Source organism: Hyperoodon ampullatus (assembly GCF_949752795.1).
Source record: "Hyperoodon ampullatus genome assembly, chromosome: 3".
Taxonomy (NCBI): Eukaryota; Metazoa; Chordata; class Mammalia; order Artiodactyla; family Ziphiidae; genus Hyperoodon; species Hyperoodon ampullatus.
Genome location: NC_136916.1, coordinates 179,385,227 through 179,492,531, shown reverse-complemented (window position 1 = coordinate 179,492,531; position 107,305 = coordinate 179,385,227). Strand labels below are relative to the sequence as shown.

The 107,305-nt window shown below is 56.3% G+C and overlaps 2 protein-coding genes across 4 annotated transcripts; one reads left to right on the top strand and one right to left on the bottom strand.

Moving 5' to 3' along the window:
* Nucleotides 1-10,509: 10,509 nt before the first annotated feature.
* Nucleotides 10,510-81,333, top strand: BRF1 (BRF1 general transcription factor IIIB subunit; the record flags this gene model as incomplete). 3 transcript variants are annotated; one of them, XM_079700202.1, is made up of 18 exons in its annotated part: nucleotides 10,510-10,693; nucleotides 19,130-19,210; nucleotides 37,501-37,674; nucleotides 52,436-52,467; nucleotides 55,641-55,713; nucleotides 65,200-65,349; nucleotides 66,414-66,507; nucleotides 67,712-67,838; nucleotides 68,219-68,258; nucleotides 68,543-68,635; nucleotides 72,589-72,858; nucleotides 74,385-74,446; nucleotides 75,008-75,089; nucleotides 75,193-75,248; nucleotides 75,597-75,853; nucleotides 79,009-79,060; nucleotides 79,582-79,753; nucleotides 80,192-81,333. In XM_079700202.1, 18 exons carry the CDS (start codon nucleotides 10,510-10,512, stop codon nucleotides 80,227-80,229), a joined length of 2,037 nt encoding a protein of 678 aa, XP_079556328.1. In that variant the 3' UTR covers nucleotides 80,230-81,333. The 3 variants fall into 3 exon arrangements, with proteins under 3 accessions (XP_079556328.1, XP_079556329.1, XP_079556327.1); XM_079700203.1 differs by lacking the exon at nucleotides 19,130-19,210; XM_079700201.1 differs by lacking the exon at nucleotides 52,436-52,467 and having other exon boundaries at nucleotides 37,501-37,748.
* Nucleotides 56,716-59,149, bottom strand: BTBD6 (BTB domain containing 6; the record flags this gene model as incomplete). The annotated part of the gene is made up of 4 exons (XM_079699328.1): nucleotides 56,716-58,173; nucleotides 58,343-58,461; nucleotides 58,601-58,691; nucleotides 58,779-59,149. The coding sequence occupies 4 exons, from the start codon at nucleotides 59,147-59,149 to the stop codon at nucleotides 57,141-57,143; spliced, it is 1,614 nt and encodes a 537-aa protein (XP_079555454.1). The 3' UTR covers nucleotides 56,716-57,140.
* Nucleotides 81,334-107,305: the final 25,972 nt, after the last annotated feature.

The following is a 107,305-nucleotide window of genomic DNA, read 5'->3' as shown; positions in this document are numbered from 1 at the left end:
TACAAATATTGTTTTTTTTTTTTTCACCTAACAGCAAACTATGAGCATTTTGCTGTATCCTTAAATGTTTTTCCAGAGTGTGCTTTTCAACGACCTTTTAGTATTCTGTGATGTGGATATGGTACAATCTGTTTACCCAGATGTCCATTTGTGGGCATTTAGACCAACATCATATATGTGGTAAAGCGTTATTGGCATCCCATTAAAATGGTCAGTTAGTCCTTAAAACGTTAGTAAGTGCTAATGTTTTAGTGGGAGGAAGGGAGAGGTTATACTGTCATTATGAACAGAATTTGGTTATATCCTGAGAAAATGCAAGGGAAGAACCTGGAAGAATGCTGGAACTAAGCAGAAGTAAGACTGTTACAGGTTGTAAGATACAAAGGGACGGTCCACCCCTGAAACAGCAAACAATAAAACAAAATACCTCTCGTGGCAGAGAGCGCTCGTTGGCCCCAACATCTGTTCTCTCTCTTCCAGAGGGACAGAGCTCGTGACTTGGGGCTGGACGGAGGGGGAGGGACCCCCTTTTCCAGCTTCGGGAGCATACAGCTGGGTGGTAAAGGAATATTGGCCTGTGTGGACAGCAATGCCATGTGAGGAGTCTTCTCTGGGAGGGGACTCATCAAGTGCTCCCCACAAACGGACGGGCCCAAAATGGTCAGTGCAGGGGGTTCATAGGGAATTTTGTGTTGACCCCATGGCCACAGGTGCCCAGATTAAGCACTGTTTCTGGGTGTGTGTGAGGGTGTTACTGGATGAGATCAGCACTTGGACGGGTGGACCAGTAACACAGGTGACCCTCCCCAGTGCAGGTGAGCCACCCCCAGTACAGGTGGGCCTCATCCACCCGCTGAGGGTCTGAATAGAACAGAAGGTGGAGGAAGGAGGGATTTGCCCTTTTGCACCTGCCTCACCGTTGAGCTGGTCTCGTCTCATCTCCTGTCCTCGGATGGGGGTGATGCCATCGGCTCCCCAGGTTCTCAGGCCCTCGGACTTGGGGTGAGTCACACCACCCGCTCCCTGGGTCCCCAGCCTGCGGACGGCAGCTCGTGGGACTTCTCAGCCTCCGTGACCGCATGAGCCGACCCCTCATAACAAACCTCCCTGTCAGTGTACGTCCTATTCGTCCGTGTCTCTGCAGAACCCTGACTAGTACAGGGAGCTTGAAAAGCTGATGCTAAAGTTCAACTGGAAGAATAGACAAGTGGTCGTGCCTGTGAGACGGGGTGACTACAGTACCCCGTCTTCTCACTTGTGAGACGGGGTGACTGCAGTGCCCACGCTGCCTTGTCTTGGGATCAGCCACAGGGGTGGGTGTGAACACGTGAAGCTGCTGCCCAGAAGGCACAGGAGAAATGGTTAGTGTCGTTACCATCGCCACTACCAGGCTTTGGAAGGGGAGGCATCCTAACCGACTGTTTCATTAGGTGACAGTGACCGAAGCCATGCCTGTCACTGCAAGAATCCAAGGGGTGATCAGTAGCACAGAACAGGTAAGAGGAAGGCTCTTCTCAAGGCTGCTTGCCAGAAAATCTGGTGTGAGCCTCTCTCGTGCAAAACACCTATGCGAAACCCAGGTGGACGACACAGTTAAGTGTCAAATATGGCAAAGCCACCTCTGGACTTGAGGGGGGTACTTTCTGAGCATAGAAACACTCTAGGAAGTCACTGGCTGATAGCCGGCAGTGACTGTGTACCTGGAGATGTCCACTGTCTCCGAAGCCAAAAATCTACTGTCAGCAAAGTTAAAAGGGAGAAGAATGTCTGGAATGTATGTCGTAGGCCAGGGGTGGTAACCTGGTTACCTAACGACCACCTGCAAATGGATAGGAGCAATGCAGACAGGGAAAGGCATTCCAGAAGACCGGTAGACGGAGGTGGGTTGGCCGGCAGTCATGGGAATCGAATTCCCGCGTACAGAGACACCCGTTTTGCCCTGAGAGTTTGAGGATCTAACACTGGGATCCCTGCGTTGGCGCTGGCAGGAGACGGGTGCCGGTGCACCGGAGGGGCTGCATCAGGCCCCTTCTGGGGGAACCAGAGGAGGAGGGGTCAGGAGCACAGGACCCCGCAGGTGGCACTGCCCTGCAGCCACACTGCAGGAGGTTCCTGAGGTCACCTCTGACCTGTGGGAGCCTCGTAGGCCCGGGGCCGGGCCAGCGGGGCTTCTCAGAGTGAAGCCTGGAATCACATCCAGGGTCACAGAGCCAGGGGAGGTCAGGCCGGCCACCGCACAGCCACCCCCTGGAGCATACAGCTGTGTGAAATGGTAAGTTAGGACATGGCTAAAAAGACGATCCTTTCTGGTTAACAAAATGTGTGTGTAAATGCATGTACATGTAAAATATATATTTACATGTAAGTGATTATACGTGTAAAAGACCTATTTTCAAAGTACAAGGAAAATACGGAAGGTTAAAAATGAATCCAAAGTGTTAAGAAATTATCTCTTTGGCAGGAATTCAGTTGATCGAGCTTTTCTTTTTGCTTCTCTTTATCTCACATTTTCTCTATGATGAATATGTATTAATTGTACCACGAAAATAAAGGAAAGAATAGCAGCTTCTGTGGTCAGATGGCGCGGGCGGCCTGTGGAGCATAAAGGTGCCAGTAAAATGGGTGATTGTGCAGCTTTAACAGCATGGAGAAAGCCCACTGCACATGCCTGTGTGAGAAAATCAGGGCGTGTAGCTGAACAGACAGCACACCTGGGGTCAGGATAAAGCGTACGAGCCCTCCTGCCTCTTACTGGGGGTTGTTCTGGGCCCTGAGTGTAAGGGGCGGGCCACCTTTGTAGTTACATTCTTTTGTGGGGGGGTACGCGGGCCTCTCACTGTTGTGGCCTCTCCCATTGCGGAGCACAGGCTCCGGACGTGCAGGCTCAGCGGCCATGGCTCACGGGCCCAGCCGCTCCGCGGCATGTAGGATCTTCCCGGACCAGGGCACGAACCCGTGTCCCCTGCATCGGCAGGCGGACTCCCAACCACTGCGCCACCAGCGAAGCCCTGTAGTTACATTTTAACACTTTTCTGAATTCCCCACAATGGAAATTGTGTCACAATAAGTCAGTACAAGAGTTAAATGTTGGAAAAAAAACAGCAAGGCCCTAATACAGAAATCAACAGAGGACATTCCCGGATAATTCACAAAAGGTGCAACACCATGGTGGCAGCGCCCATGAATCAATGTTCGACCTCAGTGCTGTTCAGATTAACATGGGAATGATTTCTGGTTTTCCTTAGAATTTTCTTTGTTTTCCTAATGTTTTACAATTAGCAAACATGCTTTTGATACTTGAAAGCAACACTATTTCTCAAGTAGAAGAAATAAAGTCGGACCAGTGGAGGGTGGGCCCAGAATGCCGGGCTTTGTGCAGTTTTAAGCAAAAAAAGACCTGAGTGACACAGCATTTTTCAAATATTGGTGTTGGTCGCGTGGCACACGGGACAGGGACATCTGGGGCACCAGGGGTGCACTGCCACTGCCAGAGGTGGGCCTAGCTGGCTGCTGAGAGCCACGGGTAGGTGGGCCTGGGAACGACCTGGTGACCACTTGGGTTTGCGGCAGAGGGGAAGAGAGGAGTAAAAACCAGCTCAGGCTTGGAAACTGACAGTCTCCCAGGAGAACGGCCAAAATTCCTGAGGGGGAGATGCAGTACAGAAAGCAAAACAAACACACAAAGAAAAAACGGGAGAGTATCTGGGATGCGGAACCGTCGGGTGGGGAGCCTGGCCCTGTGTCGTATGCTGCAAAGGGACACTGAATCACACAGACACAGCACATCTCCCAGGAAACTTCAGGCACTGCAAACTAGTGAGAGTCCCCTGACAGGTCTGTCAAGGGGTAACTTTAGCTGGGACGGGGAGGAATTCACTGGAGGCACAGAGAGTGGCACATTCACCCCAAAGGCCACCTGCATGACGTGGAGGGCGGGCATGAGCTTTGCGTGGCCAAGCCAGCCCAGAGGAGAGCGGGTGCAGGGTGGTCCTCGTCCAAGGAGGAAAACTTACCCATCCAGCGAATAACTAGTAGGCATCTTCCCCTTTGGGGAAGATCATGTGTTTGTACATAATATTGAATTTTGCAGTAGGCTGGGGGTTTGCAAAAACAGGTTCAGCTAAAAAAAAAAAAAAATCCAGCTATTCTACTAACATTGCATGCTGATTTCTCTCGTCCAGTATGACCCTGGTGCAGGGGCTGTGTCACCGCTGTGCTGTCCCCTCCCCAGGTCCTTTCCTTCTTGGGACATGTATTGGAGTCACGGGGGTCAGCCAGGGCTTGGAGACATGAGGACATCCAGGGAACCCTGGGCTTTGACCTTGGGGTACACTCCCCAAGGAGGCCTGGTGTGGCATTCCTCTCTCAGATCCTCTGGACCCGGAGCATGCACCTGATGGGGGCCCTCAGTGTGGCCCCAGGAACAGCCAGGGGAGGCGACACCTTGGCTGTAGGTGGCCTCAGAGCCGGAGAGTGTAGCACCCACGCTTCCTTAGATTCTTCGTTTGTGCCAAGTCCAGTCCTTATTAGCTTGGTCTTGATGACCGTCTTGCACTGGTGAGGATGGGGTGATTCCAGCCTTGCTAAAATGTACGCTGCTGGCCGTTGCTCTCCCTGGCCCATCTCGGCACGTCCCCAGGTGAAGGTCCTCCCGACAATCGAGGAGGCACCTTCTCTGAGCAGATGGAACCAGGAAAGTCTCTGTCCCCAAAAGGCAGCAGCCACAGCCATGCTCCTCCTCCCAGGGAGGCTCACTGTATCTGAGGACATTCCAGATGTCTGGAGTTCAGGAGCCGTCCGGCGGCCGCAGAATTCAGGCGTGGAAGGAGCTGTAGAAAGGGGTCAGGCCCCCGTCACCCCGTCCACGGGAGGAACCAGAGAGATGCAGGTGGGGCAGGTGGCCCGCTACACCAGGGACCCCTCCCGCCCCTGGTGGAGGTGGGAGCCTATGACCCACTGTGCGTCAGCCCAGGAGGTGGGACACGAGGGCGCCAGCCCATGGCTTCTGTGGCGGAAGATGGACTGCCTGCCCCCTCAGTGGCACATGATGAGGGTGGGCAGAACAGACAGAGACAGGGGTCTGCGTTCTGGGTGGTCTGCGATCGTCACTGCAGTCTGTAGCACATGCGCCATTTCCCCTGCTCTGCCCCCGCCAATGCTGGGATGGAGGTGCCATCACCTCTGCTGTGCAGAAGAGGAGATAGAAGCTTGGAGACCTCGCCCACGGGCACTGAGCTGCTGATTTTCAGTTGCGGTGATGGAAGCTTGCGTTCCCAGCCTGGTCCTCTCACCTGTGCTGACTGCCACACGTGGTTCTGCCACACCAGGGTTCTTGTCCTCCTTAATCAATAGAAATTGACCAGAGGCCAGACAAGAAATTCACGCAAGGCTTTACTGGGGCTCCTGCTGCAGCAGCGGGACTGAGAAGTATCAGGCTCCCTTGCTTGCTCCCCGAGGTAGGGCAAGCTGGTTCCTTATAAGGGGTAAGGATAGGGGCGTGTCCAGGGGTCAGGCTGCAGGGGTGGCTGAGGTAGTTTGCCTACCCCTTAGGCGGTGCTGTGTGCAGCGGGCATGCGCAGTACCCTGCTTTTGCTCTGGGCTCTTCAGAAGCATCAGCTGGGCTTTTTGGTCTTTTTGTATCTTGTTGTCCATAAGCTTGTTGGCCCCAGCTCTTTGCATGCACACATTTATTTTCAGTCCCTTATAGTTTCTTTGTATTTTGTTGCTGGAGGAGAGGTGTGTCCAGGTGCAAGCCCTGCAGCAAAGGGTCCCAGGTCCCAGCCCGTCTCAAATGTACCTGAGATGTGTTTTAATCAGGTGTGGTAAGGTGACAGACACAGAGACAACTGCCTTTGAAAGAAGGTGCCCGAAAAGCAGGAAGACAGAGAACCCTGCAAAGCCTGGAGTAAAGCTTGGAATCCTATCAGCGCCTGATTGCATCAAGATATGGGTTGCCCCCACCTGTGTGACAGACAGAAGGAAAATAAATTCTCTCTGAATAACAAAAACATCTCCCGAGCCTCACAGTTTTTCTTTACAATGATCATTTATTCCAAAATTACCAGGTGTGCCAGGAAACGATTTCACATAAGCCAAGAAAAACGATAGACATAAATCCATAGGTCACCAATATTGGAATGATTAGAATGAAACTTAAAATGTGATTAATATATTCAAGAAAATAAATTTTTAAAAATGGAGAATTTCATCAGAGAATTGAAATCTAAAGAAAAATAATCATGAAAATTCTAGAACTGAAATATAAAATAGCTGAAATGAACAACAGAATAGATGGTTTCAAAAGCAGATTACACACAGCAGAAGAGAGGATTAGTGAAATGGAAATTACGTAAGTAGAAAATACCCAGATGGAAACAAGGAGGGGAAAAAAGAAGTAAAATAGAGTATAGTATGAGGAACGTGAGCAATGGAATAGATGGTTTTAAAAGCAGGTTACACACAGCAGAAGAGAGGATTAGTGAAATGGAAATTATGTAAGTAGAAAATACCCAGATGGAAACAAGGAGGGGAAAAAAAATGTGTAAAAATACAGAGGCATATAGGACATAGCAAAAATCTAACATGGGTGTAATTGGAATCCTAGAAAGAGATTTAAAAATTTTTAAAGTATCCAGGAAAAAAATTGTAGCTTAACTTCAAAGTGCAACAAAACAGATAAAAAACAGACTTTTTCAACAGAAATGATGCAAAGAAGACCATGGAATGGGCCTTGAAATCACTGAAGGGAAATGACTGACAGCTTCCAATTCTATCTTGGTTGCCGGCAGCGTGGCCACTCCCGCGGGGCCCTGCCCCCTCTCCAGCCGCCCAGCTGGTCCCACCTGCGCCCCACAACCAAGGGCAGCAGCCAGGCTGCAGGGTCCCTCGTGCACTCTACACTCGTCAAGCCCCCCACACCCTCTCACGTCCCCACCTCGGGCGTCCACACCGAGGATTCCTGCAGCTGGGCAGGCCCCCAGCCAGGGCGAGGGGCAGGCTCCCTCCTCCAGGCGCCCCCATCTCTCCTCACAAGACCCCGGGGTCGACCCCCACTCCTCTCCCCGAGGGATGGGGAGGAGAAAAGCCACCTGCCCCCAGGACTCCCTGCAAGGAAGGCAGGTGTCTCTGCAGCCCCCGCCCCCCAGGCCTGCAGCCTGCACCTCGGCCTCGGGAGGGAGGCGCCCTCCGGTCTGGTGCTCCAGGTGGGGCCTGGGAGCCCACTGCTCTGACGCGGGGGCCCAGCTGGGTGGGGAGCCCCACCCCACGCCCGGGCAGCCTCTCCTCCTTCCCTCTATCGGGTGACAGGTGCGGGAGGGAGACAGCCATCCAGCGTCCTCCACATCTGCTCGTCTGGGGCTGGCCTGGCTCTCTGCTCTGGACACTTCCCTCCTCTTTGTGGGTCGTGAGGCACTCTCGGGGCTCCCAGACCCCAGGTCTCTCCCACGCCAGCTGCAGTGGGGTCCCCGCGCTGGTCCCCCTCCCTTGGGAGCCTGCAGGGGTCTGGGCGCCCGGGGTGGCGCTGGACGTCTGGTGCCCCGTGCGCGTGTCAGGTCGGGTCAGGGGGCGGCCGGTGGCCCTTTTAAATATGTTCCGAGTCCTCCTCCCTCGGGTGTGGGCAGGACGCCCAGGTGGAGCTGGTGCAGGGACGGCACTGGCAGGTCAGTCAGCCAAGCCTCGCAGCTTCTGTCCTGCGGGTCCCGGCCCCCGGCCCCCCTGTGAGGACGCTGTGGGGGCCGCCGGGTGAGGCGCTCAGGCCCCACCATGATTCTCGTGAGGGAGCCTGGAGGCAGAGCCCCTGGTTCCGGCCAAGTCTTCAGAGGACGCGGCCCTGGCCGACACTTTGGCCGTGAGCTCGGGAGACCCTGGGCCAGAACTGTCCCGCGAAGACTCTCCCAGACCCTTGACCCACAGAAACTGTGAGATGATAAAGGTTTGTCTTTTTTTTTTTTTTTTTTTTTTTGCTGTACGCGGGCCTCTCACTGCTGTGGCCTCTCCCGTTGCGGAGCACAGGCTCCGGACGCGCAGGCTCAGTGGCCATGGCTCACGGGCCCAGCCGCTCCGTGGCATGTGGGATCCTCCCGGACCGGGGCACGAACCCGTGTCCCCTGCATCGGCAGGCGGACTCTCAACCACTGCGCCACCAGGGAAGCCCGGGTTTGTCATTTTAAGCTGCTAACTTTTGTGGTTATTTGTTAGGCAGCAGTTGATAATTAGCATACAAAAAGTTGGCCAAAATGTGGAACAGTATTGAACTATGAGACAGTAATTTCATGGGACAATTTTGGGGATCAGTTTGCCCATGTGTAGTGTGTTGAGTGTAGAAATACTCTGCGCTCCAGTGATGCCCCTTGGGTCTTCCTTGGGGAACATCCATGTGTGCATGGGGGCACGAAGACAAGGGTCATCACTGCAGCAACCTCTGTTTCCTCAGCATGAGACCAGTGACCAAAATTCTGCTCTGTCCTTCCAACAAAAGACTATGTTGTCCTGACCATACGTGCACTGTCTTCTAGCTTAACCGGCTCGACTGCCCACGCCCTGCAGTGAGGGCGGCCACCTGCAGGGAGAGGCGATGATGAGCCACACATCGATGGGGCTCAGAGGCCAGCCAGGCACCCTCCCGTCATGACAGAGATCCACTGCAGATTTACAATACCCTCTTGTATCTCATTCCAGGAGTCTTGCAGTTCTGTTTCTACGTTCAGCATTTAATGCCATTTGGGATTTATTTTTAGAACAGGGTGAGGTTGGGGCTCAATTTACCCTTTTCCTCCTCTAAATGGAAACCCCAGCCCCACTGAAAAGTCTGTCTTTTCCACAATGATTGAGGCCTCTAAATTTCAGTGCGTAGTTGGGTTTGTTTCTGGACTTCTGGTTTTATTCCACTTGTCCACTTGTCCCTGTACAAATACCACGTGGTTTAATGGATGTAATTTGATATAATACTTTGATATACAGAAGGGCAATTTTCCTCTTCTTTTAGAATTTTTTTAAAATAAATTTACTTATTTTTGGCTGCGTTGGGTCTTCATTGCTGCACATGGGCTTCCTCTAGTTGCGGCGAGCGGTGGCTTCTCTTGTTGCGGAGCACAGGCTCTAGGCGCACAGGCTTCAGTAGTCGTGGAACACGGGCTCAGTAGTTGTGGCTCGCGGGCTCTAGAGCGCAGGCTCAGTAGTTGTGGTGCACGAGCTTAGTTGCTCCACGGCATGTGGGATCTTCCCGGACCAGGGCTCAAACCCGTGTCCCCTGCATTCGCAGGCGGATTCTTAACCACTGCGCCACCATGGAAGTCCTTTTTAGGATTTTCTTGACTATTCTTGTGCAGTACCTCTTCCAGATGACTTTAGGGTCAGCCTATCACGTCACCTGAAAATCCTGTTGACATTTTGGTGGGGATTAAATCGACTTTACAAATTGACTCGTGAAGATTTTAAGTATTTACAACGTTGTATTCAGGTGGGAATAGGGCATTTTCTGATTCAGTTAGAGCTCCTGTCAGTCCTACAGTCAAGGTTTAAGGGTTTTTGAAAAACGTGGTCTCGGGAATTCTCTGTTGGTCTAGCGGTTAGGATTCCGGACTTTCACTCCTCTGGCCTGGGTTCGGTCCCTGTAACTGAGATCCCGCAAGCCGCGCGGCCAAAAACAAACAAAAAAATGTGGTCTCGCACATTTCTTTTCAGGCTTATTCCCGGGGACCGCATGGGTGTTTCGGCGACCGTGAATGGCATCTGAAGATAACTGAGGGCGCGGGTGAGAGGGACACAGAAACGTGATGACACCGGTAACCACAGGTGGCACAAGTGACCGTCAGGGGGTGGGGAGACACGGAGGGGGGGGGCCACACAACAGGGAGCGGGGTTGCATGGGGGCGTAAGGGCACCGCCACACGGAGGCCGCGGAGCCTGCCCCCAAGCCCGAAGGGAGGGGCGAGCGGTCCCGGGCGAGGGTCTCCACTCTCAACCTGCGCCGATTCGTCGCTGAGCTCTGCTTCTCAGACCCCGCCTGAGGCTCCGCCCACAACAAGGTAAGCCCACAGTCCCTCGTCCCGCCCACAAGGCCCTCAGGTCCCGCCCGCCAATCCCTGCTCTCGCTCCTCAGGCCCCGCCCACAAACCGCGATCCCGCCCATCTGGCCCCGCCCCCGCAGGCCGCTCAGCCTTTCCTCCTGCTGCTGGCGCGTTGGTGTTGTGGCCTGTAGGTCCCAAGTTCCGAGGCCTGGTGGCTGCGTCCCGGCCCGGAGGTCGCGTGTTCGAGTAGTCGCGTCTTTGCCGCGGCCCCGGAGCCCGTGCCCGTTCCGCAGGGCGCAACCGTGGCGGGCAGCGCCGTCCTGGCCCGCGCGGCGAATCTGCCGCTGGGAATCGGCGGGCTCAGCGGCGGCGGCCTCGCGAGAGTCTGGGCGGCGCGGACGCGGCTGCGGACGGGCCCGCGGACGGGCCCGGCGGACGCGCGGGCCGGCGGGCTGACTGGGACCGGGGCCGGCGGGCGGGGGCCCGGCCTCGAGCCGCCGGCATGACTGGCCGCGTGTGCCGCGGCTGCGGCGGCACCGACATCGAGCTGGATGCGGCGCGCGGCGACGCCGTGTGCACCGGCTGCGGCTCGGTGCTCGAGGACAACATCATCGTGTCCGAGGTGCAGTTCGTGGAGAACAGCGGCGGAGGCTCGTCGGCCGTGGGCCAGTTCGTGTCGCTGGACGGTGGGTCCCGGCGGGGCTGGCGGGGCGGAGGACCGGGTGGCCAGTGGCCTCCGTGCGTGTGCGGTTCTGGCTTTAGTAATGGAACTTACCGAAACAGGGGACAGGATGCGGCCTGGGGTCGGGGTCGTGGCCCATTCCCCTCAGTCGGCGCAGTCCCTTCGCTCCTTGGGGGGACAGTTGTTTGAATCTGGGGGTCGGGGACGTCAGCGCGTCCCCCTTCTCAGTCATCATGGTCGATTCAGCTCCTTTCGGGTTACAGTTGTATGAATTTAAACACATTTGGATTCGAGTAACACCACAGCGAGGATAGAGTTCCACAGCCCCACGCCTCCCCGCAGCGGCAGCTGCCCTCCGTCCCTGCAGTCTTGTTTTTCAGGAATGCCGCGTAAAGGGAACCAGCCCGTGGGCCACCTTCGGAGACTGGCATCTGTCCCTCAGCCCTGTGCCTTTGGGATTCGCCCAGGCTGTTGCGAGGATCTGGGCTCCTTCCTGTGCACGGCCCACGATTTGCTGAAGGACCTTTGGTTTGTTTCCAGTTGGGGGTGATTATGAATAGAGCTGCTAAAAACTTCGTGGGTGGCTTCTTCCGTGGACATAGGTTTTCATTTCTCTAGGGTGGTTACCCAGGAGTGGATGGTAGCTGTATGTTTAACTTTATAACAAACCACCAAGCGGATTTTCAATGTGGCCGCACCGTTTTGTATTCTCACTAATTGCTTCACCAGAACTTGGTGTTGTCTCTGTATTTATATATCTTTTGGGTGTGTTTTTAGTGTGTTGTGGTGCCTCATCTCCGTGTTAATGCATTTTCCTAATGCATAGTGATGTTAGACAGCATTTGAAGTGCTTATTTGCCATCCCTTAATCCCCCTTGCTGAAATGTCTGTTCAAGTAGTTTTTTGCTCATTTTATATTCAGGTTGTTTGTTTCCTTACTGTTGAGTTTTGAGCATTCTTTAAATATTGTAGTTACAAGTCCTTTGTTAAATATGTGATTTGCAGAGCAGTTGAAAATTTTGATTAAAAGTTTTAAAATTTGATGCAGTCCACTTTATTGATTTTTTTCCTTTCATAGATTGTACTTTTCTCTTGTTGCAGAGCCCATTGGGCTCTAGGCACGCAGGCTCAGTAGTTGTGGATCACGGGCTCTAGAGAACAGGCTCAGTAGTTGTGGCACATGGGCTTAGTTGCTTTACGGCATGTGGGATCTTCTCGGACCAGGGCTCGAACCCGTGTCCCCTGCATTGGCAGGCAGATTCTTAACCACTGTGCCACCAGGGAAGCCCCCTATAATAAGTCTTGAAATCAGATGTTGTGATTCCTCCAGCTTTGCTCTTCCTTTTCAGAATTTAGTTATTGTAGTTCCCTTCCCTTTTCATTCAATTTTAGAATAAGTTTGTATATATTTACAAAAAAACCTTGCTGGGGCTTTGACTGGAATTGCATTAAATCTCTTGATAAATTTGGAGAGATTTGACATTTTTACTGTATTGTGTTTTCCAACCCATGAGCACAGATGTCTCTCCATTCATTAGGTTTCCTTTGATCTTCCATCATGATTTGTAGTTTTCAGCATATAGCTCCTGTACATATTTTAGACGTTTACCTAAGACCCAAATAGAGCTATTGTAAATAGTATTTTTCAAAAATTCAGTTTTCAGTTGTTCATGGCTGGCATATAGAAATATGGTTGATTTCTGTCATTGGCCTGTTTCCTGAGACCTTGCTAAACTTTAAACTTATTAGTTCTAGGAGTATTTTTTAAAATAGATTCCTTGGGATTCTTGATGTAGACAATCATATTATCTATAAATAGGGGCTGTTTTCTTTCTTTTGTTTCTGTTTCTTGCTTTTGAGCAGACATGCTTGCCTTCTTCCCAGTCTTAGAGGGAAGCATTCACTCTCCTCCCACGCAATGTGATGTTAGCTATAGGTTTTTAGTTGTTTTTTTTTTTTTTTGCGATATGCGGGCCTCTCACTGCTGTGGCCTCCCCCGTTGGCGGAGCACAGGCTCTGGACGCGCAGGCCCAGCGGCCATGGCTCATGGGCCCAGCCGCTCTGTGGCATGTGGGCTCTTCCGGGACCGGGGGACGAACCTGTATCCCCTGCATCGGCGGGCGGACTCCCAACCACTGTGCCACCAGGGTTGCCCAGCTATAGGTTTTTGATATTCTTCATCAATAAAGTTGAGGAAGTTCTCTTTCCAATCCTAGTTCGCTGAAAGTTTTTATCGTGAGTGGATGATGAGTTTTGTTTTTCTTCTTTGGTCTGTCAGTGTGGCTGGTTTTTGAATGTTCAGCGTGCTTTGCATTCCTGGGGTAAACCCACTTGATCATGGGGTATTCTTTGTATGTGTTGCTAAATTAGATTTGTTAATATTTTGTTGGGGATTCTTACATTTATGTTTATGTGGTATATTAGTGTGCAGTTTTCTTGTAATGTCTTTGTCTGGTTTTGATATCAAGGTAATGCGCCTCCTGGAATGAGTTGGGAAATGTTCCCTTCTCTTCCGTTTTGTGGAAGGGATTGTGTAGAAATGGTGTTATTTCTCCCTTGACTGTTTGGTGGAATCTACTAATGTAGCTATCTGGGCCTGGAGGTTTCTTTTTCAGAAGTTTTTAATTACAGGTTCAGTTTCTTTAATAGTTGTAGGTTTTATTTATATTTTAGAATATCTCTTTTGTGTCGGGTGAGTTTGTCGTTTTGAGGATTTGGTCCATTTGATCTAAGTTGCTGAATTTATGCACGTAGAGTTGTTGGTACTATCCCCTTATTCTTTGGAGGTCCGCAGGATCTGTAGTGGTGTCTCATTTTCCTTTCAGATATTGGTGTTTTGTATCTTCTCTCTTTTTCCCTTTGTTTCTCCTGCTGGAAGTTTATCAATTTTTTTGATCTTTCCAAAGAACCAGTTTTGGGTTTCATTGCTTTTTTTCTCTTGTTTTCTGCATGGCACACGTCTTTGTGTTCTTTTTGTTGTTGTTGTTCTTTATTTTTTTCGTCCTTGTGTTCTTCCTGAGCAACTTCCTGGGACTGCTGTGGCAGAGTCTCCCTGGCGCTGTGTTTGCAGCTTTGTCACGTGTTGCCAAACTGCCCCCTCAGTCATCCAAGACTTTGATGCCTGTTGGGAAGAGAGTAACAACGACAGTAAGAAGGAATAATCATAGTAGCTGACACTTAGGGTTTCCCATGGGAGGCACTGTGCTGAGTGCATCCCTTGTACCTGATGACAGCCTGTCCTCACTGCAGACGACACAGCTGGGTGCAGAGGTGTCCTGGACGTGAGAGATGTGCTGCCACCTGTGGGCAGTGACGTTGGTCCCACGGCCTGTGAGCAAGGCTCAGAGCTGGGTGCCCTTTGGTGGTGTGATTGAAAGGTGGTATGAACCTGGGCTCACTCTCTGGAGGGCCCCCAGGGAAGCGCTGCAGGGGTTGTGGGTTCTCAGCTCCTGTATAGAGGGCGGAGAGGGAGGGGCGCCGCTGCCTGCCGCAGCCCCTCCCTCCCCTGGGTGGGTCCCTCCCAGACTCCTGGCCTCCTCCCTTCCCCATCACAAGAGCAGCCACCCTGCTTGTCGACTCTGGCTGCTGTCAGCCTCCCTGGTGCAGAGTGTGTGCCCAGCTGGCCCCCCAGCTCTTCCTTTGCTCCAGCCTCATCCTGGAAGCTGGGCCTTCTCTCTGGGGTGCCCTTGTGCAGGGCCCAAGGCCGCTGTCTTTCCTAAGCGTTCTTGCTTACTCTTTGAGAAGGAGTGGTGGATGGTTAGCTCCGCAGTTTACTTGAGAATATGTAAATTAGACGTCAGGGCCCTGTGGCCAGCGGCCCTGTCACCAGCTGGGCTTCTGACTGTGACCCAGGCCCAGGGTCCAGAGGCGAAGGAGCCCAGTCCCCCTGGGTCCCCTGGTAGATGTTTGAGGACCGGCAAAGTGTGAGTCCAGCGTCCCAGGCTGGACTCGCAGAGTGGTGGCAGCTAGGGTGGTGCTGGGGACGTCTGGGCTGTGTCTTTCTGTTGAAGGGCAGCTGGGGAGGGGATGGGCGTGGCTGAGAGAAGGGATGGATGTGAGGACTGCAGAATGGCAAGGTGGTGGGCGGGGCTGGGGCAGCTGGGCCTTTGCAGGCCTGAGGAGGGTCCCGCTGGGTCATGGGGGAGGGGCTCACCAGAGCGTCAAGGAGCTCAGGGGCAGAGTAGGGCTTCCTGGCACAGGCCCACACCAGCATCCTGTCCCTGGTGTCAGTGCTGAAGGTCTCGAGGACAGCAGGTCGTTCCCCTGGGTGTCCCCTGCAGTTGATGGTGCGCGGTGAGCCCACGGCCCCTCCCGGGAGCTGTACCTGCCGCTCCCCCAGGAGGAAGCCCAGAGGCAGAGGACCTGCTTTCCTGGGTCCTCCCCTTCCTCTTCCAGGGTGCACCCCCATGGGTTCCGTGACCACAGCTTTTAATCGCTGCAAGCTTTGTCCCTGAAGTCAAGGTGTATGTAAGTGCTCGTGCTCTCGTGGTCATGAGTAATGAGGTGCTTTCCATGTGTAACACGATGAGGAAGGTTTGGTGCCCAGCTCTGGCGGGGGTGGAGCCTCTCTTGCTCACTGGGGCAGCTCCCTGGGTCCTAAAGAACAGCACACCCACCTGCCCTCTGCCTGGCTTGTGCCCTGCCTGGAGAGGGTTCTCTCAGGCACAGCCTACCAGGTGTCCTGGCCAAGCTCTGGTCCTGGAGTTTCGGAGGTTCTGCATCTCTGTTTCTATCTTGTGGCCCCTCAGAGCCCCACTGAGTTTCTGCTGGAAGGGACCTGCTCTCAGGAAATGGCTGAGTTTTGTCCTGGAGGCACTTGGGTGAGACAGGACTGTTGTTCCTAAAATGTCATTTGCTGCTTTTATCACCTGCCATGCTGCATGCTGTGTGGTTTCCATAATCAGACTTTTAATCGTGACAAAACAGGCTCTTCAGTAGCTGTGTCTGGTTGAGAGAAGTTTCGGCTGCTGCCACTGTTTAGTTATTGATTCACCAACGGCAAGAGGTCTGTGTCCAGCCACGTCCTCATGCCCGGGGCTCAGTGTGGACTTGCTGAGTGTCTTTCGGGTGCCTTAGGGGAGTTATGCCCACGTCCGAGCTCAGGTCGAGGGGCCACTGGATTTCCCTTCCGTCCTGGAACCGCCCAGCTGGACCTCGTGCAGTTGTCCCCGCTTAAAAGGAGTTTCACAGCAGTGACGGAAACCCCTCGCTTTAAATAAAATGAATGCAGACTTGGGAAAGGTTTTGCTTCCCCGTGTGGGAGGGATCCCTGAGTGAAATGGAGGGCGGTGCTGTGTGCTGCTTTTCTGTTTGTGGTCGTGGGTGTTGGTGTTGCTGGCTTTGTCCTCAGTGCTCAGAGTGGCCGAGAAGCCCCCCCCGCCCCCCCACCAAGTTGCAGGGGTCAGGCCTTTGCACCTTCTTGCTTTTGCAGCCACAACTGGGAGGGGCACAGGTGCATCTGGGTGGAGTTTCCGGCCCCTCCCCTGCTGTCCACAAGGGGGCAGTCTTGGCCCGGCTGTGCTGACAAAAAACTGCAACTTCTACTTGTTAGATGCAGCTGGTTATATCTTGTTTGTTACAGGATCTTGTTATAGAAAACATCCAATGCTTTTAGAAGTAGAGGGAATAATATGAAGGGCGTCTGGAAGCCAAGCACACCGAGCATTGATGGTTTGGGTCAGCGGTGGTAACACCGAGCGTTGATGGTTTGGGTCAGCGGTGGTGGTGCTCAAGCCTTCTTTCACGCTTCAGGGGACCCTGGCCCCGTGGTGGTAGCTGTTTGAGATTTGCTGAATAAGCACTTTTCGTAGGCTCCACCACTGCTTTCCAGATGTTATCTACTGTACCCAAATCCCCAGCGGGTCGTCTTTGTTGAGTAAAGAATGTGCGTCCATTGGGCAAAGCAGGTTTTGACCTCCGCCCCCTCCCTTCCCCCAGCTGGCTGGACCCAGGAAGGCACCTTCCTTGCCAGGACTTAGTCCCTGTTGCTCCTGGGAGCACATAAGGGACTGAGGCTACGTACAGGGACCTTGGGGAGCACCAGGGTGGTGTGTGTGTGTATATGTGAGTGTGTGTGAGTGTGCATGGGGACAGCAAGCATCAGCTCCCAGAGCAGGTGGGGCCGGAGCAGCCCCAGGAGGGGTGACTGGGGCGTTGGGGAGAGACAGGGAAGGACAGCACAGCAGCAGGAGATAGAGGTCCTGGAAGTGCACGGGGGGGGTGGGGGCGTGCAGAGAGTGTGGTGGGGGGGTGTGAGGGGAGAGGGGCAGGGGAGGGTGTGACCCCTCAAGGTCCTGCAGTGCATTTGACGCTCACCCAGAACGAGTCTCCACGCGTACTTAGCAGCATCTTTGTGTGACCTGTCCTGGTCGCTTCCCATCTGGGTCTAAGCAGGGAGAGGTGGCTGGGAGGAAGGCCACCCAGGGTCCTTGTGCCTGCAAGGTGGGGTTTCAGGGGATTTATACCTTCACATTGTCCTTCTTCTAATGCAACATTATTGTAACTGCTTAAAACACGTGCTGATTTCCGTTAAAACAATATGGTGATTTTTTTTCCTTTTTCTCAAATAAAAGTTGGGCAGCACTGGACACAGGTCAAAATGTGGCTGTCCTCGTCGGGTGACTGAGGGATTGTGGCCTTCTTCAGTGGGTCCTGTGTCTAAAAGATCACAAATATAAAAATTCTAAAGTTTATAAAAGCTGCTCGTTTATAAAAGCTGCCACAAAATAAGGGGGTACAAGATGCAGACCCCCAGGCTCAGGCCGGTGAGCTCGTGTCAGGCTTCTGCAGAGTCAGAGGTAACACTGGAGTGTTGGAAGCTCCTCATTTCTGGGCCGGGTGGACAGGTCTCCCCTGGGCCCTGCACTGCTCCTGGCTCCTCTCCAGGCCCCCAGTGTGCCCTGCCTGGCCCTCTCTCTCCCCGCCCTCTATAGCCAGCTTCTTGAAGACACTAAGTTTGTGGTAACTTGTCAGGGCAGTGATAGAAAACCAACACACCCCGGGTGACAGCAAAACCTTCCCCAGGCACTGCCACCTCTCCCCAGGCTCCACATCCTCCTGTGAGAGAGCCCTGGGCTCCCTGCCAGTCCCCACTGGGGCCGGCGCTTAGACCCCACTGTCGGACCACAGGAGTTGGTGGGGGTCACTGCCCAGCCCTGGGCCTCAGCCCCAAGGAAGCTGCTGAGGCGGGGACGCTGGGTGCTGGGGCCACCGGCCAGCCAGCCCCCTGCTGTGCTCCCGGCTACTTCCACCTGCTCGTAGCCCACTAACTGCCCAGCCAGGCCTACTTGTTGCTCGTTTCAAAGTCTTCTTAGCCAATCTTATTTCTTTTTTTCCCAGCTGAACTTTAGAATCATTTTGCTGAGATCTTTAAAGAATCTCGTTAGTACTCGTTTGGGATTTGGTTGCAGTCCCAGAGAAGCTGAAGGCCGACTTGTTCTCCGCTGTCTGTGCTGGTAGCTGGCTTTTGGATGACCCAGAGGTCCCTACTGGCCCCAGGAGGTGGGCCGTGTGTTTTCCTCAGGGGCCTATTCTCGGACTTCAGTGATCTGGCTTCCCAGATCCCTGTCACTTCTGAGTTTCCATTTCATCCTCCAGCAGGCCCTGCACCCTTACCTCCCCCACGAGGCTAACAGTGTGAGGTCGTGTTCTCTAACTTCAGGAGCCTCTAATCCTTTGCACTGTACTTTGTAACAGACACACTGGCCTGTGGGATGCGCAGCGCTTCCCGCCCCCCGGCCTGTGCTTGGCCGCCTGCGCCCCTCACTTTAGCGCGGTGCTCGTTTGAAGATCGTGCTTCAACGCTGGGGTTTGTAAGTCTGGTGAACAATCCGGGTGTCCACCTGACTGTCTTCACAGGGTATCAGGGCAGAAGTCCCCGCCCTGAAGCCCTGCAGAGTGGAGTACGTGAGACGTCCTGGGGAGGCTTGGAGCTGGTGGGAGGTTCAAAACAGAGCGCCTGTAGGTGCAGCTATGGCTACGCTTTGGGTCCAGAGCTTCCTAGGTTGCTGCTCTGTGAGCGGGCAGCACACAGATGGGTGCAGGTGCAAGCGTCTCTTGCAGACCGGCTCCTGCCCTCCGGGAGCCCACCTCCGCCCCCGCACCGCCCCCGGGAGATGGATGCGATAATAAATGTGAATTGGCTGGCCCAGGGCCCGCAGAGGGCCAAGGTTAGGGGCCGGGCCGGGCCGGGCTGGGCCTGGGCTGTAGTTTGGAGAGCTGTGTGACAGTCTATTCTGGGACATGGTTAGAGAATGCAGATGGGCATGGTCCACGCCCTCGGCTCCAGGTCAAGGCCACGACCCTGTTAGCAGGGCAGAGGTGTGAGTGGTGCTGTGGGATGCTCGCTGCTGCCTCCTGCCCCGATCTTGCTCCAGAGACTGATGCAACGAAACGGCTGTTAACATAGATCTCTGCTCATGAGTCTCATTTGTGTCTCTAGGTGCCGGCAAAACCCCGACCCTGGGCGGCGGCTTCCACGTGAACCTGGGAAAGGAGTCAAGAGCACAGACCCTGCAGAACGGTACTTCCCGCCGTGGGTGCTGCTGGAAGAGGGTGGGCTCCTGAGGCGGGACGGGGATGTGGGACGAAGGATAGGAGTGACAGCCTGCCGTGACCCCCCCGTCCTTGTCACCAAGCCAGTGCAGGCCCCACTTCTGGGAGGACTTGTTGGCGGAGTCCCCTCCCCGGGTCATCAGGACCCTGCCTGTGTGCCCTCCAGTGCCCTGGGCCTCCTGCAGGGGCTCTCTGCCAGGGCTACTCTGAGGTCTCTGGACCCTAACGGGCCCACACCTGTTTGTTACAGTTTCAGTCGCGATAAGCACAGGAAAAACAAATTTATAGCAGTTTGATGTGTGGTGCCATTTTTGTTGTATTTTGTAACCATCCCAGTCCACAACAGATTGGAGAAATGTCTGTTCAAACCTTGGCCTGTTTTTAATTGGGTTTATTTGTCTTCTTATTGAATTGTAAAAATTCTTTATGTGTTTTAGATACAAGTCTCTCTTAATCAGTTATATGATTTGCAGAAAATTTTCACCCATTCTGCGGGTTTTTTCACTCTTGATGGTATGCTTTGAAGCACAAAGGTTTTTAATTTTGATGATGTGCGGTTTATTTACTCCTTTGTTGCCTGTGCTTTTTGTGTCATAAGAAAGATTGCCTGATTCAATCCAAATCGCAAAGATTTATGCTTATGTTTCCTTCTGAGTGTTATGGATTTAGCTCTTAGGTTGAGGTTTTGATCCACTCTGAGTTAGTTTTTGTGTCTAGTGTAAGGTAAGGGCCCTACTTCACTCTTTTGCATGTGGATATCCAGCTTTCTCAGCATCATTTGCTGAACAGACTGTATTCAGTTGGCACCCTTCTCAAAAGTCAGTTGACCATAAACGTGAGGGTTTGGATTCTCCCCTCTGTTCCATTGGTCTGTGTCTGCCCTTTTGCTAGTATCACACTGTTTTGGTTACTGCATCTTTGTAGCAAGTTCTGAAATCAGGAGGTGTGAGTCCTCCCAATTTGTTCTTCATTTTGAACATTGTTTTGTTGACTATTCTGAGTCCCTTGAATTTATATATGAATTTTAGGTTCAGTGTGTCAGTTTCTGCAAAGCAGCCAACTGGGATTTTAATAGGGATTACATTGACTCTGTAGATCCATTCGGGGAGTATTGCCGTCTTAACAAGACGAAGTCTTCTGAAACCTGAATGTGGAATGTCTTTCCATTGATTTAGGTCTTCCATAATTTGTTTCAACGATTTTTATGGTTTTCAGAGTATAAGTTGTACACTTCTGTGCTAAATTTATTCCTAAATATTTTATTCTTTTTGACTATTGTAAATTGAATTGCTTTTTTCATTTCATTTTTTGGTTGTTTGTTGCCAGTGTATAGAATAAATATGAGAGGTATTTGTATATTGATCTTGTATCCTGCAGCCCTTGAAAAACCCACATATTATAATAGTTTTTTTAGTGGATTCCTGAGAATTTTCTATATATAAGATCACGACATCTGAAAATAGATAGAGCTTTGCTATACTTTCCAATCTAGACACATTTTTTTTTTTTTTTTTTTGCGGTACGCGGGCCTCTCACTGCTGCAGCCTCTCCCGTTGCAGAGCACAGGCTCCGGACGCGCAGGCTCAGCGGCCATGGCTCATGGGCCCAGCCGCTCCGCGGCATGTGGGATCCTCCTGGACTGGGGCACGAACCCATGTCCCCTGCATCGGCAGGTGGACTCTCAACCACTGCCCCACCAGGGCAGCGCTAGACACCTTTTAATTTTCTTCCCTGACAGCCCTGGCTAGAACCTCCAGCACCACGGTGAATCCAGGTGTCTTATTCCTGATTTCAGGGGAAGCGTCCAGTCTCTCACCATTAAGTGTGATGTTGGCTGTGGTCAGCTCAGGCAGGGACACCCTCTGCTGGGACCTCTCAGACACTCTGTGAGGACGCTGTCAGGAATGTTATGGCACATAAGAGTGCCTCCGTATTGGGTGTGTCCCTAAGCCCCGCGATCTTCACTTGCACGCTGGGAAGATGGGCTTGGTGAGGTCCAGCATCCTTACCTATATGCTGGTCACCTTCTCCTTGGCTCCCGAGGACCCACCTCCTGTTGCTGCTGTGGATGGGAGTGGCCAGCACAGACTCGGCCAGCAGCTCCCCAGTCCAGTAGGGCTGACATCCACGTCGGCTGACTACCGTGAGGGCAGGTGGTGGGCTTCTAATTATGACTCGCATCAAAATGTTTTAAATTTTCCATTGAGCTTTTTCCTTTGACCCCGTGGGTTTATTAGTGTTGTTGGCTCTTCCAGCTTGATTCTTCTGTGTTTACAGCTCATACTCTGTTGGATTTCAGTCTTTTGAAATGATTTGATGCTTGCGTTATGGCCCAACATATGGTCAAATACAGTCAGTTTGGGCACTTGAAAATATTTTTCTGCAAAAAGTGGGGTGTTCTGTACATGTCACTTGGGTCAGATTTTCTCCCAGTGCTCACTGGTTTTGGTTCTGCTTGTCTGTCTGTCACTGAAAGGGCATATTAAGATCTCCATGATGATTGTGGATTTGTCCATTTCTCCCCATAGTTTTGTTGGTCTTTTGTTTTGCCTGTTTTAAGACTATGTGTATACAAGTTTGGCGCATACAAACTTATTTATTTATTTAGGCCGTGCTGTGCAGCTTGCAGGATCTCAGTTCCCCAACCAGCGATTGAACCCAGGCCACGGTGGTGAAAGCCCAGAATCCTAACCATTAGACCACCAGGGAACTCCTTAGTGAACACAAATTCACAATTATTCCTGGCTGGTAGCCTGAGCCTCCATTGCTAAAGTAGTGCTCTGGCCTTCAATCCTGCTTGTATTGGCCTAGTTCCACCTGCTTTCTTCTAGCTGGTACTATCACATAATCTTTCTTTTTCTCTGTGGCTGACTTTAAGATCTTCTGCACATGAAGAAGTTTATTCCCTATAGAGAATGTATCTATTTCCGGACTTCCCTGGTGGCGCAGTGGTTGAGAGTCCGCCTGCCGATGCAGGGGACACGGGTTCGTGCCCCGGTCCGGGAAAATCCCACATGCCGTGGAGCGGCTGGGCCCGTGAGCCATGGCCGCTGAGCCTGCGCGTCCAGAGCCTGTGCTCCGCAACGGGAGAGGCCACAACAGTTAGAGGCCCGCGTACAGCAAAAAAAAAAAAAAAAAAAAAAGAATCCGCCTGCCAATGCAGGGGACACGGGTTCGAGCCCTGGTCTGGGAATATCCCACATGCTGCGGAACAGCTAAGCCCATGCACCACAGCTGCTGAGCCTGACCTCTAGAGCCTGCAAGCCACAACTGCTGAGCCCATGTGCCATAACTACTGAGCACATGTGCCACAACTACTGAAACCCTCACACCTAGAGCCTGTGCTCAGCAACAAGAGATGCCACCGCAATGAGAAGCCTGCGCACCACAACGAAGAGCAGCCCCCACTTTGCCGCAACTAGAGACAGCCTGCACACAGCAACGAAGACCCAACACAGCCATAAATGAATGAATGAATGAATGAATGAATGAATGAATGAATGAATAAATAAATAAATAAATAAAAATAAAATAAATGGAAAAAAAACAAAAAGAACGTATATATTTCCAAAAACCTAGAATAGGTGGTACATCAGACTCAAATCAGTTGTAGTTGTAAACAGCAGCATTCATGCAGACATATTCATGGCAGTAAAACTGGAAACTAGCAATAAAGAAAGAGAAATAACCCACCTAATTTTAAAAAAAACTTTAAATAGCCCTTGGTTTAAGTACAAAATCAAAGCAGAACTCACGGACTCCTCGGAACGGGCTCGGTGAGGTCTGAGGCCGAGGTGGAGCCCACTCAGCTGTTCGGGGAAGCCCAGAGCCCTGGGGAGCAGCCTAGTCTGTCTTCCTCCTCACACCTTTCCTGGGGGCTCCTGCCTGGGGTCAGCGGTCAGTGGCCTGGCCCCTGAGGAGGGTCTGGCCCTCCCTCCGCCCACCGTGGCAGGTGTCCTCTCCTGTCTTCGGCTGCCTCCCCCTGTGTTATCGTCCTGTCTCTGTGTGGGTGGGGGCTGCAGGGACCGAGGGGGGCCATCTCTCCACAAGGCACCTCTTTTCTCTGGACCGGACCGGAGCTGGCCTGTTGTCCTCCCCTGGGGAAGACTCCTGTCTTTTCACTTCCCACCACCCGCCCCCAGTCTGTTGGGTTGGGTTGAAATCTATAGATTTAACTTCAGCTGTTACTATTTGTGTTAGGTTTTGGGTGCCTTTCTTAGAAAACAAGAGAGTTGGGAGAGGAACAGACGGCTTGGATTGTGATTCTGTTCACGCGGGGGTCTGCGCCTCCTGGCCCCCCTCCCTCCCTGGAGGTGTGGTGCCCGCGCAGGTCCCTCTCTTGGGCCGTCTCTGGTTTATGGGGAACGTGCTCAGGTCCCAACTGAGGTGCAGCTCAGGTCCCAACTGAGGTGCAGCTCAGTGAGAGAGAAGCCCTGGACTCTGTCTTCCGTCTGGGTGCCTGGGAGGGGCTGGAGCGGGTGCCCCGCTTAGCGTGGAAAGGGCATCCTGGGCGCCAGGGAGGGGACTTGGTCCAATCTGAGTTTCCGTCTCACTCTCTTTTTCTTTCTTAACTTGGACCTTTTGGGGTTTTCTCTCTATCTTTGAAGTTCTGAAATGCCTCTAGGCTGGAGCATTGGTCACTGACTTGATGAGCCCTTTCACATGGGAGACATTTCTCAGGGAAACTTCTTATTCTGTTCTTTTGGTTTGTCTGTTTTTCTTGGTATAACGTATGTATAGTAAAGTGCGTAAAATATACCAGCCTTAAGTGAATTGCTTGATTAACGTGTATGACTTAAGGCCTGGGCTCAGATCATGGTTGAGCATGTTTCTTTTACCCCAGGAAGCTCCCCACTGTCGATTAGTTTTACTTGGTTTTCTACTTCAGACAATGACAATCACAGAGAATGTCCTTTTGGTGTGTGTATATCAGCAGTTTGTTTACTGCCATGTAGGATTTCATTTGTGAATATACCACAACTTATTTATCTGCTTTTCCTATCCATGGACGTTTGGCATCTCCAATTTTGGCTGCCTTGTGTGTTCTTTTTTTTTAAAATACTTTTTTACATTCTTTATTTTTAACATTTATTTTATTTTTTGGGGCTGCATTGGGTCTTAGTTGTGGCACGCGGGATCTTTGTTGAGGTGTGCAGGATCTTTCTTTGTGGTGCTTGGGCTCTTTGTTGCGGCGCTGGACTTCTCTCTAGTTGTGGCACGTGGGATCTGTAGTTTGCAGCACATGGGCTCTGTAGTTTGCGGCACATGGGCTCTCTCGTTGAGGTGCATGAGTTCAGTAGTTGTGCCGTGAGGGCTTAGTTGCCCCGCGGCACGTGGGATGTTAATTCTCTGACCAGGGATCTACCCGAGTCCCCTGCATTGGAAGGCAGATTCTTTACCACTGGTTTCCTTTGCTGTGCAAAAGCTTGTAAGTTTGATTAGGTCCCATTTGTTTATTTTTGTTTTTATTTCTATTGCCTTGGGAGACTGACCTAAGAAAACAATGGTACAATTTACGTCAGAGAATGTTTTGACTATGATCTCTTCTAGGAGTTTTATGGTGTCATGTCCTTTATTTATTTATTTATTTATTTGGTTGTGCCGGGTCTTAGTTGTGGCAGGCGGGCTCCTTAGTTGCAGCTCTCGGGCTCCTTAGTTGCGGCTCGCCAGCTCCTTGGTTGCAGCATGCAGGCTCCTTAGCTGTGGCATGCAAACTCTTAGTTGTGGCATGCATGTGGCATCTAGTTCCCTAACTAGGAATCAAACCCAGGCCCCCTGCATTGGGAGCATGGAGTCTTAACCACTGCACCACCAGGAAAGTCCCTGTGGTGTCATGTATTATGTTTAAGTCTTTAAGCCATTTTGAGTTTATTTTTGTGTATGGTGTGAGTGTGTGTTCTAACTTCATTGATTTACATGCATCTGTCCAACTTTCCCAGCACCACTTGCTGAAGAGACTGTCTTTTTCCCATTTTATATTCTTGCCTCCTTTGTCGAAGATTAATTGACTGTAGGTGTATGGGTTTATTTCTGGGCTCTCTATTGTGTTCCACTGATCTGTAAGTCTGTTTGTACCAATACCACACCTTTTTTTTTTTTTTTTTTTTTTTTTTGCGGTACGCAGGCCTCTCACTGCTGTGGCCTCTCCCATTGCGGAGCACAGGCCCCGGACGCACAGGCCCAGCGGCCATGGCTCACGGGCCCAGCCGCTCCGCGGCATGCGGGATTCTCCCAGACCGGGGCACGAACCCGTGTCCCCTGCATTGGCAGGCGGACTCTCAACCACTGCGCCACCAGGGAAGCCCTACCACACCATTTTGATTACCGTAGCTTTGCCGTATTGTCTGAAGTCTGGGAGAGTTATGCCTCCTGCTGTGTTTTTTTCCTCAGGATTGCTTTGGCAATTCTGGGTCTTTTATGGTTTCATAAAAATTTTGGGGTTATTTGTTCCTGTTCTGTGAAAAATGTCATGGGTATTTTGATAGGGTTCACATTAAATCTGTAGATTGCTTTGGATAGTATTGCCATTTTAACAATATTAATTCTTCCAATCCAAGAGCATGGGATATCTTTCCATTTCTTTGAATCCTCTTTAATTTCCTTTATTAATGCTTTATAGTTCTCAGCATATAAGTCTGTTACCTCCTTGATCAGGTTTATTCCTAGGTGTATATATATATATATATATATATATATATATATATATATAGGGTTTTTTTGGTGTTATTTCAAAAGGTATTGTTTTTTTACATTCCTTTTCTGATATTTCATTGTTGGTGTAAAGAAATGCAGCCAATTTTTGAATGTTGGTCTTGTATTGTGCTACTTTGCTGAATTCATTTATTAGGTCTAGTAGTTTTTGTGTGGAGTCCTTAGGGTTTTCTATATATAGTATCCTGTCATCTGCATGTATTGACAGTTTTACCTCTTCCCTTCCAGTTTGGATACGTTTTATTTCTTTTTCTTGTCTGATTGCTGTGGCTAGGACTTCCAATACTACATTGAATAGAAGTGGTGAGAGTGGGCATCCTTGTCTTGTTTGAGATTTTAGCAGGAAGGCTTTTAGCTTTTCACTGTTGAGTATTATATTGGCTGTGGGTTTGTCATAAATGGCTTTTATTATGTTGAGATATGTTCCCTCTATTCCCACTTTGGTAAGAGTTTTTATCATGAATGGATGTTGAATCATGTCAGATGCTTTTTCTGCATCATTTGAGATGACCATGTGGTTTTGGACTTTTCTTTTGTTAATGTGGTGTATTACATTGATTGATTTGTGAATGTTGAACCATCCTTGTGAACTTGGGATAAATCCCACTTGGTCATGGTGTATGATCTTTTTTATGTGTTATTGGATTCGGTTTGATAATATTTTGTTGAGAATTTTTGCATCTGTGTTCATCAAAGATATTGGCTTGTCATTTTCTTTTTTGGTGGTGTCTTTGTCTGGTTTTGGTATCAGGGTGATGGTGGCTTCATAGAATGTCTTTGGGAGTGTTCCCTCCTCTTTATTCTTTTGGAAGAGTTTGAGAAGGATTGGTATAAATTCATCTTTGTATGTTTGGTAGAATTTGCTTGTGAAGCCATCTGGTCCTGGACTTTTGTTTGTAGGGAGGTTTTTGTTTTGTTTTTTTAACAGATTCTATTTCACTTCTAGTGATTGGTCTGTTCAAATCATCTATTTCTTCTTGATTCAGTTTTGGTGGGCAGTATGTTTCTAGAAAGTTGTTCATTTCTTCTAGGTTGTCAAATTTGTTGGTGTATAATTGTTCATAGTATTCTCTTATTTTTTTTTTGTATTTCTGCAGTGTCAGTTGAGATTTCTCCTTTTTCATTTCTTATTATGTTTATCTGGGTTCTCTTTTCTTCTTGGTGAGCCTGGCCAGAGGTTTGCCAATTGTGTTTACCCTTTTAAAGAAGCAGCTCTTGGTTTTACTGATTTTTTTTCCTATTTTTTTAAATCTCTATCTCATTTATTTCCTCCATGATCTTTATTATTTCCTTCCTTCTGCTGACTTTAGGTTTTGTTTGTTCTTCTTTTTCTAATTCTTTTAGGTGGTAGGTTAGGTTGTTTACTTGAGACTTTTCTTATTTTTTGATGAAGGCCTGTATTGCTATGAACTTCCCTCTAAGAATTGCTTATGCTGTATCCCATAGATTTTGTATGGTTGTGCTTTCATTGTTGTCTGTCTTAAGGTATTTGTAGCACGTTATTTAGTCTTCTGTAGTCTTTTTTTTCCTCATTTCTTTCCTGTGGTTGATGTCTAGTTTCATTGGCATGTTGGTCAGAGAAGACGCTTGAAATAATTCCTGTAGTTCTAAATTTGTTGAGGTTAGTTTTGTGCCCTAGTATGTGGTCAGTCCTAGAGAGTGTTCCATGTACGTTTGAAAAGAATGTGTATTCTGGTGGGTTTTTTTTGGATGTAATGTCCTGAAAGTATCAATTAAGTCTAACTGTTGTATTATTTAGGACCTCTGTTGCCTTATTGATTCTCTGTCTGGAAGATCTGTCCATTGGGTGAGTGGGATGTTAAAGTCTTCTACTATTATTGTCCTATCCTGTCTGCCTTTATCTCTGTTAGTATTTGTTTTATGTATTTGGGTGCTCCTATATTAGGTGCATATATGTTGATGAGTGTAAAATCCTTTTCTTGTATTGATCCTTTTATCATTATATGGTGTCCTTTATCTTTCCTTATGGCCTTTGTTTTAAAGTCTATTTTGTCTGATATGAATAGTGTGACTCCCGCTTTCTTGTCATTTCAGTTTGCACGAAATATCTTTTTCCATCCCCTCACTTCCATCCCCTCACTTTCAATCTGTGTGTGTCCTTTGCCCTAAAGTGGGTCTCTTGTAGGCAGTGTGTTATAGGCTCATGTTTTTTTAAAAAATAAATAAATTTATTTATTTATTTATTTTTGGCTGTGTTGGGTCTTTGTTGCTGCGCATGGGCTTTCTCTAGTTGTGGTGAGCGGGGGCTACTCTTTGTTGTGGTGTGTGAGTTTCTTATTTTGGTGGCTTCTCTTGCTGCAGAGCACAGGCTCTAGGTTCATGGGCTTCAGTAGTTGTGGCACATGGGCTTAGTAGTTGTGGCTTGCGGGCTCTAGAGCACAGGCTCAGTAGCTGTGGCTCACGGGCTTAGTTGCTTCGCGGCATGTGGGATCTTCCCGGACCAGGGCTCGAACCCGTGTCCCCTGCATTGGCAGGCGGATTCCTAACCACTGCGCCACCAGGGAAGCCTGGCTCTTGTTTTTTTCTCCAGTCTGCCACTCTGTGTCTTTTGATTGGAGCATTCAGTCTATTGACATTTAAGGTAATTATTGATACATATGTATTTATTGCCATTTCAGACCTTGTTTTGCAGTTGATTCTTTGTTTCTTCTTTGTTCCTTTCTTTTTGTTTTTCTTTTTGTGGTTTGATGATTTCCTTTCATGCTTGTGTTCTTTTTGGTTTTCGTGAATCTGTTGTATATTTTTGATTTGTGGTTGCCCTGTTTTTCAAGTGTGTCAGCGCCTTCTTATATCTGCTTGCTTTAGACTGATAGTCATATAGGCTTAAACACATTCCCAAAAAAAAGATAAAGAAAAAGAATCTGCATTTTCTTACTGTCCTTCCCCACATTTTATGATTTTGATGTCCCTTTTTACATCTTCATGTTTATCCTTTTGCTGTTCCTTGTGTCTATCATTGCTTTCACAAATAGGTTTTTTTTTCTTTTTGATCTGTTTACTGGATTATTTAAGTGATTTACTGTCCAACTGTGATTTCCTCTTTCCTATATCTTCTTGCTTCTTTTCTATTTAGAGATGACCTTTCAATATTTCTTTCAGGATAGGTTTAGTAATTGCTGTATTCTTTTCATTTTTGCTTGTCTGAGAAATTCTTTATTTTTCCTATTCTAAATGATAATCTTGCTGGGTAGAGTATTCTACAGTAGGTTGCAGAGTTTTTTCTTTCAAGACTTTGAATGTATTTTACCACTCCCTTCTGGCCTGCAGTGTTTCTGCAGAGAAATTAGCTGATAGCCTTACGGGAGTTCCCTTGTAATTAACTCTTTGTTTTTCTCTTGCTGCCTTTAGAATCCTCTCTTTATCTTTACATTTGTCATTTTAATTATAATATTTCTTAGTATAGGTCTGTTTGGGTTCATCTTGTTTGGGACCCTCTATACTTCCTGAATCTGGATATCTGTTTCCTGCTCTAGGTTTGTGAATTTCTCAGCCATAATTTCATCAAACACATTCTCAATCCCCCTTTCTCTTCTCCTTCTGGAATCCCTAGTATGTGTAGATTGGCCTGCTTTATATTATCCCATATGTCTCTTATATTGCTTTCATTTTTTTTGTTTGGCTTTCTGTCTGCTGATTTGATTGGGTAATTTCCACTATTCTGTCTTCCAGGTCACTTATTCTTTCTTCTGCATTATTCATTCTGCTTTTCTGCCTTTAGCTCAGCTTTTGTCTCAGCAAATGAATTTTCTAATTTTTCTTTGCTCCTCTTTATAGTTCTAGTTCCTTTTTACAGTAATCTGCATTTCTGTCAATAGCCTTTCTTAATTCTTTCAGTATTTTCATTACTGACTTTTTGAACCTGGTGTCTGTTAGACTGAAGAGGTTTCCCTGTTTGTTCTTTCAGGGGAATTCTCTTGGTCTTTTAAATGAGAGTGCTTCCTCTGCCAATTCATTTTGTTTATGTTTCTCTTACTCTGTGAGTTTAGGAGAAACAAATATCTACTGTAGTCTCAGAGGGCTATTTATATGCCGGAGCGTCTCTGTGTAGCTTGTGTGGGTTTAATATTTTTTTGGCATGAGGGCTGTTCTTGGTTTGGATGCTTGCTGTCTCCTTCTTCAGCATGTGCTGGCCTTTATCCCCTTGATAGGGGCGTGCAGGTGCATGGCCCATGTGCATGCTCCCAAGGGGGCGGGGCAGCAGTTGGCTTCTGGTCATGGGTCCCTGGTGGAGGCAGCTGGCTGCAAGTACTCTGGGGAGATGGGGCAGTGGTTGGCACCGGGTTGAGGGACCCTTGGCAGTGGTGGGCTGCCAACGCTCTGGGAAGGTGGGGGCAGTGACCTGCACCTGCTCACAGGACCCTCGGCAGCGCTGGCCCGCACTGCCTCTGAAGTCTGAGATGGCAGCAGCGACTAGCGCCCGCCCCTGGAGCTCTTGCAGGCGGTGCCCTGCTGCGTGAGAGCATGGAGAAAGAAGCTCCTATGGTGGGCCTGTTCCTCTCCTTGTGTGCCCCCCAACAGCGGCGCCCTGCCTCTCTGGCGGGCCCAGGCTTCTTCCTGGACTCCCTCATTTGTGGCGCACCACACCCCAGCCCCCTCAGGCTGTCTTCGTGCAGCCAAGCCCGGTCCTCTCCCCAGGGTCTGACCTCCAAAGCCCAAGCCTCAGCACCCAGCCCCTGCCGGCCCCAGTGGACGGGTGTCTCAGACTGTGGAGAGCCTGTCGGCACCGATCCTCTGTGCAGGTCTCTCTCTGCTCTGCGCTCCCCTCTGTCCTGACAGATCTCCCCACCAGTGAGGGGACTTCCCATGTGTGGAAAGCTTTCCTCTTTCACAGCTCCCTCCCAGGGCAAGGTCCTGTCCTGATTCCTTTCTCTCTTTTTTTTTTTCCCTTTTTTTTTGTCCTACCCAGTTACGTGGAGATTTTCTTGCCCTTTTGGAGGTCTGCGGTCTTCTGCCAGCATTCAGTAGATGTTCTGTGAGAGTTTCACAGGTAGATGTATTTTTTATTTTTTATTTAAAAAAATTTTTTGCCGCACCTCGCAGCATGTGGGATCTCAGTTCCCTGACCAGGGATCGAACCTGCGCCCCCTGCCGTGGAAGCGCAGAGTCTTAACCACTGGACCGCCAGGGAAGCTCCTGTAGATGTATTTTTGATGTATCTGTGGGGGGTGCGCTCCGTGTCCTACTTCTCCACCATCTTGATCTGCTGCCTCGAGGTTTGCATTTTTCACTGTGGAGATCCAGTTGTTACAACACCATTTATCAAGGGGACCATTCTTTCCTAGTCAATTGCATTGGTCCATTTTCCATAAATAAAGTGACCATAGACAGAGGAGTCAATTCCAGACTCTGGTAAGGCACCACAGACACACTCTTTAACTGCTGTCAGTTGGTCTGTCTGTCCTGAGCTAGTGCTACATTGTCCTGATTACTGGGCATTGCAGTGAAAACGTGGTAGTGTAAGTTCTCCAGCTTTGTTGTTGTTCTTCGAGATCGTCTTGGCTATTCTAGCTCCTTTGCGTTTCAAAATAAATGTTAGAATCAGCTTGTTGGTTTCCAAGAGGAAACTTGCCGGTTTTTTGATTGGGATTGCATCGAATCTATAGATCAATTTGCAGAGAATTGTTTCATTTACTTATGAAATCTAATAGTTTATAAAGTCTCTCCTTCATTAACACTCATGTGGTCTGGGACTAGACATTATTGCTTCTTTCTTTCCCGTCTTTATGGTCATCATTTATTTTCAGGGCTTTGTTACATTTTTATTGCTGTGTGTTGCTACGCTCTCCAGTGAGGTGCTGAGTAGAATGGTGGGATTGGGTGTTCTTGTCTGATTCCTGACAGTGATGGGAAGTGGTCAGTATTTCTCTGTTACTGAGAATGATGTTAGCATTTTGTCACATGCTTCTTTGTATTATTGAAATGGTTATATATTTTTTGTGTTTATTTTGTTATTGTAATTAATTACACTGATTGCTTTTGTGAATGTGAAGCTCACCCCACATTTCTGGAATAAATCTCATTGGGTCTCGATGCATTGTTCTTTTTTTGTTCTCTGTAAGAGCTATGTGTGATTTACCTGTTTCTTTAAATGTGTGGAATAATTTACTAGTGAAGCCATCTGGGCTTTGAGTTTTCCTTGTAAGGAGATTTTAATTACAGATACATTTCTTTAACAGGACAATTTTAAATAGGATTTTACTGGGACCACTTAGATTTTCTATTTCTTCTTGTCAGTTTTGGTAAGATGTGCTTTTCAATTTAATATCTGTTTCAGTAATTCAAATTCAGATTTTTTGTCATAGTCTTTCATAATATTCTCTTATGCTTTTAATGTGTTTCCTAGATTTTTAGTGATGTTCTCCTTTTATTCCTGACATCAGTAATTTATGCTTTATCCCTTTTTTTCTTGATTTATCTTGCTAGGAATTCATTAATTTAGCAATTGTGTTAATCTTTTCAAAGAGTGAATTTGGCTTTGTTGATCTGCTGTCTGTTTGCTATTTGATTGGGCTCTGTTCTTTATTATTCCCTTTCTTCCACATCTTCTGTGTAGTTCATTATTTTTTGGCTTCTTAAGTTGGAAACTTCATCAGTTTTTCAGGCTTTCTTTTTCTAATATTTGCATTTAAGCTGTACATTTCTCTAAGCTTTGGTCTAGCTGTAACCTCCAAGTTTTGAGATAGCTATTTCTTTGTTTTTTGTTGTTGTTGTTGTTGAAGTATAGTTGATTTACCATGTTGTGTTAGAGATAGCTATTTCTCCTTTTAGTTCTGTGGGGGTTTTTTTAAGTTTTTATTTAAAATAGTGTCAGACTTGCAGACTTACAGCAGAGTTGCATATATAGCACCCTGAGCATTCCGGTCCCCAGTTTTCCCATTAACGCAGACATGGTCCATAACCTTGGCACAGTGATCCATGCTGAGAAGGTGTGGCACGTGGCACAGGGCTGCTGACGACACTGCACACCTGGCTCCCCGTCCCCGTCTGCCCACTCATGCCCTCTTTGCTTCAGGGTCCAGTCAGGGCTCCTGGGCTGCGTGTAGCCTCGCCTTCCATAGTCTCCTCCCATCTGTGACAGTTTCTCCCAACCTGGACACATTGGAAGAGTCCTGGGTGGGTGTTTTATAGAAGGTTCCTCAGTTTGAGTTTGCTGTGGATTCTGGGAGGAGATCCCACAGAGACGTGGCGCCTTTCTCTTTGCCCCATAGCAGGGCTACCTCAGGTCATGTGACTTGTCACTGGTGATGTTGGCCTAGATCACTGCCAGGGTCCTCCACAAAATGTCTCATGTGTTCCCTTTTTTATTTTTTTGTGGTACGCGGGCCTCTCACTGTTGTGGCCTCTCCCGTTGCGGAGCACAGGCTCCGGATGTGCAGGCTCAGCGGCCATGGTGCACGGGCCCAGCTGCTCCGCAGCATGTGGGATCTTCCCGGGCTGGGGCACGAACCTGTGTCCCCTGCATCGACAGGCGGACTCTCAACCACTGCGCCACCAGGGAAGCCCTCACGTGTTTCTTTTCCATCCTCTGTCCCTTAGAAGCAAGTCACTGAGTCCAGCCGCACTCAGACAGGGGAGGGAAACTGAGTCCACCTCCCTGGGGAGGGGGGATGTTAACGTGCACGTTACTGGAAGATTGCAGGGAGGAACTTGTGGCTGTGCAATACCCGCTTCTCCTTGAAGTCTCGCCTGCTGCTCCCAGTGGCCCTCAGCAGTTCTTTCCTGCAGCAGCGCCTTTTGTGCTAAGGCCCTCATCTCTGCACCATTTGAGTCTTCGGAATTCTGTCAGGTAGCTTTGTCCCTTTCTTGTTAGTTCTGTCAAGTTTTACTTTGTATGTTTTGAAGGTAAGTTATTAAGTCCATACTGTTGCCCACCTTCAAATACAACAGCCAGTTATGTTACCAGCAACATGAGCTTACTCAGGAGAGGCAGGGGAATTGCAGTTCGGGACCCGCAAGCTATGGCAAACCACAGGCAAGTCCTGCAACGATGGAGAGGAGCCTTCCTTTATGGGGGGGGGCGCGGGGGGAGGAGGAAGTTGGGCGGGGCTGCTTTGAAGGTTTTCCAGTCTCCATTGGAGGAAATTGAGAGTTGAGGGTACGGCAGTTTCTCATTGGCTGGGCTGTTGCTGGGCCGGGAGAAAATCTTCCTTCCGCTTCCCGGGGCAGCACCAGCTTCTTCCTGCCCAGAAGCGCAAAGCAAGCTGGGAAGGAGGGCCTGGTGTGGGAGCGCCCCCTTCAGGGCTTCCTGCCTCCGTTTTAAGCGAGGTTGCCTTTATTAATTTCCACACTGTAGGACTGTTATTTCTTCCGGTGGTGTTCATATGTCCTTATCCCATGCCCTCTTTATTTCTAATAATCCTTCTTGCCTAGAAGTCTGCTCCCTGTCTGCAGGGAGAGGCCTGCCCATGTCAGCTGTGAGCCTCCCTCTGTGGTTTGTCACCTGACAGCTGCCCTTCTCCTTTGGGGCTGCATTCTGGGAGGGTCCCTTCCTCCAACTCCTAGCTCTCTTTTTATTTTTATTTAATTAATTAATTAATTTATTTATTTATAACTATTTTATTTACTTATTTTTGGCTGTGTTGGGTCTTCGTTGCTGCACTTGGGCTTTCTCCATTTGTGGTGAGCGGGGGCTCCTCTTCGTCACCGTGGGTGGGCTTCTCGCTGCGGTAGCTTCTCTTGTTGCAGAGCACGGGCTCTAGGCGCACGGGCTTCAGTAGTTGTGGCTCGTGGGCTCTAGAGCACAGGCTCAGTGGTTGTGGCACATGGGCTTAGTTGCTCCGCTGCATGTGGGATCTTCCCAGACCAGGGCTCGAACCCGTGTCCCCTGCATTGGCAGGCGGATTCTTAACTGCTGTGCCACCAAGGAAGCCCCGGACTGTGTCTTTTTAATTACAGCCTATTCATACATTTCTATGAATTGACATCTTTCTAATATTTTGAGGTTATGATGGGGCTTGCAAAGCTCTCTTCTGTTAGCAGTCTGCTTGTGGAGCTTGGTGTTTCTCTCTCTTCATGTTGGCGTTTTCTACAGATTCTCAGTTGTTAGTTCATGTTTATACGAATGTGGGTCTTAAATTGAACTCTTTACATCTGTAGCCCACCTGGGGCACCCATTGGCTTCTGAGTGCCCCTGGATGTGATCATGGGAGTGGCTTCTAGTGTGTCGCTGCATGGGGACGGGTGTGACATGCTAGTGCACCGTGAGTCGGGCCAGCTGCACAGGCCCGGCTGGCCCTGTGAAGGTCCTTCCGGCCCGAGGGAGGCTTCCGGGGGAAGCCCTGTGGTGTCGTGGCTTAGCTTCTTGAGCTGGGCCAGGTTAGACCCTCCTTCCACATGTTCCCGGGGCACTTGCCTGCCCGCGTGCTGCTCTGTGTTCATTCTCGTGCTGTCTGCCGTCACCACAGTCCTGGAAGGATGCTGTTTGGCCACCGTCTCGAAGGGAGAAGCAGGCCTTATTTTTACAAAATGTCAAAAATTTGAACACCCTATGTGCTAGTGCGTTGCCTTTTTGCATTCATTTACTATTCCAAGGAGAGGAAGCTGTGGTTGGTTAATCAGGAGTCTGTTTTACATGAGTTTGCATTTGTTAATACCATCTTCGTGCATTTAAAAGCTGTGCACACGCCTGTGCCATATGACTCGTTCAGTCTGCCAACTGTGCTGCTGAACTTGCGTGAAATAAAAACTCATTTGGGGGGTGGGGAGTAACTGCCGGTGGGTGCAGGGTTTCCTTTTGGGTGATGAAAATGCACCCAAGTGTGGTAAGGGCCGCACAACTCTGTGAGCGTACGAAACCACTCGCCTGTAAACACTTTAAGTGGGCAAATGTTACAGTACGTGAGTTATATCGCAATAGAGATGTTATAACTTACTGTAATAACTTCAAGCCCCCCAGGCTGCTGGGGGGGCCCTGGCCCGTGGTGTGGTGGGTGGGGTGGGTCCTGGCCTCTGTGAGCTCCTCTGGGGAGCACCTCTCTCTCACCTTCCGTTGTGGGAGCTCCCAAACGCGCACCGAGGAGCTGGCTGGGAGCGAGCCCCCGGCATGAGCAGGTCTCATGTCAGCCGCCCCGTTTACCTCTGAGCTGGCTGGGCTGCGGGGTGGACCGCGTTTGTCCGTCTGGCGTGTCTGGTGTGAGAGCATGCAGTGCTGACGGGGAGCCAGTGCCCAGCCTTCCTGTCTTCCTGTCCAGACGGTCAGTGTGTCGGCTGTTCCCCGGCCTCGGCTCTGGCGCGGTGAGCGCGGTCCCTCGTCACTTCAGCCTGACCAGAGGCCTCAGAGTTGCGCGGGCTCCAGGCGAGCTTTGCGGGGGGTCAAGAGAGCAGGGCCACAAAGGGCAAGGATGCTTCTGGGACGTGCTGACTGCCTGATGCCATGGTCGTCAGGCCCGTCCCTTGGCTGCCAGCCTGCATGCCTGTGGCCAGCTCCCCGGGGCGCTGGCTCCCGGGTGCCCACCTTTGGCCGGCGGTCAGTGTTGGCGTGTGTGGGGTGTGGGGGCCAGACCGTTAGCGGACGAGGCTGGAGGAGACACCACACCGCCCTCGCTTCCCTGAGCCCATGGTCCTTGTCAAAGAGTGCAGCAGAATCGGCTCTTAGCTCTCTGTGGGCGAAGCAGAGGTCCCCGTCCCAGTGTAGGGCAGCCTTCGCCAGAGGAGAGAGGGTCTCGGGTGCCAAGGACACTGGGTGGAACTGGAGTCTGTGCTGGGACCTGTCTGCCCGCCGTGCCAACACGGCACATGGAGGTGGGTGTGGGCTGGGCCTGGAGCAGAGACGTAGGAAGCTGTGGATGCTCCGGCTCACGAGGGCAACGTGCTGCCGCGTGCTGGATGGCCCACGATGACCCGCTGGTGTGTGGGCAGCATGTCTGCTTCCTCTTTTGCTGCTGTCTTTTGGCCCATAGCTTCTGAGAAGGCCTTGCTTCAGGAAGAGGTGTGGACGCAGACTGTGGCCCGGGTCAGCTGACATCCTGGCCGTGCGAGGGTCTGCGCCCCTCCCTCCCCGAATCTGCCTGTGCTGCCCGTGGCCTCACCGAGGCTGGCGTGGGGGCCTTAGGGAAGGCTGGGTGGGCGTGACCCACCCCCTGGCCGTGGGAGCAGGAGGCAGAGCCTGGGGAGCTCACCCACGGGGAGAGGGCGTTTGAGGTTGAGTGTGTGGAACTTGCTGGCCATATTGTTTAATGGTGTTCAGCACCAGGCTGGCCGGCCAGCACAGAGCCCTTTCCAGACACACTGAGCTCAGGGCCCTTGAGAAGGGCCCTTGCCCCCTGGGCCTGGACCTGATGCCACTCCAGCCTGGAGGAGAGCGTCTCACAGCACGTGAAATAATAGGAAATTTGCATCCAGTGTCCATACATAAAATTTTACTGGAACCCATGCAAAAAGTGAACTTCAAAGTGTAAAAGGAAAAGGGTAAATCTTCACTCTCCATCTCAAATTGCTGAGGTGGTCGTGTGACCCTTTTATTTTTAACAAAGTTGTCAGTTAATGGACAGTTGGGAACCCGCGGTAACGTTTCATGTTGTGTCCTAGGGAGGCGTCAGATCCATCATCTGGGGAACCAGCTGCAGCTGAACCAACACTGCCTGGACACAGCCTTCAACTTCTTCAAGATGGCCGTGAGCAAGCACCTGACCCGTGGCCGGAAGATGGCCCACGTGATCGCGGCCTGCCTCTACCTGGTGTGCCGGACGGAAGGCACCCCGCGTATCCTTTGGTCTGGGGGCCTCTTGGAGGACCCGTCTTGGCTCTTGATCAGCCTCCCTCTGCTGTCGGAATCTGTGTCCCAGTAGCTTAGTGTTTGTGTTTAATTGGAGCGCCGTGTTGGATTAACCGTCTGGACGGATCCGAGACTTTCAGAGACTGAGGAGCTGGGCAGCTGGGTGCCCGCCCCCCTCGGCCCCTGGGGAGGACTCTTCAGCACCCTCCTGCGGTTGGCCAGTTGTAGCCAGGCCGGTGTCCCGAGGGGCTGCTGACCTCGTCCCCTCCTCCCCAGCCTCGCCTCCTCCGAGAGCACGGTCCTCTGCTCGCCCCTTGTGCCTGGACGCTGGGGCACTCTCGGCTGCCCTGCAGGCGTTGGCGTGCGTCGGAACTCTGTCCATCGCGCCTTCCCGAAGAGGGCCTTCTGGGCTGCCCGGCCCCGCCTTCTGGGGCTTCCTGGCCCCGCCTTCTGGGCTTCCTGGCCCCGCCTTCCGGGCATTCTGGCCCCGCCTTCCGGGCTTCCTGGCCCCGCCTTCCGGGCGTTCTGGCCCCGCCTTCCGGGCGTTCTGGCCCCTCCACTGGGCCTCTGCTCTCGCTGCCTCCTCGAGTCTCTTCTCCCCTCGCCTCTCCTTGCAGGACCCACGCTCCTGGCCCTGTGTCCTCGTCTTATGTGACAGCACGTGCCCCGTGGCTTCTGAGAACGGGCGCCTCTGAGCATCTGACCTCTTGTGGTCTTCCTTCTGCCCAAGCTTTGGGGATAGTCTGGCAGGATTCTGGGTTGCAGATTGGTCTCCCCAGCACGTGGACAGTGGTGCCCATAGTCTTCCTGCGTCCCGTGCGCCTGTGGAACAGTCGGATGCCCTGGTTCTGGGTCCTCTGTGTGGGACGGCTGCAGTGCTCTCCGGGCTGTAGCACCTCCTGATTGTCTTCAGGCTCAGAGGTCCACGTGCCGTGCCCCCAGCGGCCCTTCCCCCGTGGCCTCCCGTCTCCGGCTTCTGGAGTCACTGTGGCTTCTCCCTTTATGTCTTCTTTGTTCACTCTACTGCCCTGCTGACCTGTCTTCTGGTCTCCTTTCCTGTTTCCCACTTACTTACCTTCTGCTTTGGGAGAGTTTATCTTCCAGCCAGGCCTGCGTTTCTGCTGTCATGGTTTGAGCTGGAGCAGCTCCGTGTTCTCCGCACCCTTCCTTGTGAGGCGGCCCTGCGAGGCTCTCGTGGGAGCGGTGGCCTCTTTGAGCTCTCTCCTCCCCTGCTGTTGCTTCCGTGTGCCGCGCAGGCTTTCTTCGATGGCGGGTGGCCTGGCCGTCGCTCCCGTTTGCATGGAGTGCTGGAAGGGCCCTGGAGACAGTGTGCGTGGGTGGGCGACCCTCAATATCAGAATCTTTCATTAAAATGTCTTTCAGTTTTTGAAAGGTACCGTTTCAGCATAAAAGGAGCGTTTGTTGCTTGAAGGGATGAAACTGCGCGCCCTGGCGGCCCCACGAGGTGGCGCAGTGGAGCTCCGTCCGTGGTCACCGCCTTGCCCCGGGCGAGGCCTGCCCCGGCCTGGCTCAGGCGGGGTGGGGAGCCGGGGGGCTGCAGGGAGGTGCGGGCGCTCGGGTCAGGGCCCCGCTCTGCCTGCTCAGCGTGGCCCGGGCCGGAGCCGGAGCCGCGGAGGCCGCAGGGGCGGTCGGGGCGCCTACACAGGTGTACGGGCGGGCGGAGCTCTGGAGACGCTGCCGCTCCGGTCCCTGCCTCGCGCTCCTCCCGCCCCCCTGGGGCGAAGGGGCGGGCACGTCGTCCGGGGTCCAGACCTGGCCCCGCCCCCGGGGGGAGGAGAGTGAGCGGGGCCCAGCAGCCCCGCCCCTCCCGCCCACAGCAGCCCCCGCTCGCCTACACCCTAGGGGTGGGTGCCTCCCACACGGTGGAGCGGCGTGCCGCCTGCAGAGGAACGTGACCCTGGACGCGGCGCCCCGTGGAGGAGCCGCACTGGAGGCCGCACGTTGTGTGGCTCCCTGAATACCAAACGTCCAGATGAGGCAGATCCAGACAGAGCAGATCCGTGGGTGCCGGGGACTGGGGGTGGTGACGCGGGGGGGGTTGGGGGGGTTTCTTTTTAAGGGATAAAACTGTCCTGAAGTTAGATTATGGTGGTGTTTGCATAGCTCTGTAAATAGACTAAGAACCATTGCAGTGTACACGTTGAACAGGTGCATTTGTGGCCCTGACTTTGACCTTGTGAAGCTGTTAAAGATGAGACAGCGGAGTGCGGGGAGTCCAGCGCTCTGGCTGGGGGGCCTGCCGGTGGTCCCCTCAGGATGGCCGTTTGGGGGCGGCGGGGGGGCACACGTGTGACACGGTTCTCTCTGTCTTCTTCTGGTTGACGGCACTCCCCTGCCCCCATCCCCCAGCGGCGTCCCCAGACTTGCCCTGGCCAGGCCTGGGCTCCCACCCGCTTCCTGCGCCTTCACCCTCCCGGCCGCCTGGCTTGCTGTGTCCACCGCCGCCAGTGCCACCTCCTTTCCTTTCGTGTAAATTCCGAGCCCCTAGAGCGCACCTGAAGGCTTCATTCACTCTCCTCTCCTTGCCCCAGGCTGCCCTGCTGTCTCTGCTGCCTGGGGCTGCACCGGCCCTGCAGACAGCGCCTCCCCTCCGCGCCACCCCGCCCCGCGCCCCGACCCACAGAGGGTAAAGCCCTCGCCCGGGCAGGCTGAGGAGAGATCTGCTCTCTAGACCGTCCGTCCCTGTGTGGGCATTTGGCAGAAACTTTCAGGCTGTGAGCAGACACCCCTGTTGCTGCCAGGCCGGTGACCCAGCCAGCGCGTCTTCCCGAGCTGTGTGTCCAGATTGTTACTGCAGCTTTTAAAAGATTTATTTATTTATGTATTTTAAAATATTTATTTATTTATTATTTATCTGTTATGGCTGTACCAGGTCTTAGTTGCAGCACGTGGGATCTTCTGTGTGGCATGTGGGATCTAGTAGCGTCATGCGGACTCTTAGTCGTGGCATGCATGCGGGATCTAGTTCCCAGAGCAGGGATCGAACCCGAGCCCCCTGCATTGGGAGCGTAGAGTCTTAACTACTGGACCACTAGGGAATCCCCCCCCCCTTTTTTTTTAACATAAACCATCTTCAAAGTCCCTATTGAATTTGTTACAATATTGCTTCTGTTTTATGTTTTGATTTTTTTGGCCTTGAGGCATGTGGGATCTTAGCTCCCTGACCAGGGATTGAACCCGCACTCCCTGCATTTGAAGGCGAAGTCTTAACCACTGGACTGCCGGGGAAGTTATTTATTTATTTATTTATTTATTTATTTGGTCGCACCGTGTCTTAGTTGTGGCAGGCGTGCTCCTTAGTTGTGGCTCGTGGGCTCCTTAGTTGTGGCTTGCCAGCTCCTTAGTTGCAGCACGTGGGCTCCTTAGTTGTGGCATGTGAACGTTTAGTTGTGGCATGCATGTGGGATCTAGTTCCAGGACCAGAGATCGAACCCGGGCCCCCTGCACTGGGAGCGTGGAGCTTTAGCCGCTGCGCCACCAGGGAAGTCCCATCGCAGCTTTTCGTGAGACACATCCATGGGAGGTGTGTCTTTGCCCACAGCTAGTTTTTAAGTCTTTGGTATTTACTGGGTGCCAGCTGAGCTGCTAGCAGGCCTGTGTATGAGCAGGTGAGCCCTAGCAGTGGTCTAGGCCAGGAGGCTGCTGTCACCTGTCACCCTTTCTGTGTAGAGCGTGCCCGCGGCCACAGCCGTGTCCTGCCCACCGCGACCTTCAGATCTTCTTCTCTCCCAGGCTTAGACGCCTGGGGTCTTGTTAACAGCGGGTTCTGGTCTGCAGATCTGGGCGGGGGGTGGGGGGGGCTTCCAGACTGAGCTTCAGTCCCTCTCCTCAGGTTCACCTGGGGATCTTCTTTCTTGGTGGGCAGTGCAGCTGGGGACTCCCTTCTCCCCAGCCTACCATTACCTGCTTCTCTCCGCCCCTCCCCCTCTGCTTCCCTTCCCAGGGACAACCTAAGAATTGAAGAGAATTTTTTTTTTAGTAGATTTATTTATTTATTTTTAAATTTTTGGCTGCATCAGGTCTTCGTTGCTGCTCATGGGCTTTCTCTAGTTGCGGCGAGCGGGGGCTACTCTTTGTTGTGGTGCGCGGGCCTCTCATGGCAGTGGCTTCTCCCGTTGTGGAGCACGGGCTCTAGGCGTGCAGGCCTCAGTAGTTGTGGCCCATGGGCTTAGCCGCTCTTCAGCATGTGGGATCTTGCTGGACCAGGGCTCGAACCCGTGTCCCCTGCATTGGCAGGCGGATTCTCAACCACTGCGCCACCAGGGAAGCCCTAAATAGACTTTATTTTTAAGAGCAGTTTTAGGTTCACAGTGAAATTGAGAGGAGGGTACAGAGATTTCCCATAGCCCCCAGTCCCCACACGTGCACAGCATCACCCAGGATGGACATCCTCTAGAGCGGTGCATTGTTACCAGTGGTGAACCCACAGTGACACCTCATCATCACCCAGAGTCCATGGTTTGTTTACCTTGGGGCTTACTCTTGGTGTTGTACATTACGTGGGTTTGGGCGAATGTATAATACGATGTTATGTATCTATGGTATCATGCAGAGAGTATGTGGTCAAAAGAAGGCCTCAGGGTGGCTGATTAGCATTTATCAGCAGGCCCTCAGCATCACTGGGCACAAGAGGAAGTTGCAGATTCAAACCCACGACAGGCAGACATGGAGAGGACCGCCCAGTGTTGGCCAGCCTCGGGCCTCTGGAGCTCTGTGACCTGCTGGCCAGTGTGTCCTGCCTGCCAGCATCCAGTGATGCTGAGCATGGGCACACCCTGCGGTCCAGCAGGCACGTCCTGGGCCGAGGCCGGGGCTGGGCATCTGCATGGAAGGTAGCCTCCCCGTCCTGGCTGCCCTCCAGCTCTCGGCAGTATCTTTTTTTTTTTTTTTTTTTTTTTTTTTTTTTGCTGTACACGGGCCTCTCACTGTTGTGGCCTCTCCCATTGCGGAGCACAGGCTCCGGACGCGCAGGCTCAGCGGCCATGGCTCACGGGCCCAGCCGCTCTGTGGCATGTGGGATCCTCCCGGACCGGGGCACGAACCTGCGTCCCCTGCATCAGCTGGCGGACTCTCAACCACTGCGCCACCAGGGAAGCCCTCGGCGGTATCTTTTGATGATGATGTTATATCTAAAAATACAAAATTCAGTGTGTAGTCTTACTAATTGAACTTTGGGATCTCTTGTTTTCTTTTTCTTTTTAAAAAAATTTTATTCATTTATTTATTTTTGGCTGCGTTGGGTCTTCGTTGCTGCATGCGAACTTTCTCCAGTTGTGGCTAGCAGGGGCTGCTCTTCTTTGCGGTGTGTGGGCTTCTCATTGCGGTGGCTTCTCTTGTTGCAGAGCATGGGCTCTAGGCGCACGGGCTTCAGTCATTATGGCATGCGGGCTCAGTAGTTGTGGCTTGCGGGCTCTAGAGTGCAGGCTCAGTAGTTGTGGCGCATGGGCTTAGTTGCTCTGTGGCATGTGGGATCTTCCCAGACCAGGGCTCAAACCCGTGTCCCCTGCATTGGCAGGCAGATTCTTAACCACTGAGCCACCAGGGAAGCCCTCTTGTTTTGTTTTCTTAATGTATACAGTTGTGTCTGCTGCCAGTTTTAGTTGCTCCCTTCTGATCTGTATGCCTGTCATGTGTTTCTCTTGGCTGTCTGCACGCCTGTGGTGCCCTGTGGGGGGTGAAGGGGTGAAGGGGGGCGGGGCGTCCTTGGCTCTGTCCTGGCTCCGGAGAGCGTTTCCAGCCCTTTGCCTTAGACGTCTGCTCTAAGATGCCTTTATCAGGTAACAGGTTGGAGGTGTTTCCTTTTTCCTAATTGCCAGGAGCTTTTATAGTGAAGGGTGTTGAGTCGTCTATGTATGTATTGGTATGATCATCATGTGGGGTTTCTCCCCTTAATCTGCACCGAGGTGAATTACACTGACTGATTTTTTTTTGGGGGGGGCGCCATGCCTCGCGGCTTTCAGGATCTTAGTTCCACGACCAGGGATCCAACCTGGGCCCCCTGCAGAGGGAGCTTGGAGTCCTAACCATTGGACCACCACACTGACTGATTTTTAAGGTTAAACCACCCTTTCATACCCAGATGTGGTCATGCCAAGTTACCCTCTCCAGGTATTGCTGATATTTGGGTGGAGCTGTGCGGGTGGCCTGTGTTCTTGCAGTGTCCTCGTCAACTGGGTGTGTCGCAGTCGTGCTTTTGCCCCAGCACCGCTGGGAGGTGCCCCCTCGTGCTCTGCACCCTGGGCAGTCCAGCAGTGACCAGTACTGTTGCCTCTTGAAACGTTTGGGAAAACTCACAGTGAAGCCGTCGGGGCCTTTAGCTTTCTTTGTGGTAAGATCGTACTTGTGGCTTCAATTTCTATAGTAGATGTGGAACTATCCAGCCTTTCTGCTTCTCATTCCAGTTTTGCTAGGTTGTATTTTGCAAAGGCTTTGTCTGTGTCACTTCAGAGACCAGATGTATCAGAGTAAAGTTATCCTTAACATTCCCGGTTTCTCTTTTGTGTCTGCGGCACTTGTAGTGACGACCCCTCTGTCATGTCTTGTGTTTGTAATTTTGCCTTTTTTTTCTTTGATCCATGTTGCTAGGGGGTTGCCAGTTTTATTAGTCTTTTCTTTGGTAATGGCTTTGTTGAGATGAAATTCACCCGTTATGTTGTGCAAGTCACTGGTTTTCAGTTACATGCACACAAGTGTGCAGCCATCACCACAGTCAACGCTAGAGCATTGTCACCGCCTCAGAAAGCGTGTCTCTCATGCCACCAGTCCTAAACAAGCAGCAGTCTGCTTTCTGCCACTCTCTGTTTGCCTGTTCTGGACATTTCATGTAAGTGGAATCATATAAGCTATCATTGGAGCTCTATGTTTAACTGTGTGAGGCACTGCTGGACTGTTTTCCAAAGCAGCTGGACCATTTTGCATTCCTGCCAGCAGTGTACGAGGGTTCCAGTTTCTCTACAGCCTCACCAGCGCTTTTATCAGCCTTCTTAAAGAACCAGACTTTTGCTTTGTTGTTTATCTGTATTGTATGTTTATTTTATATTTCACTGATTTATTTTATTATTTCTTTCCTTCTAGTTTCTTTCGATTTAATTTACTATTTTCAGCTTTCTTAGGTTCTTGATTTTCATTTTTTCTGTTTCTCCTAATATAAGCATTTGAGACTATAAATTTCTCTCTAGGCAGGTTTTAATTACATCACACAGTTTTGATGTGTCACATTTTTACTATGATCAGTTCAAAATATTTTCTAATTTCCATTTTTATTTCTTTTAGATATTAAGTCATTTAGAAGTGTACCACTTGTTTTGAAAACAGTTGGGAGTTTTCTAGTTATCTCTGTATTATCAGTTTCTAGTATAATCCCATTGTGGTCAGAGGACAAACACTGAACGATTTCCCTTTTTTCCCAGTGTGCTGAGATTTGATTTACAGCTCAGTGCATGGTCTATTTTGGTGGCCGCGTCATGTGCACTTCAAAGGAATGGGTATCTGCACCTGTTGGGTGGAGCGGTCTATAAATGTCCATTAGGTCAAGATGGTTAGTCCTGTTCAAATCATCCTTACCGATTTTTCCGTCCCCTTGTTCTAAAGAAGAGTGTTAAAACTCCCACTGCAGATGTGGACTTATCTACTTTTCCTTTTATCTTGTTGGTTTCCCATTATATTCTTTTTTTTTAAATAAATTTATTTATTTTATTATATTTATTTTTTGTTCTTTTTGGCTGCGTTGGGTCTTCATTGCTGTGTGTGGGCTTTTCTCTAGTTGTGGCGAGCGGGGGCTACTCTTCCTGCGGTGCATGGGCTTCTCATTGCCGTGGCTTCTCTTGTTGTGGAGCACGGGCTCTAGGCGCGTGAGCTTCAGTAGTTGTGGCTTGCGGGTTCTAGAGCTCAGGCCCAGTAGTTGTGGCTCATGGGCTTAGTTGCTCCACGGCATGTGGGATCTTCCTGGACCAGGGCTCGAACCTGTGTCCCTTGCATTGGCAGGTGGATTCTTAACCACTGTGCCACCAGGGAAGTCCTCCCATTATATTCTGATGCTGTGTTAAGAGGATACAGATTCAGGATTCTGTATCTTCCTGGTGGAAATGACGCTTAACGTTATAAAATGTCCCTCTTTATCACCAAATGCTTTTCCCCTTAAATTGTACTGTGTTGGGTGTTAGTATAACTATACCCGCTTTCTTTTGCTGAGTATGTGCGTGGTCTGTCTTTTCCCATATTTTAAAATTCAATCCTTCATGATATATTTGATATATGTTTCTTATAAGCAGCATATAATTGCTACTGAACCAAACTTAGGTCCACTTGCCCACACGCAGTAAAGCCAACCTACTGACACTGGTTGTGGTGAAGGAAAGTGCAGGGTTTATTGCAGGCGCCAAGTAAGGAGTCCAAGAGGCTAATGCTCAAAAGAGCCTAACTCCCCAGAGGCTTTCAGGGAAAGGTTTTTAAAGACAGAGTGGGGGAAGGGGTTGTGGGGAGCGTGATCAGCTCATGGACGCTCTTCTGATTGGTTGGTGGAGAGCTAGTCGGGAGTCAACGTCCTCAGCCTTCTGGTTCCGACTGGTCTGTGGTCTCCGTGCTTGTGGGCAGCATGCAGTTAACTTCTTCCACCTGGTGGGGGTTTCAGTATCTGCAAAACAGCTCAAAGGACGTGGCTCAGAGCAGTATGTCTCACCCTTCAGGAGGAACTAAATAAAGGTCCTTGACTTTGTTTAATGGCTAAACTATTATTATTTTGACTTGCTTGACTGTTTTCCTTTCTTTCTGCAATTTTTTTCACTGCTCTGGTTAAATTTATTCTTTGACTAAAGTTTTTCTACAGACAAAAGGCAGGTGGAGGGCTTGGGTGAGGTGGAGGAGTCCTGTTCTGGGAAGGCCCCATAGGGTCCTGCTCAGTTACATAATTATGTGTATTTGTCTATTTTTTCTTTTTTTTTTTTTTTTTGCGGTATGCGGGCCTCTCACTGTTGTGGCCTCTCCCATTGCGGAGCACAGGCTCCGGACGCGCAGGCTCAGTGGCCATGGCTCACGGGCCCAGCCGCTCCGCGGCATGTGAGATCTTCCCGGACCGGGGCACAAACCCGTGTCCCCTGCATCGGCAGGCCGACTCTCAACCACTGCGCCACTAGGGAAGCCCGAGTCTTAAGGTATTTTTTATTGGAGCATTTCTTCCATTTAAATTCAGTGTGTTTATTGATATATTTGAATTTAATTCTAATATCTTACTATTTTTCTATTTGTTCTCTGCTTTCCCTTTCTTACAACCTCTTAGTCAAGTATTTCGTTAATTCTGTTTTCCTTCAAATACTTTGTTATTTATTTACTTATTACTGCTTTGGTGGTTACGCTAGAGACTGTGTCCTGTGCCCTTGACCTTAAGTTAGAAGCTGGCCTTTCCCGGCAGGACATGCTCTTCCGGGCCCTGCTAGGGGCACTTTGGGCACTGCTTCCCCAGCCATTAGTGTGTTCACTCACACCTACCCGCTCTGACCCTTTCCATTCCTGTGTTTCTGTGGTTTCATCTGGGATCATTGTCCTCTGTCTGAAAAACAGTATGCCTGCTAGGAAAAGACTCCTTCAGCTTTTGTTTATGTGAAAACATCTTTGTTTTGTCCTCATTTTGAAAGATATTTTCAGTGAGTGTGGAATTCTGGGGCAGCAGGTGTTTCTCCTGGAGCTTTACTGCTCTCATCCCGCTTCTGCCTTCCATGGTGCTGTGGAGTGGGCGTTACATCGTCTTGTCACTGTTTGAAGGTTACCATCTCTTATCACTACCTGCTTTTAAGAAATATCTTTGTCTTTCTTTCAGGAGTTTGACTCTGATGTACTTAGATGTGGTTTTCTTTGTATTTGTCCAGCTTGTTATTTGTAGAACTTCTGGAATTTGTGACTTAATGTCTTTGGTCTGTTTTGGGGAAATCTTGGGAGGTATCTTTTCAGACATAGTTTCTCTGCCGTTCTTTCTCTGTTCCCTTTCTAGGATCCCAGTTACACACACGTTAGACCCTTTCCTCATGTCTCAGGTTGTGTTGTGTATTTTCCATTCTGTTTTCTTAATTTTTCCTGTCTCTGTTTCACTCTGAATATTGTCCAGTGACCTGTCTTGAGTTCTTCTATCCTTTCCTTTGCCGTGTCTAACTGGTTGTTAAACCCATCTGTTAACTTCCTAACTTCAATGATTGTTTTACATTAGATTCTTTAGATTAGATTCCAGTTCTTTGGTAAAATTCTCCGTCTCTGCAGTTACATGAAAGCCTTTAGTAACTCCAACAGTGGGGTCATTGGTGGTTCTATTTTATTGCCTGAGGTTTCTTTTGGTTTTGGTTATGTGGTCCTGTCTGTTGTCATGCTTGGCACATTTTTATCGAAGTGCTGGATATAGTGTTTGAAAACCTGTGGCAACTGTGGGTAGTTTTGCCCCCGCAGGGGACTTGGTTTCCTCTGGCAGGTGGAGAGCTGTGGGGAGCTAGCCCGGGTCCTCACTGCACATCAGGGGGTGCGCTCGGCTCAGGACCCAGGCAGGACCTGGCAGTGCCATCACAGGGGTCCCTGCCCACCTTCTCTTCTCCAGGCTGACTGCCGCTGGCCGTGGCGTTAAGCCTCTGCGCCCTTGTGCCCGTGCGGAGCAGGAACTGACCAAGGCCTGGAGGGAGCCTGAGTGCGTGGTGTTTGGCCCACTTCTCGACGTTTGGCCCACTTCTCGACGGTTGGGTCCCTCGAGGCTGGCTGTCTTGGAAGTCTCCGACCCCTCCATTTTATCTCCCCCCCGGTGGGACTCTGTGAGCTCCAGGCTGTGGCCTTGACCTCTGCCTTGTGCCGTGGGGGCAGCCAGTGCCCTGAGGGGGAGCAGGAGCAGCTGGCAGGCCCCCTGGCACAACGGGAAGCCCTTCCTTTTCCTAGGTGGCTCCTGGCTGCCGCCATCCCCCCCCCCCCACCAAGTGCGTCCAGGCGCCGCCCTGCCTTGTCACCCAGCCCTGTAACGCCCCTTGATGCCTGCTTCACTCCCGGCCCCTTTGTGGATTGCCTCCAGGACTTGCGTGATCTCTTAGAGACTTGCATCAGGGCTCCATGTCCCTGTGCAGGTACAGCGGCACTGCCAGGAAATAACCGGTGCAGTGGGACACCAGGGAGAGGTGTCCTGGTGGCCTTTGTCCTTGGTAGGGCGTGGCTGCGAGCTCCTGCTCTAAACAGAGCTGTGGGCCGGCTCGTGAGTAACTGCCAGCTGGTGCTGGCTGCCTGGGGAAGGGCTCGCCAGAGCAGGGGGGACCCCGCGGGGTTAGAGGGTGGGCGGGTGCTGGGCAGGTCATCCTTCTCAGGGACGCCGAGGTTTGGCTCTTCAGTGCTGATGGCACCGTTGTTCTGGGACTCACTGTCTCGTGTCTGGTGCGGCCCCGGGAGGGTGCTGTGGGCCCACGTGGCTGCCCCCCTGGCCTCACTGTTTGTCCTAAAGTGTGGTGTCCACGCACACACATGACATTTCAGACCTTCTGGATGTGCAGGGGCAGTTTTTCACCTGGAGAGACACTGTATCAGATGCAGCGTAGAGGAATATCACGTTCTTTTGACCTTTAGTTCTGCCTTATTTAAATCTCTGTAAGCTTTTCCTTTGACCAAAAATGAGTCTCAGTTTAAATCGGGTCCCGTCTATGATTGTTTTCCCAGCAGTGCTATGTGGGCCCGCCAGAGCGTCTCCCGTCCCCTTGGGGCGGAGCTACTCCCAGGCCCCAGGGACCGTGGTCGCCCAGCGTGGGCTGCCGCGCGCTTTCTAAACCAGCTGGACGCACTCTGGCCTTTGGACCCTCAGGAGCGTCCAGGACCTTCTGAAGGTGTTCTGTCCACCACCCTCCTTTGTGCAGATGCACGTCTTCTAGGACAGGCGCTCAAATGGGTGTTCGTGGAGCAGAAGTGCCGCCTGCTAGAACACGGCTGGGCCCCAGGAGCACGGGAGGGAGACAGAGAGGCCAACAGAACTACACTCATGCTGAGCCAGGGCTTCACGCAGGCCTCATCTGTGGGCTTACTTACCGTCCCAGCAGGTTTGCGGGTCTGGGGTCTCTGCACCAAGGTTGGATGCAGCTGCCTAGCATAAGGCAACGGCTGCTGGGAAGGACACTGGCTCAGGGGCTGGCCAGACAGGAGACTTTTCCAAGCCATAGAACCCCAAACGCCCATCAGTTGGACCCACTGAGGCCCAGGCCCCGGGGGCGTTGGTGGGCTCTGGCCCAGGATGGGTCATGCGGGGGGTGCCTCGTTCAGGAAGCAGGTAATTCAGATCATCCCGCTCAGAGAGGAACCAGGGCTGTCTAGACATTCCTGTGGACACGGGTTAGGTGTCCTGCCACTGTCATTTCAAGGACAGCAAATGTCATTTCACTGTAACTTGGTTAAAAGTTGAATCCCAATCTCCTTTATAAAATACACACATTTCCCCCCCCATCATTTTATTATGAAAAATATCAAACACGTGGCAAAGTTGAAAGGATTGATTATGCAGTGGGCGCCCCCCACCCCAGTGTCTCCATCCACACCTTGCTAGTCTATGCTCGGCCCCCTCCCACCCGCCAGCCATCCCTCAGCCTGTCCTTTTTTGGTGTTTTTCAAAGTAGGGTGCAGACATCTATCCAGTGCCCCCAAGCCCTTCAGCAGGCAGATTATTAACTGACTAGATACCAGTATTTGTTTATGGTTCTTATTTCCTTTTAAGGTAAAATTGGCATAAAACGAAATGCACAAGTCTTCATCGTGCCATTTGATGAGTTCTGAGGAGCGCACGTGTCTGTGCGACCAGGTCTTCTGTCAGGATGCAGGGCGGCGCCAACACCCCACCCCAGAGGCACCCGCTCTCCTGGTGACGCCCGTGGGTTAGTTTTGCTTGTTCTGAAACGCCCTGTCCGGGATGCGGCTGTGTGCTCTTCCTGCAGGTCTGTTGCCTGGCAGGCCTCTGCCATCTTGTCTCCATGGGGCGAGTGTGTGACAGGTCATCGGTGTCTCTGTCGACGGACACCCGGGCTGTTCCCGGTCTTTGCTCTTGTGCACGGAGCTGCTGTGAACATTCTTTTGTCCTCTCCTCGTGGTCGGAGGCCCTTGAGCAGGGCTGGTGTTCCACTGGGTGCCCTGCCGGCGGGCGTGGCAGCTGCGGTCATCTGTTGCTGTTGTAGGGGTGCTTTAGTTTGCTTTTCTGTGATAGCTGCTGGGGGGGGGTGCTCTTTGCTTCTCTTCATGAAACATCTGTTCAAAACTTTTGCCCGTTTTTTTGCATTTATTTTATTAGTATTATTTTTAAAATAGACTTCATTTTTAAGAGCAGTTTTAGATTCATGAAGAAATTGTGCAGAGTTCCATATTCTCCACCGAGCACAGGGTTTCCCTGTGATCAGCTCATGTTAGTGTGCTGTATGTTATAATTGATGGACCCGTGTTGATACAGTATTGTTAACTGAAGTCCATAGCTGATGTGAGGGCTCACTCTCGGTGGCCCGTGCTCCACGCGTTTGACAAGTGAAAGGTCACGTGTCCACCGTCGTGGTATCACACAAGCAGCTTTGCTGCCCTGAAAATCCCCTGCGCCCCGCCTGTTCATCCTCCCACCGGACCCTTGGCAACCCCTGACCCTTTCAGTGTCTCCACAATATTGCCTCTTCCAGAATGTCATAGAGTTGGAATCTTAGGGCATATAGTCTCTTGGCTATGTTAATTTGTTCTGTTGTCACTGATTCCTGCTCATATATTTACGGTGGTCTTCCTTTCATTTCTTGTGCTTTCACTTCTCTTTTTTTCAAAGTTCTTCTCACTAGTTTGTTGGTCTGCACTGTAGCATTATCTGTCTTACTGTGACTACACTCTCTGATGAAACGTCTGCCTTCAGACTGGGAAACAAGATGCCTTTTATTCAAGGACCTTGGAGGCCATGTTCAGATGCTCGCCACCTGGTGTGAGGCTTTGGCACCAGGACTCCCTTTCTCCTTGCTCTGTTGGGCCCAGGATTTCCCCCTGGACACCTGGTCTGGGCTCTGGTTCAGCACGATGGGGATTTCTTTCTTAGTCACTTCTCAAAGCCATAGCACATCCGTGAATGACGCTAATTTCACTTCATTTGACAAGTTGCCTTTCTCAGTGGCTCGTGTTTTATATTTTATATTTCTGTGTATGTGTCTGGCTGAATCGCTTAGGACATATTCTGGTTACTACTTAACCATCTGCTGAGAGCAAGGACAGGTCCCACGCCAGAGTCCCCACAGCTGCCCCCGCGAGCACCAGTACCATAGTGGTGCCTACCGGCCACCAAAGGTGGCGGCCTGGTGTGTGTGTCTGTCCCCCAGGAGCCTTGAGTCCTGGGACAGAGGACACTGCTGGGCACCCGGCAGCCTCTCAGTGGATGCTCGTGAGATGCAGTGAGTGTGGTCGCGCACTTCTTGGGCAGGCCGGGGCAGGAGGCCCCTCAGAGCAGGGCCCCCCTGGCTGGGCAGGGCCCACACAGATGTGGGAGCCGTCCCGCCAAGGCAGTTGCACTCCAAGAGCCGTGTTGCAGGCCCCCACCCCAGCCCCACTCCCCCTCGTCCGGTAGTGACTCGGAGGTCTCCCGGAAGCTGAGCCCCGACGCGGCTGCTTCACTCTGCTCTCATGATCCAGTGCCGAGCTTAGACCTACAGCCGGGGTCTGCCTCCTGGAAGCTGTCAGGTGGCCGGAGCCTGTGGGCCGGGCGCTGCTCCTTGACTCCCCTTGCAGACATGCTCCTCGACCTCAGCGACCTGCTCCAGGTAGATGCGTTTCCTTTCTCAGCCCTTTCCTGCCCCGACTGGGAGGGTCCACAGGCGAAGGACACACAGGCTGTGGGTCTCTGTTTGGAAGCTGGCAAACGGAGTGGCTAGGGAGACAGTGGACACAGGGTGATGGTGTTGTCCCGGGGGCTGGGCAGCCCTGGCCTTAGAGCCAATGGAGAGGCCCAGGTGAACTTGGTCCAAGGCAAGGGAGATCCTTTAAAAGAAAAAAAGTGGACTCACATGCATACATTTTAAACAATGTAAAAACTCACATTTACAGTCTCTTTAGGGAAACTTGCTTTCTGAGTCCCAGGAAGGCACCTCTCGTTTCCAAACGCCTGGCGGTAATGGAAAGACCCAACCAGAGGGACGCCTGTGTGGGCGGGACGCTCACGGTGGGAGCAGCGCCAGGGCGGAGCCATCGCAACTCCGCCCTTGTCCCTGGTGATGGCGCTGGGGCCGGGGCGGGCGGGGCCCGGGCCCCGGCCCCGTGCCCTGGAGTTGGGCTCTGTGGTGAGCACTCCACTGAGGGCTCGGAAGGAAAACCAATGTCATGGAAAGCAGACGTGACTGCAGTGTGAGGACTCATGCAGGATTCATAGGAATCCCACTCCCACGGGGAAGCTTCCTCGCGAGCCTGGTGCTGTGCTGCCCCGGTGCTGGGCCTTCAGTGCCCTCGGTGCCGGCAGACAGACCTTCACTGAACTCAGATGCCGCCTGTATTTGTGTTCTCCCGGGTGCCTTCCTAAATGGCATCTCCCAGGAGCCCCGCTGGAATATTCAGGGGCCACGCTAAACATAACCCCTTGGAATCGTGAAAATCCAGCACTCCATGTGCTGTGTTTGGTCAGGGCAAGGCCACGTGGCCTGGTTTCCATCCTGGTGACGCCCCAGGAAGGACAGGAGTGAGGGCTGGCACAGGACAGCGCTCCAGAAGTGCTTGGGCACCGCTTGGGAGGGAGAGGGAGGTGTTCCAGTACTTTCTTGCTTCACACCTTGGGAAGTAGGACACCAGTCAGGGTTCAGGTGGGAGAGGGTGACAGAGTAGATGCTCGCACTCACCTGGGGCTGGACCAGGGCCCAGCGGAGAGTCACTGTGCCGACCAGTGAGACCCCGTATGTTCAGGCTGGACCCACACAGACAGTTTTAACACCTCAGGTGGAAGGGTGAGCCTTGGGCCCCCGGTCTTGGGCAGAGCCCAGCCTGGGCACTGGAAAGGTGGGAGGTGACCTGGCAACTGTCACCCCCCAGCCCCCGGCTCCCAGCCTCCCACGCTGGCCCTGCCCGGGAGGGGCTGGGACAGGCTCAGCACCCACAGGACACACGTGTCTGCAGCTGATTGTGGGTGTGGAACACGCGTGTCGGGTGAGGGTCCCACTTGGGGGCTTGCACTGCCGAGGGCTGAGCGCTTAGAGTACGTGAGCTGAAGGCTCAGGGCTCACTCCGTTCTCACTCACACACGCACCAAGGTGGGCTTCTCCCCAGATTCAGCTCCCAGCCAACACCCTCTGGCAGGAGCTGTGGAGGGCCCGCTGCACCGTGAGGGTCCTGGCAGGACGTCCCTTTGTTCCCCCTTATAGTGAGGCCGACACAGAGGCACTCACATGCCTGGGCCACGGCCCCTCAGAGGCAGAGCCAGGAGCCCTCAAGGTCTGCGGAGCCTGCCCGCCATGTGGTAGGGGCACAGGGAGGGCTGGCCACCCACACACTGCCGCAGACACGGGAGAGTGACCATCAAAGCATCTCTGGCAATAACCATGTATTTTACAGGCATATCCTTTTTAAAATTTGATTTTCCACTTGAAGTTGTTCAGAGAACGCTTTCCTGCAGCATTCAGGCTTCATCTGCCTAGGTCCCAGGCTCGGGGTGGTGGGGGTCACGGCGTGGGCAGGCAGGGTCGGGATGTGCTGCGGGGAAGGCGGAGACAGCACGCCGGGTGGCAGGTCCGTTCTGCTCTGGCCTCAGCAGAGGATGAGGCAGGAGGGTCGGGATGCAGGAGCCTGGTGGGAGCCCAGCGGAGGAAGATGCACACTGACACGCGCGCTTTGGTGGCAGGCACCCCCGGGAGCCCCCAACCCTTGTGATGGGGGTCTGGGAGGAGGACAGAGAGTGGCTGCCAGTGGGGTGGGGGGTGCCCTCTGCTGCCTGGACAGGGAGGCCTGGCCTCCGCCAGGAAGGCCCCAAGCTGCCTGGCGCCCACAGGTACCCTCATCTCCTCCCCTAAGGAGACTCAATGTTGTACCATTCCTTAGCACCCTGGTCCGCTGGTGGCAGCAGGCGCCCGTGTGCCATCTGCAAGCCCCGTGATGGATATGACACACAACAAGGTCTTCACTCTTCCTCAGCACCTTTTCTGGTGCCCTCTTGGGTGCTGGGCCAAGGGGCTCACAGGCCAGGCTTGATCACGTGAGGGAGCTCTCTGAGGAGGTCAGAGGCAGCCCTCCTGCGAGGCCCGAGTCCTGTGGGCAGGGCTGGGGTGAAGACAGGTGGGCAGGGGTTTCTCCAGCTCAGGCTGGGACGGCGAAGCCCACAGCTCAGGCCTGGGGTGAGAGCCTGGGCTTTTCTCAGATCTGCACGCCATCCAAGTCTTCCCTGCACTACTCCTGCCGTCAAAGTCCACTCAGCAGCATCCTCCCCACGAGCTGCCCAGCCCTCGGCCAGCACCAGGCAGGCTGGGAGGACAGTGCCTGGCCAGGCCCCGGGCTCAGTTCGCACCCGGGGAGGTTCTGGCAGGTGACTGGGTCAGGGGCAGGCTCCACGGTGGATTTGGACCTGAGGTGGGAGCAGTGTAGGGTCACTGAGGCCTGCAGAGCCCCACAGCCAGGACTGAGCTGGCCCGTGGGGACAGAAGAGGATGCCCCCGTGAGCCCCTGGGAACAGGGTAGAAGAGTGGCCGTGGGCCCCGCAGTCGTGGCGCCTTGCGCACTGGATGATTCTGTTCGGCCAGCTACTCTTGAGGCAGCTTTTCTTCTCAGCAAGTTCAGTCGTTGCTGAGATAGTGGTAGAGTCTAAACAACCCACCTGGGAGAGGGAAGGAGTGCCCTGGGCTGCTCTGGGGGCTCGGGGTGGGGCAGCAGGGAGGGCTCTTAAAGACTGAACGATGAAAGAAAAAAAGCAAACATTTCCTGCACATGAACGCCCTTCTTAGTTGTGGTGTCTTCACGACAGGTGAACGTTTACGTGCTGGGGAAGACGTTCCTTCTTTTGGCGAGAGAGCTCTGCATCAACGCACCAGCAATAGGTACCGCGGGGCTCACGGGGTGCGCTGCCGGGGCTCTGGGTGGGAGGGCCGCGCGTGCAAGGGCAAGGACCTCACAGGGGAGAAGTGCCGCCTGGAGGCTGCCAGGAGCCCAGCAGCCTGGGGGGGTTATTTCTGGTTTAAAACCAGAATGCTGTGGTCAGTGCCCGCAGGTAGGGATGGAGTGAGACGAAAGTGCTGCGTGGATGGGGGCCCGTCTCTCTACCTCTCGAGCAGCACCCCTGGCAGCACGGTGCCTCGGGGTGGGCAGGCCCCCTGCAGACGGAGCCAGGCCTTTATGGCAGCTTTGCCATGAGGACTGTTTGCGCAGTTGGCTTGGAGGGGCTGCTCCCTCCTTCGCCCATCAGCATCTAGAGGCACCTCCTTGTACTAAGGAGGTGGTGTGTGGGGCCAGGAAGGGTGGGCAGGGCGTGCAGTCCTGGGTCACCCACAGGGTGGTCCCCTGGGGCCGGGAAGGCACGGTCCAGCAGGGTGGGCCCGGAGGAGGAGGGGGACCGCACGCACAGGGAGACCTGGGGCTGGGGGCTGTATCCCTCTGCCGAGTGACACGGTCCCTCCCTCTGGGGGTCATGCGGAGGTTTTTCAGAAACAAAGCAAATGCCCGAGGAGTTTGCAGCAAGGGAGGATGGAGGCAGGAGGCTCCGCGAGGCCGCCAGACGCCATGGCACGTGCGCGCAGGCTGCTGGGAGCCTGAGGTGGGAGGTCCGCTCTCGGGGGCAGGAGCCCTGGGCCCAGCAGAGCAGCCCCCACGCCCCCACCCAGTCGAAATCAAACAGTAGGATTCTGAGCAGCTAGTGACACTTCAGGAAGTAGACACAACCTGACACCTGGCTTTTTCTAGAGCAGTCTGGCTGCAGCCTGGAGAGCAAGCCCTCCCAGATGGCTGAGGCCCGGGCTGCCGGCAGAGGGCAAACTCGTGGAAGGGGACCGCCCGCTAAGCACTGTTAGGGCAACTTGAGACTCTCAGTCATTTATCTACGGCTCTCATTTTGTTAAAACTTTATTATGAAAATCCACTTAAACAGGTGAACTACTTTAAGTGACTTCTCCCATTTTAGGTTTGAACAGAACTTAAGCTTAGAACCACTTAGAATAGAATCCAAGAGGATGCGAGAGACGGCAAAGCCCTCAAAGCAGGCAGTGCGGGTGCCCCTGGGAGGGAATCTGGAGCCTGCCTTGTGCCCCCCAAGTCTGCCCTCCACCTGGGATGTGCGCCCCAACGTACAGGAGATGGCAGAGACCGAGGCTCTGGCTGTGTAGGAAAGCGTCTTGTGTCACAGCTTCAGGCTCCAGCCGACTACTTGCAGAGGAGGCACACCGCGAGCTCAACCTTCGAGGTGGTGGGTCACGGGTTGCCTGTAGAGGAAGGGCCTGCCACTCGCAGTGCATCCCTGCCACCCCGCAGCGCCTCAGGCGTAGAAGATGAGCTCAGGGATCTGCCCGCCCTGGACCCCGGTCCCGTTGGTGCTGTCGGAAGAGCACTGGAACTGGAAGGTCACCTTCCCGCACTGCACCTCGGTCATGCCCTCCTGCCCAAAGTAGCTGAGCTCGCTGCCGTCCAGGACGGCGCTGGCGGTGTAGAAGGTGTCCTGCTCCACCTGCACGGGGTGTTCAAACCAGACTGAGAAGGTGCTGCTGGAGCCATCGGAGACAAACGTGGTCAAGTTCTGCGCCAGGACCACCCCCAGCCGCTTGAGTTCAATCTTCACGCTGTACTCCGCTCTCCCTGAGCTAGAGCCGTACAAGCCTAGCCCCGCAATAAATACTCTCCTGTCCACGGCAAACTGGATGCTGTCGCAGCGTCCGCGGTAGCGCCACTGGTTGCTGCGGTAGGCGGAGGACTGGAAGCGGTGGCACCTCTGCGGGGCGAGGCCCTTCCTCTTGGTCAGGGGGAATTCGAGGAGGGGCTTGTTGGCCGCCGTGTACCACAGGAAGATGTTGTGGGTCTCCTCCAGCGTCAGGATGTCCGACTGGGCGGCGCCGTTGGCAAACTCTTCCAGGGTCATGGTTGGAATTCGGACCAGGTAGAGGGCTGGCCCCAAAACATGCCTCTTGTTGCGCGGGGTGACCGGCAGGCCCTGCCTCTTGCACTCTGCCTCGGCCCAGCTCAGGACCGCCTCGAAGACCACAGCCTCCTTGGTGTTGAGGGCCTCCCGCATCACGATGATCTCCAGCGTCTGCCAGTCAATTTCACAGAAGCCTTCGGACCTCAGGGCCATCTCAGCCTGAGCATCGATGACCTCCCAGCAGCGCTGGGTCAGCTCGGGCTCCTCAAACAGCCGGCTCTGGGACAGCAGCACACAGGCGTTTTTGGCTTCCAGACTCGTCTCCAGGAAGTTGACACAGGCTTTTGCTAACGCGGGGACAATGTACTTCTTGGCGGCATACAGAGTGGCCAGCACCGTGTCAGCTTCCAGGTCAATCTCGTCACTGTACATGTACCTAGGCAGGACGGGGCCAAGTCACAGGCCGCGTGGGGCACGCCGCGCACCCAGGGCCTGGGAGAGGAGCCCTCCATCCTTGTGGACTTCAGGAGGCTGCAGGCGGCTGGCTGGCGGAACCAGGCAGCGAGGAACCGCCCCATCCTTGCACCCTAAGGAGGCAGACTTACTTTAACAAGATGAGAAAAGCTGTAGGTTCCACGTCAGGGATGTGGATTTCTGACTTGACTTCTGCCAGGTCCCCGTAAAACATGGCATAAAAGACAGAGCTACCCACGGCCAAGACATACTGTGGATGAGAGAGAGAGCTGCCCTGAGCCCTGGGCCCTCCCTGCCCCCAGCGGCTGCCACACCCGGGAAAAGGACCGTCCATACTCGGGAGGTGGCCAGTCGCCTTTGGGAGCTCAAAGGGCCGAGCCTCTACCAACCTTGTGGGCAGGCACCCTCCGGGCCGCGCCCGGGGCCCCCACGACGAAGTGCACGTCGGCCATGAGCTCGTTGTTGAACATCAGCGCGTTCCTGCAATGGGCAGAGACACAGGACACGGCTCGGGGCTCGGGTCGGTGCGGGGCGCGGGCAGGGGTGGGGGCGCAGGTCCGGGCTCACCTCTCGCGCAGGGTCGGGTGGAAGGACTGCCAGTTGGGGCTCTCCAAGTTGTTGTTGTCGAGTGCGGGCGGCGCGGGCGCGGGCGGTGGCAGGGCGGGCAGCGGGGCGCTGGGCCGTCCCTTCCTGCCCGCGGCGGCGGCGGCGGCGTTGCTGTTGGCGATGTCCGTGGCGGTGGCGGCCGTGGCTGCGGCGCCGGCGGGCGCGTAGAGCTCCGCGGCCATCTTCGCGGGCAGGGCGGCCTCCGCGCGCGGGGGCGGCGCGCCGTGCGCCCTCGCGCCGCGCCGGGGCCTCGGGGGCGGCTCTGCGAGCACCAGGAGCGCGGTGAGGCACTGCGCCACCCGGCCGTGCAGGCAGGCCAGGGGCAGCAGCATGGGGCCGCGGCGGCCCTGCGCGCGGGGGGCCGGCCTGCCCGGGGCGGCGGGCGCTGCTCCCTCGCGCCGCCCCGCCCGCCGGCCGGAGCCTCCAGCCCGCCAGCCCTCGCCCGCACCGCCGCGGCGCCCGCGCGTCACGCCGCGGCGCGGCCCCGCCCCGCGAGCTCGACGTGCTCGCCGGTGGCTCCGCCCCCTGCCCGGCTGCGCCCCGCGCGGCCGACGTGCTCGTCCGAGGCCCCGCCCCCTGTTCGGCCCCGCCTCGCCTCGCCCCGCCCCGCCCCGCGCGGGCGCTTGCTGGAATCCAGCCGCGGAGATGCGGGAGGGACCGTGTAGGCGCGGGCCCGCGGCGGGGCGGCCGGCGGCGGCTTTGGTGATCTTGGCGTGGTCCGAGCTCTGCGCGGGACCCCGACGTAGGGGCTGCCCCTCTTCGAGGCCCACCCTGCAGCCTGCGCGCCTGTGCTGTCCGGAGTCCGCGAGACTGTCAGGGGCGGAAGGGACGGGATGAGCTCCCGGAGAGACAACCCCCTGGGCGTCCGTCCTAACTAACAGGTGAGGTGCTGTGTCACGGTGGGTTTGAGTCCCTCACGGTCAGTGACGTGGAGCACCGCGTCAGGTGCTTGTTGGTCACCTGTCTCTGGAGAGAAGTCTCTTGGACTCCTTTGCCTCTTTTGGAATAGGGTTGGTTTTGTCATTGCTGAGATTTAGGCATTCTCTACATATCCTGGAGATTTATCCCTTACCCGATGCATGATTTGCAAATACTTCCTCCCATTTTGTAGGTGGCATTTTTCACTCTGTTGACTGTTTCCTTTGCTGCACAGAGGGTTTTAAGTTTGGTATAGTCCCATTTGTCTGTTTTTGCTTTTGTTGCCTGTGCTTTTGGTGTCATATTCAAGAAGTCATTGCACATTCCAATGTCATGCTCTTCTCCTACGTTTTCTTGTAGGAGTTTTACAGTTTCATGTCGTACGGTTAGGTCTTTAATTCATTTGGAGTTGATTTTTGTATATGATGTGTGAGATAAGGGTCCATCTTTTTTCTCTTGTATGTGGGTGTCCAGTTTTCCCAGCACCATTTGTTGAAGACGTTACCCTGTCCCCATTGTGTAGTCTTGGCACCCTTTTCAGAAGTCATGTGACCGTGCATGTGTGAGTTTGTTTCTGAGCTCTCTATTCTGTTCCATTGGTCTATATATCTGTCTTTGTACCAGCACCATAGTGTTTTTGGTTTTATCTTCTAAAATTCTTTTCCTGGTGAAAGTAATTTATTTATGTATTTACTTTTCTTTATTACTCCTTTTTTCCTGTATTAATTTTTTTTCTTAAGATGGAGGTTTTTAACCTTTTTTTAATGTTTCATTTGGCTTTAGAATATTTCCATTTCCCCTTGTTTAGCCCTCTTTGCAACACTCGTATAATCTTTTTTTAATTAGCTTTTTTTGAAGTATAGTTATTTACAATATCGTGTTAGTTTCAGGTGTACAGCACCGTGATTCAGTTATACATAGATACATATGTATATACATATATATGTATACTTCTTCAGATTCTTTTCCCTTATAGGCTATTACAAAATATTGAGTGTAGTTCCCTGTGCTTTACAGTAGGTCCTTACTGGTTATCTATTTTATATATAATGGTGTATATGTGTTAATCCCCACCTCCTAATTTATCCATCCCCCGCCCCTTCCCCTTTGGGAAAACCATAAGTTTTCTATGGCTGTGAGTCTCTTTCTGTTTTGTAAATAAGTTGGTTTGTATCTTTTTTTTTTAATATTCCACATATAAGCAATATCACATGGTATTTGTCTTTCTCTGGTTTACTTCATTTAGTATGATAATCTCTACGTCCATCCATGTTGCTGCAAGTGGCATTATTTCCTTCTTTTTAAAAAAAATTTTGGCTGCGTTGGGTCTTCATTGCTGCGCGCGGGCTTTCTCTAGCTGCGGGAGCAGGGGCTTCTCATTGCGGTGGCTTCTCTTGTTGCGGAGCACGGGCTCTAGGCGCGTGAGCTTCAGTAGTTGCATCACGCGGGCTCAGTAGTTGTGGCTCGCGGGCTCTAGAGCGCAGACTCAGTAGTTGTGGCGCACGGGCTTAGTTGCTCAGTGGCATGTGGGATCTTCCCAGACCAGAGATCGAACCCATGTCCCCTGCATTGGCAGGTGGATTCTTAACTACTGTGCCACCAGGGAAGTCCCTCCTTCTTTTTTATGGCTGAGTAATATCCCATTGTGTATGTGTACCACATCTTCATCCACTCCTCTCTCAATGGACATCTTGGCTACTGTGAATAGTGCTGCTGTGAACATCAATGTGCATGTATCTTTTCCTGATATACACAGGATTGTGATTGCTGGGTCATATGGTAACTCTATTTTTAGTTTTTTAAGGACCCTCCATACTGTTCTCCATAGTGGCTGTACCAATTTACATTCCCACCAACAGGGTAGGAGGGTTCCCTTTTCTCTATACCCTCTCCAGCATTTATTATTTGTAAATTTTTTTTGTTGTTGATGGCCATTCTGACTGTTATGAGGTGGTACCTTGTTGGAGTTTTGATTTTCATTTCTGTAATAGTGATGTTGAGCAGTTTCTCATGTGCTGGTTGCCCATCTGTATATCGTCTTTGGAGAAATGTCTATTTAAGTCTTCTTTTTTGCCTGTTTTAAATATTTCACTTCGTTAGTTTTTTATTTAACTACTTAGTTCATTATTTTGTCCTTACCTAAGCACCTAAGTCTATTAAGTTACCTAGAAAATTGTTCTTTAATTTTCTAATAGTTTGTCTGGAGGTGAGGGGGCTGTGTACCCTTGTCTTGCTAATTTTTAGTTTTCTTGCCCTTGAGGTCAAAGGGCACATCCTGTGATATTTCTGTTCTCTGGGATGTAGGGAGGGTTTCTTTGTTCTTTAATACACGGTCAATTTTCATAACTGTTCCACAGACTTTTTCCACAGACTTTGGAAAAGAATGATTACTTTTTGTAAGGTACTGACTTTAAAACATATTTGTTAAATTGAGCCTATGGTGATGGCATCCAGTTCCCCATTTGGTCTTTTTTTTTCCCCCAAGCCAGTCTGTCAAATTTGAGGGAATTGTGTTAAAAATCTCGTACCATTGTGGTTATGTTAAAATTTCATATCAAGTGTGGAAATTTCTGTTTCCAACACTTTTTGCTTTATTTAATGCTTTCTCTTTCCCCGTGTGTCTACAGATTTGTGCCTGTCCTGTCTTTAAGATCATCTTGTCCTTTCCATCATAAGAAACATTCGTCTGTGTCCCTTTCAGTGATCCCTTGCTGTGAGTCCTGTGTTGCTGCTCCCTTCACAGCTGCCCTTTTTCTCCTGGTGACCTGCTTCATGGGTCCCAGCATAGCCTTTTGATCTTCACCTTTTTGCATTATTTTTAAGTGTCTCTTGTAAACACTATATCCTAGTTTTAGCGCTTTTGTGCAAGCTGATTAGGGAATTTAACTTACATTGTGTGATCTATACTTGTGGTTTGTTATTTTCTCCTAATTTTTTTTTTTTTCTTCTTCTCCCTACTTTAAATGCCCCAGTCCATTCCACACCTATCCCAGACTGCTGGCATGTTTGCCTTGAAATTTTTACCAGTACTACAGTTTTCTATTTCAAGAACTAATCAGCGTCAAAGTTCCACCCAAATCAGGATGAGATCTTTTAACGTGCTTTTAATTTAATCCCGTTCTGATGGGTTTTGTTTTACTGTAAATAATTAGAAACCTTAGCAATTATATTTTTATTTATTTATTTATTTATTTAAATTTATTTTTGCTGTGTTGGGTCTTCGTTTCTGCGCGAGGGCTTTCTCTAGTTGTGGCAAGCGGGGGCCACTCTTCATCGCAGTGCGCGGGCCTCTCACTATCACAGCCTCTCCTGCTGCGGAGCACAGGCTCCAGACGCGCAGGCTCAGCAGTTGTGGCTCACGGGCCTAGTCGCTCCGCGGCATGTGGGATCCTCCCAGCCCAGGGCTCGAACCCGTGTCCCCTGCATTAGCAGGCAGACTCTCAACCACTGCGCCACCAGGGAAGCCCAGAAATTATATTTTTAAAATGTTTTGTCCCAATAATATCTTTTTAAGCAACCGAATAACCCCCCAAAACCCCAAACCAACCCAAAACAAAACACCCACAGTGGAAGTAGGTGTAGCTCCAGACTGCCTAGGCTCAGCTGACTCTGCCCCACTTTGGCCACCTTGTCGTCTCTGAAAGGGGGTTAAGTGGTAGTAGCTGCCTGTTGTCAACCTAAAACAGCCAGTTACGTTACCAGCAACATAAGTTTACTCGGGAGAGGCAGGGGAGTTGCAGTTCAGGACCCGCAAGCTATGGCAAACCACAGGCAAGTCCTGCAACAATGGAGAGGAGCCTTCCTTTATGGGGGGGGGGGGCGTGGGGGGGCGTGGGGGGAGGAGGAAGTTGGGCGGGGCTGCTTTTAAGGTTTTCCAGTCTCCATTGGAGGAAATTGAGAGCTGAGGGTGCGGCAGTTTCTCATTGGCTGGGCTGTTGCTGGGCCGGGAGAAAAGCTTCCTTCCTCTTCCCGGGGCAGCGCACCAGCTTCTTCCTGCCCAGAAGCGCAAAGCAAGCTGGGAAGGAGGGCCTGGTGTGGGAGCGCCCCCTTCAGGGCTTCCCGCCTCCGTTTTACGTGAGGTTGCCCTTATTAATTTCCACACTGTGTTGGCTGAGCTGAGCTGGGTGGCTGTTAGGGTCCGGCTGGCATAAGGCAACCAAGAGGCACTGCTCCCTATGCCACCACAGCCTCCTCGGTCAGTGCAGGGGAGTGTCCGCCTGAAACCATGCGGTCCCGGGCGAGCCAGGCTGCTTCAGGGGCGACTGCCAATCTCTGTGGCCTCAGAAACCTTCCCTGGGTCCTTTATGTGAGCCAAGGCCGGCAGGGGTGGAAGAGGTGCTCGTAGGATCTCTGGGGCTTCCAGGGACCAGAGCCCAGTCGTGAATGCCCTGTAGATGTAGGGAGGCCAGGAGAGGTGGGCAGGCTGGGGCCCAGAAGGTCGGTGCTGGGTGTTGGCAAACAGCTGGGGCCTCTGACACCCCTGCTTGCGCTGCTGTTGGGGGTGTCAGAGATGAGCTGACCAGTTCCCTTCCCTCCTGGGCCTCCCAGGGTCTTCCCGGTCTGCCCTTCATCCTCCTCCGTCTGCCTGTACTCACCTGCTTCCGGGCCAGCCCGTCCCCCCCTGGAACCCCCTCCTCGGGCCTCCGCCACGGCCCCCTGAGCACAGCCTTCCTGGATGATCTTGTCCAAAGGAGGTCTCGCCTCGCTCTTCTCTGTCATAGAGCTCTGTAGGGGTCCTTCAGTTGCCTATGGCAATCCAGACACTTAGCTGAATTGAGTAAATTACTTGGGGGTGTTTGCTCGCTCTGTGAAGCTTCTAGCCCAAAGCTGCGTGAGGGAGTGCTGGTAAGGAGGGACAGAGTGTGTGTGCAGGCAGCTCCGGTCCCTCCTGAGCCGGGCTGACGCTCCCTTAGTGAGAGAGGTGTTCATCTGAAGAGGTGCACACGCCCGTAGACAGGAGGGCAGACGATGTAAGCTGGCATTACACGAGAGTAAGCACAGAAAATAAGTACGTAAAAAATTGGCTGACTCACAGCAGTCCACGAAATGCCAGATGAAGCGGCGGGGTTTTGCGTATGCGTCTGCAGGAGCGTGTGCGATGTGTACGCAGGCTTGGGGCCCCCATGTCACGTGGCAGGGCACGCGCGTCCTGCCCACCGGCTCCACTCGGGGTGCAGCAGCTGCCCGGCCGCAGTGTCTACAGCTGCTCCAGGAGGCTGCGTGTCCAGGAGGTTGCGTGTCCAGGAGGGGGGCTCGTGTCGGAGGAAAGGGGCCCTGGGGAGCCTGTGCGGTGGAAGGACAGGTGAGGGTGGCCCGAGGGGGGGCAGGGCGGGGGGGCACCTGTCGCACCAGGTGGGTTTCCGTGTGCTGCCAGATGTGGAGCACATGCACCGCAGGGCCTCCTGGCACTGCACACTCCTGTTCCAGGGCGCATACGGCTGGCTGAGGTGCGTGTCTTCCGCAGACCCCTGCCTGTACATCCCGCGCTTCGCCCACCTGCTGGAGTTCGGTGACAAGAACCACGAGGTGTCCATGACGGCCCTGAGGCTCCTGCAGAGGATGAAGAGGGACTGGATGCACACGGGCCGGCGCCCTTCGGGCCTCTGTGGGGCAGGTAAGGCGGTCTTGGAGTCACGCTGGCTGGGTCCCGCTGCCAGCGTGCGGGTGCTTTCTGTCCCGACCCTTCAGCAGGACGAGCAGGTAGGTAGTGGGTTGTCTCCAGGGCTGCCTGCTGGCCTCCCTTGCCCAGCGCTAACCCAGCCCTCAGGGACTTATACCTGCTCCCTGTTGGCCTCCCCTCTGTCTCGGGGAACAGGCAGGACCCTCAGAGGCCAAGGGGACTGCCAAGCTTCCTGGCCTTGACCTGAGGCTAGAATGTTGAGGTGCAGCCGTGCTGAGTCATTGCTGCACAGGGCACCCCGGGCTTTTGGGCTAGCTCCCCGTTCCCCAAAAGACAGTTGTCTCATCTCCCCTCCAGGTGGCAGCAGCCCACAGACGGCCCTCCTGCTCTGTTCCTGACACTCCCTGGACCTGGAGCCCCTCCCCAGGAGGGCCGTTACTCTTCCTCTTAGCCTCTTACCTTGCCCCACAAGGTCGAGTCCACTCCTTTGCAGAGCGCTCAGCAACCAGCAGGATCAGTGCTTCCTGAGATGCATTTTCCATCTCCAAGCCTGACTCCCGAGCTTGCAGTCCAGAATCTGGCCCTCTTCTAGGATCCAGCCAGTTGTGGTCACCAGCACAGCAAACCTGGGCCCACTCCCTCTCTCCCCGATTCCTGGCTTGTCCATCACCAGCCAGTGTTTCCCATACAGGTCACCTCAAAGTTCATTTGTTTGCTTTGAGAGGTTACACAAAGTTCTCAAAAAGTGTATTTTAATTTTTCTTGTGTTTAAAAAAGGAATGTGTGATGCAGTACTTCTTACGTTTTTAAAAATTATTGTATAATTGCCTGCAAAGCGGTTGGTGGATCTTAGGTGTTCTGACAGTCGTGCAGACCGTACAGCACCGCCCACAGTAAGGTGAGGAGGACGGTGTCGCCCCAGGGGCTCCCAGAGCACCCTCTGGCGCTGTCTTTCCAGCTGGTCGCACTATGGGGTCATCAGTCCTCTGCGCACAGGATCGGTGCTGTTTTTGGCAGGAGCATCCTGTTTCTGAATTCCCCACTGTGTTCCTTTCCAGCACTTCTAGTTGCAGCCAGGATGCACGATTTCCGGAGAACCGTCAAAGAGGTCATCAGCGTGGTCAAGGTGTGCGAATCCACGCTGCGCAAGAGGTGGGTCGCTCTTGTCGCCGCCGGGGTCTTGGCCAGGCTTCCCTGTACAGCGTCTTGGTCCGTCCAAGTGGTGGCCCCTTTCTTCCACCCTGTGTTGAGGTGGACGGTGGTTTGTAAAGTCACCCTGACTCACAGGTCAGGAAACAGGTACTGAGAGTGGCCTTGCCTGTGTCCTGGCTGGTGCAGCCTGAGTGACCGGTCTCCCTGGGGGAAACCAGGCTCAAGCACAGGGCCACTGTGTCCCTGTAATGGAGTGGTCGGGTGAGCCCCTGCTTTGGGTACCGTGTTCACAGGGTCATTACGGCAGCTCCAGCGGTAGCTCCACGTAGACTGTGACTAGAGAGTCACCAGCCCAGAGTTGCTGGCACAGCCGTCAGTGTAGGGTATTTACCCTGAGTCTGGAGCTCTTGATGGTTGTCTTTCAACTGAGATCATATCCTGTGGCAGTTTTCAAAGGCAGAGGGAAATTTATTTTGCTTATTTGAACTCTGCTTCTCTTTAAAATTTTTTCTGTTGAACATTTTGAAGATTGTATAAAATGTAGGAAATGGACAAGAATTAAGTATGGCCGGGCACACTGCAGTGCAGGAGCCCTGCCTGCCTGGGACCGGTGGCTCGGCCTCCTTCCTTCTGGGGCCTTCATGATTCTACCTGTGGGAGCAATGAGGGCGCTGTGCCTTTTTCTCCCAGGGGCCCAAGCTATCGGCAGGATAGAGTAGGGGCTGAGAGGCTACCGGACAGCCCCCGGGCCTGTGCTCACAGCTGTGTGCGGCAGGGTGCTGGGCCTGGGAACCAACACCCCTGAGGGACTGTTTTGTAAACGGGGTGCTGGGTTTTTTTTAATTTGTTTTATTTATTTTTTGGCTGCGTTGGATCTTTGCTGCACGTGCACTTTCTCTAGTTGCTGCAAACGGGGGCTGCTCTTCCTTGTGGTGCGCGGGCTTCTCATCGCGGTGGCTTGTCTTTTTGTGGAGCGTGGGCTGTAGGCGTGTGGGCTTCAGTAGTTGTGGCACGCGGGCTCAGTAGTTGTGGCTCGCGGGCTTAGTGGCTCCGCGGCACGTGGGATCTTCCCGGACCAGGGCTCGAACCCGTGCCCCCTGCATTGGCAGGCGGATTCCCAACCCCTTTGCCAGCAGGGAAGCCCTGGGTGCTGGTTTGAGCGCTGTTCTCGGGCACCAGGTTCCCTTTCAAGCGTCTGTTTCAGGCTCACGGAGTTTGAAGATACCCCCACCAGTCAGCTGACCGTGGACGAGTTCATGAAGGTCGACCTGGAGGAGGAGTGCGACCCCCCGTCCTACACAGCCGGGCAGAGGAAGCTGCGGATGAAGCAGGTGGGCCGCCCGCGGGCCTGGCAGCCCCGCCCCTTTCCTGCTGTTCCTTCACAGCAGTGGCTTAGCTATGAAGACCGAAGGGGGGGCAAGGTGCTGAGCCTGGGTGGGGGCCAGGGTGCGCCACGCTGAGCGCAGTCCCTCCTGGGCCCCGAGCCATCTCATCTGCTGTTGGGTCTCCCCAGACCCCCCTCAGTGCATCCCATACAGTTTCCGGGGCAAGCCGCCTCCCTGAGGGCCCTGGTGCTCATGTCTCTGAGGGCCTGAAGCCCAAGTCCCTCTCGTCAGGCTGGGGACCTGCTTTGGGGTCGAGAGGCCTCCGGGTACTGGCAGGCACCGCTCTTGCTCCTTTCACTAAATGCATTCGTCCGATTCCTTTTCAGCTGGAACAAGTCCTGTCAAAACAGCTGGAGGAAGTGGAAGGTAACCAGCCCATCTTAATGTACGGGTGCTTCAGGTCCTTATAGGAACAGATTGTGTGCTTGGTTTTTTTAAAAAAAACACTTTATTTGTTTGTTTGTTTGGTTGGTTCCACTGGGTCTTCGTTGTGGTAGACAGGCTCCTTAGTTGCGGCATGCATGTGGGATCTAGTTCCCTGACCAGGGATTGAACCCGGGCCCCCTGCACTGGGAGCGCAGAGTCTTAGCCACTGGACCATCAGGGAAGTCCCCTGTGCTTACTTTTTGCTGTTAAATGTATTGCTTCAGGTGAAATATCCAGCTACCAGGACGCAATTGAGATTGAACTAGAAAACAGCCGGCCAAAGGCAAAGGGGGCCCTTGCCAGCCTGACAAAAGATGGTGAGTCCAGCCACGTCTCCTCACCCGCTGGCTCAGTTCACCCGTGTCTGGCACTTGCCCCGCCGCCGAGCTTCGCTGCCTCTCCTGCCGCCCCCACTGTGGCCGTGCGTCCTGTCTCTTGGCTCCACGCCCGCCCCAGGCCTCCACGCGCCGAGCTGGGCGTCAGCTGCTCCCAGGACACCCCGAGCCACCCTGTCCCCAGCAGCTCCAGGGCGGCTGAGTCTTCCAGACCAGTCTCCTGTCCCCGTTGCCCTCAGGGTACTCACTCATTGGCAGACGCTGCCTGTGGGAAAGAGCTCGCCCTGCGCCCGTGGCCGCGGCCCACACAGCCCTCCCCACTGCCGCCTCTCCCCGCGTCCCATCGCGGCTCTTGCGCACCCCCGTTTCTGGTTTGGGGCCTCGCGAAGCTGCCGTGAGCCCCCTCGGACAGATCTCTTCGTGTATGTGTGGTTTTCATTTCTCCCACGTTGCCTCCCTCGCCGTGCTCCGGGGACACGCCGGCCGGTTCGGGGCGCCCCCTCCGCTCACGCTCTGCGGGTCCGCGGCCGACGCCTTCCCACCCCCTCTCTGGCTCACAGGACAGGGACGGGTGCTGAGTAAGCATCGGTCCCATCAGTCCTCCAGTCTGGAAGGCGAGCACCTGCTCACCGCCTCTCCCCTGGGGCTGCAGCCGCCCTGTTCACTTTCCCACACAGCCCGGCTCTCCACTCTGTCCATCACCTGCGGCAGGTTGGCGCCGTCCTCCCCCCGAGAGCGAGAGCGGGCTGTCTCCCTCCCAGGGCTTTTCTTCTGAGTCTGAGGCCTTGCCTCGGGTGCTTTGGGCCCCAGCTGCACTGCCTTCTCTGTTGCTGCCATAAGTGGCGTCTTCAGCTGCTGTGTCTGTGGAAGACACTGGTTTCCAGGTGCTGCTTTTGTGCTCTTGTACGTTAGGGCTTCTGTTACTGCTTTCAGTCCTTTTGAGCTCATCGCTGGACTATTCGAGTACTCGGTGGGTTAGGCCGTCTTCACATAGTGGTGCTTCACTGCCCTTCCCGATGTCTAGGCCCCTCCTCCCGATGTCTAGGCCCCTCCTTCCTTGCTCTTGCCTAGTCCATTGCTTGACCCTTCAAGACCCTGCTGAGTCTTGCCTGCGACAACGGGCACGTCATCCGGCTTCCCTGCAAGGCCTCCGTGCCGCCCGGGACACACACTACACGCTTTGGGCTGAAATACCACGTTGTCCTGTAAAGGGAACACCCACCGCCGTTTGCACTGAGCCGTCCTATCTCAGCCGTTGGGGAGTGTTTCTGATGTCTGCAGGGTCTGCGGAGAGAACACAGGGTTTTCTTGGGTCAGTGAATGTGGTCCGTCATTTCCACAGTGTCCCGTGGTCTGGGAAGGCCTTGCCTGGCCAGACGGTGAACCTCTCTGTTCTCAGGCTGCCACGGCGTCCCATCCAGGCACAGATTTGAACAAACTTGTATCTTAAGATACTTCTGACTTTATTGTTTCTCTGGTTGTTTTCATTTTTATCCTTTCTTATTCTGCATAGTTTGTTTCTTTTTTGTTGTTGTTGTTGTTTTGGTTTTTTTTAACCTGGCTAGGTTGTTGATTTTCCATTCAGCCAGCTCTTGCACTGACTCATGAGCCCCGCTGCCTTCCTGGACGCCGCTGGTGATTCCCGCTTCCCTCCGCTCTGTCCTCCTCACAGCTTCTCTCCTTGCTCTAAACTGAGGTTGCTGCCCGGCTGGTTCCCTCTGACGCACGCGTGCAGGGCAGGGCCCGAGCGTCGTCGGAGCTGCGGCCCACTGTCCTGGCAGCAGACACTTCGCGCCACTCCCAGTCGCGGAGTACGTTTGTCTTTGGTGCGAAGAGCCAAGTGAGGGAGTTAAGAGTTGTTGTTAACGTCCACGTTTACTGCGCTGTGACCGGGTGTGCTGCTGGCGCTGTCCCTCCCTTGTGCCATCAACTCTTGTGGCCACAGGCCCGCTGGTTGGAGACGCCAGTGGTGCTCGGGAGGACGCCCCCTCTGCTCCCGTCCCGCTGAGCTGGGCTCTGTGTCTGTCGGGGCGTCTCACTGGTCACGTCATCAGTTTTGAGGTCCTCTTGCAGACAGAGGTGGCCGCCGTGTTCTGGCTGAGGCTGGCTTGTGTTCGGTGCCTGGCGCCCTCCGCGGCCTGGGGGCACATCTGGTGGTCTCTGCTCTGCTTGCCCCACCTGTTCCGTCTGTGTCCTCCTCTTCTAGGCAGCAGAGAATTGGGCTCTGCTTTCTGATCCAGCCTGAGAGCTTTTTCTCTTTCAACAGTGGAAGCGAGCTCTTTTATGTTTGCTTATGTGCCGCCTCGCTTGGTGTTCTCTGGACCTTGGGAAGGTCTGGGTTTTGTCCCAGTGTTGTCCTTCACGCGGTTTCTTCAGTCCTCTTTCTCGGGCAGCGCCTGTTCGCACCTCCCAGCCGTGGCGAGGACACGGGCTCGCCCTCCTGCCCGCGCCCGGCTGCCAGTGGCCGCTGTCGCGCTTACCAGGCGCTGTGGAGGGGCCGCTCGTCTCCTGCTCCAGTTCCAGCTTTTCACACACTTCCCTTCTGGGGAGACCATCGGGGACGTGTCCTCCTCCGTGCCCCTGCCGTTTGGTTATCTGGACCATCTCCATGTTGCGTCCGTTGTCTCAAGAAGGAAGGGCCGGGCCCAGCCCGCCTTGGCCGCGGGTCGCTCCTCGGATCCATTGCGTCCTCGTGAACGGCCCCTGAGCCTCCAGCCCCGGCGAGGAAGCCGCAGCTCCCGCGTCCCCTCCTCTGCGGCGAGGACGGAGGCTGGGCTGGAGGAGGACGCGGGCCACGGACGCAGGCACGAGTCCTTCCCTCCGGAGGACGTGTCGTGTGCGTGCAGGGCACTGGGCCCTGGGACCCCACGGCGGACAGAGCGGACTGACCGATGTCCTCCCTCTGCTGGTCCTCCTGCGGGATGTCTGGTGACACACACGGTAATGGCGTGGGCTTCCAAGCAAGGGGCTGAGAGGGCGTGAGGGAGCCGTGCGTGTGGTCGGGGGTGTGCATTCCAGGCCCAGGGCCCGGCGAGTGCCTACCCCGGTGTGCAGCTGCCTCCTGTCGCTGGAAATTAGTCGTGTTGTTTACGTACGTGGGATCGTGTAGTGTGTACCCCGTTTCTACCCTGGCTTTTTCACTCGGTGTAGTTGTTCTGAGCTGTCCGTCGCTAGATCAGCCCTCTTTGTGGAGTCGTGGTCCCCAAGTGCACCCAGTCCTGGGTGGAAGGACCCTGGGATTATTTCCAGTCTTGGACTGTTGCATGTAACCTGCTGTGAACATTCGTGTAACTGTCTTTGTTTGTTTGTTTGTTTGTTTATTTATTTTCGGCTGCGTTGCGTCTTCGTTGCTGCACGCGGGCTTTCTCGCATTGCAGCGAGCGGGGGCTACTTTTCGTTGCGGTGTGTGGGCTTCTCTTGCTGCTGAGCATGGGCTCTAGGTGCGCGAGCTCAGTAGTTGTGGCCCATGGGCTTCGTTGCTCCGCAGCATGTGGGATCTTCCCAGACCAGGGCACGAACCTGTGTCCCCTGCATTGGCAGGCAGATTCTCAACCACTGCGCCACCAGGGAAGCCCTAGAGTTCTCAGTTTTGATGAAATCCAACTTATCAGTGCTTTATTGATTCTGCTTTCAGCGTCATGTATAAGAAGTTTTTGTTTACTTCACAGTCACCTATCTTTCCATTGTTTCTCTGAAATGTTTATAGTTTTAGCTGTTAGGTTCACATCTGATCCATTTTGAGTTACTCTTTGCACCACGTGTGAGGTGTGGGCTGAGGCCCGTTCATGGGTGTGTGGGTGTTGGGCGCCCTTGGGACAAGGCACATCTTTTGGAATACGTGCCTTTTGCAGCTGGGTGGAAATGCTCCTCTTCACCAAGCGGGCTCTGTGGCTTCCTGCCTGGTTAACAGGTGGTGCGTGAAATTGTGTCCCTAGGCTCCGCCGAGGACTCCACATCCAGCCTGTTTGGTGAGGAGGACGCCGAGGATGAAGAGCTGGAGGCCGCCGCCAGCCACCTGAACAGGGACTTCTACCAGGAGCTCCTTGGCGGAGGCGTTCCTGGCAGCTCGGAGGCAGCAGAAGGCCCTGAGGGAGGCAACAGGCCCCCCGCCCTGGAGTCCCTGCTCGGCCCTCTGCCCACTGCGGCCAGTTTGGGCATCTCGGACTCCATCCGAGAGTGCATCTCCTCCCAGAGCCGGGACCCCAGTGAGTGCCCCGGGGCTGGGGGGGTGGGGGGCTCCTCCGGGCGGGTGGGGCGGGGCTTCCGGGCCTGGGTCGTCCCCCGCTGCCTGTGGGAGTTGGAGGTGTTGCTTCTGAGGGGCCCCCTAGAAGGGTGGGCTTGGGAGGGGCACTGCCAGCTCCGCTGCAGGCTGTGTGAGCAATCAGCGACCCCAGCTGTGCTGACGCCTGAATGCCACAGGGCTCGTCAGCATCTCCGGGACCCTCCTCCGCTGACCAGAGCCCTCAGTTTGGTCGGGCTGTGGCTGGAGGCTCCTTCCTGCCCCTGTGCAACTCGGGAGGCCTCAGTGCAGAGGCCCCATGCTACAGAGGGGCCATGGGGACAGACTGGCATCCCCTGCCCTCACCTCTGCATCTAACCTGGTGGGAAAGTGTCGGCCAAAGGCGGCGTCTCCACTGGTCGGACGGATGTCACTTGCTCGGCTCCAGTGCCTGCGGTGCCGGGGCGCCTGTGCAGGGCCCCAGCTGTTCCTCCCCCGGGGGGGCCTGGTGCGCAGGCAGCTCCAGGAGGGCAGTGGGTTTGGTCTTGTCGCAGTGTCACCGTAAGGTGGGCCCTGCCTCCTCTCCTCTGGGCACCAAAGGCTTGGTGTCTGTGTGGAGCCTCTGTGAGAGGGACGCTGCTCAGGTGTTCCTCCTGTGCCCTGTGGCTGGGCGTGGCGATGGGCGGTCATGCGCCTACCCTGGTGGTGGTAGTCTAGAGGGGAGAGGGATGTGACACAGACCCAGCGCATCAGTTAGGTACATGTGGGTTGTACCCCAAAGGGGCTGCCGTATGAGTGGAACCCGGGACAGGTCCCACAGTGCGCTGAGCAGAGGGCATGTGCAAAGGCCCTGAGGCAGCTGGGGGGCACTGCGACCTGGACAGAAAGAGGCCAAGCTGTCTGGAGCTGAGAGAGCAAGGGGAGCGAGGCTGACCGCAGAGGGGCATGGGGGTGTGTCCGAGCGCCCAGCCTCAGCCGCGGAGCGGCAACGTGACCGGAGAGCATCCCTGACAGACTGCTGGCAGGAGAGCATTCCCAGTCCCTGTCGGGCTGGAACCAACAGGACGGGGCAGAGAACCGTCGGATGACGAGGGGCAGCCCACAGCAGGGCCAGCCCCGGTTTCTGGGCCATGCAGGTTGTGCTGTTGACCAGCTGGGGCGGGAGGGTGGTGGCCGACAGGTTTTGGGGGTGTCCTGAGCATGGTCACGGAAGGCTTCCCGAGGCCCCCTCTCATGGGCTTGTTGATCTGAAAAGCGTTCTGTACAGGAGAGCGTGAGGACTCGGAGGTCTTCCAAGTTAGCATCGTGCTTCCTCCACGAGGCACTGGGATGTAAGCCTCGCCCCCTGTGCCCTGCACTCGCAGGAATGGGGGCTGGGACCGGCTGGCGGCCGGGAGGAAGCGGGTGCTAGAAGCCCTTGGCCGCATCCCCGAGTCCTGAGACGGCCCAGGTGATGTATGTGCTCGTTTAACTGGACGTTGACCCTGAATGCCAGGCTGTGCTTCCCTCTAGAAGATGCTTCCGGGGACGGTGAGCTCGACCTCAGTGGCATCGATGACCTCGAGATCGACAGAGTAAGCGCCATGAGCTGTCAGTGGCCTTGCCGGGGGTGCTGGTTGGGGTCCGTGGGGTGCCAGGCTGTGCCCCATTGGGAAGCTCCCGTGGGCTGGGGGCACAGCTCCATATCCCCCTGGGTCTGCCGTCGTTCAGACGGGCTCTTAGCAGTTTGCCCAGCAATGCTTGTTCTCTGGCAGGCGGGAAGCCTTTCCCCTATTTGTCACCAATCACCTTGTGCCTGAGGCCACCTGCGTGTTCTTAAGTTGGCGTCTTGAGCCCTCACCTCAGTTCCTTCTCCGGGATCCATGTCCCTGCGCTCTGGCTGGCCTGGCTCCCGTGCCCTGGGGGACCGCAAACTGCCAAGAGTCAGGGGGCGTTTGCTGCGGGGTTGGTTCATAGATGTGGCCCTCAGGCCGGCCTGGAAGGGGTGGAGGACGCCGAGGCGTTAGCCGGGTCTCCACCCACGTTCCCTCCTGGGTCGGAGGCCTACTTCCTGACCGGTGTGTGTGAGGGGGAGCACGTTGGCAGAGCCGGGCTCCGGGCGTGCCCTCTGACCGTGGCGCCGCACTCTGCCCCAGTACATCCTGAACGAGGCCGAAGCCCGCGTGAAGGCCGAGCTGTGGATGCGGGAGAACGCCGAGTACCTGCGGGAGCAGCGGGGTGAGTGCCCGCCAGGCGCCCTGGGACGCGGGCCCCGTGGACCCCCACCTGCCCAGGTGCCCTGGGGCACCAGCCTTGCTGACCCCGCTCCTTGACCTTTCAGAGAAAGAAGCAAGAATCGCGAAGGAGAGGGAGCTCGGCATCTACAAGGAGCACAAGGTAGGGCGTGGCCTCTTCCTCAGGGACCTGAGGGCTTCCGCCGCCCACCCTGCGCTGTGCTGGCCTCCCACTGGCAGATGCCCGGCCAGCCCCGCCCCGGCCCTGTGACCTGGAAAAGCCCGCCTGGGGCCCAGCCCGGCCGGGGCTCTGCACGGCGGGCTGTGGGCAGAGTGCAGCTGCCCAGTGGCCCCTCCAGCGCTGGGCTGCCCGGGTGCCCCACTCTCCAGGGAGAGTAAGACTCCCCAGCCGACCCTGATTATTTGAGCCCCGCTCCCGCGTCCTGAGTGGCACCTGGCAGGTTCACAGGACCAAGACCTACAGGAAGCGTAATGTTGTGTTTCCGTTGAGCCCAAGAAGTCTTGCAAGCGACGGGAGCCGATCCAGGCTAGCACGGCCGGGGAGGCCATCGAGAAGATGCTGGAGCAGAAGAAGATCTCCAGCAAGATCAACTACAGCGTGCTCCGGGACCTCGACAGCAAGGGCGGGGGCGGCCCACACAGGGAGGACGCCCGGCCTCAGGAGAGGGCTGGCGCCAGGAGGCTGTCTCGGCGGAAAACGCCAGCCAGCAGGAGCAGGCCTGATCCCGTGGCCAGCGTGGGGAAAAGGTACCGTGCCAGGCGGGCTGGGTGTCGGGCAGGCGCAGGGCTGCAGGGCGCTCCCCACGTGTGTGCTGGGAACCACTGTCGGTGTCCCGCGTGGCCCCCGCTGCCCTGGCCAGGAGCTGAGCAGGGCTTCAGCCCTGGAAAGGGTCCTGCCGCATTGGGGTCTGCTCTGTTTGAAGAGACCTGTGGGCCGGGCCTGTTCTCCACCCCAGGGGTCCGTTGTCCCGGGAGGGCCCCCCGCCGTGCTCTGCGCGCTGCCTGCCCGTCCCCCATCCCCCTGCCCTCTCCGCCGGGGGAGAGCAAACCACTGATGGGGCAGGTGGGGTAGGGTGGGGAAAATAGGAGCTTGACCACAGGGCCCTCCTGCTGGCGGCTGGTGGGGCCACGCACCCCCCTGTGGAGCCAGGTCCAGGCAGCTCTGCAGTGCCCCCCGCCCCAGGCCGAGAGCCCCTGCCGCAGCCGAGGCTGGTCGGTGTGCCCGCAGCCTGGCCCCCGGCTGTGCTGGCGGGGGGATTCCGGAGGGGAGGGCCCTGTGGGGCTGCACTCCACCACCCCAGCCCCTCTCCTCTGTCGCTACCGTTTTCTAGTCCTGACTCGTCTGAGAAGTAAGGATGTTCTGATTTGCATTTCTGTTCTCTAAAGTGGGAGTAATCATTTTTCGCAGTTTTTGCGACACTTCTGTAATTTGGTGACCCTGCTCCCTTGTTTCTCGAGTCCCCACGCCCCCAAGTCCCCAAGCGCCCAGTACAGCCTGTCAGTGTCCAGACAGCTGGTCCTGGTCCTGTTGGGTGTCCCCGTGCTCCCTTCTGATGACCGGCACAAGAGCGGGCACTGTGGGAGGCCCGCCCCCCGCTCTCCTGGAGCCTGGGAAGCACCCCTGCCTGGACACGGCGTGGTCGCTGCACGTGCTCCGGGTAGTGGCAGGCAGCCTCGTCCTGTTCGGCCTGCCCTTTGGCGAGGGGGCGCCTCACCCCCGAGCTCGGCGTCCCCTGCTCCCATCACCATGCACGGCGGTGAAGGGGGCTGCTTTCCCAGAGCTCAGGTTGAGCCTGTGTTTGTCAGTGGAAGGTGCTGTGGCCGAGCCCTGTCACACGGTCCGGCTGTTCCCTCGTGGGCATGGTGTTCGCCGTCCGGCTGTGAGCATTTTGGCGGCTGGCGCCCACAGTGCATTTACAGAAGTGGTGGGGGAGCCACGGGTCCTCCAGGCCACCGGCTGGCTGGGACCGTGGGCTGAAGGGAGGAGCGTGTCCCCAAGTGCTCGCAGACCCCCCCTGAGAGGCCCAGCCAGTCACCCGGCTGCCCGCAGGACGGTGCGTGGACGGCTGCCAGGTGCGCTTTGAGAGGAGGGCCCGAGACCCAGACCCACCTCCTGCGGCCCTCACGTCGGGAGCCGCTCTCACCCCATCCGCTGACGGCGCGCTCTCCCAGCCGGGCTGGCCCTCAGTTGGCAGGGAGCGCGCCACCGGCTCCCGCCTCCTGGGTTCTGAGGACTCTGGACTTCTCTGCTGGGCCTTGGGTTGTTGCGGCTGTGGCTCCAAGCTCACGTCTCCCCAGGTGACAGGTGGGGATCCAGAGAGCCATCCATGTGGGAGGGGCTTCCTCTGAGCTTGGGCACAGCCTTCCGTGAGCCGCTGCCTTGTCCCCTCCAGGCTGCAGCCCCAGACTGTATAGAGCGAGGGCTTCCTTGAGACCCCGGAGCCACTGCTTCCGAGGCCCTCACAGGACGGGCTGCCCAGACCTGGCCTGACGGGCCAGAGCCCCGCCGTCAGGTGTCCGCTGTCAGAGGCTGTTACGGGGTCCATTCCCTGTGTGCCCAGCGTTCATTGGCACGTCACAGCAGGGCTGGGCCAGATAGCCAGGAGGGTCCAGGGTAGCGGGCTGTGCGGGGCTGGGGCCGCCGTGGGTGCAGCTCGATCACCTGCGCCCCCTCCCTGCCCCCGCACATCTTCCTTCAAGCTGTGCCCTGGAGGGAAGCGGCTGCCGTGTGGGCGCTGCCCCTGCCACCCTGCACAGGTCTGGTGGGGGAGTCCCTGGGTCTGGATGGCTCCCGTGGCCACGGCTGGGAGGAGGACCTGCCTCATCTCCCTTGGGGGTCCCGCCGTCGCCCTTGGGCAGGTCAGCGGCATCCGGGGAGGCTTGGGGTGCGCCCCCGGCCCCTTGCGGTGGGTTTTGGGTAGAAAGCGCCCTGAGTTTTGTGTTTGGAGGGCCCGAGGGAGGAGGAACAAGCCCGTTGTGGGGGGTGCTGTTAGCAGAAGTGGGTGCCCAGTGCTGTGGGCCTGATGGGGTGGAGGGGGCAACCAAAGCTCTCAGGCTGGGAGGGGAGGGGAGGGGCGGGCTTGGGTCTTAGAACGTGCCTCTCCCCCTCCTCCTCTTCCAACAACAGGGAAAACTCAGGATGGACCAGTGGGAGGACTGAACAGGGGTCTCCCACAGCAGCTGCTGCCCGCAGCCTCCACACGGTCTTCTGGAAGTATGGGGGGTGGCAGGGAGCAGATGGCCCAGGACTGCTTCAGGAAATAGCTGGCCTGGGGGGCCTGGAGTGCCTGGGCGGCAGGGCAGTGCGATTCTAGTTTGTATCCTTCATCGAGCATTGACGAATGCATGGGGTTCTGTCCAGAGGGACCTTCTGTCGCCCTGCAGAGTGGCTTCAATGAAATTTGAATTTGCTGCCAACATTTAAAAAGAAGCTTTCATGCAGAAATCCAGATTTCCGGCTGCTTCTGGCTCCCCGCGCCCCCATTCCCAGCACCCTGGCCCTGCCCTGCCTATGGATGCAGTGCTCACCCAGGCCCCGGGGGAGGAATCTTGCCTGCGCCATGTCTGTCGGGTAGACATGAAGAGGCCCAGAGGGCGGCCCACTCCCCCAGCCACCTGCCCAGCTGGTGGGGTCGGGGGAAGGGCAGTGCAGGGGCTGGGGCGGGGCAGGGTGGGCTGCCAGGCCTGGGTGGAGGAGGTGACAGGATAGCGCTCAGGGCCCAGGCGCAGCCACTGGGTGGACAAGACACAGTCAGGGTGGTGCCACGGAAGCCTCAGTGCGCCGCCATCCTTTACATCTGGCCAGATACTGCCATCAGAGAACAGGCCTTCCAGCGGAGCCCGTGTCCTCGTGGCCGATGGTGCAGCGTGGGCTGAGGCCACGGTGCTGTGCTCTCTTCCAGGTTGAGGCCGATGGTGTCGACGCAGCCAGCTAAGAAGGTGGCCGTGGGAGAGGTGCGTTGTGTGGACATAGCCGGGGGACAGGGATCCTTGGGAAACAGCAGATGCCCGGCACCGTGTCTGTGAGCAGCGTGTCAGGGAGGGAGTGCCAGCACCGCTGCTCCGGCCGTCCCAGCCCAGCCAGAGGGAGGCCTGAGGCCCAGGGGCTGCCCGGGGCCTGAGAGCCTGAGCCCACCGGTGTGTGCCAGCCCACTGCCATCGCAGTCCTCCGTGTGGGAAGCCAGGCCCAGGTCCCAGGGTCCAGCGCGGTCAGCGGCCTTCCCTCTTCTCTTGTCTTGTCTTGGGGTTCAAGGGTCTTCCCTTATTGTTAGGGTTCTGGTCTGACCTAGGAAACAAAAGGGAGAGGCAGGGCCCCTGAGGGGTCCCCGTGCAGCTGCAGGGGCAGGCTCGGGGGATCGGGTGTCCTCGCTGACCACTCTTGAAGAGTGGGGAGTATCCCCCCCTGCCCCAGAGAGCACTCCCCTGCGGTGGCCTGGGAGCCATGCTCTATCCCCAGCTCACCCCCTCGCCAGCAGGCCTTGCTCCCGAGTCCCCCCTCCCGGGAAGCCGAGCCCATCAGGCCCACAGCGGTCGTGGTGGAGAGTGGGCCTGTGTCGTACCATCCAGAGGAGGATGCGGACGAGGAGGACCCCGATGAGGAGGATGGGGAACCCTGTGTCAGCGCCCTGCAGATGATGGGCGGCAACGGTGAGGGGCCTCTGCGGGCGGGGCGGGGCGGGGCGGGGCTTCCGGAGAAGGAGGCACAAACCCCTGACTGCACCTTGGGAGGGAATTTGAACTGGCGTCTACGATTGGCCGTACTAGTTTTGAGGCCGGGGCTGCTTGCTGTGCAGACTGGGGGCTCTGGGCTGCTCGTCCAGCAGGAGAAAGGTTCCCACTCCCCGCACTGCTCACACAGGCGCTTCCCCCGGGACCTGCAGAGATGAAGGGACCGACGTGGCGGTCCCTGTCGGTGGTGGGGCCCATGCAGCCGTGGCCTGCAGGGCTGGGGCTGGAGCCTCACTGGGGCGGCCGTGGCCTGGGGCGCCGCTCACGAGGTGGGCGGTGGCGTGTGCAGCGTGTGGCGCCTCGGCTGCTTGACCACGCAGCGCCCCTCAGTGTCCGTGACTCTTTTGTGCTTTGCAGATTACGGCTGTGACGGTGACGATGACGATGGCTACTGAGGCGTGACCTTGCCGCTGGCAGTGTCCTACTGGTGGACCCCCAGCATCTCCTGAGGGGTCAGATGGGCCTCTGGGGCCAGCCCACAGGCGTGAGCACCGAGACTTGGTGACAAGATGGGTGCCGGCCCGCCTGCCCCGCCGCCCTCTTCCACAGCCATACATGGCCTCTGTGGCACTTGCTGTTTGTTGCGACCATGTTTTGAGCAACGTGTAAGGAGTGTTTCTGCCCAGCAAGGGGGGCCGGACCAGCTGTCTGTATCTGGTCAGAGGTGGGTCTCACGGCCCAAGAACCCTTGCAGGCGGCAATGTCATGTCGCACGGAAGGAAACTAAGACACAGGGAGCCCCAGCCACTTGTCCAAGTGCATGGAGGGCTGGGCGGGCTCCAGGACCCTCCTCTGCCTGTGTGGAGCTGGGTTTCCCTGCGCCCCTCACCTTCTTGCCATGTCTGAGAAGCACTTTGTGTGTCCCGCTGGTCCAGAATTGATTGTGTATCTCCAGCCGAAGTACCCAGCCAGGCCCTCACGCCTCCCTGCCACTGCCTGGGCCCTGGGGACCCCACAGATCTGCACCCAAAAGCCCAGAGGCTGCTTGGCCAGCCGGCATCACTCAGCAGACATGTGCACAGCCACCCCGGGTAGCCTGCGCGGCAGGCCTGGGTGAGAGAGCTAGAGGTGCTTCCTGTCTGAGCTGCGATCAGGCTCACCGTCCACAGAGGCATGGCCGGCAGAGGGGCCTCGAGCTTGGCAGCCCTGCTCTGGATGGTTGCTGCCACCCAGAACCTCCCGGGCCGGGCCTTCTCATTGGAAGGCCCAGGGACCACTCTCGGTCTGGGCTTGGGCACAGCTGCCCCGGAGGTGTCCTCTGGGGGAGGGCAGATGCTTCTGCCCCACCAGGGCCCAGCCCCCCCGCCCCTGGAGTGGGCAGACCCCTCCTAGAGTGCACCCTCCCGGAGGGCACCAGAGTTTGCAGGGGTGGGTATTTTGAGGCCATTGGCTGTGCCCCTTGGCCTGTACCATGCAGCCAGCCTGGACTCCAGGGCTCCTGGAAGGCTGGAGTGGAGGGTTGGCTTGGTGAAACAGAAAGATCGTTCCTTAAGCAGAAACCCACTGAGTCTGTCGTCTACAATTCCCTGTCTGGCTCCCTGGAGGAGTGAGGCTGAGGCAGGGGTACCTGCTCTCCAAGCTCCATGCTCCTGGCCTTGACTGATGGGGAGCCATCAGTGACATGTCCACCCTCACAGGAAGTCCCCATGCCATTGTTCCCAGCTGTGGGCCATCCTGGCCCTGGGCCCCTCTCGGGGCTAGGAGAGCTTGCTTGGCTGCAGCGGCTCTTAGAGGAGCCTCATGGGCTGGGGGCTCATTGCACTGCGCAGGGAGCACATGGTGGGCCGAACCAGAGGTGACTGGGGAGGGGGATGCTCCGGGAACCTCCCGGCGGAGGTGGGCTGGAAGCCGGGGGAGGGGGAGGGGGAGGGGTGGCTTCCTTGTGCGCCTGGCTGTGCCTGTGCGGGGCTGGCTCTCAAGACAGAGCTGTGGCTGGATGGCTCCCCTGGGAGGCTGGGCAAGGAGCGGGTCCCGGTGGAGGCATGGGAGGCTGGGTGGGAGGGGCTGGTGCTGCCCAGCCCGGTAAGGTGAGGCTCAGGTCCGCGAGCGGATGTTCGAGTGCAAAGGAGAGGACTCCAAGGCCGGAGCGGAGGGGAGCAGGAGGTGGGGGAGGCTGGAAGGGGAGGTCTGGGGGCAGGTGGTGGTGACGGGGGGTGGCATCTGGTTGGAGGAGTCAAGCCCCAGGGTGGCTGGGGGTGCCTCTGGGCTGCGGCCCACGCCCTGCGGGCGGGCCACCACTGCCACGTGCTGGCCCAAGGGGGACGTGCAGGCCTGTGTGCCCCTCCATCCCACATCTGCATGCCATCCTCCCACCCTGAAGAACGACCTGTTCGTCTGACCCCAGGATCGAGGTAGGGGAGGCCAGGAGACAGGGCCCCGGAACTCGCACTGTCTGGCATCTCCCGAAAGCCGGGGCCTTCCAGCCGCCGGCCCAGAGCCTTCTCCCAGGTGCAGGCTTGGGGAGTGGCCCCCAACAGGGAGGGGCTCAGGCTGCCGCTCCCTCCCCAGCACCCTGCAAGTCTCAGCCCCTTCCAGGATCACCAGGGTGTGGAGAGGTCCTGCGGCTACCGGAACAGGACACCAGCCTGATGGCTCTCCCCCCGCCCCCGTGTCTGAAGCCCTGCTGGGTGCATGGCAGCAGTGGGCACTGCAAGGGCCTGGGGAGGCCTGGGCACCAGGCCAGGAGAGGGGCCCTGGTGGCCCCCCATGCTTCTCAGTGAGCAGAACTGGGCTCTCGGGAGCCTCTGATGTCTGATGGTCAGGGTCACTGCGGTTCTTATTGTGGCAGCGATCAGGCCTGGATGGGGGGTGGGGGTCTCACAGGGGTGCATCTGGCAGGGGCCATTTTGAGGCCTCCAGTTTCTCTCCAGGCCCCTGCTTCCCCACTGCTGCCTGAGGCCCTGCTGCGGTGCCATATGGGAGGGCCTTGCTTCCCCTGGGGCTCGGGGCCTTCCCTGGGAGCTGAAGACAGATGGCTTGCCACGATCCGAATGCGCACGGCCGTTGGTGCTGACTCCTTGACTCCCAGTGGCTCCCGACGGGTGGGCCCCAGTCCCATCCCCGTCTCTCAGGTGAGGCCAGAGAGAAGCAGGAGCTTTGACACCACCCACGGCCACCCACCTGGGAGGTGGCCTCCCTGTCCTGACAGCCACCGCCTCTCTGTGGAAGTGGGCTCGGTGCGGGGCCCGGCTGGACCCACTCTTTTTTGTTGTTTGGGTTTTTTTAAGATTTTATTTAAAAAAAATATTTAATTTATTTTTGGCCGCGTCGGGTCTTAGTTGCGGCGCGCGGATCTTTTGTTGAGGCGTGTGGGATCTTTTGTTGGGGGTGTGCAAGCTCTTTGTTGCAGCGCTGAGCTTCTCTCTAGTTTTGGCAGTGGGTTTTCTTTCTCTAGTTGTGATGTGCAGGCTCCAGGGCACGTGGGCTCTGTAGTTTGTGGCATGCAGTCTCTCAAGTTGATGCCTGCGAGCTCAGAAGTTGTGGCGCACGGGCTTAGTTGCCCTGCATGTGGGATCTTAGTTCCCTGACCAGGGATCATACCCACGTTCCCTGCATTGGAAGGCAGATTCTTCACCACTGGACCACCAGGGAAGTCCCTGTACCCACTCTTGACATCTGCAGGGTCCTCCGTGGGGCCTGGCCGGGGAGCGCAGGCTCGCTCCTGAGGGGGGCACACGGCTGGCCGCCGGCCTCGGCACGATGCTGGGGAGCAGCTGGGAGAAGGCGGCCTGCTCCCCACGTCCAGGCCCAGCTGCCTGGGGCCCAGGCCTGCCCATCCCTGTTGTGCTGGGTGGGGCCACGTACCACGCTGTGGCTGACCCGGGACAGGCGTTTGCACACACACCTGTGTGCACCCCTGCGCCCCCCCACCCCCACCCCATTATCCAGGGTGAAGTCCAAGGCCTCCAAACCCCCCTGCCTGCCCCCAGCATGCTGTGCTGGCTCCTCCGAGTGAGGGGGTCCCACCCACTCCTCTTCCCCGGGCTTCCTGCTCTCCCCGAGCTCATACCTTCGCCAGCGTGTCCCCTCCCCAGAGGCCTGTGGGGGAGGGCCAGGGCCAGGGCCATCCTGGAGAGGACACAGCACACAGCCTCCACACTTGCAGGTACGCACCTGTGCACACAGACATAACACGTACAACTCATACACGTCTGCGCCGCTCCATGTACTCGTGCATCTGTGCACACACATGTATCCATTCGTGCCTCTGGATCACCCTCCAGGGTGCTGGGTGCTGGGTGCTGGGCTCTGACAGGACCCAGATCTGCACCCCAGTGGTGGCCGAGCTCAGGTGCCCGTGGGCCTGATGGTGCCTCTCGCTGCAGGACACGTGTGAAGGGGCTGCCCACTCCCCAGAGAGGACGTGGCATCTGCTGGCCACCCAGCCCACACCGTGCCCATTCCTACCCCTCTCTGAGCCACAGACCTGGGACCACGGGTAACCTTCCTGACAGGGCCGGGTAGGCCCCGGTGATGTGCCACTCACTGCCTCAGGCTCCTCCAAGAATGGGGGGCAGGCCTGAGGGCCACCCCCCCCCCCCGGGCCCTCAGGTGGGAGTGGGCCACATCCTGAGCCTGCCTCCTCTGTGCTGCCCTAACTGGAGCCTTAGCACATTGGTCCCAGGTGCCCTGAGCCGGCAGTGGGAACCCGGGGGTGGGGGTCGGGTCAGGCAGGAGGAGGGCTGGAATGATGGAAGCGCCCCTTTCTGCGTCCACCTCCTGAGAACTGTCTGCAGTGGATGGCATCTCTACAGTCATTCAAAGAGGTCAGCCTCAGCCCTTTCCTACCCTTTGCCCAGCTGCCACCGGTCACTTCAGGTTCACACCAGCTTGCTCAGCCTCAGCCCGTGAGTGCCCTGGGCCCGCACTCCTGCCACTTGCCAGCTGCTCCCCACGTGCCTCCGTGTGGCCCCGCAGTGGTTTCTGGATGGGCTAGGCAGGCAGGCAGGCGGTGGGACTGAGGGCCACCCACCGCCGCCAAGGCCACCTGTGGGCAGGGGGAAGGCCTCTCGGAGGGACAGGTGCTGGGTGGCCCCTGAGAACGAAGGTCCGCTGACACCTCTGCCTCACGGAGCCCAGCCTGAGCCCCCACTGCACCCTTCCCACCGGCAGCCCCGTAAACACTGCTCCTACCAGCTCGGCGCCATATGGCAAGTTCCAGAGCACACCTCCCTCCGTCTCGCCGTCCCAGGGCCGGTGCCCCGTCCCCCTGGCCGCCTCTTGCTCTCCCCCCAGTCCCTCTGCTGTCCTCTACACCCTGCCGCTACGTCCGCTTCTCAGTAGGCTGGAAAGCCGGCGGAGCAAGGGCTGGGGTGGGCCAGGGAGTGGGGGCCTCTCATCACTGGCCGGCTCCGGGCCAGGTGCCCACTCCTGCGTTGATGGGGGCCCCGGGAGGGGTGTAGACGGTCCTGTCGCCCCCTGCAAGGCTGGGGATCGCCCTACGGAGTGTCCAGTAGGCGTGCTGAGAGCACGGCTCCTGGGGTCACAGCAGGACAGACTCAACGGACGCACTGAGAGAGTGGCAGGGTGTGCAGGAATCCATGCTTGCGGGTCCCCCAGCGTGGCCGTGACCACGTCCGGAGAAGCCGGGGCCTCGTGCCCATCCAGCACTGGCTGAGTCAGGGCCTGGTTGCCCCCCAGCCCCATAGCCGCGGCCACACGGCTGCCCAGGCCAGTCCACCTGGCTTCCCGCTTCCAGGCCACAACTGGGGTTCAACAGAGACCGTGGCCCCCCACACGCCAAGGACACCCCGGTCCCTGAATACTAAAGGCCACCCTCAAAGCCACGGGGCTCGGTTCAGGGCCTTTGTTTCCTGTCACTGCTGGGCCCGGGACTGCTCTGCCCACCGAAGCCCAGTGCAGCGCTGCTGGGTCCAAGCGTCACCCCAGGCCCCTGCTGCCCAGGCTCCGGCCACCCCTCCACTTGTGGTCACAGTGCCCAGTGGACCACCCGAGCTCTGAGAGCCTGGGGCCAGCTGGACACCTCACCCCAGCTGCCTGTGACCCGAGGGGGCCCCAGACTGTGCCCCCGCTACAGCCCTGGCCCCAGTTGTGCAGCCACACCCCAGGCAGCAGGGGGGCGCCCCAGGACCAGCTGGGCTTGGTGGGGAGGCCTGGCCTAGCTGGGGCAGGCCCTCTGCCTGTCCCCTGTCCTACAAGGGGACTGATGCCCTCCTTACGGCCTTGGGTTCTGGGCCCCTACCCACCAGGCCCAGCCCAGGTGTCCTGCCAACACCCTCCCAGGCCCCAAGCTGCCATGTTGGTAGGACACTCAGCCACCCTGCACACACACCCTTGCCCCTTGGGGGACACGGGCCAATTGCTTCCTGAGGGTGGGAGCTCCTGAGTGACAGCCACGTTTGGGGCTGTGCCTGCGTGTGGCCGGCAGCTTCCCTGACTAGGCAGTGCCCACCTATGCTGTCCTGTGCCTACGTGCCTTCAGGGTTGGCCGGTCCCTGGGGAGGCCTGGGCCCTGGCCAGGCTGGCAAGGGGTGGGGGCCGAGGAACTGGCTCCAAGGCTGCAGGCCTCAGGCGCTGACCGCCCAGGCCCTTCAAAGGGGCCGTGGGCGGTGGCAAAGTGGAGGCCTGATGGCTTTCCTGCTGGGAGAGGAACCTGGCTCAGGAAGCCATTGTCGCCACACAATGGGCCCGGCTGGGCCCTGTGAGGGCAGGGGCCCCAGATTGGTAGGACCTGACCCTGACCTCAACCCTGACCCCAGCCCTCATCACAACCTTGACCCTGATCCACTGCCGACCCAGTGGGAGGCCATGATGGGGGCACATCCTGGGATGGCCCCACGGGGGGCGCGTCACAGGGAGCAAACCGCTGAGGCCACGCAGGCGTCGCTGGAGCCTGGAGGCCCTGGCTGACCAGAGGCAACGCCGCTTTGCCAGACAGCATGGGCACTACCCTCCCCTTGGCGACGAGGGGCCTTCACGCTGACCAGACCGAGTAATCGCTCCCCCCCTCCGGAGGTCACAGTGAATAAGGACATCGTCTGCCAGGTGCCCGCCTTGGTGGGGCCTGGGAAAACGACCATCCGGCGCTTCACAGGGCGATGGCACTGTGGCCCTGGCCTCCAGCCTCAGCGGGAGTGTGGAGCTGAGCTGGCAGCTCGGGGGACGCCCCTCAGGCGGGAGGGCTTGGGTCAGCGAGGGCCAAGCCGCCAGGACCCACGCTGTCCGGGCAGGGCCTGACTGCAGAGGGAGGTGGGGCCCCCTGGGACCAGCAGCTGCATGTGCCACGCCACGTCACATGATGGGAAATGGAGATGTTAGTGTCTGCCTCTGTGTCCATCCCACCCACCCCCCAAGGCCTCACCACCTCTGGGTTCCCTCCGCACCAAAGCCCCTTACCAGGACACTCCTTACAGCCACACGCAGGGCTCTGGAAAGTGCATGTTTCCCATTCAAGGCCTCAGCAGGCGTTGGCAATGCCTCATGGCAAAGAAAGCACTGAGATTCTGAGGCTGGCTGTGGGGCCGGGACACGGCAGGGAGGGAACAGCCTCCGTGCTGTGGGGAAGTGCAGCAGGCAGGGCACGGAAGGTGAGCAGTTGGTGTGCGGCGGAGGGCGGGGCAGAGGTTCCAGGCCCGCCAGAGGGAGGGGGAGCCAGGCGGGGTCTGCGCAGGAGGCCCCTGTGGTGGTCAGTGGGGGATGGGAGCCTGCTGGGTGTGCCGGGCAGCCGATGGGAGAGCCTGAAGTGACGGAAAGGCCACACAAGGGGTGGAAATCCAGAGCACACCGGCCTGTGGATGGTATTTGATCCCCCGCCCCCGTTGGTGCACCTCCAGCCTGGCCCTGGGCAGGACTGCTGCTATTCAGAGACAGATTTTCCCAACGACCATCACTGACCCCGGCCCGGGAATGTGGATGTAGGAGAGGTGGCATGGTGGTCACAGGGCCCAGGCCACGGGGTGCAAAGCAGTGCACACGCACACATGGGCACATGCCGTGCGAAGCACCCACCTCCTAGCCCCGCAGGCTCGGCAGGCAAGCAGGAGGGGGTCCTGCTTGGTCAGCCAGCAGGCGGTGCTACAGGACTCCCGGGTGGGCCTGAGTGGGCTGGCTGGGCGTGCACGATGAGGACCCTCTTGCAGGTTTTGTGTGTGCATGTACACACATGCTTGTGCGTGTGTGTGGCTCAGCCCCACGAGGAGCCCTGCTCCAGGGAGGGGTCGGCACTTCTCCTGTGGGGCCCACCCAGACAGCTGGTTCCTTTGCCATTTACACCTGCTCCAGACCTGGGGAGGGGCGCCCTGCGCGTTCAGACCAAGACGAGCTTCCCAGGGCCCTGTCTGCCCCGTGTCCCCAACTTCAGTTCCCGTCCTGACCCGCGCAGTGTCGCCGGGCGTGCTGGGCAGGGGTGCACGGGGGCGAGGGTGGGAGGTGTGTTCTGCTAGTGAGCAGCGGACTCTGGGTTCCTGCTGAGGGTCCAATAAAGATCAGAGACGAGTTCCATGGACCGGAGACATCCCTTGGGAGGCCCCAAGGTGGGAGGATTGTAGGGGTTAGACCAAGAAGGCTTCCTGGAGGAAGAGGGGTCCACACTGAGACCAGAAGGAGAAGGAACTGGTCAGGCCGAGATGGGGCACAGAGGAGGTAGGTGGGCTGCCAACCTGGGGTTGGGTGACAGGGTGTGGGGAGAAGCGGTGAGAGCTGAGGGTGGGAGGGGCCAGGGTCCTCAGAAGGTGTGGTGTGGTGCTCCTTGCAGAGCTGGGGGACATTAGAGCCCGTGGGTAGGGAGCAAACTTGTGGCCGCCTAGGTGGGCAAAGCCAGGAGCTTGTGCTCAGCCCTTGTGGGCCCTGCAGCCCCGGCTGCCCACCCTACTGGCTATGAGCACTTGGGACTGGGGGGGCACAAAGAGGTGGGGGCACCTCAGCCGTGCTTGTCGGGGATGGGGGAGGGAGGGAAGGGCTAAAAGACGGGGAAGATGCTGGTGGGTGGAGAACGGTGGGAGGACCGGGGACTGGGGGCTCAGGGTGGCCCTGCCAGCCAGGTGTGGGCCAGGGTGAGGGCAGGAGTTCTCAGGAGGCAGGGGGTGTGGGCCAGGGTGTCTCCAGGCTGGGCTCGGTGAGTCACTGCTGACCTGGTGTCCCGGCGCCATGGGGCCCAGGCCTCGCTGGCCGCAGGAAGCGTCGTGGGCTGATACAGGGCGGGAGTCAGAAGCCGCCGGGCCTCCCATTTCCTGCAGCCCGAGCAGTCGGGCCCGGTGCTGGGCAGAGGCCGGGCAGGTACCTGCTCACGCAGGCCCAGGTGTCTGTGGCTCGGCCTGGATGTCTCACAAAACAACGCAAATGTGACCCATGACCACCTGGCTGTGCTTGTGGAGGCCGTAGCGGGGGACATCGTGGTGGGCGCGGGGAGTGCCGTGTGGCTACTGGCAGGAAAAGGGTGAAGTGGAGAAGGTGGTCAGGGCGAGGACACGGCTGGGGCCAAGGTTGCTGTTAAGTCAGGCTGTGGGTCAGAGGGTCAGGCTGTGTCCGCTTGAGGGTTGGGCTGCATCCACCTGAAGGTCAGGTGTGTCCACCTGCCCAGGCCACTGAGGGGTCACGGTTACCTAGGTTACTCAGGAGACGGGGCACTCACAGCACATGGGAAGGGCAGGAAGAGTTGGCAGGGGACACCTGGTTTCTTGGAGGGCGTGACCCCAGGCCACTGAGTGCAAGTCTGGGCAGCCTCTCCGAGGCACCTGGAGCCACGTGGGCTGCCCTACGGCACCACCCCCAGTGACCGCGGCCCCAGCACTGCCATGCCGCCACGCCCGTGGCCACAACCTGCCAGCCCACCAGCAGGACCACCACCGTCGGCCAGATGGTGCTCACTACCACCGCCACCAGGCTGGCCCTGCATCTCCAGGGCCACAGCCTGCACCCTCTACGCAGCACTAGCCACCATCACGCCCGGCCCAGCCCAGCCCCTGGGACCCTGACAGAGACACCACACAAGCACTCTTCTCCCAATGGCCACCTTCTCCACAGGCCCAAGGGGCAGCTGTGTCAGGGCAATGCCTGGGGCCTGGGCACAACCCCAGCCCCCTGGCTGCTCCACCTCTGCTCCTGGACCCCTTGCTCTTCTCCAAACACCTGGCTCCTCCTTGACTCCAGCCTGTGTCTGGGCCACTCCCTCTCCTGGTGGGTGTATCCCGTCCTGCCCTGGCAAATGCAACACAAGTGTCACCTCCCCCAAGAAGCCTTCCGATGGCTGGGTCAGGGCCCTCTCCTGGGCCCTGCAGCCTGGGAGTGTCCCCTCTGCCTTGACTTTGCCCACCCTGTATCACCCCTATCCTGGGGAAGGCTCCCACCAGGGCAGGGGCTTGCTGAAGGCGGGGCTTGCAGGCTGGTGATGCCAGGAAGTAATGGCAGAGCTGCGGGCTGGACACACAGAACAGGAGGCTACTGTGGGCCCGAGCTCCCCAGATCCCTGCTCTGCCTGGGGCCTGCCAGGCTCAGAAGTGGGCCGCCTCATCCTGCCGGGAGGGAAGAGCCAGTCTCAGTTCTCCCAAACCTCTAGGCCTTGCCCCTCTCAGCCCCGCTCCTCCCCTGCAGGTGGCCAGGCTTCTTCTGGAAGATGCTGTGACCCCCTTCCCAGACGTACACACACCCTGCCACACTCCCTGACTACGGTTCTGTGCCTGCCTCTTCACAGAGCCTCCCAGACTGGGGGTGATGACCTGGTGCACCTGGGCCCTCCAGAGCCAGCGCAGGGCTGACTCCTGACCTCAGCTCCACGGCTCAGGCCTGGGCAGGGGCCCCCGCTCGTCTCTTGGAGCAGGCTCAGCGCCGGGCCTCCGCACACGGAGCTGCACCATGTTCACCACGTGTCCTGGCGCCTCCGGAGGAGGAGTGCCTCAGGCAGGCGTGAGGACCAGGCTGCCCCCGGAGCACAGCGAGCCGCCCGCGACCCTCACAGAGAGCCAGGGGGTGCGGGGAAAGCCGGCCGGGCCACCCTCCCGGACTGTTCCACCCAAAGTAGGCGAAGGAAGCGCAGCGAGGCGCCGACTTCTGACGCTTCTAGAGGGGAAAATCTCCTTCCAGACCGTGGCTTCGTTGGCCCGCCCAGGGTCCAGCCGGGCGGGCGCGCCGGCCCGGGCCGGGGGCGGGGCCAGAGCCGTTTGGAGGGGCGGGGACGCTCCCCGGTGAGTTCCCGGATTGGTCCCCGAGCGGCCGGCGGGGCGCGCCGTCTCCCCATTGGCTCCCAGTCCGCGGGGCGGGGCCGCGCCAGCCCTGAACTCCTGCCGCGGATCCCGGAGCCGGTCAAGCCTGCGGAGCCGTCTTATCAGTGCGGGCAGCTGGTGGCCTGTCCGTGCGCGAGCGCCCCGGCCCAATTCAATGGCCATTGTCCGCCGGCCTCTTTGTTCAGGAGGCGGCCACTTCCTGAGGGGCTGGGCTGGGGCTGGCGGGCAGGAAACGCTCTGAGCCGAGGCCCAGACACAGGCCGTCCGGGCCCGGGGTCAGAGGCGACGGCCACCTGCCCAGAGCCACCCTGGGCTCGCTGTCGGGGGCTCCGAGCCGGACCAGGGGACGAAGCTGGGCTCAGCTCAGCCCTTTCCTCTGGGTCTCAGTCTGCCTGTCTGCAGGGTGGGTGGATAAGCCAGAATGTCCCCTCTTGGGGAAGACTTGGTGGGGGCTGGGCTCGTGAGATCAGATCCTGTAGAGCTGGGGGAGGGGCAGGGAAAGGAGGAGAGAGACCCTCTGGCAGAGGGGTGCTTCCCCGGGTCACGGCTCTTCCTCTGATCCCTGGCAGGGGCTGCAGCCCTGAAGAGGTTAAGAGCGGCATCAGGCGGGGCTCAAGCTCCGGAGGGTGGAAACCCGGCTCCCACTGCTCCCTATAGAAGGAGGGGAGCCCACTGGGATCCAGGCCGGGAAGCAGGACTGTGGCCCGGCGGGGCAGCGAGGGAAGCAGGGGCCCCCGTGCTCCCCACCTGGGCCAGGCCGCCCCTCCCTCCTTCACCTGGGCTCTGCCATGCAGTCCTGCCCATCGTGGACAGGCCGTCCACTTGGGGCCACACCAGGCCTCCACTTCCGTCGTGCCCTCGGCCCCAAGGTTGCCCGTTCACCGGGCCCCATCAGTCAGCCCAGCGCAGCTCTCTGGCTGGGCCTCAGTCACGTGCTCACCCACAGCCGAGAGTGGGGGCTGGGAGGGGATGGGAGACGGCGCTGGCCCCAGAGGCACGGCGCCCTGTCCTCAGCATGACAGCCAAGGCGCACGCGGCCCGAAGTCTGCCCGCTCTCCCGCCACACAGTGCGGAGCTCTCTGGGCCAGCCCCCCAGCCCGGCCCTCTCCCCAGCGCCCTGGAACCTGCTACAGTTCCTTCCTCTGAGCCCCCGTGGCCCATCCTGCAAAACCCTCCCTGACTCAATCCAACCCAACCAGAAAAAATCACTGTGGGTATTTCAAATGGCGGACTCAACATGAGGAGCTGGTCCCAGAGGTCTTGGCTGCCTGAGGCCAGAGGAGCCCAGGGGACAGTTGTCACCCAAAGCCCACCATGGCTGTGTCCCCGCGGTGCTGGGCTGCTGGCCGAGCCCCTGTGCAGCCTCGGGCAAGCCTCAACCCCCTCTGAGCTCAGCTGTAACGCCGGGGTTTGCACAGAGACTTGAGGTGTCAGATGGGGAACACCCAGCACAGGGCCAGGACATCGTAGGTGCTGTACAAAGGGCAGCGAGCGCTCGCAAAGGGCCTGAGCACCCACCAGGGGAAGCGGGGAGCCGTGCCACCCTGGAGGCTTGGCCTGAGGTGACCTCCTTGGCTGGAGGTCACGAGGTCCAGGAGAGGCGGCGGCAGCTTGAACTTGATCCCATCTGAGAGGCCAAGTGGGGAGCTGATGTGGACGAGATCCCGGAGGGAAGCACCTGTGAAGAATCAAGTGGGGGGCCGGAGGAGTGGGGTGCCAGACCCCATGCAGGGTGCCTGCCCCCAGGGGAAGCAGGAGAGGCAGGAGGCCCGGCAGGAGGGGCCTCAGGCTGCCGTGTGGCTGCAGGAAGGGGCCTCTGCACCCCTGCCGCGCTCCATCTCTCCCTCGTGGGCAGACGGCAGCCGTGGGCAGCGAGGCCTTGGCACCAAGGCCCCGTGTATCCGGAGGGCAGCCGCTGGGCCACCATCCACCAGCCTCACAGCGGGACGTCCTAGTGAAGCCTCATCTCAGCCTCACTGGCCCGCCCCGCAGTGGTGTCATCGATGCCTGCAGAGAAGGGCCGTGTGTCCCCAAAGCAGGGCGGTCGGTCCCACCATCTCTGTGTTTTGGGCCCTGAAGGGGAGGAAAGCATGAACCGGAGCGGCCCCAGAGCTCCAGGGAGGGGGTCTGGCCGTGGTGGGGTTTGGGTGTGGGAGTGGCGGGAACCTCAGGTGAAGGCAGGAGGGTGGTCGGCCAGGGCCTCCCCCAGGAGAGACCAAGAGGCAAGTGGCCATGGGGGGGGCCGTGGGCTGGGCTGCTCGAGGGTCACATGAGTCCTTGTGCCCTGGGGACAGAGAAAGGTTGAAACATGGAGGTCAGGGGAAGGCCTGACAGGCTGAGTGACCTGGAGGACGCATCAGAGCTGGGAAGCAAGGGGAAGGGGGCACCGACAGGCAGCCCTGTCCTCAAGCGTAGAGGTGGGTGGAGACAGCGTCCTTATCACATGGCCCAGAGGGCTCCTCAGTGTGAGCCTGGGCCCAGAGCTGCGCCTCCCCCGTGCCCCACAGTGGGGTGCAGGGGTCAAACCCCCTCCACTGAGGCCCTGCCCGCAAACCTCTTCTCCAGAAGGGATAGGCCCCAGGGGTGCCCTCAGGGTCCTGTCCCCACCCTCCGAGTAGGTCAGACATCCCGAGCCCTGGGCCTGACCACCGGGGCCACCCAGGGCTGCGCGTCACCCAGGACCTGCGGGTGCGCTCCTGGCACCTTCAGCCTCAGTCCCTGGTGTCCCTCGTCGGTCATTAACCGCTAAGCTTCCCCATATCCAGGAATGCCCCCCAGGCCACCCCACCCTCTTCACCCAGAAGATGGAAGGAGCCCAGACACTGCTGCTGCTACCGCTCCCTGGAACCCGCTCCCCTCCACCCAGTAGCACGGCCTGCCCTCGCCGTGGCACCCCATCTGCTCTGCCCCTGGACCCTCTGTCCCCTGAGCAGCTCTCTTCGTGGCCCTCCTGACTGGCTCCTGCTTAGCTGTTAGCACTCTGTCTGAGGTCCCCTCCTCCAGGAAGTCCCCCACGTCCTCTCCCAGCCCTGCTGCCGCCTGAACAGCTCCGGCGCCTCTGAACATATCCAAGCTGCTGGGGTTGGAGCTGAAGCTCGGGAAGGCAGGGGCGTGGAGGACGGCGGGTGGACCCTCGCCTGGCCCTGGGGCCCCTAGAGCCCTGGGGGCACCTACAGCCCTGGGGGCACCCACAGCCCTGGGGGCACCTACAGCCCCGGGGCACCTACAGCCCTGGGGCACCTACATGGCTGACTTGGCTAGAAGCTCCCCTTTGTGGGAGGTCTTGTGTGAACCACCCCTCAGTCGAGGGCACAAACGCAGGAAATCACATTCTATTAAACTCTATTTTCTCCGCAGCGGGAAAGCCTGTCACATTGTTCCCGGGCTCGTGCTTTCCGGGCGGCTCGGCTGCAGTGGGGCTTGCGCATTCCCGGGGCTCCTGGCTGAGCTGTTTCCCTTCGAGACCCAGGGGCGCCTAGAGGTTGGGAATGTGGGGCCTCGGTCCAGCCACCGGCGCAGGGCGACGCCGGCACGTCCACAGGACAGTGCACGTCCAGGAGCCAGCACTGTGTGGGGGCCAGAGCGAGGTCAGAGCTGGGGCCCCGCACGCCGCCGCCGCCGCCGCCGCCGCGCTCTCCACCTGCCTGTGGGCCTCGGGGTCCGGCCCAGGCCCTGCCCCAACTCCCCCTGCCTCCCCAGAAGGGCCCCCAGCAACCTCTGAGACCGGCCAGGGGACTCTGGCCAGTGGGCCTGGTGCTGTCCCACGGCCCCAGCTCAGCTCGTCTCTGGCCTGCACGGGCCACTCTGTCCCGGGGAGACCCTGCCACGGCTGGGGGTCTGAGAGTCCAGCCTATGCCGTGCCCCAGGGGGAAGCAGGGGGCGGGGGCGGGGCAGGCAGCCCTCACGTGACCACACCCCCGCCCCGGGGCCACATCGAGTCCCGCCTGGGTGCGCGGGCCATGGTGTAGTAAAGGAGCAGTGGTGTCACCTGCACGTTGGCTCAGCTGTAAGCGGGGAATGGCCGGTGACCGAGGGGCTGCCACGGGCACCCTGGGCGGCGTCAGTAAGGGTCGTGGACAGCAGGCACCCCCTCCCCGCATCCTGGCGGACCCCAGTGAGGAGTCTGGGCACCTGAGGTGCAGGTGTAGGGCCGCCCCCAGCACTGAGCCCCAGATTAGCGCCAGCACGGGTGGGGGGAGGGGCAGGGGCAGTGGCCGGAGGGCGCAGGGGCTTTGGGGGCTTAGGATGGGCGGAGGCAGGCAGGAGGGGCCGGGCTGCTGGTCGGGGCCCTGGTGGGCCCTGCGGGCAGGGTAGGGAGACCCCCCTCCCAGCTCCGCAAACTCTGTGGTGGAGCCCGGGCGTCCAGGCTGAGGCGGAAAAAGAAGCCACGGGGCCCGGCTGTTCTGGGCGGAATGACTGACCGGAGGGGGCTTCACAGAGAAGCCCAAAGGGTGGGAGCTCAGGAAGCCGGAGGCAGGAGCCAGCGCTCAGAGAGAACCAGGTAGAGGCACGGACTCGGGAGGGATGAAGGCCACCCTGACGACACAGCGGAGGATGAAGGATGGGGAAACGTCAGCAGGTTCGCGATTCCCAGGAGAAACGTGGAGGCGGGGACGCTTCTGAGACACAAAGTCTGAGGATTTGCCTTCATTGAAGATGAGGACTCGGGGGACTTCCCTGGCGGTCCAGTGGTTAAGCCTCCGCGCGTCCACTGCAGGGGGCGAGGGTTCAATCCCTGGTCAGGGAACTAGATCCCGCACGCCGTGCGGGGTGGCGGAAAAAAAAAAAGCTGAGGACTCGGTGGGGAGGTCCGTGGGGCACAGCGTTTCCACACTACCCCCTCCTGCCCGTCCTGCACGTCCCCAGGGCACCTAGGCCCCCCCACCCCCGTCCCTCTCATGCCGCCTCCAGCCTGGCTGTTCTGAGTAGATCCCCGGCGTCACTTCATACTTCAGCTGTATTCCCAGAATGTAGCTACAATGCCGTCAGCACAGAGAACCTCTCAGGGCTCCAGGCTCCTGGACGCTGTTAGGAACGGTGTTTGTACAGCTGGCCTGACGAAGAGGCCAACGAGGCCCACGCATTGTGACCGCTGGCATGTGTCTTGAGCCTCTTCATCCTCAGGTTCTCTCCCTCCCGGCTGTCTTGAGTTTGCCCGACCATGTATCTTCTGTGGACCAGGACTGGAGTGTGGTCCTTGTGGAGGTGGTCGCTCATCGGTGGTTCTTCAGTGAACAGGAACAAGGCTCTCTGCTTGTTTTTTTGCGTTCTGTTTTTTTTTTTTGGTGGTTATTATACCTAACATAAAATTGATTGTTTTAACCATTTTAAATTAGGAGACAGCAAGATCCAATATTTGTGAGATAAACAGCAGATCAAAAACATACAACATGTATGCAACTAAAAACATAACCTCAGAGACTTCCCTGGTGGCGCAGTGGTTAAGACTCTTTGCTCCCAGCGCAGGGGGCCCGGGTTCGATCCCTGGTCAGGGAACTAGATCCCACATGCCACAACTAAGGAGCCCATCTGCCGCAAGTAAGGAGCTGGCGAGTCGCAACTAAGGAACCCGCCTGTCACAACTAAGATCTGGTGCAACCAAACAAATTAAATATTTTTTTTAAACCCAAAAAACAAAAAAACCATAGCCTCAGAAGACAGAAAACAACAGGTGACAACTGACCCAACAACGGTGGTTGGAGATGGAAACCCTCCAACTCCCCGCTCAGACACTGACAGCTCAAGCATCACAAGCAAAGTTGTGGACTGTGTGGATAACACAAGAAATAGAAAGAGGCACACTTTTTTTTTTTTTTTTGCGGTACACGGGCCTCTCACTGTTGTGGCCTCTCCCGTTGCGGAGCACAGGCTCTGGACGCGCAGGCTCAGCGGCTATGGCTCATGGGCCCAGCCGCTCCGCGGCATGTGGGATCTTCCCGGACCGGGGCACGAACCCGTGTCCCATGCATCGGCAGGTGGACTCTCAACCACTGCGCCACCAGGGAAGCCCGAGGCACACTCTTTTCTAGTACAAATGGGACATTCTCCAAATTAACATATATTATTAGGTCCCCAAAGAGGCCTCAGAATGGCTTGAGAAATGAAAGCAGCCACCCTGGAGGTAAGTGGACAAGGAATCAGTACCTATGAAGTGCTGGAGGAAAGTGATTTCCAACCTAGAATTCTATACCTGCCCAAGCTATCATTCAAGTGTGAGGGTCTAATAAAAACTTCTCAGACATGCAAGGTGTTAAAATGTCTCTTCCATGCACGCACTGTGTCTCAAGCAGCTACTGAAGGATGTGCTCCATCAAAATGAGTAAACCAAGAAACAGAGCAGGCAAACGGACCTCCGGCATCTAAGTCAGGCGCTGGGGAGGGTTCTGAAGGGAGGCGCCTGCAGGACAGCCGTGCCCCCGAACAGCCAGCCTTCCAGGTCAGACAGTGGGACGCAAGAGATGGCACCTCGGGGGCAGCTGAGGATGGGGCTTCCCCAGGAGTGTCTCCTTTGGCCCATCTGACCTGTGCCGGAGGACCGGGAGACGGCCCTGGTGGGTTCAGAAGCAGAAATACAGGACAGCCCAACCCCCGGCCAGATGCCCCGCCTGTGGGGGGCCTGGACACCCCGAGGTCACCTGTGTCCCTGCCCACTGATGGCCCCAGAACAGTTCCTAAAATCCCTCAGGGAGGCTGAGGCCAGACCTGGACCCCATGGCTCTGCTCGGCTTCTTTTCTGGTGCCTCCAGGTGAGCAGTTCGTCCAAACAAAAGAGACTATAGCTCGGGGGACACACACCGAAGGCTGACAGGTTCAGAAGAGGCGGTGGACAGTCTACATTGTCTGGAGGAAGTTACCTTGCTGGGGGCAGGGCCCTCCCCCTGCAGCTTCCTGGGCACCAGAAATGTGCTATATTCCGTGATCTGGCTCCTGCGTGTCTATTTTACTATTATTCTTTAAACTGTACTTTACACAAAGACATTTTTCATTCTCTTCTGCATGTACACATTTCACGTTTCAGTGTTTGTAAATCAGTGGCACTCCTTCCCATGGCGGTAAGCCAGCAGAATCCTGATAGAAAGCAGGGCAGGGTTCCCAGCAGGAGGGAAACTATGCAGGAGTGGGTCAGCCGGCAGAGAGGAAGTCTGGACGTAGGCGATCCGGAGAGACGAGGAGATCTGCTCCGTCTGGGCACACGGGGAGCCATGCAGACCCTGAGTCTCTCCCAGGTGACTGCAGACCTGATGCCACCCCAATTCACCTTCCTGCCACTGGTTTTGTCACACTTGTTCTAACACTTATAAGGAAAAAAGGTCAATGATAAGTAAGTTAATTCTGAAAAAAAGCAAAAAAGCCTATAGAACCAGGTATGAAGACGCACTCAAAACCACAGCAATGATGGACTTCCCTGGCGTTCCAGTGGTTAAGACTCTGCACTTACAATGCAGGGGGCCTGGGTCCGATCCCTGGTCCGGGGACTAAGATCCCATATGCCACAGAGCAAGGCCAAAAAAAAAAAAGAAAGCCAAACCAGAGCGATGAAACAGGCTAATGCTGGTGCAGCAGTCTATGGAGGGTAGCAGGGTGGAGAAGGAAGCTTGAAGCCAGACCCACCCCGGGCGTCCGCAGGTCACTCTGCTCTGTGCCCAGGCCGGGGGCCCAGGGCTCCCCTTTGGAGAGAGACACCGAGAGGCCCACAGAAAGGACCCCCAGGCACTGAAACCTGGGGGCCCCACCAGGGGGCTGGTTCGACAGTTTGCAGCGCGGCCCCCCCAGTTGACAACACACCCACCCAGACACAGACGGGGTGCCCCCCAGCCCCCGAATTAAAGGAAACAGAGAGAGTGAGCGTGGGCCAGAAAAACCCAACTGTACCCACATTCGGGGGGAAGACACGGAAGCAGGAGGGAGAACAGCCCCCATCAGGTTAAAAATACAACGGGAGAAACATGGAAAAGACAGATGGACTAAAAGATAAAACTGAGAAACTCTCCTGTAAAGACAAAGAGACATAAATAACGAGGAAAGTTAAGAAAATTAGGGGAGGGGACTTCCCTGGTGGCACAGTGGTTGAGAGTCCGCCTGCCAATGCAGGGGACACGGGTTCAATCCCTGGCCCGGGAAGAGCCCACATGCTGCAGAGCAACTAAGCCCGTGCACCACAACTACTGAGCCTGTGCTCTAGAGCCCGCCAGCCACAACTACTGAGCCCATGTGCTGCAACTACTGAAGCCCGTGAGCCTAGAGCCCGTGCTCCATAACAAGAGAAGACACCGCAATGAGAAGCCCGCGCACCGCAACAAAGAGTAGCCCCCGCTCGCCACAACTACACAAAGCCTGCGCACAGCAACGAAGACCCAGCATAGCCAAAAATAAATAAATAAAATAAATAAATTAAAAAAAAAAAAAAGAAAATTAGGGGCTCGTTCACGTAATCGAACATCCAACTAACCAGAGTTCTAGACAGAAGAGAGAAAATGGAAGGAAAAAATGATCAAAGAAACAATACGAAGATTTCCCAAATGGAAGGGCACCTGTTTCCAGACTGAAATGGTCACTGCCTACTTGGCCAAGGATTGAGAAACCCAGGATATTACGGAAGCAGGGGACCCAAATGGCTGCAGAGGGAAAGGAGCTCCCCACAAATGGTCAGGGACTAGAAAGGCACGGCGGCTCAGCGGTCAGCCTGATGCTGGAAGTTTTGCCGTGGGAAAATGACACTCCTACTAGAATTACCCATCTGGTCAGGCATCCATCAGGGTGAGGGGCTGGTGACATTTCCACACACGTGAAGGTCCTCACTGATCAGCTTTCACGAGGCATTTCGAGGACGGGGAGGACGTGGACCAGCGAAATGAGGAAGGGAACCAGGGAAGGGGAAGGCATGGGGCCAGCGACCCGGGCATGGAACTCATCTGGGAGACAGGAGACCCCTGGGTCCTGGAGGAGGAAGCACCAGCCCAGGGCGAAAGGAGGAGGGCCCCGGGGAGCTGCCACCAAGACAGAGACCAATTGCAGGACAACCGGGGCATTGACCTTGGCGGGGGCAACAGGTTCTCCAGAGAAACAGAACACATATGTAAGTATGTGTTATATACAGAAGTGTAAAGTACGACGGAAATATATACCCATTTATTATGAGGAATTGGCTCACGCACAGTTATGGAGGCTGACAAGTCCCCAGCTCTGCAGCCGGCCAGCTGGAGACCCAGGGGAGCCGGAGGTGTGAGGTCCTGCCTGAGTCTGTGTCCAAAGGCAGGAGACCGCTGTCCGAGCTGGAGTCCGTCGGGCCAGGAGAGCGGATCCTGCGTCACTCACTTCTGCTCTGTTGAGGCCTCCAGGACTGGACGAGGCCCACCCGCAAGGGGAGGGCACCTGCTTGACTCAGGCCACCCGTTCAGATGTTACTCTCAAGCAGAGACCCCAGAAGAAAGTCCCAGCAAATACCTGGACACCCGTGGCCCAGCCAAGTCCATACATAAAATTCAACATCACGGAAGGAAAGGAGGAAAAGGCAGGGGTTAAATCAGAAAATCAGAGTTACCTGTGGCAGGACGGGTAACCAGAATGCACCTGAGATGCTGCGGGGCGCACCCTCTCATCAAGGACAGTGACACCCGGCACTGACTCAGCTGGCCATCCTGAGGGGGACGCACCGGGAGAGAAGGAAGGGGACGTGCGGGTGTGGAACCCTCCAGGGCCGCGAGCCTGAGGCAGTGGACACCTCTCCCATGTCCACCCCCTCCCGCCTCACCCCCTCTTCACAGTCCTAGCCTGGGGTTGGGGGCGTTCACCCTCCCTGGGGTGTGCTCAGGGAAGGCACTGTGCCCCCCACACCCTGGCCCAGATCTTAGAGGTGAATGGTCACTGGTCCTCACAGTGGGGGCTTCTGGGCAAGCGTTTCCTCCTAATCTGCAAAGAGACTCTCCTCCCCTTTACTGATGCCACTGCGCCTGTAGGTGATGCCTGGGCCACAGCAGCCATGTTGAGATCATGAGGTTGAGTAGGGGCTGACCTGCTGTGCCAGGGGGACACGCTCTATGGGAGGCTTTGGGGCCTCCTCCTTCCAGACTTCTCGTCGGAGACTGCCGACCCCACGCTGTTGGAGCTATTCTGGCGGCTCTCCTGGTTGCCTGTGGCCGAGCTGGCCTGACCAATGCAGTCAGAGGAAAATGCCCACAACCAATAAATCAAGAAATGGCCGCGTGAGCAGAGACACTTGGAGGGGAAACATCAAAAGAATCAGCCTGAAGGGTTGACAGTGGCCGCCTCTGGGGGGGTCCAACTGTGGAGAGGGGTGGGCTGAGGACTGGTAGTTTTGTGTATGAGTCTTGCACTAATATTTAACATTTTTGTTTTTCCTTTTGCTGTGTATGTGCATCATTTTGAAAAACAACTTGAAAAAGAGCAAAACACTCAAGCCAAATGAAACTAAAAATCCAGCACAAACAAGAAACACTTAACCATCACTAAAACTCCCTAACTCAGGTGAAAAGAAAAGGCTTCTTGGGACTTCCCTGGCGGCCCAGTGGTTAGACTCGGCGCTCTCACTGCCGCGGCCCCGGGTTCAATCCCTGGTCGGGGAACTAAGATGCTGCAAGCGGTGCGGCGTGGCCATAAAGAAAAGGAAAGGCTTCCCCAGGTGCCCAGAAAGATCAGGGGTTTTGCATGGCCCCTGCTTTCTGTTGACGCCCCTGGCACCCCCCCGAGGACCTCAAAAGGTGAGAGCTTTAGCCCCAGAAGGTAGCCTTACTGCGCCTGGGCCCTCAGCCCCTTTGCTTAGTGTGGCAGACCCACGGGTGCCCAGCCTGGATGCCCTTTGCTCCTGGCTGCAGAGATGCAGAGGGTGGGGCGCCGCCCCTGCAAACACACACCTGGGGGCAGCTCGTCATCAGTAACCAGGTGGCGTGAATCCAGCCCGCTGCCAGATGCCCCAGCCCCTCTCCTCCCCTGCCCACTCCCTGTTTTCGGGGTATCACTATCCCTCCGGGCCTGGTGTCTGCTACACCCCTGTAGCTCACCAGTGTCACCCCTGGAGCCCCGCCCAACCCCTCACTCGGGCCTCGTCCTCAGGCTTCCTCTGCACCCACTTCTGCCGCCAGCCAGCAGGCTCCCACGCCCACGCCCCTGACCTTGACCCTCCCCGACTGCCCTCTGGCTCAGCCTGCGTCCAGGCTTGAGTTCCGCGCCTGTTTTGGATGCCCAGCCCGACTCCCCCGCTTCCCACTGCCCGCCAGCCCCTTCGGTCCTCACCACCCTCCATCCCTGGGGTCTGTCACATCAGGAACTCCCTGACCAGTATCCTCACCTCTCTGGACCCACGGGCTCCCCGTCACCCCCTCTGGGCAAAGGCTGAGCCCTGGAGGAAGCCCATGTCCACCTGTCCACTTGCCCAGGCTGCTGCGCACCGTCCGAGGGCCTCCTCCAGCCTTGTGCCAGCAGGAAGCCCCACTCACCAGGCGACTGGGACTCCAGGCCCCCGACCCCATGGGGACCACGTGCAGCCACCCTCTCCGCCCGCCCCACTCTTGGTAGATGACCTCGTCCCTGCCTCTTACAGAGGAAGGGGAGGCGGCGGCCACCAGGAGTTTCCCCCAGTCCTGCCGCGGCCCAGCAGACCGAATCCCACCCGGGACCCCGCCCAGGCTCTCGGGTCCACCCCGTCCGTACTCCCAGAACCCTCCAATGGGGAACCTTACACGGCAAAGACGCGGTTAAGTGAAGGACCCTGAGGTAGGGGGGTCCAGGATCTTAGGGGAGGCCGGTGTCGTCACAGGGTCCTTGTTGGGGGACGGCAGGGGGTCCAGAGTAGAGATGTGACAGCAGGAGGTAGAGCCCTAGAGAGAACAGGACTGCTGGCTGCTGGCCGGGAAGGTGGAAGAGGGGCCAGGAGCCAAGGCGTGCGGCCGCTTCCAGAAGCTGTTAGAGGCCAGGAAGGGGTTCTCCCCTGGAGCCCCCAGAAGGCAGCCCTGCCCATGCCTCGGCTTCAGCCCAGGGAGGCCCGCTAGGGCTTCCGCCTTCACAGCTGCAGGATAACCAGTCTGTGCCGGTTCAAGCCACCAAGCTCGCAGCGGCCGGTCCCGGCAGCCGGGGGCACTAACGCTCAGGGTGAGGGTCTCCACACGCACTGGCCCGCGCTCACCCGGGTGCACCCGAGCGCCCCTGGACGCGGCTCGGCGGGGTCTCCAAAGCCCCCTCATTCCCAAACCCAGAGGCGGCTTTTCAGAGGCTCCTCGTGGCTCGGGCCCCAGCCCCCCCGAGCTGCCCCCCAGGCAGACACCTCCGCCTGCACCTGCCCCGACGGGGCCCAAGGCCACCCACCTGCGCACCCCGCTCTGGACGACGGCCCAGGGTCCTCCCGCTGGCCTCACGCTCCCCCAGCCGGGCGGCCACAGCGCCCTTCCAGAGGCAGAGCCTGACCACCGCGCCCATCTGGGACCTTCCACGGCTCCCGGTGCCCTCTGAGGGGCCCAGCACAGCCCGGCTGGCTGCCCCGGGGGCCGTGGCACCCTCTTGCATCCCGTCCTCCTCGTGCTCCTGGACCCTCGGGTCTCTGCGAACAGCGCCTCGTCAGTGGGCCACCCCGCAGCCCGGGCCCCTCGACCGCGCCGTTCTCGTCCTAACGCCCTCCGAGGCCCGGTTCCGCGCTGCCCGCCCCCAGCGAGCCCTCCGGACACACGGCTCAACTCCCTCTGCCTTTCCGGGCCCTCCGCCTCTGAGGAACACCCTGCCAGGCCTCCCTCCGGACCCCCACCGTGCCCCCTGTCCCCAGGCCCATGGCTAGGCTGCAAGGGCCTGGTCCCGACCTACCTCAAAGGGCCCCGGGACTGTAGCCGACGGGCCCGGTGTCCACGGCCAGCGTGGAATGCTCCGGAACGGTCTCACTGGTGTATTTTTCCTTCTTTAAAAAAAGTGAACTGAAATTCACATCAACCATCTTACCTTGTACACTTCGGTAGCATTTAGCACATTCACAGTGTGTGTAGCCACCAGTCTCCCTGGTTCCACAGCATTCTCATCACCCAGAAAGGAACTCTGTCCCCATTAAGCACTCACTCCCTGTTCTCCCCTCCCCCAGCTCCTGGCAACCCCTAATCTGCTTCCTGTCTCTAAGGATTTACCTATTCCGGACGTTTCATATAAATGGATCATATAACATGGGACCTCGTCTGTCTTCTTTCACTCAGCATGAGGTCTTCAAGGCTCCTCAGTGTGGCAGCACGTGTCAGAATTTCATTCCTTTTTTAAACAAATTTGTATTGAAGCATACTTGATTTACAGTGTTGTGTTACTTTCAGGTGTACAGCACACTGATTCCGTTACACGTACACATATATCCGCTCTGTTAGATTCTTTCCCACATAGGCCATTACAGAGTACTGAGTGGAGTTCCCTGTGCTGCACGGTGGGTCCTTATTCACCATCTCGTTTACAGATACTAGCGTGTGTATGTCCGCCCCAATCCCCCAGTTTACCCCTCCCCCCATCCCCCGTGGTAACCATGTTTGCTTTCTATATCTGTGATTCTATTTCTTTTGTAAATAAGTTCATTGGTACCTTTTGTTTGTTTGTTTGTTTGTTTTTGCCTGCGTTGGGTCTTCGTTGCTGTACGCGCGGGCTTTTCTCTTTTTTTTTGCGGTACGCGGGCCTCTCACTGCTGTGGCCTCTCCCGTTGCGGAGCACAGGCTCCGGACGCGCAGGCTCAGCGGCCATGGCTCACGGGCCCAGCCGCTCTGCGGCATGTGGGATCCTCCCGGACCGGGGCACGAACCCGTGTCCCCTGCATCGGCGGGCGGACTCTCAACCACTGCGCCACCAGGGAGGGCTTTTCTTTAGTTGTAGTGAGTGGGGGCTGCTCTTCGTTGCGGTGCACAGGCTTCTCATTGCAGTGGCTTCTCTTGTTGTGGAGCATGGGCTCTAGGCATGTGGGCTTCAGTAGTTGTGGCACACAGGGTCAGTAGTTGTGGCGCACGGGCTTAGTTGCTCCACGGCATCTGGGATCTTCCCGGACCAGGGCTCGAACCCATGTCCCCTGCATTGGCAGGCAGATTCCCAACCACTGAGCCACGAGGGAAGTCCCTGTACCATTTTTTAGATTCCACACATAAGTGATACCATATGGTATTTGTCTTTCTCTTTCTGACTTACTTCACTCAGTATGATCATCTCTAGGTCCGTTCATGTTGCTGCAAATGGCATTATTTCCTTCTTTTTTATGGCTGAGTAATATTCTACCATATATAGGTACCAACCTTCTTTATCCACTCTTCTGTTGATGGACATTTAGGTGCTTCCATGTCTTGGCTGTTTTAAATAGTGCTGCAATGAAACATTTCATTTCTCTTTATGGCTGAGTCACATTCTTCTGTGTGGCTAGACCACACTGTTTATCTGGTCGTCAGCTGATGGACACGGCTTGCTCTGACCTTCTGCTATTGTGAATACTGCCAGTATCTGTTTGAGGCCGTTTCGAAGCCTTGGATAGACACCCAGGAGCAGAACTGCTGGGTCACCCAGTAACTCTATGTTTAACCGCCTGAGGAACTGCCAGGCTGCTTCCTGCAGGGGTGGCACCTTGCTGACATTCTGAAGGCACACGTGTTCTGCAATCTACACTGCAAGCTGTCTCAGCCTGCATCAATGTCAAATGCTACTTCCCCCCAAATGTGAGCAAAATGATGCTCTGTGGAGTTGCTGGTTCTTCCCTGCATCTGAGCTGCAGCTTCCTGGGGCCAGCCCAGCCAGTGGGCGGAGGGGCTGGGAGCAAGGCTCCTCCTTGGTCTGGGTCGCTGCTGTGCAGGCTCTGTGGGTTGTTCTCATTTTTCACACAAACACAGGAGGAAATGGCCCGTGTTCGAGGGAGGGAGCACACCCTGGGTCCCGCGTGTGTGGAGGAAGAGGCCCGCCTGGCTGTTGGGCAGGATGGGCCCAGCTTCTAGGATGGGCTCTCTGGCCGATGCTCACTCTGGCCTCCAGGACACTATGTGGCCGGGCCAAGGCTGGGAAGTGCACTGCCCTACAGAGTTATGGGGGGGATGGCTAGTCTCTTACGATGGCCCTTATAAACCATGCGTCCCAGGTCTCCTACCCTTGGGAAGTACCCCCCACCCCGGAATCTGGGGTGGCCAGGACTTACTTTCTGGCCCATAGGACGCAGTGGAAATGATGCTGTCAGACATCCCGGGCTGGGTCGTGAGAAGCTCGGCCCTGTGACCGTGGACTGGGGAGCTGCCATGGGATAATCCCACTACTCTGAGACCGCCATGCTCCCAGGAAGCCCAAGCCGGCCACACTGAGAGGCCACGCTCAGGGAGAGGGCCAGCCAGCCACCCAGCTAGGGCACCAGACATCCTGGACGTGCATCCCTTCAGAAGATCCCACCCCAGCTGCTACCTGACCACACTGCAGAGAAGCCCCAAGGAGGAGCTGCCCAGCTGAGCCAGGGCCATCCACAGACCAAGACAGAGAGGAACAAAGAGGGGCTTCAAGCCACGAATTTTGGGGGTGCTTTGTTACACAGCAATGGATAACGGGGACATGGGAGTCAACTGCAAGCCCACCTGGGCTGTCCCCCCTGGGGCCGTAGTTCAGAGAGCAGGTGCAGGTCAGGGCTCAGCTGCCCCACCCCACCATCTGTGCCCGTCCCTGGGGAGGCAGTGGCCGCATTTGAAGCAGGTCCTTGGGATCCACATCCAAGCAAGGAGGGGGCCCTTCCTCAGCAGGGAGGGGCTCCTTGGGGGAGGGAAGAGCACTTAGTTGCCTGCCGAGGTGGAGGAGGGGCAGCCCTGGAGACAGCGAGTGGCAGCTCCTCCCAGTGGGGCGGGGGGGCAGGGGGACAGTGTGGCCCAGGCCAGCCCCCCGCCAGCCCGCTGGAGCCCCGCGGGGAAGGCCTGGCTCTGCCTAGACCCTGGTCCCTCTCCCTTCCCGACTCAGGCTCCTCTCATCTTGCCCTCTTTCCAGAGCCTTCTCTCCCTCCACCCAGGGGCCCCTAGAGGTGTAGCCACTCTCTCCCCACCACGGCGCACGCAGGACCCGGTGCGCAGCCCCGAATCCACCTCTGCCTTCCTCCTCTCGGGGCTCGGCGGCGAGGCAGCTGTGACCGCCAGTTTCTCTCTTCAGGGCCTAGTCGCTCCTTCCCTGGAGGCCCGCCCCCGCCCCGGACGACCCAATCTCGGGGTATGGTCAGCCCCAGTGGCGGAGGCGTCCGCTCGGCTCATCCCCCCTTCCCCCAGAGCTGCGCTGCGTCTCTCTCCTCCCAACCAGGACGCCCAAGTCACCCCCCGACTCCAGCACCGGC